The sequence below is a fragment of the Gallinula chloropus genome (genome assembly GCF_964237585.1).
Source record: "Gallinula chloropus genome assembly, chromosome: 14".
Lineage (NCBI taxonomy): Eukaryota > Metazoa > Chordata > Aves > Gruiformes > Rallidae > Gallinula > Gallinula chloropus.
In genome coordinates this window covers 15027419-15161174 of record NC_140099.1, presented here as the reverse complement: position 1 = coordinate 15161174, position 133756 = coordinate 15027419, and the positions used below count along the sequence as shown (strand labels likewise).

The 133756-nt window shown below is 40.5% G+C and overlaps 2 protein-coding genes across 2 annotated transcripts; one reads left to right on the top strand and one right to left on the bottom strand.

Moving 5' to 3' along the window:
- Positions 1–4367: 4367 nt before the first annotated feature.
- SPATA7 (spermatogenesis associated 7) lies at positions 4368–43821 on the bottom strand (the record flags this gene model as incomplete). The annotated part of the gene is made up of 13 exons (XM_084270728.1): positions 4368–4977; positions 5279–5336; positions 6225–6302; positions 7670–7738; positions 8649–8719; positions 10150–10200; positions 10328–10394; positions 11253–11725; positions 18562–18695; positions 29238–29285; positions 30792–30884; positions 31524–31604; positions 43782–43821. The coding sequence occupies 13 exons, from the start codon at positions 43819–43821 to the stop codon at positions 4486–4488; spliced, it is 1755 nt and encodes a 584-aa protein (XP_084126854.1). The 3' UTR covers positions 4368–4485.
- A 19564-nt stretch (positions 43822–63385) lies between these two features.
- KCNK10 (potassium two pore domain channel subfamily K member 10) lies at positions 63386–127285 on the top strand (the record flags this gene model as incomplete). The annotated part of the gene is made up of 7 exons (XM_084270418.1): positions 63386–63437; positions 88829–89157; positions 97497–97614; positions 100745–100905; positions 121243–121429; positions 124562–124704; positions 126662–127285. The coding sequence occupies 7 exons, from the start codon at positions 63386–63388 to the stop codon at positions 127283–127285; spliced, it is 1614 nt and encodes a 537-aa protein (XP_084126544.1).
- Positions 127286–133756: the final 6471 nt, after the last annotated feature.

The following is a 133756-nucleotide window of genomic DNA, read 5'->3' as shown; positions in this document are numbered from 1 at the left end:
TTTGAAAGACCTATGTTTAAGCTGACCCCCTGTGTAAAGCTTAAGGAGGGGGGAGAGGACCCATCATGCAAGCTTCTTTCTGGGGAAAGGGAAACTGAGGTGAGAGCTCAAGGAGCTCTTCTATCTTGCTCTAACAATCCACTTTTTTATCTGAGACGATTGTGCCCAGCATTTGGGAAGCCTCATAGCCACCTCCCAAACCCATGCTATCAGTATCATCTCTGGTCTTGCTTGTGTCAAGCGTTGGGAAAAAGCAGGGTGCCAAATGCCTCTGCCCTGAATTCCTAGTTGGAGAGGCTACACCTCTGAGGTCCTGCAAGGAATTTTCAGGCTGTCAGGAGAGCTGATGGTCTTTGACATGTTGCTTCTCTTATTTGGCATGTGAACACACTTATGAGTGAGAGAAACAGCAGGGAAGAGCTGGGGTCACCCCATGGTCCTGTTACTCCTCTTGTGGAATTGGGCTCTGGCTGCTGCGAGGTGTAAGGCATGCTGCAGCCCTCGCGCAGATACTGTAAGGGGAGTCCTAGGGGCTTGCTGAATTCTTGAGATAACTGCAGAGAGCTCTGTACCTCGTGCTACAGATCACACTGCTTGTCCCCCATGAATATGGGACAGCATAGCTCTGTGGGCTGCCAGGCTGAGGCTGTGTTCGAGTTTCTCTCTCTCTCTCAAGTTTCATATGCCTCCCTACTCCATATATGTAGCCTTTACTTGCCCTTCTCAAGGTCTAATTTCATTCCCCTGATGTGGTAGGGCAGGAAGGATTTCAGGGGAGACTGTGTGTGCCAAAGCCTGTGATCAACAGGAGCAGCGAGGGCACAGCAGCAGCCTGAGCATGTGGCCAGTGGGGATGGATATTTGGCAGCTCTGGCATTCCCCCAGCTCAAAACATGCTGCTGAGTGGAGAACCCACACCTCTTGCAGGCCACTCACATGGTTTCAAAAGATGAAGGTAGGTGCAACTGTTGTGTGTTGTCACCCAGGTGTCAGGCACACCTCCCATCCTTCCCTGTCTGCTGTAGCTTACTGGGTGAGCTGCAGGATCGGGCCTTTTGGGAGGCCTGACTAGAGAGCCCTGCTGCTCTGGCAGCTTTCTGCAGAGAACAGGAAGTCCTGTGCACAGCAGACACAGCATTCTTAACTCTGGTTCCCTTCACTTAACTATAGTTGTTGCTACTTGTGGACTGCCTCACATCCTGGAGCCCTAGGTCTTCCTTAAGGTGGTTGAGATGCAGATGGGCTATGGGTGCTCTATGGCTCAACTGATAATGCCATGCCAGTGGTAACTGCTGATTCTTCTTTCCCTCCCCAGTGACGCTCTATCCCTGTGACCTGCTCAGCTTCTGCTGGCCCACGACCTGCTACAGGCTTTGAAACTGGATGCCTTGACTGGTTGTGACCCATGCTGGTGCCATGGCAGGTGCAGATCAATTTACCACTCCCCAGTTTGTGTATCACTTGCTTTGCCACTTGGCACAGAAACTGGAGATGGTTGTTTCTGAATGAAGCAGGTCTCACCATGGATAGAGGAAACAGGAAGATCGGACTCTTTGTGAGTTTGGTGGTTTTGGAGAGCGAGAAATTGTTTGTGTTAAAGCTGCTGGAGCTGTTCTGTTCTTTGCAGTTCGTGTTCATACCAGTTGCTGGCTCCTCCTTCCCTGGGAAGCGCCAGGGAGAAAGGCTTGGTGGCTCTGGAGGCATCAGGCAGCTGCAGTGCCCTGCACTTGCTTATCAGCCTGTGCTCCTGCCTCAGGTGCCTAAAAACTGGAGCAGGATGCTGGAGTTTCCTGTGCACTTCTCTGAAGTAGGCCCCGAGTTACCAGTTTGTTTTCACCTGTCATGAATTGTTAGGTCTCACACACACGTGCTGTGCTACACAGGTGGAAAAACTGAGGGAGCTCAAAAATATATTTGAAGACCAACGTTAAGGAGCAGCATCTCAATTTTTCCTCTGCAGCAGTTTCTCTCTGGTCACAGGCCTCACTGTTTTAAAAAGATGGAACAAGTAACACTTTCCCTTTCCCCTTTCCTTTCTCCCTGCACTCCCTTAAACACACACTTCCTGTTGCCATTCCTCCTTCCCCCCAGCTGTGTCCCTGTAACTCTGCCTCTCACTGGTGCTCAGGCACAGGGGAAAGCAGCGCTGAAGGGTTACTGGGAGGCTGTGTTTGTTAGCAGCTGTGCTGTCCCTGCCATGCTGCAGGCTGCGCTCAGCACTACAAACGGATCTCCCAGGCCTAGGTTCTGTTCATGCTGATGCTCCAGTTCCCTTGTTCAGACTCCTTGCACAGAGCATCGCTGAGAAACAAGTAACCCTTTTCCCCCCTGCTGTCCAGTGGAGCCATTTGAACCTGAATTATGAACCATCAGTTGAGCTGCGTCCTTCTACAACTACTGGGCTCCATCAGCAGAGGGGTGGCAGATTAGACGTTAAGGGGAGGTTTTTTACAGAGAGAGTGGTGAGGGGCTGGAACAGGCTGTTCAGAGAGGGGGTGGATGCCTCGTCCCTGGAGGTGTTCAAGGCCAGGTTGGATGGGGCCCTGGGCAGCCTTGTGTAGATCCAGGCCTGGAGGTTGGTGTCCCTGCCTGTGGCAGGGGGTTGGAGCTCTGTGATCCTTGGGGTCCCTTCCAACCCAGACCATTCTATGATTCTATGATACTGCTGTGTAGCTATAAGTGATGTAAACCCATCAGAGAAACAGGACCCCGGAGTCCTGCCAGGCCTGAATGAAGACCTTTCATGACATTAATCTTTGCTTCAAATGTTGCTTTGTAAATAAACAGAACCTTACCTGTGAAACCAGGAGCAGTGGTGACAAAACCGTAGGCTTTACATCTAAGAGACCAGTTTGTTACAGATCTAAGTACCAACAGTGGGCTTTTGTCCATTTGATGTAAATGTTGATGGTACTGATGTTATGTGACTTTATTTACTCTTAAGTTCCATCTACCCAGAAAAAATGTCACTGATGTTCAGACAGCTCAGCAGGAAATGTGGTCAGGGAACTGTTTTTGTTATTTTTGTGTTACTCATACTACAGAAAATGAGTTGTTATTTGTACCTCTCTGTGAGATGATGTCATGACCACTTTCAGTGCTGTGGCCTTTAGGTGGGTATTTTTAATTTGCAGCATTGAAACATGAAATTCTTATTAATCTTTAACCAGGCTCATGTTAACCACAAGCCAAAGTTTGCAGAGTGTTGTTTTTTTTTTTTAATGACACATAAGTTATACAGTAGTGACAGGCAGGGAAATCCCCTAAATTCCTTTATTGACCAAGACCAGAGAACTTCAAATAGAGGGCCCTGAGAGTGAGTGAAGGCTGAGGAGCAAAGAGGCTTTATACCTGGAAAGGTCTAACCATGCCCTTTAGGTTTCTAACCAGTCTCCCTCTGTGTTTAAATTGTGCATAGAAGAGAAACAGCAGTTCCCCAGGTGGATCCTGCCCTTCGGCTGCGTGGAGTAAGGAAGAGCCAGGGAGTTTTCCAGGGACAGGAGCAGGGCTTTGACCACTTGTGATGGAGGACCAGCCATCCCTGCTCTGCACTGCATCAGCCCTGTGGGCAGGTGTCTGTTCAGCAAGACAAGCTCTGATGGAGGGATGTGAAGCCCTCACATTGTCTTCCCTGCTCTTGGTGAGCCGGAGCACTCCAGCTGCAGGCCAGAGTTACAAGCCAGGCAGCCCAGTGTGGCAGGTGAAAGGCTGGTGCCCATCTGCACCGCTGCACGGACGTGGCTAAAATAAATCCATGTCTGCTGCCACTGTCAACAAGTGTAATTTAGTGTTGTGGCCCAGGCAGCCAGGGCAGCACCTTCTGCTTTTTTGGGAATTAAGTTCTGCACTGCAACCCTGACAGCTGGGCCAGGCAGGTTGCTTTATTTGACTGGGTTGCTTTAGAGGGTTCTTTGAGAGTGTTTCACAGTTACTGTAAAACAAACAAACAAAAATAAGCTGATAACAAGAACTTTGTGCCTCAGTGGGATTTAACATCCAACAATGCCCTCTCCCAGGACAGACAGGAGTTCCATCTCTGCTCTGCAGGTATGCAGTATACCATGTTTCCACTTGGGTAAACTGAATTCTTGCAGACAACAGAATCCTGGATCTTTACAATAGGACTATAACTGCACTAGCAATAAATTTATTTATTATAAATAAAACCAAAAAGATATCTCATAGCTTACTATTACAGCTTTCAAAAAATATACATCTAATTTTAATATTCTGAAAAGTTAGTTTTGAGTTATACAATTATAGAAAAATATAACTTTTTATAACTGACACTTTACCCTTTACAGTCTACATTAATACAGATTAGTTAATGTCCAATTAACAATATCCTGATGGAGAAATTTTAGCAGTATTTAAACAGAAAGAAATGGAAAACAAGTCAAATAAATAGTTTACTACCATTTAAGAAATGGCAGTTCTCCACAGAACTAGTTCCATCTCTCCTCAACAGCTAAGTTTTGGTTAATATTACGAGTAGTCCTGTGAAATCTGAAGGGCTTCTGCAAAGCTTTCCTCAAGATCATCAAGGTCCTTGTTGGCTTCCAAATCCCTGTCACAAGTAACCGAGTTTAAAGTTGCCTCACGTGAGGGTGAAGTGTCTGGGTCTTCTTCAGCTTTCACACAAGAGTTAGACTCTGTCCTAACTTCCATCATTTCAGTGACACCATCTGAAAAGTCATCCTTGCTCTCTGTCTCCTTTGAACTTTCCCTGAGTATTGGGGATTCACACTTGTTCGGTTCCGTTACTGACAAGTCTGTGGTCCCAAAGAATTCTTCACTGTCGGGCGCTTCTCTTTGCCTCTGACCTTTACTAATAATCTCGGGCTCTTCCACTGTATCCAACTCTTGCAGACTCAGCAAGTCGAAGGCTTCCCTGCCTGCATGGATCAGTTCTGAGCTGCTGGCCAGGCTGCAGCCGAGCTCTGACTTCAGCACATCCAAAACGCGGCGCATTTTGCTCTGAGGGGTGAAGGAAAGAAGGGGTGACTCTTCTCCAGCCCCATGGTGCCTGTCTACCCAGAACTCAGGGCTTAGTTCTGGCACAGGGAAAGGCAGACTGCTTGTGGTCAGGTGACTGAATTATACAGCAAGTGTCACACAACTGAGGTGACCACTGTCCCTTTTTTGTGACTCTGGATCTACTGCAATCCACGAGTCTGCAAATCTCATTTGGGGGGAGGGGGGGCTTCCCCACTGAGCATTCTGGTGCCATCCCAAAGCCATATGCAGAGAGGGTGAATGTTACAGGGGCAGCACTCACCTCATCCAGCCGGTTCTTATTTTCCTGTACATGCCACTCAAACAGTTGCTCCAGGACTCTGCAAATGAAAAATGAAAAAACTCCATAGGAAGAAAAACAACTTTTAAACACACATATGTAAATTTGTGACCTTAGTTTTTTTGTTTTCATTTCTTAGCTGGAAAGGACCACTGAGGTTGTTTCAATAACACTCTGCAGTGAGCACGGGCTCTGCAGGCAGACCTGGCTTTGGGCAGCAGATGGTAACCATGGGGTGAGTTGTAGCACAATTCCAGGCACTCTGCAATGGGAGAAATCAACAGTCTAGTGATGTTTTTACTGGCCTGCCAAACAAGCCAGAATCTCTTCAATGGCTGATATACACACTTGTAAATAAAGGGAAGGAATAAACTCCAGCTTCAGTCCTGAGAGTTCTTAAGTAGCTTAAGTAGGATGAAAAAAAAAATTTCAGCACAAAAGAAGTGTTACTTAATAAGTATTGAAAAAATATGATTTGGCAACCTGAGAACCCTTATCTGAAACAGCATGTAATCCTACACAACCCACGCTGAACACTGAATTCATACTGGAACAGGAACAAGAACAGAAGGAAGATGGAGGATGTGCTGTGTGGAAGATTAATAACTTGATTTATTTAGCAAAACTGATGTTGCAAAGTGAAGTGGTTTCTTCTTGGCATTACTCCACCTAGGGTTCCAGGTCAGCTTCTAACAGAGGTTTTACCTCATGGGACATCGCAGCAGATTGAAGTAGGTGACCCAGATGTCTTTCCTAGTTCCTTTTTCTTACATAAAGCAAAAATGGAAACAAAGCAAAAGCAAGGGGTTATGGTGTATCTATGTGTTCTTAAAAGCACAGAAGTGATTACTAAACACTACTTCCCTTTCTTACAGAGTTCAGGTGTTCCTCACAAGGCATTACACATTTGCAAACAGCCATAACCTACCTGTCAGAAAACAGCCCAAGGCTAAGAATTTCATTTGTCACATCTTCAATGAAAGCTAAATATAAAAGCTCCTCTTCTCTGTAGAAAGAATAGAAAACCCAAAGTTAAATGTTTTAAAATAGAGATAACTGTTTCACAATGCACTATCCAAGTCCAATCACCTTCAGGGAAATGCCATTAAGACTGTATGGCTCTTGGCACCAGCTGCTGGGTTTTTTTTAAAAAAAATTGATTCTAACAGGACAAACTAAGCCTTTCATTCAATTGAAGAGTAATAACCCCCCTGTGTAAAATCTTAGATAGTTAGAAGGGTCACTATGGTGCTCTGTGTTTATGCTCACTTTCTGGGATATAAATTACCACGGATTTCCTCCTGAGTGAGGAGAACAGCAAATCTGGGAAGCTCTCAGAACCTGCTTGGCACTCAAGAAGAAAGGGGCACTAACTCAGAAGCAAGTGTAAAATTGCAGTTTGATGCTCTGAGTAAAGGCTTCCACAGGGGCTTCCAAGCAATGTAGCAGCTGAAACTCAATAGTCCTCCGTGGAAGCTCAGAAAAAGAAGTGCTCATTTGACAGCCTCCATTCCTTTCAAACAACATCTCTTTGACATACAAAATCCTTGTTAGTGTGAGATGTGGCTTTCACCTCTTTGATCAAATTCTCGCTATTGTAATACCCCTTCAAGTCGTGTTCAAGCCAATTGCTCTAATTGGGTGATTCTCCAAAAGTTTGGAGTTCTGTTTGGAAATTAACAAGATAAAAAACCCCCAAAAGAAAATACTCCAGTGCTATTTCTCTTTTATCGATCCTTCTAAATATCCCAAAGTATCCAATCTTCCAAATCAGTCTTAGTAAATAGAGACAAAAAAACCAACCAACCAAACAAACAAAAAAGAGATAGATTTTGCAGGACTTTAAGTAAAATTTGTCATCCAGCCTGAATGAATAATGTCATTTTGGTTCCCTCTGTTGTCAAGAAAGGTATCTATAGCTGTTCTTTGATACCCAAATCACATCCTTAAATTTAGGCAAGAACACGCCTGTCCTAAACCTCAAAGAATGAAACAACTTTCCCAAGGACCCAATAAAGCATCTCTTCTAATTGTCATCAGATTTCAGAGCAGACATGTGGCAAGAATGCCCTTCAACTTGCTCTTTTACTTTGCCAACATTTGCTTCAGAGATTACAGATCAAAAAAGAACTGGAGATGTTTAAAGAATAGCTACTGGACAAGAAGAGAAGTCTATCTTTCTTCCAGTCATAACAAAGATTATTAATTTTTAGACTCACCTTGAAATTTTTCAGTGTTTTATAACAATTCATAGTCAATTCTAGTGTAAATTATGGACAACAGTTTAAGTCTTCATTTACAGTTTCAAGTTTTGTGGAAGAGTTTCCCAGTTTCTGTTGCAAACTGGCAGAACAAGGGTCTAAGCATACTCACTCAGCCTCAATTGTCCTCCTTGCTGCAGACTGCTGAGAATACAACTGCTGAGAATACAACGATGTCTCTCTAATCAGAGGGTAAGAAAGAGAACAACATTCTAAAAAGCCTTTACGCTACTTTGCATCTCACTTGCTTCTGGCACCAAGCTGTGTCATTATCCTGCTTCCTCTTGGGAAAAAACCCACCCCCAAATGCTGCTCCAGCAACAAAATCTACATCCCACTGCTGTCACTGAAGCCTGAAAGGCTGTGGTTGGAGAGTACTCAAACCCCTCACTAGATGCAGTGCTCTCATACCTTAGAACACTTCAGTGTTACTTCAGATGCTACTCAGACCTCTGTTAACCATAGAAGTGCTTTTTTTTTACTCAGAGTACAATTTTCTTCCCCAGGTACAAATGCCTTTGTATGAAAGGCCAGTGAGCAGTTCAGTGAGTCAGGCACGATACACAGATCAGCAATGAGGGAAATCAGCCAGGAGCCCTGGGGTTCGGCCTGATTTCCACCACTGTTCTTGTTTCATAGACAATATTCTGTATCTCAGAGTTACATTTTCAGGAAGAGGTGAGAGAAATGCCTCTGGTCTGCAATTCTCACAGGTCATAGATTCAAAAGGCTGGATGTCTGGAGACCCTTTTTCCTGATGGGAAATACCAACTGGAACACCAATTTAGTGGCAGTACAGTTAGTACCAGCAGTTGTATTAACGTGTCATCACTGTCACTCCTGACAAAAATTACTCAGGTATTTCAGAGATCTCTTTCTTAATTGGCTTCCCAATTGAACTTTCTCATGAGAAAATCATGAATTCTGAAGTTGGGAAGGGCCACTGATGTAAAAAAACCCAGCCAAACAGAAGTCCTGTGAGAAGAGACTTATAAAAAGAATTGGTAGAGAAGGTTTATGGCTTAAGAAGCAGCTGTACAGAAAGCAAGAAGGAATGCTTCAAGTATTCCTTCTTGCTGTAAATCAGGCACCTTGGGAAGGAGTATGGAAAAGCAGCCATTTCTCTCTCAGGTTCATCCACAGGGTATGTTCTATCTTCAGCCTACAACACAGAAATAAAATCTTTATTATCTGTGCAAATACACAGCAAGTTGTACTGTTACCATGAACCCAATAACTGCCTGTGATTAACCAGCCCTGTAAATAGTACGTCTTTTTTAGGAAACTTTGCATAAGCTGAGACATAGAGCAGCAAAGGGTCATCAACTCTGACATCCAAAATTTTAGTCAGGGGCAACAGGAGATGTGGAACATTCCTCCTCTGACAAGTATGTCAAAGATGAATTCTCTAAAAGCCAGAGGGGCTCAAAAGTCAGCAAAAGGAGTAAAATTTGGTATACAAACCCAGGAACCAGCACTCACAACCACACCTCTTGAGCTGCCTGCACAAAACTGATGGAAAGTGAATTTGCTGACTGCCTGCATTTTGAACACCTGTACTCTGGAAGTGCCACTGCAAAGCTGCACCACTTGTCACTTCCACAGCAGCCCAAAAGCCAGATATGCCAGTTCTCAGATGAAATCAGAAGTTCTTCATGGAATTGAAGTGAAACATTCTCAGAACATTTTCTTAATGAGGGCAGCTACACATCAATTCTGAGTCTCTCTCCTATTTTCAGTGAAGTTACAAATACATACTCTCGGTCACCCCTAGACTCCAATGAATAAAACATAATTATTTGCCTTATCAAACCTCAGACATGAAAAGTCTGACCCTGCAGCCTTTATTTAGGAAGAAAGTCCAAAGTTATTCAAGTCTTATCTTACGTTTCATAGGTCTGTTTGTCTGTATAGTGTCTACAAGATAAAGCACAAAGTAAAAACCTAACTTCTAATCAAACTCTTCTATGCAAATATTTGTACAAATTAAGACAACATAACTTCAGACTTGAATTCTTAGGAAGTATTTCAGGTTTTCTGCCTGCTTTCCTCTGCCTCCCAAAGATGTTGATATTCCATTTCATTTTTAAAGGTAATAACCCTAAACTACCACACACTAAGGCAATTTCTGAAAGACCAAATGACCAAATAAATAAGTTAAATTGTCCCAAACACTTAGGAATTCAAATCAAAATGATAGATGCAAATATTTCTGTGAGAACAAAAAAATAAATACTAGCAGCTGGTAGAATTTTCAGTGGTGGGATTTTTCATTAAAGCATCCCTGACACGTTCAGCAGGACAGAAAGCAAATGGTATCATGAAAAATTTCACCACCTTCTGGTTTGGGTGCTTTCTCAGAGGAAGGGACTCCTTGGTTCCAATTCTTCTGTTGAGGGCTTTCTGGGATATGCCATCCAATGTAAAAATTAAGGAAAAAAACTAATTCCTTGAAGAAAAGGTACCTTCTGCTGCTGAAAAATAAGGTACAGAAGACCCATGTCCTTAGGAGATATGACAGTGCACTTGTACAGACTAATTCTGTAATATCCAAAGATCTCTCTTCACATGCCCCAGTATTTTTCTTCTTAGTGTTTCCACTCGTCCTTCAGAAACTCTCTCTCCTCTACAGAACTCGTTCATCTCATGACAATAAAGAAAATAAAACTTCAATCAGTTCTATACTGCTGTGGCAGAGATGAAGAATACATTCCAAAATAATGGTGAAGGGTGTGGTAAGAGTACCCATATGACTGATAGATGTATTTACCTTCAATGTAATCTGCTGCTGCTCAGTCATAACTCTCCTCTTAGATGCTTTCTCTGCAGATGGAAAGCTACAAAATTGAAAGCTGGATTAGATTCACAAGGAGGCTTCTTTCAAAACACACAGGATGAGAACACCAGTACCTCTGTGGAAATGTCCTGCCAATCTGGATAAGTCCAAGTACTAAAATGTCTTGGAGACTTTAGACGATTTCTGCCAGACTTCTGATCACATAAGAAAACTAAGGTACAGTTCATTTTGAAGGATGGCAACAGCCATACATAGGTGATCCAAATCCATTCTTTGGATGCATATTTACTGCTAAATTATGCAAAATAATTGTTCAGAATTGAGAATATAGATGATCCTACACATTAAAATGCATCAGGAAAATATATGACCCACAGTCAGAAAGTCAATAGTTACAATAGCCGAAGCTGTCATCATGCCAGTCATGAAATTCCTACTGTGTTCAAGGATAAAACCAAGGAGGAAGACAGGGAGGCACTGAGGATTCAGAAGCAAAGGATTTATCTTTATGAGTTAGTATCAGTAAAACCAAAACTAAATCAAACCTGTTTCATTTGTTAAGTAGGATCTCAGAGAGAGAGGGAACGACTATCCCCAGCCCAGGTGAGATCCCAGAGTTTGGATTTAGGGCCAAATTTGTATTGTATCCATCTATTCAGATTTGTATCCAATCTGAATAGATGAAATCAGTTGCTGCATAGAGAAGACAATAAAATATGCCAGGGAAGGAAGGAAAATCACATCCTGTTCTATGCTACAGCATATCTAGAATAAATTCAGGATAATTATTCTGGTTTTATACAAATGTAAATGAGAGGAAAAAAAGGTTGCTTTTATGAAGATACTGTTACAGTAACATCTAAATTCCAGTTTCAAAATAAGGTTTTCATCTCCATACCTTCTCACATCAGTCTGCACTTGAGCTTCCACATATTGCTTGCGGTGATTTTTCCTTTTTCTTTGAGCAGGAGTGTAATACCTGTACTCTGACAGGAAAGATTTGGCATCTGATATTAAGGTGCGTGGAGTAAAAGGCTTGTGGCTATCAGTGAAGAATTTGGAGTGCCTGTCTAGAAGATCCTCACTGCAGGCTTTGGAGCTGTGACCTCGGCACCGCTGGGAATGACTAATGCTCACAGAACTATCAGTAGAGCAACTGCTTGAAAGCCCAGAGCGTTTTCTTCGTGTGCTTGGTGTACTTGAGTTTGATTTAGATGCCTTTGACGTATTGTGATGTTTTTTTCTGGCATATTTTACTGGAGTGGAGCAAGCCAAGCCATGCTCAATGTAAGGAGACAGCGCTTGTGACAGGTACTGTGCCTGCTGACCACAGGGGAAGAGACAGTCTTTGTCCTCTGCTTCCAAGAAACTCTAGGAAAAAATAAACTAAGATGTGATTGCTTTGCAAGTTACCAGTCTGCTCGAGTTTGGTGCTCCCAGCTATTGGTGACACCAACTTGGAGGTATTTCCTATGTAACAAGCTTTCTATTTTTGTAAAATCACAGTGGCTGCAGAGCAGCCCCTGTGCCAGCAGACTTTAAACCTAGGACTCAGAAGTAAGAAAGTGCTAAGAAAGTAAATGGTTTGCTTCAGTAGAAAAACATTGCTCCTTTGGTACAGAACACTGATGACTACATCAAACCAAGAGTTTTAGCCAGTTTAGTCCAAAAGCTCAATATGTTTTTAAAAGTCAAGAAATCATTGCATTGAGGCAAATTATTTTATCTGGGTGTGCTCTGTTCATACCACCCAGGCAAGATAAGGTAGATGTTATCCATAATTGTCCTCCTGACTAATTCATAGAATGTGTTTCCTTCAAGTGTGGGGTTGAAGCTAATAGGATTTGGAGAGAGAGGCAACAGCATATGTTCTGTAAGGGACACCACCCACTGATTCAACTTAGGCCAACATGGAGAATACTGCAGTGTGGATTGAGACAGAACAGGAAAACTACAACTGTTTACTCTGCATGTGATCTTTTTCTTTCTATAGGGAGGACATGCACAACTGTGGTACAAACACAGGGTTTTACCTTGTATAATGGCATCCAGCTCCACGAGACATGTCCTGCTTGCCATGATAATACAATCATGATGTCTTCCAGCAGACAGTCAAGTTTCTACCCTGCTCTCCTTTCTCAACCCAGCAGGTACATAGGCTTTACATAGAAACTTTCCCTCCAACATTGCAGAAAGCCAACAGTGCCAGTAGTTAGCTTACTATCTTTAAACAGGACAGGAAACAACGTGCTGAGTTTAGCAACAGATATACTCCATTTCAGGTGGTGGAAGAGAAATGGTATTACTGCTCCTGCTTCAACACATTAGAGCTTAAAAATGTACTGCAGTTCTCAGAAGCAAATTCATATTCAGTGTTAGTTTAGAAGGATGCAGTTAAAAGGCTGTTAGGCAATGAACCTATAGAGACAAATCAGTAGTATGTGGTGGTATGGCTAAGGTAAATGCAGGCAGTGTGTGGTCTGGACTAAAATTATAGTCAGCTAACTTACTCCTCACCAAAAGAAGCACAATACAAGTCTATTTTATTTGCAAGTTGAAGTCCAGGTGTCAACTTTAGCTTGTAAGAACACTGAATTGCGGTTTTCAGCAACCATCCATTTTGTACACAACCTGGCCAAGCAAATCCCATGGATGTGGAGGAACCTTACAGCAAAAGCTCACTGATGCATCTCTTCTTTTCATCTTTCAGATCTGTACGGTTACTTTTAAGTCTTGAGCAAGTTAAAAACTTAGTGAAGTCAAGCAATGCAACAAATACTATGAGTATTTAGTAAGTAGGAAACCAAGTACACCAGAGACCAGTGACAACTGTGACCGTAAATCTGCCCTACCAAACGTGATGGTGGATTTTCCAACACATTCAATTTTAGAAGGACTGCATCTTAACAGAGAATTTATTTATGACACACAACCCTAACTGCCAGTTGAGAAGATGCACAGACTGACCCAGTAGCCTATCCTGGCCCTATAATTAATCCATATGAAAATTATAAAAAACATACACAGCTATTCTATTCTATTCTATTCTATTCTATTCTATTCTATTCTATTCTATTCTATTCTATTCTATTCTATTCTATTCTATTCTATTCTATTCTATTCTATTCTATTCTATTCTATTCTATTCTATTCTATTCTATCCTATCCTATCCTATCCTATCCTATCCTATCCTACCCTACCCTATCTTTCAAATCCCATAAAAAGATGTTCTTAAACAATATGATTGTTACTGTATAAAGGCTGCTCCTGTTACTGCTTTGGATCTACACTGTTCATTTTGGAACCCCCTAATCTTTTAAATAAAACCTCAAGATGTACATTTAGTGGCAGGGAGCAAACGCTAGATACAGGAATACTAAAAATGCAGATGGTTTGCCATCAAAATCAGCTCACAGATGACACAGCTGTCATACTACATATTTCCTTCACATCAATTCCACATAACAATTTTCTCCCACAGCAGTAAGCCCTGTCTATGCTATTCCAGTACCCCAAAATGTCTATACTTGGTGATGTCTACTGCAAAGAGGTATTATATTTTTAGTTAGCTGAGCCCAAATAAGCCCTTCTTGATGGTGTCTCATGTGAGGTGACTTTATTTTACTACTACAGCATAATTAAATGCTGAACTGATAACATGCAGTAACAATGCCACACAAATGCCTGTGTTAGCAAGCAGTATAATAAGGCTTACCAGTGTAATTGTTTGCATATAAAGTACTTGCAGTGGTAGCTCAGTGCTATAGAAAACAGATAAGACTGGAAAGTTTCAGAATCCACCCATATAGATGTTTTGAAAAGCTAATTCCATACCCTTCAGTAAGTAGCATAAACAGCTTAATTTTTCTTGTATACTTTTTACTCTCAGTGATTAAAACAGTTAATGTAGCTGCAATGTAAATGAAACTGCAGAAGGGTTTGAGAACACATGATGACTGGTGCCCTGCAATACACACAATAATACTACTAAAAAAATGTAAGTGATATTGTCCAGTTACCTTACAGAAGCCACATGTCCTATTCCTTGGAATCAGTTGAACTGATCCAATACCAAGACAAAAGTACAGGGTAAACACAGCAGTATCCAAAATTGAAGCATTCCTTATTTATGAGGAAACTTAGGGCAGTTCTTTTTTTCTCATCTTCAAATGTATCATAAGTACCAACTGTAATTTGTTTTGAAAGATACAGATATACTCAACCACACACTTCAGCGACAATAACCCCTCTTGAAAAGCTTTCATAAATTATGTACTTATGCTTCAGTTTGGTTAGTTAAAAAATTGGGGTAACTGGAGTATTACTTGCAACAAGCCCCTATAGAGGGACTCTTGGGAAGAGAAAGTTCAGTAAAAACAGATCAAAGCATACCACTGTCATCTGATGAGCAAGAGAAGTAACACAGAGAAAGAATCCAGACTTCTAAGTTACTTTTACTTTCTAAATAAAGTTCAATCTCTCAGTTCAAAAGCCACTGATATATCAGTTGTCTTAGGGAAAAAACCAAACCAAAAACCAAACAAAACCCTGTCATGTCTTCCCCCTCCTTCCCCTGAAAAAAGCCACCTTTGAAAATAAAGCTTTCTAAATCTATTTTCACATGCAAGGTCCATAGGCACTTCTCACTGGGGTCACTGAAGTTACACCAAGATGTATTTGATTCTTGAAATTAACTTGTTCTTTTATGAAAAGGACTTCCAATAGAATAGTTCATCTACCATCATAAAATGAGATCACAGAGCCACATTTATGAACTCTACTGTCAAGACAGAGAAGCTGCAATGTTGTAATAAATGAGCTTTTGATTCTTTTAACTCGAGACAGCTCCATTTAAAAGCCACTCTAATATTGCTCTAAGTGGGCTGAGCACCTGCTCTCCACTGCCTGAACAGAGCAAAGGTCTCCTGTAGCAAGCGACAAGCTGCCTCATAACCTCCTTGTATGCCATCTGTTTCTTTCATTACACACACTGAGAATTAGTTAGGAATTGAGAGAGGCAAGAGAGAAAACTCACACAAATGTGGGAATAAATAAGACCTGTATGAATACAATCAGTTTGCATACTGGCATCAATAGTAACCATTATTCTCACTCAAAGCTATGTTCCTGCTACATCCTTTCCTTCTGTGTGTGTGGTACTTCGTTGTGTAATGTGGTAACATTCCATCAAGTACTGTGATGTTATTAATAAGGGGTAGTACTGAATGAGCATATGAAACTGTATTAATTCAAACAACCAACATGAGAGGTGATTGTCACTATGAAGCCCGAATCAGCACTCCTGATGAAAACATCTTTCTTTGATGCTCACAAGGTGGTTCTGCTTCCAGTCACTCACATCTCTCATTCTGACAGAGCTAATTCAAGTACAATGCATCTTCAGACTGTTAATATCATAACAGTATAATAAATCTGTAAATACAAATCATCTGAGTAGGCAATTCACATACTGATGCACGTGTGCTGCATTCAAGATTAACAGGAGAGATTAGAAACAGTTAATGGAATTTCTTAATCTGTATTTCACATGCACAAGCAGATGGTAATAACTGTCGTTCTTAAGAAATCAACAAAGTCTCAAAAAACAGGTTGAAAGGAATCTGGAAATGTCAATGCAATGAATGGCAGCCACACTTCAAATGGTTAAACGCCTTCCTCCAACTGACTTCACATGGATTAATTTCTTCTAAAATTCGTTAGGAGCCAGAAATGCCTATTAATAGGATTAGCTCAACATGGGATATGAAATACCAAGTCTTGTTCAAATCAGAGATTTTACTCATGGCCAGCTCAATTCAGGGTTTTTTTTTTTCTTCAGAGCTAAGTCACATTGAGCTTCGTGCAGTTTAACCCCCTGAATCACTCAAGTGAACGTTTAAAAACCCAAATCAGCTTGGTACAGAAAAGTAAAAATTATACATCTATGGATTTCACTAGGAGATAGCTTTCCAACCCTGGCAGCATTTGGACAGACCACATAGTATTAGCATTCTATATATAGATGTCATGGTATCTTCCATATGTGAAGACAAACAGTCTTTTCTACTCTGCAAAATCATAAAGTAATTTATCGAAGGATGAGTATATCCAAGTAATCTGCTGACAGATAAATGAGAATTCTTTTTCCTGCATTCCTCCTGTAACATTGCAAGATGCATATTAAGCACCAGACCACATTCTACTCTTGCCATTACCTCCTTGGGAACCTGGAGTATTTCCAGGGTTGACTGCTTCAGTTTGTGCTGAATCTCATCCCAACTCAAGAATATCCTAATTCGGCAAAACCATTTTTGGAGCAGTTCCACAAATAGAGGACATGTAACCAGCTTCTTCCTAATGGCAACAGTGACTGCAATAATGTAATTACTGCATGGCAGAACTCTTCTCTGTTATCATATACTTTAACAGGTGTCCTTAGAATTTGTTTTCCAACTGTCACCTTTCGATATATCCCAATGGCCAGGGAAATACAATTAGAATGGCTAACTCTTCCTCACAACGCATTAGAAGACACCTAATCACTGAGGCAGAAGAACAGAAGAATCCTCCCTTGGCATATAAACAAGCATTGGAAATCAAGGCATATTTTGGCAAGTGATGTAAAGTTTAAATAAGGCTTCATTTTTAGCATAAAATATGGCAGCCCAACTACTTCCACTGCCTACCCTTCTACTAGAAGGCTCACTTACAGATTTTTGCTTCCTACTGACTCACTGGTGCAGTAAACATATTTTGAAATGATCAGTGATTGGGGCTAGCAGAGTGTCAAAAAGTATTATAGTGAAGTAAAAAAAACAACCCAGCAAACAAACAACCAAAAAAGCCACCAAAACAACCTAGAGGCAAATAGAGTACTATAGCCAAACTTTACTTTTAACGGATGGTTAACCATTCATTTGGCAGGTCTTCCTAAAATCCAGTTTTCAGTGGATAACTTGAAATTCAGACTTAGACAGTTTGTTGATTTACGCCCTGAGGCTGGTGAAGAGAAGGAAAACTGCAGTTTCTGCCTCCATGATGAAGACTACACTTTTAGGACAAATGGTGGTGGGAAGGCACTCGTGAGTAATTAGAAGAACTGGGACAGATACTATTTTAGAAAGACCTTATTTTGCAAAAGATTAAAAGAAAGGAAAAAAGTGAGTCAGACATAATGACCACAAGCACATCCTTTCATTTTAAAACTGAGAATTTATGCAGTAATTAGAGATAGATTTTAAGCACATTTTATTTGGTCTTGCAAGGAAATAATTTAAGGAACTTCTCTCTCCTGTCCTCAGTTTGCAGGAAAAGACATGGAAGGACGAAAATGGTATTAATAAAAAATAAAATGTGGATTTTAAATATTACATTTCCTCCCTTTTCTTATGCATGCCTCCTGCACTTTCATCCACAGCTAAGAGCCATTTACTGAATTACAAAGCATTATTTCTCTGCACTGCAGTAAGGTCACACTCAGTACTGCCTGTCACACGGCAAAGTAATGGTGAGTCTTCTGTACTACTTGGAAATGATCTCCAGCTCTACAGATATTTAAACAACATAGGAAGCATTTGCTATTAAAATGAACAGAGTTAAAAAATCACTCTGTTCTAAGTTGCAGTCTTTGCAGTGATGTAAAAGGAAGCGTAATTTATTAGACTACTTATTTATTATTTGGAAACAGAAACAACACATCTGGATGAAATGTCATCCAAAATAAATGAGCCTGTGTATATAGACAGAAAAGTACTCAAGTACTATTCTCACTTTCAGTGACTGCAATTTGAGCATGTAATGTACTGCTAGATATGAAATATATTTCCTAATTAGGTCTTCCACGATACAGAAAATAAAAAGGTTCTCGATTCTTCTGCAATGAAGGGTAGTAGTAACTAGAGTTCTGCCTCAGGAAATGGTAGAAAGCTCTGGCATGACAGAGAGGGCACTGGAATTTCAGCTGAGATGAAAGCGGGTAACTAGAGCTTGGATTAACCCCAAGCACTCTTTTCAAGATACCTGCCATCTTTGTCGAAAGGCAGAGACATGCATTTGGTGTTGGGCACGTGCCAGAAGACCCCTGTCTATTTTCTGCTGCTTGAAATATGCCAGTCCTCCCTCTAGAGCTGCTGCACAGCACTGATCAGCTGTTATTCTGGGAGGCAAGTAGACCACGACATCTACTAAACAAAATTAAAATATCTACCTTTCCAGAAGAGGATGGCAGCAGCCTTCCACTCTCCCGTGAGCTGGATCGGAAGGCAGTTTTACCGACACTCATTTCCTCTTCACACCTGGCTATCTTCTTTTTCAGTCTCTCTCTTCTCCGCTGGTCAGCAACTTAGAAAAGAGACAAAGTTTGTCAGATCCAAACTGAAATCTTTTTGGGTTTTTTCCTAAGTGATTCAATATTGTCACAAGGGTTACCAATTGTTCAGCAACATCAGACAGCGATTATGAAAAATTACCTCTGTTCTTCAAAGAAAATATTAGAATATGCTGGTAGCTGAAGCTGAACCTTAGCTGTAACTCAGCTTCCATGAAATATTCTCATCTCTCACAAGTAGTGCAACACTACACAGGAATTCCAAGATCTGTATTGCTAAAAGAATACTCTGATGAAAGACTCACAAGTTTGCTGTCAAGACTTTTATGGATGGAACTCCTTTGACTGCACTCCCCATCCAGTATTTCAGCAAAACCCAACATGCTTACTGTCAGTGAGTCTGACATGTAAAAAAATCCATGCTTAAACTATGGAAAAACAGAGTCATCTTCAAAGTACAGCAATCCATGGCAAAACAGCATTTTCCTGCCAAGAACATAAACGGTGAAGGCAAACACTGTGAAAGGAATACTGCTGCAACAAGAGCAAGAAATATTATCAGTCTACACTGGTCTGGAGTCCAAGATCTTGTTCATGGTGTCCCTTTAGAACAAAAGATGAGTGAAGTATCTCTGCTCTCAGATAAAGAGCCTAAAAGATGGTTACATTTTCAGTGGTTGAGTTTGCTATCAGTCACCTACATCTGCTATTTTGCCTAATACAGCTCAGAGTTTTTGTATATGGTGAGCACCCAGGTGCGACAGATGGTCACAACGTTGAAATATCCATATGAGGCTGATGAAAAACATTAATAACTTAATTTCCAAATGGGAATGAAGAGGATTCATATAAAAGCAAGCATGCTTTTTAGGTCTGTATATACAATGAAGCCTGTTTAATTCCTGACTACTTCTCTCATTCACTTAACACAGATGTATGAATGGTTTGTTTGCTGAAGACACACAGACAGAAAGGCCTTTGAAGGTTTCTCCTTGGGTTTCACAATGTATTTATATTGTACTCTGGTAGACCACCATCTTCACACACATTGCTATATTTAATTCATGGAAATGAAAATACCTTCATGAATTGGTGTGGTACACTCTTCTGGACTGCTGAGAACTACTGCAATCTGAGGACATTTAATCAAACTTTAAAACACACTCATCTATGTACATTAACATTGGCGACATGTTAATCTCTAGGAATTATTAAGTATGTGCATTCATTTTACTGAACACTTTAGTCCCCTTTTAAACTCGGAATTCTTCCTTCAGATGCTCTAATTCCCCAGAGGAATCCCTCTTTCTCTCAGTTCTTACAATTGATACATAAAATACAAAAGTCATTTCTTTTACGGTTACTGATTTATTCATCATATTCCATTAAGGTACTTAACAATATGAAGCTGGTTTTATTACTGGAAAGACATTAGCTGAAGTTAAAGTACACTGAATTCTACAACTCTGAATCAAAAATATGCCTTATAACAGAAGGAAAATATACTGTTCCATTAATTAATTAAAACTCAGTATTTTTCTTCCCACACTAAATTATCATTATGTGGCAATTCTAAATTACTATTATTTCTAATTGTGTTTGCATAAAAGTTACAGATGAGCACTCAAAAATTAACTACAGGTCAGAAGTTTTATGTGTTTGAGGCAATTACACTGGGACAACAGAGTGTGTGTGTCTGTGTGCACACACCGCTGGAAGCTGTAAAATCTCAAGTCTTGCCTATTGCTCAGGTAAAATCATGATGGCTGAAGTGAGTGTTGAAGAAATGTCTAAGGAAACAATAAATGAATGAGAGCTCTACAATGCAAAAATGCTCATCATGCAGAAGTACAAGTATCTCAGTTTGTGAGTGCGAGTAGATGCCCGAAACAGAGATTTCCTTACATTCAAATGCTTGGGTGGAAAGTGGGTTTGTCCAAGACAAGACAAGCTTAACCACTTTACTACATGTTCTTCCTGGATATGATGGCTTAACAGGAGTTTCTGGGCAAAGCACAAAGCAATGAATTACTGAAAAACTGAGTTCTTATTCTGCTCTGTGCCTGATGGACAGACTCTGCCTTTACTACTGGCATTCAAAGCTGTAAAAGCCAACCACTACAAACCTCCTCCAGGACTGTGTGCTGAGACTCTTCTCAGCCAGAGCACAGCTTGTGCCCATGTGTAAAGAAAGGATGAACAGTAAGTATGCCAGCTAAGGCTATCTTTGGATGTCAGAATGACCCATTGGGACTACTGTCAGCTGCATGGGAAACGTACAGTCTTTGCCTCACACCCGTCATATAGTGAGCTTAGCTCAGCTAATCCATTAAGTGTGTTCCAAAAGCTATAAAGTCACTCAGGCTACTGAGAGACAGAGCAGACATATGCAAAACAGAGCAGCAGAAAATCCCAGCAGTTGCTAAATTAGGGAACTTCTTGATCGGCTGTTAAAACTGGGAACTGTGAAACCAGCAAAGCAAGAGACAAATAAATTATTCTTGAAAAGACAGTGTAAACAGATAGCTGGATGTAAGTTAGGATAGCCCTGAGGCAGTCAGCCAGTAACATAGACAAGGGTACCAGTACAGAGACAAAAACCTGCATGCTGCCTGCCTCCCCCTACTGCACATGTCCTTTCCTCAAGCAGGGACTGGAGAATCCAGTCCTTCCCCTTTGACTTCAGTCAGACAGAAAACGGCAACACACAAATGGCCTGAACCTCTGAGGCACTAATTACACTATTACAACTGATGGGATCTGCCACACATTAACCACTTGTCCTGCAGCTGTGAATATATTAAATGCAGAAAGGATGACACTAGCAGTCAAGAAGAACCATCCAGTTTTAAAAGGGAGATTTATCTGTAAATTGGCAAGGATGCTTACTGCTGAAGATATCTTCTGCTTCAAATCAACCACAAATACAGCTTCTTTGATTTTCAATGAAGTTAATAAATTTAAATTTGACAACAGTGCCCTTGGCATACTGCCACAGACTACTGGGAAGTAAACATCAGCTGCGTTTGCTCACAGATACTTAATTTCACTGCAAGTAGCTTTTACTGTACATTGGCTCCAGAAACATAGCACATTCCTAGAGTTGAATATAGGAAAAGTATCTTGCAAGAAAACCACTGGGTTGTTTTTACCATCTCTTTAAAAAGAGAAAACTAAATCTTTTCGAATAAAAAATAGTGTCTATGGATCCAAATAACATGAGTCCCTTTTAAAGCCTTAATAGAGACTTACAGATTATCATATCTCATTAACTGCTGTACTCAAAACCACCACAAAGATTTATAGTAAAGAGAAAACATATTAGGCTATAAACAAACTAGTGATTTTTATATGTCAGATAAATACAGAGCCTGTGAAAGTATATTCCACAACTTGTTGCACTCACCCCATGAATCTGTTCTCTTAATTCTGTTGTCAGTGAGAGGAAGCACAAGAAAGACCATAAATCTTAGTGAACTGTAGTGTGCTCCATAAAGAGCTATCTATAAAATGCTGGTCAGTGTGTCACAGAAGGAATGGTTTTGCCTAGACAAACACCTTTTTTAGAAGTTCACACACTTTGAAGCCAAGATCACACCGTCCCATTTCCTTGTTAGAATACTCCCTCTATAGGCTTGATAAGCCAGGCTGCAGCAGAGTTTCTAGACACACACTTACACTTATAAAACAAATGCCCTAGGTCTGGAAGAAACAAAACAATCATGCATACCAAACTCCTAAGCAGCTTGAAAGCTCTGAGCTTATAAGGACAGCACGATTTGGAATGCCAGTGGCTGTCCTTTGCTCTGAATTTCCAATCTCTAAATTTATCGTATGTCACAGCCCAGCACAATTGGCAGTTAACCTTCAAGTTACTTAAATGTTGATGTAAATAATCCATGGCAGGCAATGAAACATTGAGTTAGATGTAAACTGAGATCAGCTTGCAGAACAATGGATCTCAAAAGAATTGTCCAACACTGAGTGTTTCTCCACCAGCTATCTTTGCAGTAACACACGTCCAGTTACTACTTCTCTTATGAATTCTCTTCTAGAAACACTGCAAACATCAACCTGATTTCTGCTGAGCTTGAAGTTCCTGCAGTGACCACAATTAAAGTTTCAGTATGGTGATACTGCTTCTGCAAGCAAGCTCTTCCTTCTGTGAGCGTTCTTACTGTCTGCTTCCTATTTCTACCCAAATTCCCGACCCACCGCGATGGGAGCGCCCGGGGTGCGATCTCACCAAAGGCACACTGAGTTTTGCCATTGGGGATGAAGTTTGGGTTTCTTGTAGTCTCAATCTAAATTCCTTAATGTGGAAATTTTAATTTTCATAACTGAGAGACGATTCTGCACCCATCAGCAGTGGCACTGTTTCATCAAATCAGGGAAGAATCAGCATACAAGCAGTGACAAAGGACTCACGGGCTCGATGCTACAGCCTTGCTTGTATAAAATAGAAAGTAATGTTTGCATCAGCGTACACACTTCAGAAATGTGATACTGCCTGGCAGAGCTACTAATAGCAAAATTGGGCCATTGCTAAAGCTTGGAAATAAAGCCTAACAGCAAGACATGAACCTTTCAGAGGAATTTCAGAGAGGCTAGAAGCACAGGATTATCCCAAATCCATCCACCCCGATCCTCATATGCGGTCCTCACCCAACAGACATCTCATCCACACCTCTGTCAGCCCTGTGAAGAATCCAGCAGCCTCTGCACAGTCTACTGCATGGAAATTGTGAAATGCTGCACCAATGCTGAAGAAAACGTCTGAGTCTGCTCAGGTAAACTTCCAGTTGTGTGTGCTAGAGAGGTTCACCTGCCTCCTAGGTCAGCTTGGACAGTGGATTTTGGTAGCACTGGGGCAGCCCCCAAGGGCAGTTCAGACATATTGTACTGGATTGCTGGGACCAAGTGGGAAGCACAGTTTTACTCCTGTTCTCTGGTATGCTACAGCTGCTTTGTGCTCCTCAGCGACTGTGGAAAATCATATAAAAACCACCAGCCCCCCAGGGGACAGATGGTAAAGGTAGGTAAATTCAATTAAAAATCAGAGGCACATTTTCAGTCATAATGATCATTAACTACTGACACAACGACAAAAGGAAATGATGTTTTCTCTATTTCTTGACCTTTACAGATTAAGACTGCAGGCCATTCTTGTTTATGTCCTTTATTTATCACATTCAGTATGGTTGTTGAGTTCAATATTAGCAAAACTGGATTAAATTTTTGGTCTGCTTAAGTTGTGATGTCAGACTAGATGATCTTTTTTTACAGCTAGAAACTGTGAAAAATGTTTTTTTCATCTACCGAATCCATCCCTAAAATCAATTCCCTCTCATAATAGAAAGAAAGAAAAGCTTTCTGGAGAAGAAACTTTATAATAACTAACTTCTGCAAAAAGAAAGTAGAATTACTGCAGCTAAAAGTACAGGTTCATAAAGACTTTTTAGACACTGGGGTTTTCTTCTCTCTGAAAACTCAGACAGGATGAATGCACTACAACAGTTTCCAAAGATACATCTGAACTCTGAAAACTTACATGTTAGAATTAGCTGAGTGTTTGAATTTAAAGAATTTACATCAGTCGCTTATAACTTTTATTTTCAGAGATGCATGTATAAGGAAGTCTCAACAGAAAAGTAAAGACTCGGAGAGATTTTGTGAAAGTTTCCTATGAAACAGTAGCAGCAACATACTTAAGTCAGCTTTTCATAGATCTCTGTTTTCACAGCATAAAGGGTAGGCAGATATAATGTGAAATATGTGATCACATGAAAAATTACAATTTAAATACAGAATTATAAATTTATTTATTGATATTTCTACTTGAACCTACCCCCAAAAAAGTAGAAAAACAGCGTTACCAGTCTGCATTGTCTCTCCCCATCTCTCAACCCACCCACCCCCAAGTATTCAAGTTCCATGAGGCTGAAATAGATTTCTGGTGAGTAACTTCTTAGATTTTTTTTCCCTTCTTCCCCTCCTTCTCGGTATCAGAGACCTGTGTTCCCAAGCCTGCTAATCACTGGGGTCAGGCTGTACCAACAATATGCCCTGTGGAAAAACCTCTAAACATACAGGTTGAAAAGTCAGTACTGTTAGAAACCATGTGTAGCAGCAGCTGTCTTACTTGGCACAGCTTTTGTCAAGTTTTCTGGCACAAATTCCACAACCACAGGCTTGTAATGGCCACTGGTATCAATCAACATGCTTGGACTAATTCTGAACATAGAAGTTTCACGTTTCAAGAAGCTTCACATTTTAACAACTATTTTAAGTCAATAAAGCTGATCTAATACACAAGAACATGCTCCCTGCTCACCCAGTGGCATGGCAGCTTGCCTACTTTGCTGCCAGCTAAGATACCAGGAAAAGAACAGTGGAAACTAAATCCACTTTGAGGACAGAACACATTCAGTTGGCCAGGGAGAATGCCAACTACTGTATCATGTTTAATTCTTAAACACTAATGACTGATTCATGGCAACAACCCCAAAGGGAAATACTCACCTGCTATTTTAGCAGTGCATGAAGTGCATTTTCAGGGGATGTTTTTTAACTCTGTCTGCAAGAATTCTGTTTTGTAACTCTATGCTATTAATAAATCTTAGCATTTCAACCTGAAGATTCACTCCCCTTCCCAAAACTCTTTTGAACTAGAGGGCAAATGGAAACCGTATTTGGGATGCAAAAGACAAGGAATACAAAAAGAAAAAAGTAATAACAGACTTCAGTTGAGGCAATGACAGGCATGGAACTGCTGGAAGAAAACAGTTCTAACCCTCTCAACTATAGAGATACCCCCAAATACCTACAGGTATTCAGTTATACTGACATTGCAACTGTGCCTGGGTAGATTTTGTGTCCCCTCTCCAGCAAAAAAAAAGAAATTGAAAATACTCTAAAGATCCTTACACCTTACTTTCTCCCTCAGTAGACTTTCAATACTCTCATTGCCAGAGCTACTGGCTGTCACCTCCACATAAAGTGTTTCATAAAACAGAGGAAGAAAAACACTAGAAATAATACCTGGTTTATTTGTAATTATTATTACAAATATCTGAGCTTAACTCCTGAGCACATAACACTTCGTTGTGCTATTATTACAGTAGAGAAATCTCTCATTTTTGATGAACAATGCATAGAACAGTAGAAAAACACCCCAACCACTCTAATTTTAGGTAGGAAATAATTGGAAATTATTTTCTATTTCATTCTAAACATCTAGAGGTTATATGAATAGTGCAATGCTAGACTAGGGATGCCTGAGGATTCTTAACCTTAAATACCTTGAAGGCAATGAGATCAGTTATCAAGAATTTAAAAGTAGATGTGCCCTATGGAACTATCCCATTGCTAACTCTGCATAACTTTCAGCCTGTGAGGCAGCGTTTCTTACCTATTTATAAAGTTATCAGAATCAGATGACAAAGCATATGAAGAAAGCAGGTCAGAAAAAATATCAGTTACATGCATAAATTGAGTATCTGGCACAAATGCATACAGGAAAATCCTGGACCTACTACAGTTGAGACATTTTTGCTGTTGACCATTATGGAATGACAAATCCAACCATGGCATCAAAACCCCTTATACTCCACCATCCCAAATCTGCCTTTTAAAACTGGAATTACCAAGATGAATGCTTGCAGGCAAATTTAGTTCTAACCCTGACAGTGTTTTAATTGTACATCTAGAAATAAAATAAAACCCTTTAGCTACACAGATATTGTGACACTGGAATAGATTACTCAGGTGGCAGAATCTCCATCCCTAGAGGTTTCCAGGAATGGGCTGACTGATCTAGTGTTGGCAAAAGTCCTAATTTGAGCAGAAAGTTCAAGGAGGAGTAAATGACCTCCAAAGGTCCCTTACAACCAACATTTCTGTGATTCTGTGAAAGCTGGTATGTGACAGAGGTTGATCTTCTGAAGCATTAGGAGAAACGACATGCAGAGACTGAGCATGTCAGGGAAATCACTAGACAGGAAACCTATGAACTTGTGTCCCTCTTCTCTATCTGGTAGAAAGACCCTCTTCTGAAATGGTAAAGAGAACCAGCAACCAAGCCATGTAACTTTTAGCCTTGTGACTGGGGCTAGTGCTGAACTCCAGTGAAATCAGATGATGAGACATTCATCCTGCTCTTGTGTCAAAAAAACCTTGAATCTCCTAATCAACAAAAAGAATTGTTTATAGCATTTTATGCAGACAATTTAAGATGTGAATGTAATTTGGAACATTTTTTTGGCATTGAAAATTAAAAACACTGTGTCAAGGAATATTCTAGCAAAAAGATAACCTTGCTTTATTACTTTGCTTTCTATCTTTCAGTCAACACTCATTTTTATTAGAGAACATGAAAAGCACCCCACAAAATAAAACCTGAAAACTGGGAGAGAGACATAATACTGTCTTGAGAAACCACTTCCAGGGAAAAAAAAGAAACCCATAAGATTATTTATTGCTTTATAAAACAGATTTTTAAAAATGGCAAATTCATTGTCACTTCTTAATTGCACAATTCGTCTCAGTGCAGAACATCAAGCGACTGAACTGTAATTTAGAACTTAGTTAAACCTAAGGCTAAAAACTCTAACCATGCTGGATATTCAGCTCTGGGAGACAGAGAAGTCAGTCCCACATTTCTTCCAACTGAACCCTGTGCTACTGACCAGGACACCAATCTGTGTACTGTGATGCTCCACTTCCATTTATGGGCTACCTCTATTTTGGGAATATTATAAATTTCAACTAAGAAACAATTAGCACCCCTAAGTTTTAGGTTAGAATACTGGTAGGTAATTTGAGGAAATTTTTTTACAGTCAGAGGTTTTATTTTTCTTTCCCTAGCTTTTTCTTCCTCTGTGAATAGGAAACATGGACTAGGGCTGTGCTGGTTGTACACATGTTCTAGGAAGATAAAACACAGCAGCAGCAGCTTTTTCCAGGCCAGTTTGAAAATAGGTGAAAGAGTAATTTAGTGAGGATTTAGTGTACCAATTTTATCCAACAGAGGGTAAAAACAAAAGCAGCAACAAAGGTGAAATGTTTCCGTTACACCCTGTATAGGAGATTAATGTTCTGTCTGTGGCCAGGACAGAGTTACATAGCCAGGCCAGGGTCTGAGTAAGATGAACCGAAAGAGAAACATATTGCACAAACCCTTGCTATCTGAAATGGAAATTTCCTCACTAGAGAGCACACCTGCTAGTGTCATCACACCTGCCAGTGTCATCACAATTATCTGGTAAGGTTAAGGCACAGGCACTGTCTCCCAAAATGAACTCCTTCTGATGTGAAACACACAGATTATCAGCTCAGAAGCATTTTATCTGTAAAGACAGCAGACTTGAAAATAAATGGGCATTTGTTGGTACTGAGAAAACCAGACCTGAAAATGCATGTAAGAGTAACTGTTAATTAAGGAACCTAAGAAAGATTCTAGCAGGTGCAGAAGGAAAAATTACATGAGAGTTTTATTACATAAACATGTAGGTCTAAATTTCCTCTTTACACCAACCCTGTTATTTTCATGCTTGTTTCAAAGCACACCTTGGCAGAGATGGAGCATGAGAAGGAAATCTTATTTTCAGATCGCTCTGCAGAACAGGTGATCTGAAATTCCCATTGAAATCTGCAGACTCTAGACATCCCTGCAATACTGTTGCTACTTGTCCTGCACCTTTTCAAAGCAGAAGACAAGCCCACACAGAGCATCTTTGATCCTGAAGCAGCTTGTTGTTTAATGCAGTCTCAACCCATTATGCAGAAGTACTGAAAAAAATTCCAGTGCAAGTGAGTCCTGCAAAAAGGATGACTGATTTCCTGCATCAGCTCGTTGTTCTGATCATTTTACACTCTGGTTTGACTGGATTTGAGACTAACCACAAAGTATCCTGTCCTCAGATTTGCCTTTCCATCATAGAAGAATACAACTACTGAGGTACTGGAAAAAACCTAAGTAACTAAACACTGGAAAAAAATTCATTATTTGAAAGTATTGCTCTTCACCTAACACTGTGAAGTAAGGCTGCAGCACTAATGTATCTAAGCAATGTTAAGAAATGAGACAACTCCTAGAAAAAGCAACTGCAGTTTAATCCAGGCTGTGGGGCTTTGTGCTTGTAACTGGTTCTGTTTTCTGCAAAATTGAACAAGTCTCAGTCCTGATCCCCGGATACTCTAGACCTTGCACTAGGAAAGTCTCTTAAAAGTTCAAGCTCACAAGAAAGGAGAGAGAAAATGCTGAAGTTCTCCTCAGGTGTTCCATTAACTGAGTAGATGAGAAGAATCCTGAGCAAAATTAATTGTGACCCTAAGCACAGCTAATCACTAACAGACTAGGTCCCTCGTGATAGCTTTACATACACTGCAGATTCTTACAAACCGCTGCAGCCGTACACAGAAAGCTGAAGAAACAAGCAGATACATGAATGCTTTATTAAAGGTTATGTTCCAATGTTACTCTTCTATTCCTCTGGCTCTTTTGCTAAGTTAGTTTAGAGAAACTTCTGCTGAATTAATATATCACAAATACTTACGTTTGATGCTGGTCAAACTACTCTTGGGCACCGAACAGTCTACAGCTGCTGAAAATAAGAAAAAAAAAAAGTGATCTAATATTTACTTAGTATTTGTGGTGGCTAGAAAAAAGTAGCAATAAACCAACACAGAACAGAGACTAACTTAATTAGAACACAGCAATTTTTCTCTATTTTCAACTAGTTCCTGTGTATTTAAAGTATTAGACATATAAATACAGTCAGAGAATTTTATAGGTAACAATGTTAAAGTAAAAATTTGAAGGAAGAACCGTGATTTAAATTGAGATTCCCTACAAAAGTTTTCTATACACTTTGTGCTGATGGCATTTAAATGTACACCTGAGGATACTGAGTATGTTACGTGGGACAGGGGTGACAGTGTATTTGTGAGCACGGACGCTGGCAGATTTCAAGTATTTTTATTGTCGACATTAAGAAAAGAAGGGATGATGAAGAGAATCACCAGAACAACCTCCAAAACCCTGGTTTTGAAAACACCTGGAAAAAAGCATACAATATTTTGGGAGGCATTCAAAAATGTTTCTCTTGTAACTCGTATGCTTTAAACTTTTATACATTTAAAAATACTCAGGACATCCTGCCAAGCCCTAGCATTAATATCTCTAGGACTGAGATTCCCAAGACAAGCTTATGCCATGAAGAATGAAAACAGACTGTGAATTGTAAACAGCGTTAACAACTATCTACAGACTGTCCTTAGGTCTGTGCATGGTAACAACTTTGTAAACACAGTACTTCATACTCCTTATATGACCTTAAAAAAAATAACTGGCTACAATACAGTTTATTTTTAATCACGGAATTGCCAACGGGGTATTGTCAGTTCATAGTAGAATAAACACACGTTTCTAAATCTGAAAAGAATTTTAAGCAGGATCTCATCATAATTAAGAAACATAGAAACATGTAAAAGTTTAATGGGGTTTTGATTTTCATATTTCAAAAAACTTGACTTTTGATAAATATAAGTACTTTCTAACATTAAAATATATGCCCCCAAAAAATCTTATACATGGTTAGTGCTCAATAATACAAATTAGTAAGACAATTTTCTCATTTGCAAATACACAAAATTTTCAAAGTCCTTAGTGCCATTGATAAAACTATCAACAAAAGATAATGAATGTTTTAAAACAACAAGAAAAAAAAGACAAGTCAGTGGTCTGAGTTTAACTGAAAATGTTTGTATTCATTCCTAAAATAAAGTCTGGATTCTATTGTGACTATCTCCACTATTTCCAGTTCAGCAACTTATTTCATAATTCATTATTTCATCAAAAGCAGAATGAAGAGAATACAGCACAAAGTACCCTAAAATGAGTGTCTTTGATAGCACTTTAAGAAAATGTTTGCATACACAACTTCTCATTCCAGTAATAAGTATTATTAAGTAGCAGTCAAACCTCCTTGCTGACATCAGTCTGAGTATGAAATAGGAAGAAAACTCATACAATCCAATTTATTCACTCTAACCTCTTCTATGAGCTAAATCTGGAGATAGAAAGTTCATTCCTACATATACATATTTACCTTTGGCTGAAAGGACTTTGTTATAGTGAACCACCATGTGATCTCTGATCAGGTACTGGCTAGTTAGACTTTGGGAGGAGTCAATGCAGAAAGCTGTAAGATTAAAATATAATCAAACATTACAAAGGCAGGCAGACACAGAAATACTAACATTTTAAACTGTTATTAACTGCAATTCAAAGTCACAAACGTTAAATTACTGTTTGCTTAACTTCTTTGCTACTATCAAATGGAATCATCCTGTCCTCTCTGTTGTTTTTACCCCACTGAGCCATCAACTCAGAAGTGTGACTACAAAAACATCAACATGGAGGTTTCCCATTACTCTATTCTGTGTTCTTTGGAAAAAAGTGTCTGAGCTGCCAGTATGGCACAGAAACATATACTAGCTACTAGAAACATACACTAGTAAACTACTTGTGACTGTAAAGGATTATGTTTAACCACAAGGGTTCCTTCAAGCAGCAACTGTATCTCTGTTTCAGCTAATAAAGATGTGACATCTCTGTACATTTGGGTATCTTGCTAACCTTTTTTAGCTTGCAGTACAGTCAAGGCAAAACTCCTCAAAACTATTTTCAATAATGCATTCTAAATGTAAGTACAATTAAACTTCACCTCCTGAGCTCAATCCAAAGGCTTTAATTCTAAATATGATTTAATAATAAAAATCAATAAATTCACATGAAAAGGAATTGTACCAACCCTCAGATAAAAGCATGTGTTACTCACCATTGCTCTTAGTACTCAAGTGCCCTTTAAATGGACTTGCTGGACCACATCTAGGAATGCCAACAGCTGGGTATTCACTCACTTTAATAAAATGTCAAATGAAACAAATGTTAGAAACAAGAAAATGTGTATTTTGACAGACAAGATAAAACAGAGGATCTTTCCCCAGATAACTTGCAAATGACTGCAGAGGATTTTTTTCATAGATGAATAAAACTATTTTTAAATGCTGCACCATTACTGACGTGCAACAGTGCCATTAAGTAACTTAATCCAAACACCAAGACGTGATGGTAGAGCTTTTACTGGCTCATGGAGTTAACTGCAGAAGAAACCATTAGATCACTTCAGTCTGAACTTTACATTGCTCATTAAACCACACAGAGATATGACCAGAGTTTTCTATCTATGATAATCTCCCATTTCTTTAAAGATGTATCGATCAAATTTTATCATTGCATCAAATGACTAACATGACTCTACACAGACAATGACCGTGGGCAGTATTATACTAGAACGCGAGTTTAACAGATGGAAGGAATTATGCTTGTGTGAAAATCATCCTACCAATGAGAACAAATTACTTCAAAAATCTATTGGTAATGTAACAGGGATTTGATTTGCCATTCAATCTTCCATCAGTTCAATAGATGGGGAACTCTGTAGACAAGTGTAGATGCTGATAAAATATTACGTGACCAGTTGTTCCAGAAAATGAAGGAATGGGAATTAAAAGCTTTACATCTCCTCCTTGAAAATAAATACTGTACTGTCAGACTCAAAACTACTGTCTGTTACACAGCCTATGATGTAAAAATCTGCACCTGAATTAAGAATTTTGAAAGCAAATTTTACCAGGAGTTATCCTATTAATACAAATATTAGTGTATACAAAGCATTCCTTTAAGGTTTCCAAGGCCCAGTTTAAAAGGTAAAACAAAACAAACAAGATTAATGGAGTAAATATATCATTCTTACTTAACATCAATTATAAAACTGTGCAGACAATTTCTCCAAATTTATTATTACTATCAAGGTCCATATGGTCTTCCCATTCCCATCCTACTTCTCATCTGTCAGTTGAAAAGTCTGCAATTGCCACGTAAGCGTTTCCTAGCAATTGAAGGCACTACAGTGCTGGGGCAGTAACTACTGCTCTACACTTTTAGAGACCACCCCTAGCTTGCTACCCTTCATCAGATGAAGCACCATGCTGGACCTACCCAAGATAAGTGAGAATCTTTTCTCTGTGGCCTTCAGCAGGGTTGACAAAGGCAGACATAACTACAAGTTGACTTTGGGGGTGGTTTGTGTGTACAAGAAGCCATGTGCTAAAAGCCCCTTAATTCCACCTCTCATGGCTTCTTACCTCCTGCATGCCCAGCACCTGGCTGTCCAGTTTTGAGTGTTGGGATTTTTTTTTCCTATTTCCCAGTGTTATATAAAGCCTGTTACAATACTATTGCAATTACGTATATAACTACCACATTCTTTAGCTCTACAAGTGCAACAGCATGTTGCTCAAGATGGTTAACATGGTGTCTGACTACTAATTAGTAAAGATTCCAGCAAAACAAATTGTTCCTTTAATAATGTTATATTTTCCCCAAAGCCCCTATAAAAATCCTTTCCAAATTTTAAGTGACTAGGGTTAGTTTGGGAAGCAACAAAACACGCCCTGAGAAACTAAAATAAAAATTAGCAAACATGGAAATTTGCAGAGTACTTTCTTGGGACATTGTTGTGAAATTACACAAAATCTGGATCAATAAATTCAATCCACAGTCTTATGAAGCCCAACAAATATCAAGGCAATTTTGAAGGAGTATGAGGGCCTCACACTTCAGGACAGACTTTATACAGTATGGGCCCCTCTGCTAGGGGCAGTGTCTGCAATAATAGTGCTCCCACTGCCTTTCATGAAGTCGACAGACCAGCAGTAGGAAAAAGAAAAAAAGAAAAAGTTACTGCAGATTTTTTTCAGCTCTGTCCTGCAATTATTGTATCTTTGTGCTCCTTTCTTAAAAGTCAAAGGACAACATTCCTGCTCATCTGGACCAATTTCAAATGGCTCATTTAAATACCCCTCATGGTACAATCCTTCTTAATCTCTATTTTTGGTTTAAAAATAGATTTAAAAACCATTAAAATTTAAAAAAACCAGCAAGAATTTATTGGATTTAGCATGACTGTCTCCAGAACGTTTGCAGACCTTTCTCAATAATGGCCTTATTTAGTCTACAAGGTTTAAGTATCATATTTCTCACATTTGAGTAGTATTCAGTGTCTAGCTGGATACCCACTCTGAAACTCATGACTTCCTGTCATGTTTAAAGAATACTAGTCTTTGTAAGGACTTGAATGCTAGGTTATAATACTTCCATAGATACAAATTTGTGCTAAGGATAAAAAACCCTCCAATGTATACACCAGAAACCTGTATTATAGCGACAGCTCAGAATCACAAGGGTTTAATTCACAATGGCTCAAACTAATCTAAATATCCCAGTATTTTCTGTACTTCAGAGCTAAGGTGTAATTCCAGGAGACATATATTCTTAGATAAATGCTTGCAGGGCCACCTCTAACTCATTTTTACAGGATAAAATCACAGAGAGGTAAGCATGGGCATCTCAAAGATGCAGAGATGTAACTACACCGGATCCTCTTCAGGTAAACTGAATGCCTTTGCCCTGAGTTAAAGATGATCAGGACTGACTTGAGCAGGCAACGTGTCTGTTCAGCACTCCCGGTAAACCAGACGATTCTGAAGCGTTCACTTCCTTTGCATCGCCAGCAGATGGCCCACGGATAAACTCTATCGAAAAAACTGATGCCTACCTACCGTTTTTGTCCTTTACAACTAAGTTATATCAGGCTGGGCAGGGGCGCGGGGAGAGAGGGTTGGGGGGAGCTCACCCCCGTCTATCTAGCGTCATTATGTCACAGGCAAGAAAAACTCTCAGAAAGGTTAAAGTATTTCAGTCTCCTCTATTCAATCCATGCAAAAAACCCCTGATCTGTGTAAGTCCTGAAGACCTTGGAAACACACCACCATTTTTCAAGCAGTCACAACCTCTGAGCAGGTCCTCAGGGCCCCTGCGCTAACTCTCAGTTCCCCCTCCATGCTGTAACTTCTGTGCCACTGAGGTAGGCCTTCAAGGCCTGGTTCAACCAGATGCATTTGCAACCCAACTCCTGCTAATTCCCAGTAACACCACTGCTCAGTCCTTTCACAGCTATCTCTGAACCCTCTTAGGAAATAGCTACGACATTACAGCATTGAACCATTTTCTGAGAAGTAGAGGCCTTTGGAGGAAAGTATTTCTGACTGCTCAGATTTTAGGGTACCCTTGAAATGTCAGGATTGCAGCCCCACTAGCACCTGGACCTCCTGAAAGCTTTTATGCCATTAACAAACGACATTTTCTTACTGTTTAAAATATTTCCTTACTGGGCAAAAGTTCATGCTGAACCCTGTATTTTTCTTAATATTGATTTGGATTCTGGTGGCTCTATCCTGGCAAACTGTAAATTTTACTATAGCTTCAATTAAAGAGCAGTCTTTAACTTAAAAATATTTCTATAAACAGCAGAACTTGTTATGATGGTGGCTTCCTACAATCCTCCTGTGATATCCCACAGTGCTTGCTCCTACGGTCTCCAACTCTAATGCCAAATAATGTGATTGAGGTATTTTTTTGTAACCCGTTCATCAATGAGGGCATTTGAGGCACAGTCTCTCTCCGAGCCACCTGTTCTCCCAAATCATTTAGAAAATTCATCACAGAAAAAGACTCAAAGATACTAATTTGGCTGAAATAATGCTTTACTGTGGCAAGAAGAAGAGGCAAAGAACAACAAGCAAACCTTTGTTTTCTTAGGATCTCAGGCTACTTCATGTAGACTTTCCATCATAATTCCTATACTAATTTAACTTATACTACCCTCCTTGTATCTTCAGTTTTAATTGTAAATATTTGGAGCTATAAAACATTTAAGATGTATGTTGCCAGTACCTGAGGAGAAACTGGAGGATTTGCTATGTGTAGAATATCTGATGGATTTTACTGTTTGTACAAAACAATTGAAGGGAGATACAAAGCATTAACATTCAAATGTTTCAGAAGTGTATTTTCAGGTTGTCTACAGCTTTGAACAGTTAGTTATTTGTTTAGATTCAATCTGCATTTACAAAGTTATGTGCACAACAGCAGAATCTAAACTGAAGGCCTAGATATGTGGAGAGAATTTTAAAGGACATGGGATTTTCAAAAAAATTGCATATTAACCAAATATAAACCTGACAAAATGACAGAACTACAAAGCACAGTAATTAGAGCACCTGGATAGCTATGGGAGTGATGGAAGCTGTAGTGGTTTAGGACTGAGAGAATTATTTCAACTACTTTCCCTCTTTTTTTTTTTTTCCCAAAAACCCATGCATGCAAATGAGAATTTTTTCAGTGAATTTTTTTCTACTAATTTTGATGGTTCTCCAATGATAAATTACTTGGGAGTAAGATTACTTGTCTGAACTGGTGTTAGCAGAATTGATCCCAATACTTCCAGTATTTAGCAGCTTTTGCGGTGATGAATTTTCCTGACTAATAAGAAGAAATAGAAAGTCTGCATTTAATACAAACTTCCAGTCACAAACTGAAGGTTTGATGTAAATAGATTTCCAGAACTGGACTTGAAATTCATTAAGATCATTTCATATAGTTTATGAAATTATTTTCTGAGATTGAAACCTCAGAAACTAAGACGTGTAACGGACTCCGATCTTTGACATACTATACATATAGCTATATGATATAAACATACATTTCCTCATAGCTGTAAGTGAACTGTCCAAACTGAATGTAAAATCAGGATTCTCATGCTGTGTATTCTCATAAAGTACAGAGAGCGTAAAAATTAAGTATTTCTTAAAATTAATTTAATCTTTTAGTTCCTAGTTAATGTTTATACTTGCTTGTCATAAGCCTTCCCTGTAAGTGTGTGATACTACACAACAACGAAGAGAAAAGCTTTTAAAAAACCTTTCTCTGTAATTTTTTCCAGCTGGTATCTAAGGTTAAGTAATAATTATATTATTCAAAAGATATTTTAAAGATATTTTGGTTATATTATCTTTTAATTTAAAATGCATTCTATCTTTATTTCTAATTTTACAGCCTAAAAATGATGGAAATTGGTGGTTTCTATTTGTTACTTTGTTTTCTAGTTGTTAGTGGATATGTAGAATTTATGGAAATTATATTTCTACAATGCTATTTCAGATTCAGAACATGAATATGTACTGGAAAGAATTACAATGTTCTCATAAGGATTTTAAACACAAGCATTAGACTTGTTATTTTTACAACAAACCTGCACTTCAGACATTGAAAAAAAAATCAAACAAAAAACCCATTCAAGTTGCCCTTACCCACCAAGATTTGTTATTTAAAAGTTAATACATACAACAATAGAAATGATAGGCACAATCTTAGATACAGGCATCTAAATCCAGCACTACATGCCACAAAACTTCCACATGTGTAGAGAAGTATGAACCCTGTATTTTCCTAAGAGCAGTTCCCAGACCTTAGCTTGGGTTCAAACAATCCTCAGCCCCCAGCAGATGAAGATCTCAGGTCTCCCCAGGTATCCCAGAGGAATGTGCTCATCACTCCGCTGAGATGCCAACCCTTTTGTGCACTGGCTTTCCGGTGGCTCTAGAAGCCACACAGTGGCTACCTCTCAGCTGGAAATGTAGGAAGCACCTGACTGTGATGGACTAGAACTGCTCTCCTTGAGGCTGATAAGGGCACTCAACCCAAGCTGACAAATGCTTTGCAATGCACTCATTTAGAAAGCTTTGGTGCTGTTATCTCTTCCACTGCCAGTTCTTTCTCTTCCCTAAGCTCTCAATGCTCTAAAACCAAAACCAGTGAGACACCTTTGTCTAAATGTTCAGGCAACTCCATGCTGAAGGGGGCTTGTGCTGTGAATTTAATGGAAGTCAAGGATGCTCTATCACTACCACCCTTGTTCTACTTACTAGTGTAGTGAATTTTTCAGGGGGTTTCCTACTATCATTTCATTCCACCTCTGCACACAATAACAGTACACTACAGCACCAATGCTGTACGAATGCTGAGGAGGGAACAGAAGCAGTATAAATAATGCCTGTGAAATCCTAAAGGATTTAGGACAGAAACTTTGAATTATCTAACCTAACATTTCTGAAAAGTTCATACTGAAAGGAATGAAATTAGGAATGGAATGAAACTAGGAATGGAATAGAAAGTTCTTCCCTTTTTGGTACTACAAGATTTTTTAAATCAAAGTATCAATTAACTCTTTATGCTACAGAAATGTTTGTGCATATGAATACAATACAGAAACATACAGAGCAAACACTGCAATCTCAGAGTAAATGAAGAGATGGGCCTAGTTACAAAAACTCACACAGGATCCAAACTTATTTAAAAAAGTGATTACTATTCTTTTATATTTGCATGGTGATACATTTTATTCAAAATAATAAGAGGCTCTATTAGTTATACTATTAATAAGGCTTGCTTTCCTACTGATGTGACTTGCATCTTCCTACCATACTTCCTCAACTCCTTTAAATTTGCTGCCATTTCCTTACTGCAGTCCTCCCCCCTCACTCTAACATCCCCTATTTGCTCAGTGGTGGCTGATGAGGTGCAATAGGTGTTATAGTTGGCCATCTAGTTTACTCTTCTCTGTTTGCTTCTCCTTGGATGACTAGTTGCTCATCCTCTAGTTGCCTATGTGGGAATGGCCAAAAACCAGAATGACTTTCACTAAAACAGAATGTTAATTGGCTGGGCTTTCTCCTACCCAGGCACTGACATTTGTACCACTAAAACTCCTACTTCTGACTCACAGCTGGGTGAAGTCAGCTAACAGATGCAGAACTGGAAAGAGGAGTAGCTGGCAGAGGGCCGTGAACCACCCACAGGCTACCTTTATAGACAACAGGCCATAACATGGCAAGTCTCCACTGCTTTTCTGCAGCATCTGTGCAATCACAAAAGAATTTCAACTATGACCTTAGAGACTTAGCTGGTTACTGAATGCACTGCTGGTGTTCCATTCTTATTTGGAAGTTACAGGGGAGCAAAACCAAGCACTTCATAATTACACCTGCATTTTTTTTCCTCTTGACACAAGCAGAACAGAAGTTCCCCAGACCCACTTCTGCTTTCAGTGCTAACAAAACTCCCATGAATTCTGAGAGTTCAAAGACTTGGATGTCAAACTGGCTTTAACAAAATCACATTTAAGATTTATTAAGAAATGGAAAAATCCACCAGAGGACTAAATATAGTTGTTATTTTCTGAAGCAAAACTTTATGAATAAAACTCCAAGAAGCCACAATATCCCTACTTTCAAGTAAAGTCCTAAATGTTCTATTTGAATTTTGCATGGGATCATTCATGCCAGAGGCAAAATATGATGAAAATGATGCAATGTATCACTCCCTGACATAGGCACCATACATAATCTCCTAAGCCATTATTAGCTGGGCACTATTTATACACCCACAATACTGGATTACACACAAGATCTTCTTTGCACCTACTCCTGATGCCCAAGAGTTATGTCTCTCAGTCCTTTACAACGAATAATCTCATAGTATTCTGCGTAAAAGTAAATTATTCTTCAACCAAAACTGTATTAGTTTAAAAATTCAAAAAAAATCTTTTGATAAATTTAAGAATTCTAATGAAGTAGGTGTATGCAGTAGTCTTAAAATATGCTGAGGGATATCTGATGAAGTAATTACTGAAAAATGTTTGTTATAATTTTCCTAGCTACTGGCTTTGCATGACCAGGAAGGAAAGTTTTCAATGCAGGTTACTGCTCTATTCATACTCCAAAAGCAGAAACAAACAGCTCTTACCTGTCAGCAGCACGTTTGGTGATACAAGTTGCAGGCAGAGGCAAATGAACTTAAGTCAGTCCTGTACAGAGTTAGCAGTGGTACCCATGGTTTCTGATCTTCTGGAAGGGTATGTGAGGGATGTTGTTCCAGAAGTGTCCATATACTACTTCTAAGTGATACGTTGTGGTGCTTTGACCCTGGCTGGAGGTGAGATGCCCATCAAAGCCTCTCTATCACTCCCCTTTCAGTTGGACAAGGCTGTCTTTCAGCAGGACATTCACCCCCTTTCCTTTGAATAGATTTAAATAGAACACGATTTTAAAACTCACCTACACTGGGTGGGAATGAAAGCAGCAGGAATATGACAGTCACATTTGCAAGAATAGATGGTCATCTGTCCCTACCCTGACAGAGACTTAGAGAACTGTCACCTTCTGCCTAGTTGTGGTAGTTTGACCCTGGCTGGAGACCAGACACCAACCAAAATTGCATGATCACTCCCCCTTTCAGCTCAACAGGGGAGAAAAATATAAATTGAGAGGTTTAGGATTCAAGGTAAGGACAGGGAGAGATCATTTCGCAATTAGTGTCACAGACGAAGCAGACTCAGCACAGAATAAAGGCAAGAAAGCTATCTAATTTATTACACTACAACTACACACCCAGTGACACCAGAGTCGGATAATGAGAAGTACAACCAGATCTTAAAACACCTCCCCCCATCCTTCTCTGCTTAGCAGACTTCACTTCATTCATTATTTTGGTCAGTTCCTCATGAGTTGTCTTCCTTCTTAGCCAGGGAGAGGCATTCCTCATACTCTTCCCCTGCTCCAGCGTGGGGCCTCTCCACGGGCTGCAGGTGGGCTCTCGGCCTTTTCCATGGGCTTGGGAGGACACCCACTACTACCTTGGGCTTCTCCAGGGGCTGCAGAGGCATCTTTCTCACTGGCACCTGGGGCGCCTCATCCCACCCTCCTCTCACCTTGGTGTCTGCACAGTTTCTTACACCTTGTCACTCCCTTCTCTGGTGCCAAAAAGCAGCTGTCGAACTGACCAACAGATAACATGTGTAAATGCGCAGACATACTGTATGTAGATTCTTCTCTACCTATCGAAAACAATCTCCTTTGTTAGCATAGTCTGTACCCAAAACGAAGCCCCCCCACGGTGACTAACTTCCACCCATTAGCAAACATTGACAGCGCCTCACCCAGAAAGCCTTGATCCACTATGCTTCAGAGACAAGTTACAGGGCGCAATTTTGAACAAAATAGCTAGTAGGGTTAATGATGTGAGTCCTGTTCACTTCAGCAGATACTTCACTTGAAGCAAGAAACCTTCAATGAAACAGTATGAAATCGGGCACTTCAGGCCTGTTACAAATTTCACCTATGTGCTGAATGGAGGCGGGATTAGTCACATCAAGTGACAATAACTCATTCAATAGACTATTTGACTAATGGTCAAATTAAGCACAGATTGAACTGATTTGCTGAGCCAAGGTTTTAATTTGCTAAAAAGTTAAGGATGGTGATTAACATTTCCGAATTGCGGTTTAAATGCACTTCATTTCAAACAGAACTTCTAACACCCTTCCTTCCTTCATGAGACAAGTAGGTTCCTTCTTAACTTCCCTGCGGGTTAAAGGCAACTTCAGCTTCTGAAAAGCTGAATTGGTACCAAACTAATGCTGGAGTTTGTCCAAGTGGCACCAGGAGGAATAAATACAGAGAAAAAAGTTCACAAATCATAGATGTGCATAGACCCCTCCAGCTCCAGTTAGTAGTGCAAGGATTTCCTGCAATGCAGGAAAAATCTAAATAGGATGGTGTTCTCTGTAAATATGCAAAGCATTTTAATCTTATTTTAGAATCTTTGAAGCCTGTGCAAACTGTCTAAACCAACCAGCAGCCTTCATGCAGCAATGATGATGACTTTGCATCGTTGTGATGTAATAATAACACAAATACATGTCATTGATCAACAATAAGCACATGATTTCAGTGCTGTTCAGGTATGTGCCAATCACCGCCAATGGGAATTAAGCAGTCCGATGGATTTAAAGTCTGGATTTAAACAACAAAGCTGGTTTAGAATTATGGTATTCACATTATTTGAGGTCATACTATAGACCTCAAATAATAATATGTATGACCTCAAATAATAATAATATAGGTCATACTATAGACCTCAAATAATAATAGTTGGTGTATTAGCCAACTCCTTAAATTACTACAGTAAATAACTTGGAGACTTATACATGGAAGTAGGCAAAAAACATTAAGAATTAATTCTTAAATATTTTTGATGAAAAAAAAATCTCAGCCTTATTTGAAAAGACCTATATGCAAGTCCTATTTAGTCATACATATACACACACACAGATCACATGTTTCTTTTCATGCAGTATTCTCGGTAGACAAAACAGAAACCCTGATATAAAACAAGTATAAAATTTTGATTCTTTCTTTACAATGAGGAGGCCAGTCTTGTCTAAGGCCTTGTTCTCTTCTAACAAAAAACTTCCTATGGAGTACACCAGGACATGAAATAAGGTATCCCACCTCTTCTGTGTAAATCTGCTGGATAAACAGTGTGTGGGTGCAACTGTGTTTTATAAAGAAACAACAAATAAGATGCATTCTGCCTCCTTCTTAAACTGCCTGCAGGCAATCCAATATCTGTTCTCCCAAGTTTGCTCAGACACACGTTCCTAGGTTAGCTCACTGTAAGGAATTAGTATATCTGCCTGTGTTAGTCCCTGTTGTCTATAAGGATTCTTCCTGTGTATGCGTCTGTGAAAACTAGACTTCAGGATTTCCATTCACATATTACTGACAGTATGATAACCTCCTATGCAGGCAAGCAGTAGCCTCCAATATAAAGAGATACACATTCACTCTTTCCTACTTTTGAACTATTTTTGTTTAAAATAGCAGTCATTCATGCAATGCTTGCTTGCAACCTAAATGAAATTCAGATCTTCCATCCCATTTATCCTCTTTTATGGTCAACAATCAGCATGCTTTCTGACTGCCTACAAAAATATTTTAAGAGTAAAAATAAGAATAGTCAGAAAAAAGAAAAAAATTAATAAAATTGCCTTCACACTGCAGGAGAGCATAAAAATTGGATGCACAAGACAGCAGTTTTTGCTTTGAATTTCATATCCCCACATAGTGTTAGATTTTATCTTCAAACTCTGCTTTGATATCAGACATCATCTGGAGTGACATCCATTGCTATTGCCAGAGACTGGAACTGACACTGAGACGTTACATGAAAGCGTAACGCTGTCTCAGAGGATATGACCTTATGAAGTTACGTATGATTCTGACATTACAATGCAGCACTAATTCCTACCATTGGTTTATACTATGCACAGCATCCCGTTCAGACTTTAAAATATTTTAAATATTTTCCAAGAGCCAGAGTTGGCTTGAGCGAAGGTTTCTGCAAGTTTAAGCCTGTTCTTGTCATGAATGACAAATGTCCCTAAAATTATTCATAGAAACAGAGCACAAGAACAGCCCTTGGCTGGTTAAATCAGGGTAAGGAGTCACTTTATTAAAGTTTCAAAGCTTTTCAGTCTTATTTTTCAACAGTGCTTGCACTAATATCCCACCAAACCAGGCACCAAGTAAGCGATGTTCTACACAGGGGATAAAATCCGCTATAGTCTACGAATATCAGCTATGGAGGGGGGAAAAAAAAATTGACTCTGAATGGTACAGAAACACAGGACTCGAAAACGAAGCGGCTGACAGCCGGCAACCTGCAGCGTTCACCTGAGCAGCACCGAACGCCGCTGAAATACATACGCACCCTTGCGATGGAGGCTGTAAAGCAGACGATTAAGGAGGATTATAGCCTTTCAGGGGGTTTATGCGTAACCTTTCACATCCCCAGCTCTCAAGCTTGGCTTGCCCCCGGTTTATTTTCACCGTGCCCCACAGCGCGGCCCCGAGCCCTGCTCCCCACGCGTGACCAACAGGGTGGCACGGCCACGGGCAGCTGAGCGCGGGAGGCGCAAGCCCCGAGCCCCCCCGAGCTCCAAGCGCCAGGCAGCCCCGGGGCAAGCTCGGCGCACAGCTCCACACCCGGCCCTGGCAGAGCAGCGCTGACATGCCCGCCATCACGCACCGGCGGCGAAAGGGGAGGCGCCAACCGCCCCCAGCCCCTGGCGGGAGACGGGGAGAAGCGCTGCGCCCCGCACCCTGCTCCCGGCGGGGACGGGAGGAGCTGGGAGGCAGCGCACCCCGCCGGAAGGCAGGCAGGCAGCCAGCCACCGCCCCACCGCCCCCCGCGCCCCCGATCGACCGCAGAGCCGCTACCGAGCCCCTCGCACCTTGGCTCCGCCTGACACCGTTCTCCATCCTCAGCCCCATGCTCCCCACCGGGCCTCGGGGGGCGGCGCAGACCGGCGCTCAGCTAGGCGGCAGCTCGTCTCCTGCTGCGGGCGGGCGGGCAGGCGGGGCGTGGCGCTAGGCCTGGCCCGCCGCGGCCTGCCTCGGTCGCCTCTGGCGTTGCAATGGCTACGGGAGCACGGCGCCGGGCGGGGAGGGCCTGCGCCCCATTGCCCGGCCTCCGGGCCTCGCCGTGGGGTGCCCGTTCCCGCATGCCCAGTACCGCGCTGGCGGGCCGGAGGAAGCGCGGGGCGCTACTCGGCCCCAAGGTGTCTCCTCAAACCGTGCTTTGCAGCCGAGTCAAACTCCCAACCCATCAGTGACAGGTGCTCAGATTTTTTAAGTCTTTTCCTTGTAGCTTGACAGAAAGTTGAAGAATAATGGATGCCAGGGAGTGAGTTACAGCGAACTGCTCATCTTTCAGAGGAGCGAATAAGTCCGGAGCCTGAAGCATTCCCAGTGCATTGCACTGAAGAAACCCATTCTCAGTGTCTTTCAGAATAAACAGCACCTTAGAAATGAACAGCAGAAGTAAACTTATGAAAAGCAGCGTTTGGTCCCATCACTGATGGGTGTGTTCATGCTGATGTACTGGATTTTGACTTACATGAAGAAGCGATAGGCTTGTATTTCTGTCAGGCAGGTTGCTGTTTCCTTCAATGTGAAATTCCCAAAGATTTTTGCAAGAAAACCCTTTGTGTGGACATTTTATGCGAAACTATTTCTCACTGATCATCCAGGGTAATGCAGTCACCTCCACAGCCAGACCCCCTCAAAAAAGGCTGCATGATACACCCTTTCAACACCTAGAAATTATTTTTAATTGTAGGCTAAATAGAGATTTTTTTACCTTACATGCTGTGAAAAATAGTTTGAATGTAGTTCAAAATCATAGCAAAGTCAAGGGGATGGTACTAAAAATCACTTTTTCCTTATTTCTGCTTCCTTCAAAGCTCCCAGTAAGTCACACAAATATTCATGCAGGATAAAACCTGTAGTTTACCTGCCCTAGTACTTTGTGTAAACTCTACCAAATATTTCATAAAACTTTTTTCTGTAGTCAGCTGAAATGTCTTGCTAACCCCTAGTTGTTGGCAGTCAACCTGTGACTTCCCTTATAATTTTAGATATTTCCATTAGCTATATGAAGTACTCTTTGAATATGGCCTTAGTTCTTGTGCTTCAAGCTGTTGCACACATTTTGGCAATCTAATACTGTTTCCTGTAAAATTATCCATAAATGTAGTTGGTGTTAAATTTGTCTGGGAGAGGTCAGGAAAGGGAACATATGCCTTAGAAACCCATCAGTCTTCAGTCTTGTCTTTCTGACTATTCCCATGACATTTCAATTACTGTCAACTGTTGATGCCACAAATTACTTTTTTGTCAAAACAAAGTAATTTGGTAGCATTTTGTCATTTTCTCTTATGTCTCATGGATGTGAGGGCAATGTCCTGGAGAGTATCTGCTCTCACTCTTCCATGCACAATCTGCAAATCCAGAAAGCCCCAAATCCAACAGGTAGGTGGTTTTTTCCCTTTTTCTCCAAAGCAGATCTTTTGATTGTGTGTGAAATTAGAGGTTTGGGGGAAAGGGTTTCAGGATATTAGTTACCATCATTCTTGTGTTTCAGGGTCTCTGTTTTAGACTTTGATATAATCCAAATAGTTAAATCTGTAGATTTTAGCTGTAGAGGTAATCTTAAAGAGCTTCCATTCGAGATACGTGAAGATACTAGAGAGACTGTAAGTGCATGAGAATCACTCCTCTACATGGCATCCTACCCATTAGCTGTAATATTCTACTGGCTGTAGAGATCACGCTACAGAAAACAGTTCTGTTGTCTTTTTTTTGTTTTTAATGAACTGCATACAGTAATATTTCTGTACATTTAATTTTTTTTTTCATTATCTAAATTTCGAATTTCCCTGAATTCTCAGCGTGAGGTTCCCAACATGCAGCAAGTAGGCTGTTCTGTCTGACCCAAATGATGGATTTCTCATAGTCTCCTCCCTATTGTTCCTATACTTCCTTGAGATCATGTAGATAATTAGAACACCCAAATGTAAGTGAGCATTTTTAGAAACATATCACAACTATTCCCCTGGTTTCTAGGCAACGCTGAGGAAATGTAGCCGTTTCCTATCCTTCCCTCTCAATCAACAGCCACAGTATCCTAGAGTTGTTGTGGCTCTGAAATTTTTGACCTCCAATGGCAACATATATCAAAGTTTTATGTATTTCTAATTGATCTGACTTATGTTCCTTTGGCCTTTGGTTCCCTTTGGTCTGTGAAAAAAATATTTTAAATATAATTAAAAAGTAACCCAGATGTATAGCCATGTGCCAACTCATTAGGTCCACTAACATGTACTAAATAAAAATAAGCCTTAACAGAAATTGAATCAATCCTGGACTTTGATCCATCCAAACAAGTACAGAAATAAATAACACAGATCGCTGCAGAGAGCCTACCCTTGTCAAAGAAGCAATAACAGGACAAAACCTGTAAGATTCAACCTTTCCCAACGAAAAAAAGTGGAAACATGGCATTGGGGGTTGTTGGCTATCTTTTTCACCAGAGCATTTTCCCCTTTTCCTTTGAATACATAACAGTAGAACATGGTTTTAAAACACACCTACACTGGGTGGGAATGAAAGCAGCAGGAATATGAGAGTCACATTTGCAAGTGTAGATGGGCATCTGTCCCTACCCTGACACAGACTCACTGAACTGGCACCTTCTTTTCTAATACCTCTGCCTGATCTGTCATCCAATGTAGACACCTAACTGCTGTGAAAATGTACAGCATTTTTAAGACCAGTGTAGGGTTATTTTTGTGGAAGAAGCAAAGTCTTAAGAGAAATGTATTTCAAAAAAAGGAAATACCCCATAGGATGCCCACCTACTTTTGCATGCTTAGCCCAGAGGTAGGCTGAGTTTCTTTGGAAAAACCTGCATGTCTGGCAGGACCTAAACAGTTATGTGCTTAGTTGGGACAGAGATCTGTTCATAATGTCAGAACTCTGCCTTTGTGGGATTTGCCTTTCTTGAAAAGTTCATGTGTGGTTTTAGAGAGCCTTTGTTTATTGCAAGACATTGATTTTGTTTCATGGTTGCTTTTCCTTATGGCTGTCTCCCAAAGTAAGCCTACATACACAAGCAGAAAGCATCCCAACAAATAGATCTGCACACCATATTCACAGAATATTCTAGAAAATCTCGAAATCCATCACACTGTGTACTGTATGATGAAATAAATCTGGGTTTACTTGAGTTTTAATTTGACATCAGTGTCCTTTCTCAGTGCAGCTTTGTCACCTGCTGGCAGCTCCGGGTTTCAGCTTTCCAAGCTTCTTTGCTGCTGCTTGCAGCAGTCTGCCACTGACTTGCAGCAGTTCCCAGCTGGTGCATTCAGACCGTTACCCTTGCAATCCGTTCCTCTACCACTATCTGGAAAGAAAAACGTTTCCCTGAAATATCAGAGGAGGCAATGCTTTCTACATTCCTTTAAACAGATTGTCTGAGCAGGGGTTTTTTGCTACCTACTTAGGATATTCTTGTGTTGAACAACTGGAGCATTTCTCACATAACTAGTGTGAGGACTTAACTCCTGGAATAGCTCTTTTTTTTTAGGAGGAATTACAGGTTTTTTCCTGTCTCGTGTTTACTGCATGTTCTTTGGTCACATGGTTCTTCAAGTTAGGTAAAATGATGTACATCCTTGAAATATCATTGCAACTTTTTAGAGGATAGAAAGTTATGTCTTCTGGCAGGGCTTGAGACTCTTTCTTTGTGGCAACACATTTAGTTGTTTTGTTACGGATTGTGTGGCAGCAGTAGTCAGAGATTTTTGTAAAGCTAGGGCTCCAGTGGGAAAGGTGATGCAGAAACAATCCAAATTAGATGGTCCATGCCTTAAAACCTACAGTTTTTAATACCCTGTAATTTAGAGTGCAGTAAGGGAGTTAACTTAAAGTAAGAGGGAATATAATAAGGAGGATGAGTGGAACTGTAAGAATATATAATGACATAAGGTTTCTATGGACACAGTGTTAAACCACCATACTATTTATTAGCTTAGAAAGAAAAGTCTCCCCTGCAGTATGAATAACCACTACCAAAACCCCTTCAGGCAGCTGCTGTGCAGACATACTCTGTACAACTATTCTTTCTCTTCAGATATATATACATAGTATAATAATGCACTTATTCCCATGATACAAGAATATTTATAAATGGCAAGGAGGAAACTTCTATAAATTGTGTAAGATGTTATTCTTGGAGGTAACATAAAGCCTAGTAGCTGGGATGACTCAAGATCTGCATATATTTATTATTACACCGTTTCATTTTCTGTTTATCTACTGTTCCCAGGAAAGTTTTCAGATGGGAGGTTTGTATGTGAAAAACTGCCCTTTATTAGGGCTGACTGCTGAGAGCTGTACTTTTCTCATTACTGTATTTGAACTATTAGGTATTAAAGAATGCAGACTGCAGTAACTAATGGAATAATTGGATTTTTAAAGGGGAAACAACTATGTAAATGTCATAACTCATTGTCTAGACCATAAGAAATGCTTTATTAACAAAGCTGGTGAAACAGAGGCTGAGAGGAGACCTCTACTGAGAAAGAGCCTGAGACTAGACTCTCTACAACTACCTGAAAGCTGGTTGTAGCCAGCTGGGTGTTGGTCTCTCCTCCTAAGTAACAAGCAATAGGACAAGAGGAGAGGGCCTCAGGTTGCATCAGGGGAGGTTTAGACTTCAGGTTAAGAACAGTTTCTTCACTAAAAGAGTTGTCAGGCATTGGAACAGGCTTCCCAGGCAAGCCATTTAGGCACCACCCCTGGAAGAGGTGTAGGTGTGGTGCTGAGGGACATGGGTTAGTGGTGGACTCAGCAGTGCTAGGTTAAAGGTTGGACTCAATGATCTTCAAGGTCTTTTCCAAACAAAAGGATTCTGTGGTTCTGTTGTGCCATATGAAAATACTTATACATATTTTTAATATTTCTGCCAATATCAGAAAATTAGGACTTAGATTAGACATACATACATGATACAACTCCATTAAATCCCATGAAGTTATTCCTGCTTAGGCTGTGATGGATCATCTGTGTCTGGCAGGCAGACAGAAGAATGTCAGTGTGGCACTTTGTGTGGCCCATTCACCTTCTACACAGTTATTGCATCATGCTCATGCTTGCCTAGCACATGGTGAAACAAATGGGATCTCATGTGCTGAAGAGAGTTCCTTCAGATTTGCCAAGGTCAAGAGGTGGAATTCTTGAAAGCAGCTTTAGAATTGCCTACAAAAGACGATACAGATGTATTCTGATTTTCCCCTGTGATACATTTCCTGTATCTACATGAATTTGAAATATAGTTTTACTACAAATTGACTGAAATTCCCAATTGGAAGAATTTGAGAGTTCTATTTGACTTTTAAAAGGTACTGTAATGATGCTGCCTCTGTATTTATGTATAGTGGAAGATGAAGAAAACAGGCTGAAAAAAATCTCTGCCATGTTTCACAAGTTATAGTAATTTTTGTTATGTTAACCACTCATAACTATGTGTGAAAGAAAGCAATGGGCAAGAAAATGACAGGGATCAAAATGGAGGGTGTGAAATTTGGCTGATACAGTGAAATCCTCTGAGACGAATTTTTCCGTGTACTTTCTGTTTACATGGTCTAGAACTTGCCTTCAGGTAAAGCGTATAGTCCAAGGGAAACATCTGCTACTTAATAAATCTATATGTTGATACTGACATCATAAGACTTCAGGAATACCTGTGCTCAGATTTCCACAGAACCTGAATTTTATTGCTTTCAGATCTGGTATAAAACATTTCCCCCCCCCCTTGCCATAGATGTGTTACATGCATCAGAAAAAAAAGGGACTTCAGTTTGATGGATGTTTCGTGGGCCCAAGAGTCAGAGTGCTCAGGGTGTTTATAGCTTTGTCAGTGACTTGTGTGACCTGGCATACACCGATTCCTGAGTAGCTGCAGTCTAAATCACCTTAATGTGATTCGTTGCTGGTAGTAAAAATGGAGACACTTAAAGTTAGTGCACTTGTCTGAATTTTTGGGCTAAGTCATTTGGCATTGTGCTTATCATCAACAGAAACAGAAATGACATCTATCCATGGAATATTGAATATCAAACCTGCTGATTACATGATACAGATAAGACATAAACATAAAACGATATTTATCCCTAATCTAATGTCATAGAAGCCAATAGGATCCGTGATTTTTAATATTAAACATGAATATCTGTGGTTGCTAAGATGGTAATGTAATGGAGTGTAGCAATTCCACACAAGACTAAAACGGGCTGAATTTACTCTGAATAAGCAAATCAGTTATATAGTGCAGAAATAAAGGAAAATAGGAAAAATTACAAATTTTTTTCCATAAGCTGTTCTATCTCTGTCTTAAAAGTTGTGTGCTTTTATTCTTGCAGCCCTCTTTAAAAGTTTGCTTAAAAATTAAATTTGTTAGGTGGCTAGAAACACTTGAATTCATGGTCAGTGTGTACATTCCTATTCCCCTAATTTTCTTCATCTGCTCTAGTAAGAGCTGTGCTAGACACATTTACCTGATTGATAAGACTTTTATTTTCCAAGACTTCCCATATTCCGTTAATATTCCCATGTATCTTTTCTTCTGTATCATTTACTGTTCATAATAAAGTTTCTTCTTTGTCCTCCAATGTATGTCTTTGAACTTGGTGCTGCAGCTTGACTAGTTGTATTCTAATCTGCACCACACAAATTTGCAATTTAATAGCTACTTTACAAATTATAATCTGTTCCTTCTCAGTATTGGCTGTGTCTTCCAATTTCTGTCATTCCCACATTCCATCCATTATAAATATGGATAATTAGATACATTACAAAATGTACTCTGAAAATATCAGGAGTCTTCCCAGATTGGTCTTCCAGGATCATCACCTGTAACCTCTCTCCAATAATAGCCTTGATTAACCTATCAAGAAAACCTGATTCGTTTCCCTTTTAGCTAAATACCTTTCAAGAACCCCTCTGCATTTTAGTTAATAAAACCTACTGGGTTTTACTGCATTTACTGATTACTTCTACATGCCATTGGGTTCTGCTTTATTTAAAATATATCCTTGAAGAGTGTTGAGGTCAGCCTAGCAGTTCTGTCACTACCTGGGCTGTTTTTCTCCTTTTGAGATTACAGTTCACAATTTTCTGGTTATTTGGTATCTCCTTGATCTTGGTACCTTGATTATGGCTAGTCATGTCCCTGTGCCCCATACAATTCTCTTTTCCTTTTTTCAGTTTTCTCAGAACTATGGAAGGATTTTTTGGAGAAATTTCATTGTGTTGTGAAACAGAGGAGCTCACACTGTCTGAGAGATAAGCATCAGTGTCCTCGCCTGCACTGAGACACTTGACAACCATAAGGCAACGTGCTCCTCAGTAAGTAAGTGATAAACTATACATTAATGCCAATGGTTCTTTCTACCTCAGCAGAAGTCATGGGGAAGGAATTTCTATTCACTTTACTCAAGATGCAGTAATTTGAGTCTGAATGGTTTTTGTTAATAGTATCTCTAAGTGTGGGGATTGAGGAGATGAAATTTAAGTCACAAACTACTTGATTTGTTAAAGATTAATATGAGTTTTAAAGAGCCTCAGTTGTTCTTGGCCTTAACAGCATTTTTAGGTGGAATAAAGTATCTGAGAAGGAAGATGATACATATAAAACAAAGCAGTCATGAACAAAACAAAATGGAGATGAATGCAAGGTTCCCTGTAAGACCACAGTCTTTAGATTTGCAGATACAGAGAGAGATTTTCTTTGGTGCTTTGGAAATGACTGAAGAATAATTGGTTCTCTTAATAGAAATTGAGACAGTGGCAAAAATCTCTGATTTACAAAGTACAAATGGGGATGGGGGAAGTTTAGTTATGTCAATCCTGCTGCTTTTTTCTTTGTGTGTAAGAAAAGATGATTGCAATTTCATTTGCTGAAAAGAGAGCTAGACTCTGGTTTTTGGCTACCGATAACTTGCCTTTGAAGATGTCAGTGCCATTTCTTTTGGGTGTCAGTAGGTTCTGAGGATTGCATTATCGGTAACAAGCTCATGTCTGTCTGTGTTGTGGCTGCTGCAGAGTTACTGATCTGAAAACTTGATTCTCTGAAATAATGAAATGCATAGCTATATTGGTTTACTTCTTTTAGTTCCCATGGCAGCCTCTCCAGCTCTAAAGATGCTATGGGCTGTCAGACTGTTGTGTATCCAATGTTTGCAACAGCTGTATTTCCTCCTACCACTATGTGTGAATCAGAAACAACCACAAACAAAAGAAAGTTGACTGCCTTTTGTTACTAACCCTCGATTAATGAATAATGAATGTCACAGTGGAGGATAAAGTAGGCCAAAAATAGATGCTTGCTTTAATGACATCATTCCTAAAGCCAACACTGAAATATTCATTTGGGAAAATTTAATGACAAACAGTCACAGTCTTAGAGAATTTTCATGTACACAGCACCTATTCACTGTATCTCAAAACTTGGTATTTGCTGCATAGACAAAGAAAAAAATCCACTTACTTAAATATCCATCCCAAATCAGAGTGAAGCAGAACCAAAACAAGTTCTGTCTGCCATGAAGATGCAACACCTCTGAAGCCGAAAAAACATGGTGAAAAGTCAAATATCAGCTACCACTTCATTTGTTTTAAAGGTTGTCACAGCTTAAGCAAGTATTGATTTCAGTGCTTCAGTAAATTTCTTACATGAAACGAGGAAACAACAGGATCTCAGCATTTCTGTAGTTTGCCTTGAGTAAATGTCTTTACCTAGTTAAGAGAGAAACAATGCTTTACAATATTGAGAGATGGAAAATAACAGCAAAAAACCCCACTTTTCTTTGTAATTAAATAGAGTTGCAATAGATCTTTATATGAACAGATCTGTGTTTCATACAGTTTTGGTAACTGCTTTTCAAGACAGCAGAATAAACATTGAAAAGACAAATAGAATTATGGGAGTGAGAAGAAGGAAGTTGATGGGGAAGGATAAATTGGCAGGTGATTCCACAAAATGAAAAATGATTTCTGTGATTCCATAAAATGAAAAATTAAAAGCCTTTATTATTTGTTCTTTTCTGGACTGTTACAATATCAAGAGGGAGGTATTTATTAATTAAAAGATGCTATATTGCCAGAAAGTAATATGAAATGCTGATCTATAATCCAAATAGCCAGCATGTATAATTTATAGATTTTTGTGGTTATTGAGAAGGGTGGGTTTATGCAAAGATTTTGTGTGAAACAGACTGCTTGATTAAGACATATTTTTACCAAGCAAAATCATCTTAACTGATATTCATATGTGTCAATTCTTATTTATTTAACAAAAATAGTTATCAGTATACTGGTCTGGATTCTTTTATCACAAAATTACCTTTTTTTCTGATGAAGTGGTTAGACTTTGGAAAAAATCTCATTTTCTTTTTCAATGTATTCAGGATTCTCATGAAATTAGATGAGATGCTAGACCATTCTATACACCAATTACCTCATCTGTAAATGGCCATAATAATATTTATTCTAAAAGGTTTCCGTGATTCGCTTTTGCTAGTAGAGTGTTTTCAGATACTCATCTGGAAGATGCTAAAGAAAATAGAATTAGCTTTGTTATATTTCTCCTTGAAATACCAAGTACAGGCTTTGGCAAAGGCAAGTTATTGATTTATCTAGCAAGGGCCTGTAATAGCAAACTTCCACAACTGTTTATATTTAGTGCATGCAATATTAGTAGAGTCAAATTTCTGTCAATATTTTTATAACTATAGCTGCTCTGAGTTCCAACCTGGCATTCAGAAAACTTGCACCATACATGTACACTTTTGCACTACTACAGTAGAGTCCATTTGTATTGCTCTCTGTGCAGATAACTAATGATGATGGTGACAGCCTTCCTTCATCTCATCTACCTCCTTTGCCCAAAATGTTTGGCCACGTAGTTCTGTGCTAAATTCTTTCCTTTAATTCCATTAGCATGGTACAGTACTGATGGATTGGGTGGTGTGTGCTTAAAATGAGAACCACAAGATATTTAGGTGCCTAACTGCCATTAACTCAGAGTTGCTTGCCTAAATACAGTTGGGAACCTGTGCTATAATAATTGATAACTATGGATCAGGACTAATTGTTTTGGATCCCATAGTTCTCGAATGGTCAACTAGAGATTATTTAAAAGGGCATCTTTTTCCTAGGATGAATACTCAGCACTGTCTGAAAACTGTTGTTATTTTTCCAAGGTGTCTTCAGCTGAGGATGGAAAATCACTTGTCATTTTTGAAAGCTTTTGACAGCTGCTGTAATAAAACAGTCACCAATCCCCAATAGTCTTTAGTATTTCAAAGAAGTGTTCTAAATGAGGGGGAGGTATTTCCCTTAATAGATGGCCTTGTGGAGCCATTTCTTTGTGACAGTAAAAAAAATAAATAATAACAAAAAGAAAGAAGTAAAAAACCCTCAAACTGCTGCTGCACTGTTTGTGCATGTTTTTAGTATAAGTAATTCTGCTCTAATCGTTCAACAACCATGTAAGTTGCTGGGAACAAGAGATTACCTGCATCCCATTATTTTATATAGCAAGGAAGCAGATTAGAACTACTAAATGGGATCTTTATAGGCAAATACAATGTAAAGATGTAAAAATACATAGTGGTTTATATTGTTCCTTTTAAACAGAAGATGCCAGGAACTTTCTATGTATTGCCTACAAAACTAAGTGTGGCTGTTTTAGTGTAAGGATGCATTCATGAACTACTCCATAAAAAGCTTAAAGAATGTGTACATTTAAAGTCTAAATGGATAAAGAAGGCTGCTTGTAGACAGCCTGCAACCATTAGGTTAGGAAGTTTATGCACATTAAATTATTCCATTCTTCAGCATAAATACATGTTATTTCAGTACAGTTCCCAACTCATATAACCTTTCCATTGCCTTTATATTCCCAGACTGTATATAGTCCAGAAGCTTACTATAATTTTATATATATATATATATGGTAACATGTTCCTTTTCTTGGGTAGCAGAATGAAATGCATGTCACCTGTTGGTCTGTAGGCTGTAGTGAATCTGCTCACTGTGAGAAGCCACTGCCTATGGGTTGATTCACAGTGATCTTCTCACTTTGCTGAGACTATGCCATGTGTGAATAACACTGCAGTCTCTTGCCATGTTGCACCTAAACTGTTGTAATTCCACTATATCTTCTCCCACAAAATACTATGAACAGTTAATGAAATGGAGAATGGTAGTTGTTGTAGAAGGTGATATTATATACTAGCATGAAATTTTTTTTGAGCCAAATCCATTAGATTCCACTCACAGGTTTGTATTTTTATTTCTTACTCATGACTATATGTGTGTGCATGTACAATTTGTGTAGAAACTGAAATTGGGATGCACCTACTGTTAGGGTACACATCTTGAGGAATGCAGGAATAGCTTTTTCCTCTCCTAGTATATTAAGACATTTAGTCATGAGGTGTTTTTCTGATTGCTATTATAGTGTCTGGCACACTGTTCTTATAATTAATAATTTCTAATTTACACACAGAACATAGTCCCCATTCTTCCTGCAACAGAATAATAATGTATTGATTCAATTTTACTTCAAAGTCATTTTCACTTGAGAGATCCAGCACAGAAGGTGCCAGCAGTACGCAGATACAGAGACCCAGGCAATTCAGAGGGTTCAACTACTGGTTGCAAAAGTTCTACATCTGTGTGGCCAAAAAGATACATGTCCTGGGCTACAAAGTTGAGGGACGGTGCAGGAGGGTGCTGGGAGTGAAACTGGGTAGAAACCCTTATCTCATTCCTTATCACAGCTCCACATAAATGGCATTGCTTTCATATTTTGGGAACAACTTCTTACTACGTGAGCCACGTGAGACACGTTACCTAATTTAGAAAGTAGTAAAGCTCTTCTATGCACTGTAAAAGTGATGATGATTAATGCAAAAGTTGTAGTCAGCCCTTTAAATGCTTGGTATTTTCTTCCTTCCCCTGCTGTTCAGAGCAGAAAAGAATAGGCACAACTGAAAGCTATAGGAGGACTGGTCACAGTGAATGGTGTCTGTACAGACTGTTCCTCTTACTTTAACTATTCTATAGCTGCATCGATCCCCACGTTTAATAGTCTGCTGAGATGAATACTGTGTAGGAAAAACGCTGAAAGGAACACCTGCAGTTAGCAGCATAGTTGATTCTGAGAAATGATGAAAGTTTGCAGTAAAATGGGTGGTAAGACAATGCTTCTGAAGCCAGCATTAACATCTTTGGTGTGTCTGGCCCCTGACCCTGCCCTACTAGCTGATAAGGCGGCTGTCATGTCTGCTGAAAGTCAGGTCAGAGTACAGGATAACCATTCTTCCTGTAGCTGAATGAGTTCTACTAGTCCTGCAGATTAAGAAGGGAATGGTCAAGCTATGCAGCAATATAGAAAATAAGAAGCCTTGCCCAAGATCCCTGAGTGCTCTAAATGCAAAGATTCCTAAGTGTATTCCTTATACCTGGAGGCATTAAACAAAAAAAAAAAAAAAGCATTAGAGCAACAAGCAGGTACATAAACCCATGTTATTTGGCTCTCTTTTCCTTGATCTACTCAAGTAGTGCAATTTTATACTACTCCTTGGATAACTCCTCTTTGTGCAGGTGTGGTTTGGTGTGTTTGTGTAGTACATTAAACACTAATGCTCAGTTATCCCCCGTTCTGCCTTCAGGCTAGAGACTGCATCCCACCCATTTATCTTTACCCTTTTCACCTCAAGGCCACCTATTCTCCAACCCTTCATTCATATCACAGGCTTTGGGGTTTTCCTGCTCCCTTGGCGCTAGCACAGGTACCCATATTTCTGCTAGTATGTGCCTGATACTGACTGCCCTTTATCGGCTGCCCCTTCTTTTTCCCCTCCGGGTATTTTGTATGTGCTGCTCTTCCCCCTGCGCCTGCTGCTACCGTTTACAAAGCCTGCATTGTCACTGCATTGCCTTGGCAGGCCAAACTCTCACATGGGGCCAGGAAACTCACGCACCAGGGAGGCTCACAGCCACGTTTCCTTGCATCGCGTGTTTCTCCCGTGCAATGAGCCCCGCGGTCCGCCCGGCCCCCGGTGCCCGTGAGCAGGCGGCTGTCCAGGGTCCTGAAAGCCGTCAGGAGGCTGAGCTCACTCCTGCGTGTGCCTTTCCCTTCGTTACCAGCGTGCCTGTCAAAGAAACACAGGTATCTCCGAAAGCTAACCCCCAAATTTCCTGTTTAATATAGAGGAAGGTTATCAGCCTGCTAAGATAAAGCATCATGTGTCTATCTGGTAGGTAATCTCAAAAAATGGCACGAGGGAAGAGAATAGTACTGCTATAAAATGAGCTTGGTGACTTGTTTTTATTAATCAGGTTTGCTATTTTTGTCAGATAGCAGCCTTTGATCTTATGAGGATTCTTCAGGGACATCATGGAAAAACTAAGAGCCAGATTTTAATTCTCCCGTGACTATGATTCAAGAGTAATTGTACTGAAGTCAGATAAAACTAATGTGAAACAGATGTAAGTAGGTTCAGACAGAAAGTCAGTACTATGCAGCTTGAGTTAGTACTTTTGTACATGACAGATCTTTTACTGAGAAAAAAATCTACATTATACTATTATATTAATAATGTGCATGTACTGTTTTTTTTCAGATAGAATAAAAATGTGAAGTAACTACTCAACTGTAGTCATGGCTGGCCATGCAAAGGCTTTGATATAACCAGTGACTGAAAGCTGGAGCCTGTCTAATGAGAAACAGCTACCAGAAAAGAAATGAAGATGAAGAAAGTTATTGCAAACTGTGAACCAGGTACTCCCTCTCCTGTTCTGCCAGTTAGAGGGTGGATGCTTAAAGTGAATGTGAGGATATGAATGATTAGTTAGGATATGGGAGGCAGGATTCATAGTGTATTCTGTTTAGTGTCTCTGGCCAAAGGAACCTGCAGACAGGCTGTGACAACTCAAACAGGTCAGAAGAAGACACTATCCTGGCAAAGGTTATTACTGAGTTGTAGTTGCCTCAGTTAGACTCTCTGATTGCAGTGACACCATTTCTGCCAGTAAGTAAATTTTCTATTCTGTGGATTCACTCCTGAATGAAGACACAACACTACATGCTACAACTTAAAAAACGCTAAGAAACTGCATGCAGTAGAAGACAATAAAAATAGTAAGTTGCTTTTCCTTGCACAGTACATAGCAGTCCTCACTTAATCAGCTTCTTGGTTCCTAACTACACTAAAGCTTCTGAAAATGACCTGAGGAAAAGATCTTCTGGTTGTTCTAGAGAGAAGACTTTAAATGTCCTCCTTGACAGAAAGCTTCCTAGAGAACAAAGAAGTTTTCCCCTTCTGCTCTGCCCTGATGAGGCCACATCTGAAGTTTTGTATCCTCCGGCTGGGATCCCCAGTTCAAGAAAGACAGGGAAATACTGGAGAGAGTCCAGGGTAGGGCAACAAAGATACCAGGGCACTGGAGCATCTCTCATATGAAGAAAGGCTGAGAGAACTGGGTCTATTTAGTCTTAATATACTTCTAGTGAACTAAAAAATAGCTGAATTGATGTGCTCCTGACAAGATTTCTGACCACTGCCACATGGTTAAAGATCCACTTTTATTGCTATTTCCTAGAAAAATTGAGAAGTTATCAATTGAAGTGGTGGGTCATTAATGAGATTATCTTGAATTCAAAGTATTTTTCTATAGATGCCAGTCTTTAGCCAGATTGGGGAAGACACCTCTAGACTGATGCAGAAAATCTTGTTTTTACAGAGGAGTATTAGTATAAACTCTTAATTATGGTCAGCAATGTGCAGGTGGGTCTATTTAGTCTTGAGAGAAGAAGACTGAAACAGGATCTGAGTAATACTTATAGATATCTAAAGGGTGAATGTCTAGAGGAAGGGGCCAGACTCATCTTAGTGGTGCCCAGTGACAGGACAAGGGGCAGTGGGCACAAACTGGACTGTAGAAATTCCATTTGAACATGAGAAAAAACTTCTCTGAGGGTAACAGAGCACTGGGACATGCTGCCCAGAGAGGTTGTAGAGTTTCCTTCTCTGGAGATATTAAAGATCTGCCTGGATGCAATCCTGTGCAACATGCTCTAGGTTGTCTTGTTTTAGAAGGGAAGTTGGAGTAGAAGACCTTCCATCCCCCACCATTCTGTGATTCAGTGAATCTGTGAATAAAAGGATTCTGCACTGGATCCTGTCCAAATTCATACTACTGAAGGATGGGTCAGTAGTATATAAAGAACAGTGTACACTTCACTTGGGTTATTCTCTGGCTCTCTTGGTATAAGTGTAAATAATTGCAGTCATGTGGCAATGAATTGAATGGAGAATGATCTTCACAATCAGAAGTACCACATTTCAAACAACCACATAGTTAACAATAAAGTGAATATGCACTCAAGTGAGCGTGTTGCAATGTGATGACACAAGGACTGTCTAGACTTCTGTCTAACCACATCTCATCTCTTCAGTGCATCAAGAAATGAAACATACAGGTAACAGATTATTTCCATTTCCTTTTGTTGCTTTTACCTGTTCCTGCTCACTGCATTTAAATAGTTATAAGAACTATTTATTCATCCATTCTGCTATGGCTTTCTTTGAGTTACATCAGAACAGCTTCACTCATGGAATATTACTAGTGAAAAGCACTTTATTCTTCTTTCAAATGAGATTGCTTGTAGTAGAAAGCCTGTTCTGTTGTGACTGTCACAGGCTCAGTCCTGTAAGGCACTGATTCCAAACTAACACCAACACTGAGGACATTGTCTGAGCAATGAGCTCCAAATGAAAAGGGCAAAGCAGCTTGATAAACTGCTGATATAAAGTTGAGTCCAGACAATTCTTATGCAGGTACTAAAGTAGATTGATCATGCTATATTTATTTTTTTGTCTTGGTGGTCTTTCATTTAAATATTAAACATTACTGAATCTACTTAGCTTATAAAAGTTGACAGAGTAACAGCTTGAAACACTATAGCTTCAAGGCACCAGTTCTCCCTATCGTGAGAATTCGACATCACTGAGGGGTGAAAGGCCTTTTATTTGCATAAGATAATAGTTACGTTTCTATGCAACAGCTGTGCTGTCAGTGAAAGATGCGCTCATTGTGCCAAATCCATCTCTGGAGTAACCCCATTGATTTTAAATGAGTTACTTTGAGAATATATTGGCCCACTAGATAAAACTGCAGGTCTGAGACAGTGAAATAATGGAGCGAGATTTCCATGATCATAACATGGCAAAAAAATTGCAAACCAGTTACATGATGTAATGCATTTATGGACCTGACAGGTCACAACTGATTTGCAACAACGATTTTTAAGCCATATAGGCAGAGTGAATGTTTTGTAGAGCTTATAGACACTTTTTGGTAATATGGAAACATTAAGAGGATACAAGAAACAGGAATATGGTGCTATGTCATTATTATCTACTCAGTGTTAGTGTAAGGCAAACAAATATGGAAAGTGTCTCTAAGGTCAGTTTAATATCTGCAGATTTGTATGACCACGTGAAAATTCCTCTTCTACAGACAGTAACATTCAGGATCTGTTTCTGGTAATGAACTACCAGAAGATTTTACCTCTAGACTATAGAATTCCTGCATGTGTTAGGAATTTGATGCTGCTGGCCTTTCAGTAACCTGTTTGAGTTTGATGAAGATGTCTGTGGCAGAACACCAACCTCATCAGTTAATTTCTGATAGCTATGGCACAAAGACAATGTAGTGCTTGAGTTAGGGTGACTGAGCTCCAAATGTCAACTGAATAATATATGTTTATATGTTGTTTTTCCCCAGGAATGTACAAGGAAGATGTCAGTAAACTGGAAGCTGTTTAGAACACCAAGGAAAAATTATATACATGCACATATAGAGAATATATTTGTGGGTATAATTATAGACGTAGTTCTTTATTGATACGTATTTGATACTGATCTTTTGTGGGGTTCAGAAATCTTCTTTGAAATATTTTTCATTATTTGACTAATGAAAAAACGATTTCCAATCATGATTCAAATGATCACACAGCAGAATTAGCAAAGCCTGCCCTCACTTTTGTTTCCATTCAGTTTTCAGAAGAAACGTCAACAGGAATTCCAAAGCCTGTTCAGAATGCATCGTGGTTTGCTTGCAAAGGAAATACCTTGCACTCCTGATGTCATCATTGCAATCATCTCAAATTCAAGTCTGACTGAGCAGGCTCATTATCATTCTCACCATGTCCTCCCTTAGAGCAGCCTCTCCCGCCTCCTCCTGTACAGCACAAAACAAGAGCCACGGGGGTGCTTGGATTAGGGAAAGGAGAGACATTCAGCACCTCCCCCCAAGAAAACTTGCTGCACTACTTCCATGTAGTTCTTTCAGATTACAGATTGCTTTACTGGATCTTGCACACCACCACCAAATGAAGGTGTGGATTCACAAATATTGATTTCCTGTTCCTGTTTAGGGTTGAACAAAGACTGGGGATAAGCTATTTATTGAGCTTCTGAATGCAGATATGAAAGGAGTGTGCCAGCCTCCACAGTGAGAGTTTCCTGCAGACCCCACACATCTCAGACTGCTGCTTTTTTTTTTTCCCCAGCAGGGCAACTTTCTCCCTTTGGCCTGACAAGGGTAACTAACAGCTGAGCAACAGATACAAGGCAGGCCAGAGAGGCCAGTTGAGCACAAACGGGCAGACAAATTGTCTCAGGCACCAAGTTTACACCACAGTCATGTTTCTTGAAAATTCAGAAGGTCCTGGCTATAGACCTCAGGACTGATCTCGTCTCTTCCCCATAGCCCATGTATAATGGCTCTCCCCTAAACCATCCCCAGCAAACGATCCCCTTCACACCAGGAATTACTTCTGCTGTGGAAGAGAGGAGGCAGGACAGGGTTAACCTCACACAGTGTTCCTTCAGGCCCCCAGAGAGGCTGGGGTTTTGTTTTCCTGGCTAAGGGAGGGGATCTGGGGCACATATTGTAACTGGAACTGTAGACCTTTCTGGTGTTACCAGCCTGTTTTGGGTTTGAGGGAAAGCCTGGAGCAGGAGGGAGAATGCAGACTTGGAAAGCAGCGAGTGGCTGATAAGTGCACAAGGTAAAGCCAAATGTCCTCCATTTTCCCGAAGCCCCCTGAGAGCTTAGGGGTCTCCGAGGCGTCCATCCTCCCTCCCAGCCCTCCTGCCCCCTCCCCGCAGCCTGGCCACATCTTTCAGTTCTGCCGTGTCAGCCTTTCCCTTGACGCCAGGTGTCTGTGCCTGTCCGCAGCGCGGAGAGGAGCGGGAACAGAAAAAGGAGCAGGAGTCCCCTGGCTTTCGAGGTGCCCGGTCCTGATTCCCCAAAGCCTGGGGGGGCTCGGACGATCCCCTGCCCTTCCCCTCCCCCTGCGCTGCAGAGGATGATGCCGTACTCCTGCCATGTGCTGCCGCCGCCGCTACTGCTGCTCGTAGCTTAGTGGAGCGTGTCTCCGGCTGCAAACTCCGCCAAACAAGACTGCATCTTCCTCCAGGGAAGGATACCCAGTAAGTACCAGCCGGAGCCTGCCCCCTCCCTAGGGCACCCCGCCGCCACCGCCTCTTACAAAGGGACTCGCAGCCTCTTCCCCTCGCTTCCTCTCCCCACCCCCTTTTTAAACCAGTGCAGAGGGGCTCCGTGAATTCCCTCCAAAGCTATAGGGTGGCTCCCTCCTCCTCCTCCTCCTCCTCCGTCTCCTCTTCCTGCTCCGGCTCTCCCCGGCGAGCCAGGCTGCTGCTGCATTCAGCCGGGGTGGTCCCCAGCCTCGCCCCCGCTATGCCGCTGCGGCTCGCCCCCCATGGCTGACTTTTGTTACCCCTCTAGTGCCCGGGGCTGAACTGAGGTGGGCTCATTTTTGGGGGTGGCTGAGGCTAGAGAGTGTGCGCGCGTGTGGGAGGTGTCCCTGGAGGTGTGGGGGTGCTGGCCGACTCCCCGATCCTTGCAAGCCCTGGGGCTCGCCAGCGCGGGTGCCCCTCAGGTGGGCGCAGCAGAGGGGCCGGGCTGCAGCGGGGACCCCGCCACCCTGACATCTGCAGGTGGACTGTGCGAGCCAGCTGAGGGAGCCTCCCCGGGAGCCAGCAGCACCCCGGACCCGCTGCCCATCTCAGCCTGCTACGTTACCGCCCTCCCCATCCACCCCTACCCACCCCGACCCTCTCCAGTCCTTACTCCATCCGTTCTCCCCCCCTTCTCTGCTGGGGTGCCCGCACCCCTCCTCACCTCTCCGTACAAACCCATCCACTCCACTCCCCGCCCCTCCCCACCTTCTTTGATTTATTTGTGTATTTCTTTCCTTGGCAACCACCAGTTCCCCTCAGTCAAACAGCGCAGGCTCCCTATAATTTGAAATTAATTTGTTTGACTGCAGCATTGAGACAGGAAGGTTGGGAATTTATTTAATTCTTTTTCCTCCCTGTGCAAAAAGGAAGCGATGAAATTTCCAATCGAGACTCCAAGAAAACAGGTGAACTGGGATCCTCAAGGTTGGTGATTCTCTATTACTATCATTACTATAATAATAACATTATTATTCCTTGTGTCTAGTGACTCGTAGGAGACTATTTGACTTCAAATGGGCGGAGACGTTGGATGCTTGTCTGCTTCCCATGTGCACAGCTCAGTCTTTCTTGCTCAATCCTAGCAGTGTATTAGAAAATGCGCTTCAGATGTGGGGTTGGGTGGGTGCGTGGGTAAAACCTCTTCTAGGTGTAAGTTTTATAGTTCTGTATTTGGTATCTCTCTTTCTCCCTTCCCCTCCCTTTTTCTTGAGTATTTCCATGGAAAACTTGCCTGGGATGGCAGTGATCCTTGGCTCACAGCATTGCTTGTTTTATCTGTAGCTCCTTTGTTGTTTCTAGTGATCATTGTCTCTGCTAAATGGGTGGTACAGGAGTGGACACAGATGTGACTGCTTGCTCAGGGCTCCTGGATGGCAAATGTTTGTTGGCAAGCAACTGGAGCAAAATGCTGCTGCAGTATAACTCATAGCGTGGACGGTATAAAAGGCACATTAAATAATGGAGCCCAAAGGGACTCTTTATTCTGTCCTGTTGCCAATTGATCAGCCCAGGTGGATAGTTTGACTGTAGTTAGATTTGGAGTCGTGTCTTGGGGAGTGTGTGTGATGGTGGAAGATTTACGCCAGTGCAGTGGTTTTCACTAAAACGATCCAAGTGGTGTTTTAAAATAAGCCATAATGAAATGTTCTCCTTTGCTGGCATGGGGAGGAGGTTTATATGCAACCTACAGAAGTGACTGAAAAAAACCCTACTGGTAATGTGTATACTGGTGTGTCATATTTCTGTGCATCGGTACAAGAGCAGAGCAACTTGAAGCCATATGCTCAGGTTTGCAGCAGAACTGCTGGCAGCCAGTCACTGTACAGTAGTGCTTGCAGGAAGTATGAAGTGATAGCAGGGGCTTTGATTATTCATCTTTATTCTGCAGGTTTGGTTTTAGTGGTTAATTTGTCTGTCGTCCTCTGTGCCCTCATGTCTACAAAATGAAATGTTAGAAACAGCTTCTCCTGGTGTAGAAGGAATACAGCAGAACAGACATCTTTCTGCTGAGCAGATCTGATGTGGTGTTTGAATTGTATACACAATTAAGCTTTACTTTAAGCTTTACTACATCTTTAATTATGTGAAGGCTGAAATGGACACATCATCGTTCTCCTCCCCAAGCTTCACAGCGAACACATGGATAGTAGTGCTAACAGAGATTTGGTTGTTTTAATAACAGTATATTCCTCATCCTAGGGTCACAATTCTGTGTAGTGAAAACTTGCTCTTCCCTGGTACCTTTCTGAATGTGCGTTTGCTGTTGCTTCATTTTAAATCATTTTGTGATACATAAAAAGTGCTTTTAATGCAAAAAGCCCTTTCCTCCCTTCCCCTAACAAGGCATGCAGGAGGCTGTACTGATTGCTTGGCAATCAGCTTTAAAGCAAATGGATCCAACAGGTGGTTGGTCTCAATTTACACATGTATCCAAAACCATAGAGTACCATAACAGGTAAAAGACCTCAAATCCAGCAGGTTTCCTCTGTGCCAAGCTGAATTCCTGCTAAGGACTGCAGAATCCTGCCTGTTATTTCTCCTCAGTGTATTGACTTCATTAGCCAGACAGCAAGGATGCTAATGTATCACAAGGGAGGAAGCAAAAAAAGTTAATTTCTATTTCTCAAAGGGACTTAGGAAATAGATAAAATTTGGTGGAGTGGAAAACGGTAAATTGGTAAGGAAAAGTTTTCTAAGGCCCAGTCTTTTAACCAACAGAGGAACAATGCACTGATGTTGTAGTCACATAGTCCCACTGAAGAATTAGCCATGTGGGTAAAAGGCAAGATAGGTCAGAGTTCCATTCTTTTTGAGATGAAAAAATATTTATCTAGATACAAATGTTAGCACGGATCTTCACAAAATCACTTAGAGCCCCCAAATTAATTTGATTTGCAGTGACATATGTAGTCTGTTTTCTGCATGTACGCGTGAAGAACGGTGTGTTTTGCATTCTATGTGATATCTTTGAAGTTAAGAACTGAAGCTGCTTTTCTCAGATATAAAGATCAACATGTAGGAAGCTGGTGGAACAAGGATACGAAGAGTCCTGAGTATTCAAAGCAGAGCTCAGGTCCAGTGAAGGTTCACGCACAAATACCAAGCTCATTGCAGTGCATGTTGTGTGATCGTGCCCTGTTCTGGTTGTCAGCTACAGAATGTGTGGTTTCCATAGTTTTGTCTAGTAGGAATTGTGCTAACTTGTGCTGACAGTACTTGAAATGTATCAATTATGTTTCTGGCAAGCAAGCTAGCAGTCCAATGATGTGAGAGCTGTGGTATCTCAAAGACTGTTTAGGTCTGATTATTCCAGGCAATATTTTCTAGAAACTATGCACATTTGTCAAGGCCAGGGATCTTGTGGGGATGTGGCTGCTTGGGACTGATGATGTTACTGGTTTGAACCCGGGTCAGAAAGTCATTGAAATGAATTAATGCTCAAACTACGTAAAGCTGAATGAACTATAAATATTTACATAGATAAACAAATTAGAGTCTGCTGGTAGCATTCATCTGGCATAAAACTGGTATTCTCCATTCACATCAGTAAAGATGTGACATACTGTAGAAAGACTGTGGAGAGAATATGTTTAAAAGAATAGAAATGAGATGAGGGATGGTGCGTGACGGACAGCTAACAGGAAGTTGAACTGGACAGTCCTTAAACTGGAACGAACAGGGCATGGAGACTGAACTGTACTTTTGTCTTGTTGAGTAGTATCTTCATTTGTCTTAGCTGTAGGTTGTATCTGTGTGTTCTCTGTAAAAGCTGAATGTGTTTTCAAGATCAAACAAATATTTCATAAACCTGGAAGTATAGGGTCCACATTCCTCCAGTGAAGTCGCCTATTATCCCAGGCAACCAAATTATATAATCCCATTAACAAACAGATCAAACACACCCCAGAAGTTACTGGGACTTGTCTCTAATAATCAAATGCGAAGAATGTCCTAGCATCTCATATATATATATATATATTAAAAAATATACTATTAAGATAGAGTGAGTGAATGTGGTAAGAAGTGAGTAAAAGACCCAAGCAGGCACCTCAAGAATGCTTTAGAGAGGGTTGGACGCATTGAGTAGGAGCACAGGGTTTCACACTACCTGGCCTTACATTTTAATAAGCAAGCCTGCCATTTGTTACTGGTGCAGTCAGCATGGATAGACATAATCATAAAACATCTGATCTGCCTATTGCTGATTTTTGGTTCTCTGATGTGGTACAATCCAGGTAAAGCAAAACCAACTGAAATTAGTGAAAATTAGTCTTTTAGTTTCGTACCTCATACAACTTCCCATGTATATTTTCAGAATATACAATTAGGTTTAGAGCACCAAACAAAGACATTAATTCTTATAACTGCTGTTCTAATCTCTCCTCTTTCCTGCACTCCTCCTGCTGCTTGTTACTCCCACCTGTTGTCTGTGCTTAAATTGGCTTGTAATATCTTTGTACGTTTATTTTTATACAGTACCATAGCGGGTCCCTCATCCTGACTGAGACATGTGGATGTTACAGCAATACCATTTTTCCTGTACAAATTATCTACTCTAAATTTTTGCTTCTTTGTAGGAAAGTATAGATGTGAATGTTTCCAGTATGCTCAGAAATTATCCCCAAGCGTGACTGTATTGCAAGGTGATGGTGAGATGCCCTTTTTAACAATCTGAGAACGCTGATCTTGATGATGCTCTTAGTAGGCAGAAAATGGAGTTCCACCTTGTTCCACCCTTCGTGCCTGCACTGTCAAAGGACTTTGAATTTTCAGGTAGATGTTTATCTCTACACTGACCCTTTAGAACTCCGAAGTTTTGCTACAAGTTCCCGCATCTTTGCAAAGTCATTGTTTGTGAAGGATGGCTTTCTGCAGTTTGGAACCCTAAAATCACAGATTTATTATACTTACATTTATTGTGGGAGTTAGTGATCTGTAGGGAATTCAAGCTGAGGTTTAGAGTTTGGAGTTCCTCTCCAGATTTTGCCACCAACTTACTGTTTAACCATCAGTAAGCCACTTATCCTTTCTTTTCCTCCCTTTTTCCTTGACTGCAAAACAGCAATATTAATGCTCCCCTAATGCACAAGGGTGTTGTGAAATATAATTAACTTGTTTAGAGCAATCTAAGATCTGCTATTGAAAGAAGAGCATATGTATTGCAATCAAATGCTACAACAATTAGGAGGAAGGAAAACAGCCTGTCATCATACACAGATCACATCAATTAAGAAATAAGGTTATCTCTGCACTTTACAACTAGAGGAAACTAGTATTACTTGCACTTCTTTACAGACAGTGAAAGCTCAATTGAGTTTCCTATTAGAAGTACCTAGAGACCTTTGATATTCCCTAGATGCTGCACCAGAGGGATTTGTTTTCCTTAGGTCCTCTGTCACCTCCTATAGGACTTCTCACTTCACCTGAGACACCTCAAGTAGCACTGGACACCAATATGTGGGACAACTGGGCTGAATCTTAAATGCCTTCATGCAGGTATCATGTTTGGATCATTTCTTGTTGGTAAAATCTTCAGCTTCAGCTACCTGGTCTGCATTAACCCGATGCTGCCTGCAGAATGTAGGAAACTGCTGCTGTTCCTGCTTTTTCTGTCCTTTCATTCAAAGACGTCAATGCAGAAGGCTAACTTGATTATAAAGGCATAGATGGGTAGAATGAGGGGGTTCATTTCTGTCCTCTGTTTCAAGAAGATGTATGGAAAGGAGTGGAGTGTAACTGTTAAGCTAGACAATATATTTCTCCAGTAGTAAATTAGTTGTTGGTAGCTCAGTGTAAGGTGACTGCTTTGGAAAGCTGTAATGTCTAAAAAAGTAGGTCTTAGCCCGGCAAATGTCCCGTGGTCAGCAGGGTACTAACCATGTGCTAACTGTGTCACAAAACTGTATTGGCTTCTGACCTGTCTGATAGACCAGGACTCTGTGATATCTACTAGGCATGGGTTGCAGAAGAACCATAGGAGTTTTATTTTAAAGAGAGATTTGAAAGGGAACAGACGTTGGATAACAAGATGACACTCCTGGCAGTGCATAGTGTAGGTGCAATAGTGCCAAATACAGTCAGGTGGAAAATTTGAAGGGTTTGGAAAACAAATAAAAGAGAATGAAGAAATCAGAACTTTGCTAAAGGCTGTATGGAGCCTGCAGGAGAGGCAGCTCAATACTGTGCATCCTAATGTGTTAAGAGATGGGAAGATGTGACAGCATTAGCAGGAGATGAAGAAAGACAGCAGAGAGCTATTAGTTTCATCATTGTTGTCTTTGGGATGCCCTGGAAATGGAAAAACTAAGGATGCAGAAATGTAAAATTAGTAATTAAGAAGTGGCAGAGTGAAAGACCAGCAGCTTCCTTAGTAATAGTGAGGAAAGATGGAACTCCAGACAAGGTAAGAAGGATGAAGGTTAAGGGTATCATTAAGATGTCATCTGTACTGTGAGGAAAAAAAAGGAATGGAAAGAATCAAAGGCAATATGAAGCTGTAAGTCAAAGACAGTAGAGCAGTAGAATTGTCAGCAGCGGGAGAGGTTAAGACAGAATTATTATTTCAGTGAAGAATACTAATGCTATTTTTTGCCACATATGTACAAGAGTAATCCATTAATAGGCTTTTGGACTGAAAAGTCCCTTGGGCAACTCTTGAAAGCTGATGCTACCTGGAGTGATGGGGTTTGCTTTTCGGAGAAAGGTATGTGATATAAGTTGTAATTGAGTAGGCTTTAGTTCAGCTTTTGGTGTTTATGTGGATTTATACAGCTAGTGTGTGGACTATATCAGCTTCAGACAGAAGAGTGCATATATATATATATATATATATATATATGGTGATACAGTCTAATTCTTACTCTCTTATTTAATCCAGAGCTAGGAATTTTACTGCTCACTTCAGTGCAGACAACATGAGATTCTTAATTTTAGTAGTATTGGAATTCTGTTGAGGGAACAATGAAGAGGTCAAGATAACAAGGGGTAACAAACACACTAGTATTCAACAGGTAGAGTATTACAGAATTCAGTGTGATAGGAATTCCATAACCTTTATTTTGTCATAATCTCAGTGTAACAGCAAAAGCCAAAGCAGGGAATAGAAATGCTGAACAGTTATTTGTTTTATAGCATATTTATGTAAAATAAATGACCTTCAGCAAAAGGCTAAATACCACCTGTGTTAATACCTTCTTTATAGTGATGCCTCTGCCTTTTGCTTTCTGTAACGAATTAAAAACATCCTGGGACCTGGCCTTTGTCAGACAGAAGCTGCTCATATTCTAGCTCCTAAGACACTGGTTATACTTCTATTCTTTGTCTGTAAAGCATGTATATGAAAAACATTTTAACTGTAATGAAAAATGTGCCTCAAGATTCACTGGTTACCCCAAAAAGATATAACAAGTGAGAACCGCACATATCATGTACCTTTGTACTTCAGGGTGGTAGTACCAATCCTCTTTGGTCCATGGACCATTGTTGTTCTCCCAACATACTTTCTGGGATGCTTTTCACTGTTGCAATCAAACATTAACTCAGATTATTTAAACAAAACAATATTCCAAAATCTCTTACTGTGTTAATGAACCAGAGAATTTAGGGGATGGTCGGGGAATGCTGAGATAAGAATTCAGGTTTCATCTTTATCTTTAACTGCTAATACAATTCTTATGCTATTACTAATTTTATTATTGCAAAGTGTCTCAAATGCATGTATAATGATGCATTGTTCAGATTTCCCAAAATACAAACATAAGAGATCACTGGTGAGATTTTTAGGTTAGAGTAGAAATTTCAGTGTGGGTATATCTTAGTGTTGGAAGTGGAAATGAGAGTCAGTAAGGTTATAGAATCTGTTACCAAAACCTGTATAGAGAGGAAACAGAATACACAAGTCTGGTTTAATTTTTTTTTTTTTAATGAAAAGGGAACATCCTGCTGAAAGCTAGGATTGTGACAAGGGGTATGACATAGGAAATATATGAAAGGGATAGAAGCTTGTTGCACTTAGGATCTGGAGTCCTGAACAGGGGCCGGGATCAGCTGCAAAGTCTGGGTGCTTTCAACTTTTTGTTCAAAGTCCAAACATAGTTAGGTCTAGCATTTTGTTTGCATTTACTATTTGAAATTTTAGAGGGCATTTGAAAAGAAATAAAGACCTAACAAGGAGAGACAAAGGAAAGCTATAGGTAATATGAATTACAAAAGAGTGGACCCAAAGTGTCACAGGGCCAGATCTGCTGCCAGAGGTGCAGAAAATGCAGAATTAAAAGTGTCAGGCTTAAAATGCTCTGGAAAACAAAAAGCGTGGATATAAAGACAAGTTTGTCTGTCTCCAACTAGAATCCACTGTTTTCAAGCATGTGATCTTTTTTCTACCTTTTAGAAGTAAGCACATAACCTAGGGCATATTTAAAAACACAAAAAACCCTGTTTCTTTATGTTCTCCATTGGTTCCTCGGGCGTGTGTCAGGGTCGTCCTTTCTGAGCAAAACTAAAGGACAGTATAAATGATCATATGGACGTAGTCCCAAATATCTTAATCTTATTAATTGAGTATCTTTAATAGATGATCTGTTTATTTGGCTGGTCCTCGTTGGAGAAATGTGCTTATGTTTCTTCTGTTCCTTAATTCTGCCCCTAAAGTGATGGGTTCCATAGATCTTGAAACGGCTTCAGTTCTCTGTCTTTCTGATAACCCGTAGGTTATGCATGACTGTTGTTTGCTGGAGACAATAGACTTCTTAGCTAGCAGAGGATAAGAAAAGTTAGTACCCTAAAAAAATCTTCTTACAGAGCAATGCAAGTTATTTTGGTATCACTATCCTACAGAATCATCGCAGTGCTTAAAGCGTCAGGCTTTGAGTATCTAGATTTGTTAGAGCCATATGTTGATCTCAGCAGGACTGACTCATCTTTTCTTCCCTGGGAAGAAAAAACAACATGTTGCTGACTTTACTGGATGAGGATTTTGGATTTTGGCACTTAAAACTTGTGCCACAGAGATTCTTAAGATTCAGTGATATGCTGTTAAAGAGTGCTCGGATTATTTCTCTCTTACTTGGTACTGTAATATAGTACCATACTGATTTGAAAACAGCAAATACATACTGACAGCTTGTCCAGGGCATTTATCCTCTCAAATTTCAGCTTTTCATTTTAAAGAAACAAGAGGCAGTCACTAGCTACTATGTGTGAAAAGCCTCAGTGATGAAAGATATGGCATTGCAGGAACTCCCAGCTGAAATGAAGCAAGCAGCTCATACATCTCAAAAAGACATTCCTGTAAGTTAGCTCAGATACATCACTGATTACTTAAATGTTAAGACAGCTAGGTAGTTTGGATTGCAGGAGAAATGGTTATGCAGAGAGGCTTTGGGTAGCAGCGATCTGTTTGCTGCGGAAACAACACCAGGGCCACCTCTTCATGATGCTACGACCACCATACAGATTTGCCTTCATGAGAGACAGAGTTCATTACTGGGTTACAATGATACAGTCACACGTAAACTTGCGACCTGATTTTCTCATTGCTACAGACATAATTTTTTATTCTGTTTTCTAAAACCAGGCTCCTGCTGCCCTTCAAGGGACTGAAAGGGATCTGAGACATTTGCATAGGCCTGGTGTGTATGATAGTGGACTTAAGAAAAATCTCTGCCCTTCTGGAACAGCAGTTTAATGCCATTAGGAGATCCTAGAACCTCTCCCTTGATACTATGTAATGTGGCTGGGCAACTGAATTACCCTATTTGAGTGTGACTTATTTGGATAATAAAACACTTAAATACAGGCAGTTGTCTGAAATGCAGAAGTATTCTAAGGACCTGCTATGGTTAGGGGAGATATAGTCAAATATGGTTTGTGGAGCCTGGAGAATTCAGTGGGTGTCTGGTTTATGGCCAGCGGAATCACTTTCCAGGCTGCACTGACCAATTTGACCACATCTGTATTTACTCTAATGGGTTCTATTCCAAATTACAGCAAAGGAACTAAATGAAAAAGGGTTGTTTCTGCTCATAGGTTGAACTTCAGCTCAAATGGCTTTGGGTAGCATCTCACTAGGAGGATTTACAGCAGGTATACACCACTTTGTCCTGATGGGTTCAGTCTCAATTTGTGCATGCTCTGGAGTTACAAGAAGTTACACTGTCAACACAGAATCACAGAATCGTAGGGACTGGAAGGGACCTCAAGAGATCATAGGGTCCAACCCCCCTGCCAAACCAGGTTCCCCCCTGCCTGCAGGTTCATGGTTAGTGCAGCTCTGCTAAAAGTTCTAAAAAACCCACTTTAAGCTTGGCATTCTTAGCACTGATTTCATTTGTTTTCACCAGCTCTGAGTGCAGGGGAATGAGTTCATATCCACCTGCTATGCACTGTGCAGGCATACTTTTGCTTAATTGTGGGCAAAACTGATTAGAGGGCCGCACCTTTCTCTTTCTTAAGTCTGATCTGTGAATGCATGTAGTGACATGTCAGTGATGCAGTACGGCAGCACTGTGAAGTACTGCAAGATGTTAGAAGCTGTACCATATCAGCAGATGTCATCCTTGTGTAGCTATGAAGTTTTATCATAGTTCAAATTACAACTGTAGTTCCACAATACTATCTGAATGGAAGCTGAGCATTAGGTAAGTAAAGTCTTGTGTAATTCAGTTGTTGTTCCACATGTCTAAGGTATCCAAAATTATATACCATAGAGCAAACTCCAAGCCAGCTTTGTGCAGCCAGAATCAACCTGGCATTGACCTGGGGCTCTGTGTGCCTGGCCAGCCTCCCGTTCACCTGTTCTGTTTCTTATATTATGCTGCTGTGAGCAGCATAATGGGTCTGAAGTCTCTTTAACCTACTTCCTTTTGCTTACCTGAGCTCTCTGACTCACAGTCACTTTCTAATTGTTTTACGTGGAGACTGGACAGGTAAATAATTTGGACTCTGACAGCTTTACTAGTGCAGCTTACAGACCAAAAGGTGTAAAAGAAAAATGTGCATGTTATAAAGAATTTAGAGTACATAAAAATGGCACTGCTGAACAAGTGCATTTCAAACAGCAACTTTCTCTTCCCTGTTAAAGATCTTTTCTGCACAGAGTAATCTTGTAATAGGTATCTTATATGTATATTTTTCCTGTTTCAGAATAGGTTTTCAAACCTTTGAAAAGACTTCATTCACTTTAACTAAGACTGTGACTGTGTACAGGAGCTTAAGACTGCTAAATAGACTGGACCCCTAGGAACTTAATATAGTTCTAGTGAACTAAAAAATAGCTGAATCGATGTGCTCCTGACAAGATTTCTGGCCACTGCCACATGGTTAAAGATCCACTTTTATTGCTAGTTCCTAGAAAAATTGAGAAGTTATCAACTCAAGTGGTGGGTCATTAATGAGATTTGCTTGAATTCAAAGTATTTTTCTATAGATTCCAATCTTTAGCCAGATTGGGGAAGACACCTCTAGACTGATGCAGAAAATCTTGTTTATACAGAGGAGTATTAGTATTAACTCTTAATTATGGTCAGCAATGTGCAGATATATCCATAAGGACATCCCAAGGAATCTTTGAAAGGGAACGATGAGTGCTGACACTATTCTTATTCTGGGGTTAGGGTTAGGTTATATTGCATGTGTTTTTCTGGCCTTATGCCTGTGTGACAGATCTGTTCCTTGGCTGTTTACCTAGGAGAGTCCTGCAGGAGACATTGTACTGCCCCAGCTGAGTGATGTATCTGTGTCTCACAGCTCCAGTCGGTGGTGCTGCTGAAGTCCTCTTCTGTGACTGAAGTGATCAAGAGATTCCTTCGTCCTTCACTCCACTGTTAGGCTTTACCCCTGGCAGACAGCCAACATCAATCACATTTCAAATGTAGATTAAATAGCTTCCTGCCAGGAAGGGCAGCGTGAATCTTTGCTTTGTTGTTTGTCTGCTCCACTTGCTTGTCTTACCACTAGATTTCTGTCAATAAGAATGTTCTTCCCTTTGTACACAGCCTAAGTTTGAAGACTTAAGTTTCCTCCACTGGTCAGTCTGACCACGAGACCATTGGCTGAATTTCTTTTGTGAATCCTTCAGATAGAATATTCAGAAGATTGCAGTCCAGCTGCTTTAGCAGAAGGACACCAGGTTAAACTCTGACCCTACATCATCCTGTGAGTGCCTTGAAGCAGAATGCCTTGAACTCCTGTGCTGGGAGATTCAGAGTCTGAATGTTAGTGGAATCTTGGGAAACTTCCTGGTCAGGAAAAAATCAACGTGTTTCATCCAATGGCATGCCATGGTGCAATGGATTTTTTATTAGTTTTTAAAAAGATTAAGGATAAGCAGCAGCATCACTGTCATTTATTGAAGGGTGAAGTCTGCAGAGAACCAGAGAGCAGCTATTTATTCCTTGGTAATTGTACTCGAGGCTTGTGAGATACTAACAAGAAAGCAGTTTTTCTATTAGCTAGTAAATAAAACCAATGGTATGTTCATCTCTTCTGACAGGAACTCTTTTTCACAAAGTTGTCTCTGTACTTTAAGATCTTGAACTAAAAGCACTTGCTTCCTGTTTGGCTCTTGACAGAGCAGAAACCTGCATGAACTAGAACTCCTAATTTTAGCAAGAGCAAGAAATGCTGATTTAATGCTGGGGAACCAAGTTTTAGCAGTGATCTATTGGTTTTAGTCTTATTTCAGAAGGGGAAAGGTGAGAATTTTTCTTGGGTTTCCCTGTATTCAGTTTCTCTATAAATAGCTTCATAAACCTGATGATAGCACTGCTGCCAGTGAATGTGTTGGAACAAACAGAGCCACCAATCTTGAAGCAGGAGGGCTCTTTATTTGGGACTTGGCCCTGTCAATCACTTCTCATCTCCACGTAACTCTTCCTGCACCTCACTGCAATGATCCTCTACTCTATTTTCCACTTTCTGATACCTGAAGTTCATTGATGAGTCCCATCACATGGGAACGTGTGCTTGGCTCCCAGCTCTGGGCTCAAGTGTCAGAGGCAACAGGGAGGGTAGCGGAGTGTGGAGTGCCGAGAAGAGGAACTGAGCAGGGAGTTAGTTACGAGTGTGCTGCCTCCCACGCTGCCAGCATGGTTGGAGAGAAGTGAGGGACAAGAGCAGATGGATGGATTTGGAGGAGGGCAGGGTGGAAGAGAGGTCAGGAGAGAGAGAAAGCAAAGCAAGGGAAGCAAAATTTGAACTGCCCTCCAGCAGTGTACAATCTCACTCCAGCACAAGACAAATTTGCCTCAAGTATTCGTCTGGACTTGGCAGCTCTGTAAGTAGTGCTACAAATGGTGTCAGTAGCAGTGCATCTTCATGTTAATGCCAGTAAGTGTTAGCTAGGAACGCCCCTAGGACTGCTGTCCTGAAGCCAAACCAGAAAGAAAAAAGGAAGATGCTTTCAGCTGTTCCTGGAGTTCACTCCCTGCCTTAGCACATCCATTCTTTTGACCAGTGAGCTGTCACGTATGCCTTAGCACAGTGCAGTGTCTGGGAGAGGGAGGAGGGAGGGGAAAGTATCCCAGCATCCCACGACCGTGACTTTTGCAGAGATTTTTTTTAATGCCAGTGGGTAGGTTCTGGCTGATACCTGAGCAAGCCAGCCTTGGGCTTCACGTTGTTTCCCTGCCATTTGAATAGCCTCGGCAGGCAGGAGCTCTGAGGCTGCGTTTGTGAGAGAGTAACTCCTGGGCAGTCCATTTTAGGCTTGTGGGCAGGCTCTGCCTGCGGTTCTGACAGCAGAGAGGCTGGGTCAGAATCTGGAAGTTCTTGTAAATAATCAGCAAGAGCAACTTACACAGGGGGATTGTATTTTGCTTTTATAACCAACAAAAGAAATGAGTCTGAGTTATGGCTGTCTATTAATCTTGTAGCAGACAGACCAGCATTTTGTCATGTATAGCAGAAAAGAGCACATCCCCTAGAAGAACTGCTTGGTGCATGTATGACAGAGACCTTGTTTTAATCAAGTTTTGAAATTATTCTTGAATTTAATTAATTTTCTAACATCTCTGTGGCAGTGTTTACATGAGACAAACTGTGAACTCATACAGTATTGTTTTTCCTCAGTGTCACAGGAGTTTATCTATTATTTATAAAACACTTTGAGATATTTAGATAATCATGAAAGATTACTACAGACTTGGCACAAATGATACAAAGAGGAATGTTGAGATGTGTTTGACTACCTTACGCGGAAGGGGAAGGAAAGGATTTCAAGAGCATTTTCCTGCTGTGGGTCAGCACTAGAATGTCAAGATGAATGATCTAGAATTTTTTTTTTTAATACCCTTAACATTTCACCAGTTTGTTTACAGATCCTGGATGATGAATACAAGCCTATGACATCAGGCTGTTTTTCTTTGTTACCCTTCACTGATAGCTTTTCTTCTTGGGTCCATAGGGGTATGCAGGCGCGGATCGAAAACACTGACCTAAATGATTTCTGGCAGATGATTTTATGCCCTGTTCTTAGATACTTCCAATGAAGGCGATTTCAATATCTCAGTGACTGTTCCCATGCTTAGCTATCCTTGTAGCTAGACTTTGTCCTAATATATAATCCCCTACTTCCTTGGTACAGATTAATCAGTTATTTCTTGCCCTATTCTTAAGGGACCTAGGGAAGAATTCATCTCTGTCAGTCTCTTACTTTAATTTGTGAGACTACAGTTTACATTTTTACACATAGTTCAAACAGCATTTTAATTTATATTAAGATAACACTTTGGAAAGTATGAAAATTGAAGTGGGATGTTGAAAAGATGATGGCGTTGATAGCCATTTTGCATTGTGGACAAATGAATGACATTTGAATATGTGGTGGAGTTTGATTTACTGCAGCTGAAGCCAAGATAAGAAATCAGCCAAAACTGTTTGAAGGAAGACTGGGATTTCCGATATTTTTAAAATACAGATTCAGTGTTTGTCTTCTCTAGTTTGCTAACTTACTGTCTCCTTCTATGCTCCTATCCTCGTAGCACTCAGTGACAGTGAAGCCTGTCAGTATTTAGTCACCATTCGTTATTTTGGTGATAAGTGAAGCAGAGTAAGATGTTGAATAGATCAGCCTTTTCTGTGCCATTTAGAATTTGCTTCTCTTTCCTATTAGCCTGAAGAAAGAAAAACATATCTTTATCTGCAGTGGTTGCTAACTGTATACAGTAATATGAAAGGTGGCACAGGAGCCAAAAATGGGCATAAAGTTAAAGAAATAAAGTGCAAATGTCCAAAATAGGAGTGGCTCATTTTGGAGAGATCTTAAAACATACAATCTGGGACTTCTACTCCAGCCTTATTGTTTATTGTGTGATCTTGTTTTTTGTCTGGGTTATACCTGTGCAGTTGTATTCAGTGAGAGCTGAACGCTACTGAGCTAGGCCAGCCTAAGGAAACTGTGAACTTGAACCTATCATCTGGTATATCACTGTTTTGAACCAGATATGTCCTGCTAAGTGGCTAGGCCTATAAACTGAATCTCAACACTGTGCTAAGAAAGCTACCCAGCTTTCCTTGGCCTGAACCTGATTTCTGTAAAAATCTTAATGATAAGTTTGATCAGTCTGCAAGAAGAAGCCTAGAAATATTTTTGAACTCCTCATATAAAAGATTCAGGAAAATTATTGTTGCCCAGAATCAGATTTTTCCAGAATGATTTGAAAGCAATTATATATGGTAATTATTACTATTTGTAATATATTCAAGGCAGTGACACTCCTGTTCTAAACACCACTGATGTTCGGGAACCTGTTCTGAAGAGTTTGTTCTCCATGTAACAAGTAGTTATAATATTTAACTATCAAAAACTGATGTAGGATTGGATTTGTTGCCATAGTGAGATTTTCTGGTTTGTTTTTTTTTTTTTTTCCTGTTAAGGGCACTGACATTTTGATCCTGCAGACTTTATTTTCTTAAGCAGCCATTGTAAGGTTTGCCTTTTCCTGCTTTGAAAGCTCCTTGTGAGATGGATGCTTGAACTACCATTCTTCTGTGCTTTAAAGAATTTGCAATTAGAAATGCCAGCACCTTTCAGAAATACATGAAATAGAAAAATGATATTCAGTCCATTCCCTCTTTCCCATTTACTTGCTTGACTAAAATTCATTAAATTCTACTCTGCTCTGGTGACACCCTGCCTGGAGTACTGCATCCAGCTCTGGGCTCCCCAAGTACAGCAAAGACATGGATCTCTTGGTGTGAGTCCAGAGAAAGGCCGCAAGAATGATCAGAGGACAGGAGCTCCTCTCCTATGAAGGCAGGCTGAGAGATTTGGGCTTGTTCAGCCTAGGGAAGAGAAGGTTCTGGGGAGACATAACTGCAGCCTACAAAAAATCTGAAGCAGGACTGTTTAGAGAGGCAGTGAGGCACTGGAAAAGGTCACCCAGAGAAGCTGTGGCTGCCCCCTCCTTGGCAGAGTTCAAGGCCAGGTTGGATGAGGCCTGGTCTAGTGGAGGGTGTCCCCATGGCAGAGGGTTGGAACTGGATGATCTTTGAGGTCCTTTCCAATCCAGGCCATTCTTAATTCTATGAAAATTCAATTCCCTTATACATACTTCTTTTCTATCTCTTTATGGGGGGTCTAGGTTCAGAATTGTTGTAGTGGAATGACAGGATACCAAAGAGTCTTTCAATAGCCTCACAAAATCCATTGAAAACAAAGAAAAGGGACATGGCATAGCTCCAGGGAATGGTAATTGCATAGACTTTTAAGTCTTTTACACACTTGCTAAACTAATCAAAGTGGATTAATAAGTAACCCAACCAGCACCCAATTTCTAGCCATTTACAATCTGCAAGCAGATTGTGTTTTTCTTATATTTTTAAAAAATTGTCAGTCAGAGCTATCACATTGTGTTGCTACTTTTCCTGTATTGGTTAAGAGTGCATGCACTTCCTGCCAGCATGAAATATTTAATGAATTTGACATTATGTGAAAATGTATGCTCTTAACATCTATTTTCTTAAGCATATATAGAAAATTAGTAAAGTGCTTATATGTGAGAAGGAAAGATAAGAATGACAGATGATAAAAAGGGAAAAAATTCAAATCTACTCAACAGGAAAAATGAAAGGTTTTGTTCCATATTGACCCAACTCCAGTAGAGAGTGACAAAAAGGCATTGTTATTGGAAGACTGCTGGATCTCTGTAGTGACTTGTGTTCATCACTGTAGTTTATGCCCTGATCTATACATTGATATTCTTGGGGCATGATTATAATGGATTGATGACTTTTTTTTTTTTCCAAAATCCATATGAACTCTGTGACTGGGGAGACTGAAAGGAAAAACAGTGCTGAGCAACACAGTCTGAGTTGTATCCTCATCTCTATCCTCTGTGTGCAATCTGCTGTTGGTGGGTTGACCTTGGCTGGCTGCCAGATTTGCACCCAGCCGCTCTCATTCCTCCTCCTCAACAAGAGAGGGGTAGAAAATGAAATCATAAGCTTATGGATCAAGGTAAAGACAAGGAGATCATTTAATTACCATCATGGGCAAAACAGACCTGACTTGGGGAAAATTAACTTAATTTAATGTCAAATAAAATATATTTGGATGGTAAGAAAAGAAGACAAAGATTAAAATACCTCTCCCTCTTTTATTTTTTCCTAAGCCCAACTCTTCACTCCTTTGTTCCTGACTCATCTTCCTCCTTCCCCATGGGGAAGTTGTGGTGAGTTCAAAACAGTTCCTCTAAGCTGCACCTTCCTCCAACACTTTTCTCTTGCTCCAGCATGGGTCCTTCCTGTGGGCTGCAGTCCTTTACGATAAACCTGCTACAGCATGGTCTCTCCATGAGCAGCAGTGCTTCCAGAAATATCAACCTACTTGGGGGTCTTCCACATGCTCTAGTGTGGATATTTGGTCTGGTGTGGTCCTCTCCATGGTCTGTAGGAAAATACATACTTCACGGTTGTCTCTTCCAAAACTTGCACTGGCTACAGAAGAGTATCTCCCACAAGTCCTGAAGTACCTGTTTCTCCTTCAGTGACCTTGGTGTCTTCAGGATTGTTTTGCATACTTTTTTCCCCTCGTTCCTTGCTGCTTGCACAACAACTTTCCTAATTATGCTTTCACAGAGGTGTTGCCAGCTTCATTGATGGGTTCAGCAGTGTCTGTTGGAGTCAGCAGGAACTGGCTGTATCCCAGCATGGGGCAGGCCCTCACCTTCTCCCACTGTAGACCACCACCATAGCCACCCTGCTTTCAACACCTTGCCACCTAAACAATTGTCGCTGGAGACCAGTTATCTGGGTACTTGGTTTCAGTCAGCTACTTGCTACAGAACTGAAAGTAAGCAGCAATACTCTGGTAGTGTGGACAGCAGAAATTGGAGAAGATTCCCACAATGTTTGTCCTTGGGAAAAAAAATGCTATCAGATAGGAGTGAGAGTGTCCTTCAGTAGAAGGCAGGATTCACTCTGACGACTTACTGCATAACTAAATTTCTTGTCTGCCACTAATGAAGCTCCCAGGAACAGAAAAGAGGTTGACATTCCACTTAGTTCTTCTGATCTCCAGTGCACCATCATCACCGCTGTGTGAAGGCACTCATAGTTGGGAAGCTCTGTCTACAGAAGAAGAGACCTTACCTCAGACCACGCTGATTTCTTAATTTCTACCATGTTCCAGTTTAGGCTGTTTAAGATTCTTTATTTTTGCCTAAAATGTAGCTTTCTAATGAAGAAGGAAAGCCAGATTGTAAAACAGGGGTGGTGTTTTTTTGTTTTCTTGTAACAACTGCATTCCAAATCAATTAAGCAGTTGGAGTATTCCAAGAGCTATTAATTAGTATATATTCAACTATAACTGATGAAGCAGAATAATGTAGATTTTTTTTTTAAGCTGAGAATCGTAATTTCAAAACCTAGCTGGGAATATAGGAGAAATGATACAAAACTTGCAGAATCCTTTTTATGTGACGTTTTCCCAAAGCTGCTGCCAGGGATGGCAAAGCAAGGGGTAGATGTAATTCCCTCTGGTACACATTACTGACATTCTCTCACCGACAGAGAGAAATCCACATACGAACTTTTATTCTGTTTCACTAGCATTATCCCGTAGCAGGCAGCAAGCAGTGACTTTGTTCTTCACACAGTTTTGTAACCTTACATACTCCCCCCTTTTCCCCACCCCACTTTGGGAGAGGAGCAATTGGAAGCAGTCAGTGCTACGTTCTTCCTGACAGCACACTCCATCTTTTGGGTTTAACGCATGGTGCCCTTTCTGCCTTTACCTGTCTCTTGCCATACTTCGGCGAGTGCCTTGCCGCTGCTGACAGCATTTGCAGCAGGCTGCTGAGATGTTGCTGAAGTCAGCAGCGCTAATACTGCATTAGAGAATCCACTTCAGGGAAAACAACGTTAGATTTAACCAGTGGGGTCCCGCTGCAGTGAAAAGCTGTGTGCTCGAAGGCACTCGGCGCATTTTCCAAACGAACGATATGTCAAGCTTGGCTTTCATGAGCAATAAATGTAATAGTAATGCCTCCCACTCCAATGGCAGCTCGCAGCAAAACGCTGTGCAAACAGTAGGGTGAAATTCCACTTGTGTGGCCGGCTCACACTGAGTTTCACTGCCCGAGTCGTGTGGTTGAACACCTTGGGGATATGCAGAGGGACCAAGGCCGAACTGGTGTAAAAGACGTCAGTGCTGAGAGCAGTCTCCTTGATCCATGGCTGTATGGATCCCATGGTCCCCAGACAGCAGTGCTTATTATTATGCCTCAGCCCAGAACAACAGCCACAGGGATACTAGTGTTCTGCCCCATGTGTAATCGTAGCCTGCAGGCAGGATTTTGTCTCCCATTTCTTGATCACAGCTGAAATGTCACCTGTTAATTAGCCCACATCATGCAAAGATGCTGCACAAACACAAAGGCAGACACAATCATTGTCTACTGGGATTTTTGCTCTAAAAGCCAGACTTTCTAAACCAGCGTCAGTTTTTTGAGTGCCCAGTGTGTAAAAATCCAACAGTCATTGTGTTGGGTGAATGGATGCTCTCTCCTTTACAAAACCTGTAAAAAACCACAACAGACAGAGATGAAGAATGGGGGTGGGGAGGGCAGTGGAATAGCAAGCAAAGCAGGTGGTGGAAATGATTAGCCGTGCCCTCATAATGCAGAATTTTAATGGCTTAATGATTTTTTGGTTACACATGGACAGAAACTTCCATGTTTAATTACCTCTGTCATGCATATACCAATCACCCGCTTCCTGTTGAACATACAAATTTCCTTCATCCACAAACCTGTAAGCTCTTTCTGTTTTTGACAGATTCATGAGAAGCTCATATAGGTGCTAGCTTAAAGCACTGATTGTCTCAGCTCTTCTTCCAACATGCACCTAATACTTGCTCTGACTTCCAGGCACAGACCTTAACCGAAGCATCCAGTAGCTGAAATCACTTTGGGGAGTCTGTGGGAAGGGTGTGTGATGGAAGCAAATGCTAGGTACTTGTATTCCCCAGGAACTTCTGTTTGGAGATGAGCCAGAGCTTTGGAGTGCAAGATCATATGTTATCCACTGGTGGGCTGCTCGTTTTCCTGCCATCCATGCTGTTCAATAGGAAGCTGTTTGATGTTAACTTCAGTGCGTGGCCATTTTAGAGGAAGGGTGGAGGAATTCAAACAACTAGAATACTCTGTCCAGAAAATGAAATAAATGAGGTGCCTGCCAGGACACTAAGCCAGTTGTGGCTAGTGGAGTCTTTTCATCCCCTGGTCCTTTACAATCCGTTTTAGACAAGGTCAATCCAGCTACTTTAGTGACCGGTTCAGCGAAGCTGTAGTTGACTTGGCTAGCACGTCACAGACATTTCCAAGCTGTGGTACTCCAGGTCCCTGCTCTGTAACTTCATACACTTGACAAAATATCATATTTCTAAATTACTTCAGGAGGTAATGCTGGCCTATTAAGCAGCACTGCAGGAAGGATGTACAAGTGATGATAACCCAGTGTAGGATCTTATGAAAGCTGTAGGGAGGATGATTTGCTCATGAATTTTCCCAGTGAAACAGGACTGCATGATCAGATTGCATTATAATTCAGACTAAACTTCTAGTTTTAAGTCAAAGGTAGGAAATTTTGAGTGCTTGACTATGTAAAAGTTTGAAGAGAGTGTAATTTCATTTCTTTCAAAATACCCCCCATCATGGTATGTAGATTTTAGGGAAGCATGCCAGTACTTACTTTCAGAGGCACGTAAAAAAACCTTTTTACTTGATCGGAATGTACTTTGTTGTCTTCCTTGGATTAACCCACTAAAATGGGATTTTTTTGATCAATTCATGTTAAACTTAAAGCCAACACTGGCTTTATGGATGCATAAGTGTATATGACCTCAATCTAATTGTGTGCTGAATCCTGTGAAAGCCACACTTGCATCAGATGTGTCAGGAAAACTCTATTGTTGTCTTACTAAAATGTACATGAGCCAGCAGTGGCTCTTGCAGCTCAGAAGGCCAATGGTATACTGGGCTCCATCAGAAGAGGGGTGGCAGCAGGGACAGGGAGGGGATTGTCCCTCTCTACTCTGCCCTCGTGAGGCCCCATCTGGAGTCCTGCGTCCACAGCTGGGGCCCCAGTACAAGAAAGATGTGGAATGTTGGAGAGGGTTCAGAGGAGCCACAAAGATGATCAGAGGGCTGGAGCAGCTCCCCTATGAAGAGAGGCTGAGGGAGCTGGGCTTGTTCAGCCTGGAGAAGAGAAGGCTGCAGGGGGACCTCATTGCAGCCTTCCAGTCCCTGAAGGGAGCAGAGAAACAGGACGGGAATCAACTTTTAAAAGGGTAGACAATAGCAAGATAAGGAGGAATGGATTGAAGCTAAAGGAAGGAAGGTTTAGATTAGATATTAGGGGGAAGTTTTTTACAGAGAGAGTGGTGAGGGGCTGGAACAGGCTGCCCAGAGAGGGGTTGGATGCCCCGTCCCTGAAGGTGTTCAAGGCCAGGTAGGCTTGGGCCCTGGGCAACCTTGCGTAGATCCAGGCCTGGAGGTTGGTGGCCCTGCCTGTGGCAGGCGGGTTGGAGCTCTGTGATCCTTGGGGTCCCTTCCAACCCAGACCAGTCTATGATTCTACGATACATGTATTCCTGTGTGCTCATGTAACACGGGAACATGGAAGAAAATAAAATACTAAATAAGACACTCCATTAAACACGACTTACATTTTTTTCACAGGTAAAAATTGTGACAGCAATATCACAGAGGAGGGAGTGTTAATTTAAAAAAAAAAAAAAGTATTTGGTTTAAACCAGCTGAGAAACTCTCCTCTAAACCCAGGTTTCTTCAGTAACTCCTGTGCTCTTGGCATATTGGGTAAGATAGCTGCCAGGATATAGGTCAGTGTGGCAAAGCCATGCTTAACGTTTTCATAGTTAAAAGGCAGTTCAACATCCGCTCAGCGTTCTGCCTCTAATTTGAAGCTGTCCTTCTGAGGCGGCTGTACTTTGAACCTCTGGAGATTTTCAGTTTAAATTAGGACTGTTTTCACAGATCATAACAGGTTATCTAGTTCACCCTGCTAAAGCAGGGCCTACCATGCCTAAATATTTCTGGCAAAAATGACTCTAACATGTTCTTAGAAATATCAATCCCCTAAAGCAGCACATACCTGCAGCAATAAAGGACAATTTTTAACCTGAAGCAGTGTCTTGTGGCGCGTTGTTTCAGTAGCTTCAGTGTTTTATATTGCAGTGCGTTGCTTTAGGAAAGAATGTTTCAGTTGGAAGGAAGCTGTAACGGTCATCTAGTCCAACTGCCAACTGCTCCAGAACGTTAAGCTTTGCCCTACTCTTCCTGATGGCTGGTGAGTGAGAGTGTTAGTTTTCATAAATATTGCAGAAATCTCGTGCTGAAGCTCCTCACATATCAGTGGGAGGGCTGGCTGTACTGTTTGTCAGTACATCGAGTGCAGGTAGTGCACTACTCTTGGAGGTGAACAACTGGACAGATCCTGTTCAGTTGCTTTATTTTGAATCTTATACAAACAAACAGGAGCTCACCTTTGTTCTCCCACTGTCATCCTCTTACTGGGGTAAGGGCTGTGTCAAAATACTGGTGTGTGCATTTAAGGTTACCCGTTCCTTTGAGGTTACTTGTCTACTAATGTAGTGCATGCATGTGGATGGAGATTCATAATTTTTTTCAGTGAGGCAGATTAAGTCTTTGAATGATTTAACAAACATACGTGTATGAGACTCTGTTCCGGGAAAAGCCTGTTCTGACAGCAGCTTGTTTTGAAAAAACATGGATAAATAAAGCAGAGTTTGTTCTGCATTTATTGTAAACATAGCCTCTTCTTTTTTGCTTTACATTTGTCCTAAACTGTAGTCTGAACTATCTCTACAAATCCCAAGAATTTAGTTACTCCTTCATTTTCTTAAACTCTTTGTATACCGCTGCACATAGTCCACCTTTTCATTTTAGTAAAAATACTTGTTAAACTTCTGGAAGTTTATATAGCTTTTATTTTCATATGTTAGTTCACAAATTGTGCAGACATGGATTCTCATGGGACACATGTTAGAAAAGCAAGCACTGTTTCATCTTTTTTCTAGTTGGTGAAAGTGTGGTTTAAAGGTGATGGTAACACTTTTCTGAGAGCACAGGGTTACGGAGAGAGGGTTCCGGTTAGAAATTGGGACTCCTGACTTCTCACATGCTCAAGACACTAACCCCAATCTATTGTCTTAAAATGTGAGATAGCTGCTAGACAGAGTATGTAAACTTTGTTTTTTTTTAAATATGTAACTGCTGCTCAAAATCCACCCTGAAATGTCTCCAGAGTATTATGTGCAATTGTTCTTCTGCATTAGCTCTGTAAGAAGACTATCTGTTATGCATCAGTTGCTCAACTAGCTACTTTAGTAGAGTCTTCCCATGTATTAATTTATATGATGTAAAATACTTAAGGATCAACATTCATTCCTACATATGCTTAGGGTAGGTATTATTAATGGCAGAAATTGAAAGACTTTAACACAGTTGTTCTTAGGAAGAGTTTTCTCTTTTCTTTTAGAGCAAAGCAAGCTGAGTAGAGTAATCTATTGAGCTGTTAAAATGACATAATATTTATAAGAACATTTTAGATTCTCTACCCTGAACTTCCCATCTTGTACAACACATTTTCCTTTGAAGACAGAATCAAACAGGCCATGATTTTACTGTAAAGCTGTTATTAACACGTTGCCAGAAATATGATTTTAATAAGAAACAACATTTATACTAGCAGTGAGGAAAAGAAAACTCACAAAGCCTCTTTTAACTTTACCCCTTCTTGACATCCTTCCTCCTGACATAACTTGTGGGATATAAAAGTCAGACATGTCTCCACTGAAAGGGTCATCCAGCCTACCCTGCACTATGCCAGTCATGGTAAAGAGCATAGTAATTCAAAAAGATCAGAGCGTCCTGTTTCTGTCTTATGAATTTTGCTCTCTTTGTACCACCTGAACCTTGGATTTTTGCTGAGTAATCTCAAGTGTGGAAAACCAGCCCTAAGGGTTGCAGATTTTGTGTTGATTCACAATATACACAGTAGTTATCGGCTTTAACTAATACAAATTGATTGAATTCCATGGAATCCATGGAAGTTACGTTACACTGATTTACATCAGCTGAGCCACTTCTGGGAATACTCAGATTTATTTAGTTCAGTAAGGAGATGTGACTCAGATGTCAGATATTTGCCTACAGAGGAAAGGAGGTTGTAACTACTTCACACAAGTTTTCTGATATTTCATGCTGAAACTCACTGTATTTATTACAATAATCCTTTCAGAAGATTTAGAGAATGAAATAATTGGTCTCTTTTACAAAAATCTTGAGTTCTTCCTAATACTGCCACTCTTCTCTCTATTATCACTTCAAGTTCTTAGAACTTAGGTATAATGTGTAGATGTAAGAGGATGTCACTCTATCCTGGCTGATAAGTGTTGGGAACCGTAATGACCTTTTGATAGTCAAACTGAGCAGCTGTGCCACAGGGTGTTGCAAAACTGAGATACACACAAGGAGAATGGACCACAGAGGCTCTACCTCTGATCCTGGGTCCTTTCTAATCTATTTAGTATCTAGAGCCCCCAAGACACAGATGAAAATAAATACTAAGTGTAACGTAACCATAGATTTCTGTAGTTTATTGGTTAGCAAGTAAGCTGGTGGCAGTGCTTCAGAGATGTAGCTCTGGGAGAACATGACTGTAGTAAACAGCTGAGTTCTTAAATTACTCGGTATCATAAAATGGTTTCTGTTGGGAAAGAGTTGTATCAAACTCAAGGTGTAATCACATTGTATGTTCAAATTGTATAGAATAATTTTATGGTGCCACACTGATGGGATGTTACAAATCCTTCAGCTTTAATTTCTGAGCAAAACAGCAAAGACACCTTGGGAATAAGTTTAAATAACACAGCTAAAAGTGACTGTATTTTAAGTGTAATTTGGTTTAGGTCTGATATGAAATAAATCTTATTGCAAAGAAATTAAAGGCCAGTGACAGCTGCACCATGGTAAGATTACAGCAGGGATTTGGTTTTAAATGAACCTAGTATCTTTAAACCCTGCATGTGGTGCCAGTATACTGGTGGAAGCTGAGGAATTGAACCTCATCCCTCCATTGCTAACACTAGCAGCAGTGAGTGGAGAAGTGTGATGCTGAGACACCTGAATGATCTGGAGGTGAGCCAGCTTTGATTCAGATGCCATGGCAGCTTGACACAGTGGCCAGGCTCATAAATCTGGCTGGAAGTCTGGGCTTAATAGCTTTCATGTATTGTGTAAGTCACGTGAGCTATAGTGTCTCAGTCCCAAGATGGGAGGTACGTCACTGTGCTTGGCATGTGAATGGCTTTGAGATTAGATACCTAGTATTCTTTGTCTGAAGAACAGTTAATGCTAAAATCTGTAAATCTCCCAGGCTTTAAGAACATTCTCAGAAGTGATGGTTTTGTGAATCCTTGTAAATAATATGGGTCTGTTTATGTTGGCAGGAGCATTTTATATTTCTGTCAATACCAGGCAGGCCAGGTAGTGATCATTGATCATTAACAGTTCAGTTTCCTAGCACTATTAATACTCTTAGTATTATGGTTTAAGGACATAAATCACTGCCAAGGTCCCTCACCAAACACCACCTTGTAGAATTTATATCTTATCTAGTCAATATTTTCATGTTATTATTGGATAAATAGGTTTCTGCATCCTTCTGAAATTTTTGTGGTTTAAATGAGAGTCTTGCAACCTGTATTTAGGAAAGTCAAGGTCATACCCTTAGGGACTTGATTTTGAATAAGACTTTTTTACTTTGTGTTTCAGTGGCTGTTCCCTCACCAGTGCCAGCTTGTGAACCTGAGCCCAAACCTAACGGGCATTTTCCAGCTCCAAGACTCCCTGGTTCCTCCCGAGCCACTGTTGTTGCTACCATGGAAGCCCCTTCTCAAGGTCTGCACACAGTCATGAAGTGGAAAACAGTGGTGGCCATTTTTGTCGTTGTGGTAGTTTACCTGGTGACGGGAGGACTCGTCTTCCGTGCCCTGGAGCAGCCCTTCGAAAGCAGGCAGAAGAACACGATCGCGCTCGAGAAGGCTGACTTCCTTCGGGAGCATGTTTGTGTAACCCAGCTAGAGCTGGAGACGCTGATCCAGGTAGGCCACGTGAAGGAGACAGTACTTCTTGGAAGTTCTGATAAACAGCTTGGTGGTTTGTTCATCAGCTGAGTTGGTGAGGAGTAAAATTGTTCAGAGCCCTCGCAATGGGCAGTGTGAAGAGCAGCCTCTTTTCCGGTTATTTTAAAGTCCAGGAAACAGAATCTGTGCCTCCAAGACATTTTAAATACAAGAAAAATACAGAAAAATGAAAATGTTTGCAAAGAAAATAAGAACTTAATATCCGGAAGGAATTTTTGTGAGAGATGGCAGGTGCACAAGACATTTGCCCATTATATTTGTAAATGTTTGAATGATACTGAGTTCTTAATTCTTCCTCCAAAATTAAACACAGCAACAAGGAGAGCAAACAAAATGATAAGTACAAATTTTGTAATAAATATTCAGCCAGGAATTCTGAACTTACAGGTTCTGTTATTTACAGGTTGATTATTGATATGAATGGAATGATGTTGAAGTATACAATTAAGACCAGAAAACCGATTGGCATTTAAGAAGTACAGAATTTCTGTCACGGTCTAGTATGTACATCTTTCAAATCAGTTTTGAAGGAAGTAGATAAGAAGTATATAGGGAGAAGTTGAAAATGGAGTACCATGCAAGAATGGTCTAACATGGATAAAGTTATCTTTCATATATTAGAACTCTAGGCAAGGGAAATTTTACAGATCTTACAAGATTTCAGTAGATTATCTTCTAGGATCTCATGTAGAAACCTATCAGCCTGAAAATAGAGATCAGCCAAGAAATGTGAGATACCTAAGAAATTTATTCCAACGTTAAACTCCAGCTTTATATTTCAGACCTGAATTTGTGTCTGAGCCTTCCAAGAACACCATGTGTTTCCCTCTGTGGTGTCAACACGAGAGCTCTGTTGCGATTTCAGGCTGTTTGAAAGAACACAGAACTATTCTCTGGATTCTTGAGTCCATTCACCCAAATGTGTTATAAAACTTTTTCTACAGATGAATCAAATGTATAAGCTTACTATTTCTTTAAGAAACTCTTCCACCTTTTCTCAATGCAATGATGGAAAAAACATTCCCCTATGTTTCAGCCTACATTTGTTCAGTTTCCTTGTAGATGGTCCTCTACAGACATCGTCCCATCACTTAACTGACTCCTCTTCCTTGCCTACATCTGCAGACAGCAATATTCTTCTGCCTCTCCAAAGCAAAACAAGTTCTTTCTCTTTCTTTGCAGTTAGATTTGAGCTCTCCCTGTTTGTTCACAGAAGCCAGGCCAGTTCTGGGTCAGAAGCTTTGTACCTTTGGGTAGCCTGGTACTGTAGCTAAGAAGCCAAACCTGCTTCAGCAGGAAGTGGTATTGTGCTGATGTGACTATACAGCTTTTGGATCAGAGCTGGCTTGGATCACATCCTACATGTCTCTGCAGAAGACAGGTGAACATGTTTGGTTGGCAGGGTGAATTCTGTTCAGGGATACTGGTTTAGGCGCGTTTCTCATGGCAGTGTTGCAGAGATCCATATTATTTCCCTCAACTCCTTAGGTATAATGTGTGCTGGCTGAGTAGAAGTTTTTTAAAAAATACTAAAAGCAAGAAGCTTGTATTCCCACGGTGGGAATGTCACAATTAAAAGATATGCAAAATACTTTTTTTTCTAGCAGAAAGCAGAGCACATAGTAAGTGCAACAAACAAAGCACCTGAACAGGTTGGTGGACTCCTACATACTACCTGCAGTACAGATTTCTAAGTAGCCCCTATTCTCTAGCCTAAGCTGTGTGCCAGTTTTAATTCTTGATTTTGCACAGTAGTTTTCCTTCTTTCTCCTCCAAAGTGATGACACTAACATTTAAAAAAGCAGGCATACTGTGTCATTAGAAGGGAGATATTCTGAACAAATCTTACCATCTCCTGAGATTTTAGTATGTCCTCAGGCATTACATGGGGTAATTGGAAATCATTTTTCAAAGGTAAATTAAATGTGTTTAGCAGCTTTGCATGTGAATGTCTTAAGGCCAAGTGATGTGAAATATTGAAACTGATTTGTCAATAAAGAACAAGTTCCTTTGGATTCTTCTGTATGTTTGGGGGTGAAACTAGCTCCAGGAATGTAGTTGGGTATGCTGATACAGAAAACTGCTTGAAGACAGTGTCAGGGGGTTAACTTTGCTCTTTCATGCCTTCATGTTGATGATCTCAAAAGTGACATCTCCCTGGCTGGCACATTGCATTTCTGCATTGCACCAAATGCTGCATCTGCCTTTACAGCTGTGATTTCAGACTGATGTGGCAGCATCCATAGGTCCTGGCTGCTGTGCTCTGTACAGTCAGCACCTGGCTACTGCTAAGGGAGCCATTTATAACTAGTTATTTGACTACCTGATAGCTCTAGGTGAACACAGATTATACTCTCCAGAGTGGCTATGTTGATCCCTCTGTGTGCTTTGGAGAATATGGAATATGGAGAATATTGTATCTGTGATGGTGGCTCTGGAACAATATTTTAAGGAGCAGAGGAAAGGAGTGTCATGGTCTTTACAACAGAGAAGTGTGGTGGAAAAAATTACCCCTCTGCCTAAATTTCAATCTTTCAAAAGATCCTTCTCTGGGAAAAACAATGAAGAAGCAGCACTATATGAGGAAGGTGTTAAAATTTAGTGTGGATAAGACATCCTTTCCAGCTTGAACTCCAATAAACCATTGCAAATATTAGCACTGGTAGCACAAATGTGAATTGCTGACTCCAGGCTGTGAAGTTCATACGTAGACTTCAAAAGTAATATAGTGATGAAAGCAATGCAAATCATTGGGAATATTCAAAGCATTTAAAATTTATATTTATCTCTTGTGGTTTGGTTCAGGTCTGTCTAATACTAACATAATGACAAACATATTTTTTTCTTGAAAATAGCAGGCATTTCACTATTTTCATTTAGTCATCTGAAAGTTCTGAACTGTACATTTTTAAAGCCCACTTCTGCTTCTGAAGACATTTGGTGCAGTGAAGCAAGTTCATTATTTAATGCCTTATGTGGTCTACAGTGTGGCACAAGGGTGGATACCAGAATAAGAAAATGATAAAATTGTGTGCTCTATATTGACACTTTTGAGTTTTCAAATTTAGAGAGAAATGGAATCTAGAATATGCTAAATGACAACAAGACTACAGGTGCTTCAAGTACATTTAGCAGTATTGTACCTATTTGAAGAAATAGCAGAAAGCAGCAGGACTCAAGTGACTGGACATACTGTTGAAAACAAAAATAACACTGGTAGTTAAACCTGCTAATGTATTACAAACCTTTTTTTTGTTGTTCTTATATGTTGTAGCATAATCTTATTAGTAGCTGGAGTCAAAAAGAAGTCATGTCTTTATAACACACATGGAGTCTATTAATGGGTAGTGTATGCCTCTCAGAAAGATCAGACATTATCTATTATCAGGAGAGGCAGGCAGGAAGACTATCAAAAGTAATTCCTATCACCTTGATAAGAGGATTAATCTTCTATGTCACCTGTGCACTGTATATGAGTAAAAACTTTTGTAATGAGCCCTGCTTCCATAATGAGCACTGTGTGATGATGTAAGATAGAGTGGCTTTCTACTGTAAGAAGTTACTTAGGTTATTGGCGGGCTGCTTTCCTCTTAGTTTTCCTTTAGGGTTTAATTTAGGAGTGCAAGAGATTGTAGTTTGGAAAAAAAAACCCTACCCACCTGGGAACAAAGTCATATTATTAATGGCCATTAATTACTACAGCTACTCATTAGAGTTAGACTGTAAGCTGAAAAGGAAGCAGAGCTGGAAATAAGCTAGTCAGGATTTACTGACTAATTATCTTAGTAAAAGTTCATATTTTGTGTAGGCACTTTTATTAGTGTTCTGAACTACTTTTGCCCTGAAGAAAGGGAACATCCTGTAAAGATGCTCTAGTTTTCAGTTGCTTGACAAGTTCAGTAGTCATAAGTCAGCTTGTCTTTTCAGGATGTTTCCTTGCAAAATGAAGAGAACCTGGATGGTTTTCATGTGCTAGAAGAAAGCTCTAGATGGAGGAGAAAAAAAAGTTTTGAGTTAACTATGGGGAAGACATTCTTGCTGCTGAAAACAGGAAAAGACTATATGAACTGTAAAGAAAAGAAATGATAAACATATAATTATTGAACCTGCTGCCTGTTCCTCTGAAGGTTGTCTTCTATATGTCCCAACTTCCCTTCTGCCCCTGATTTCTCCTCCCCCCACCCACCCCTCCACCCCCGCCAAAGGATATGGAAAAGGAATTCTGATCTCTTTGGTCCTGTCTAAGTTTGTTGCATGCAGCCTAGTTCGTAACTTCAATCCAGAGATACTCCAGGTGTGTGGGAGACTGAGCCTAGGATGCCTCAGAAGTCTCTGGCTGTCCTGTGGCTATGTTGCTTCCAGAACTTAGCTAAGAAGTTTGCAGGGAGCTAAGCTCTTCGGACGTAGATCTCTGGGCAAGTCCCGTGTTGAATGCTGTAGGTCTGCCCTCAGACACATTGCATGACAATCAAATCACTGGAAGTGTACCTAGGCCACTGTCTGGCTGATGTCACGTCAAGATCTTTATGGGATAGACAGAAATATTTGAGGGTTGGTCTTTCAAAACTTATGTGAATAAATGGGAATATATATAAAAGAGGATCCCTTAGTCACTGTGTAAGGGGAATAAGTATAGAGATAGATGGTATAGAGAAAAGTTATCAAGGAATTAGTCCTTAAAAGCTGCTTGCTAATGAGAAGTATCCTAGTAACGGTACTAGAGAAACATCAGAGCATGAAAGGCAACTGAAACAACTTTTTGTATGCTTGATAGGAATCTGCTTGGAAAAGAATTGTGAGGGAGATAATCATTATTGGATTAGCATGATCTGTGGAGAGGAATTAATGGAACTGGAAAAAAGATGATAAGGATGCGCTTTTTATATCAAATTCCTATCCTTGGTTACACATAGGGTACAGCCTGTGAGTAGCTCAGCACTCAAGAAGTGTATTATGCTTGTCCTTGGAAAATACTTGTCTTCATGTTTGGAATCTTACTGGAGTTATTAAAGAAACATGAACAAGTGAACCAGATAAAAGCCTTTTTTCCCAGAGAAACCAGAAATGGCCTGTTTGGTTCCTATCTCCTCATCAGCTGCACTAGCTCCCAGCTATCTCGTTGCCTCTAGAATTTTCTTAATAGAATTGTCTTAATTAGTGTTAAAATTGCCTAATACATTAATGAAGGCTGGCATCTCCATGCACTGAGGAGGATCAGGCATGTGTTAGTGTTCACTATACATTTCTTTGGACTTTTGAGTCCTGTATGTTACCTCAACCCAGGGTGGGCCCGTGCCACATAGCCTTCAAATATTGCTGCCCTAATATCAGCAGGTGGAATTGGTAAGGCCTATTCCAGATTGAGATGGAGCGCTGTTTTTGGAGTCAGGATTCAGTCATCCCAGTATCACCACATGTGCAGGGCTTCTGCTGTGGGGTTTTCCTTCAGTCCCATGCAGATTCATCAGACTATATCATTTTGGTCACTGAGGGACTCTTTGGTTACAAAGGGGCTGAGAATAAAATACACATCTATACAATAACAGGGGACCGAACCGAAAAAAGTGATTGGAAAGATGTGTTTAAAAAAATAGCAATATTGGGTATTTGGATTTGCCTTGGCAGTGAACTGAGACAGTGATACTGCCCTTGTTTGAATTTTGTGTCAGTCTTCATCTAGCAGGATACTTTTGTGTAAGTGTACTTGTGATGGCTAGTACGGTATCCTTTACTCATTGCACAATCTTAAATTGCTACTTAAATGCTGCTGACTGCAGGGCTGCTCTCTCCTTACTGCTCCCTTTCTATCCTCCAATGTTGTATGCAAAATAATATGTATTAACAGACAGCATTGGGATAGTTGTGTATTTTAAGTGAATGATGTCAGTCAGGCTTTAAAGAAAAAGATGTATTTGTTCTGGATGAGAAGGGAGCCTGAGAAGCTCAAAGCTACCTGAGGCCACGGGATGCTCCTTCACTTCAGGGGTTAGTGCTTAGCCCTAATAGACTTGCTAAACTGTGTAAACTCAAATGTGATTAAAGTGCTGTAATTAGCTTGCTGACAGTCACACACTCAAGGGGAAGGCAAGCAGCATTCCTTGGCAGAAGCAACATGCCAGGGTAGCTGACAGTGTGTCATGGCCTATTTAAACAGGCAACCTGTCTGTTACGCTGATTTATGCTCTTCTGGGTAAACAAACAAATGATCTGTGCTTTCACACCACCTGCAATATGCCAGCAGCTGGAACAGAAGCCCTTTCAAAGGGTTTGGTCCTAAACACTTCCTTTCTCTATATCCCTGTTTCTTGATATATGGACAGGTGCTGAGGAACCCTGGATTTCTACCCACATGAAATACAACCAGACCGATCTGGAGCTTGCTCATGCTGTAACTTCACAATCGGCTTAGCCTGGTGTGTAGCAGCTCTACTGTTAAAAAGGCTGTCCCATACTGATGTCTTTAGATATCTATTTTTTCCCCATTCACCTCTTGTCCCACTCCTTTCCCTTTCTGTGGGGCAATGTATTGAATAATTAAAAACTGGAGAGCAGGTTAGCTGAAACTAGCCCAAGGAAAAACTGTGGTAGAGGAACTTTTGCGATGATGAAGTGAGTTTGAAATACAGGCAAAAAATGTGTGAGGAAAAGTGCAAAATGGAAGGAGAAGAAAAGAAAAAATGTGATATGGGAGCCATCAGAAAGAGGTGCATGGGGAGAAAAGTGTATCATGAAATCTAGGGATAGAACAGGTGTTAAATGGGTGTATTTAAAAGTCAGTGCTAAAAGCACAAGAGAATATGGCATTGTAGAGAAGATCAGGAGAGAAATCAGACATGAACATCTGAGAAGCGAGGCAGTGGTAAACTAGAATGGTTAACCTTGCTTTGCACATGGACCATACAGAAAAAGGTGAAATAAAAAAAATCACAGTGACATTTCATAGTCAGGTGGGAATTCTGTGTTGAACCAAGTCAGAGAGGATGTAAGAGGCAGCACTTTACCTGTCTGGTTGAGCCTGGCAGTAAGTTCACTGAAATAACTGAGGCTAAAGGAGTATTATTTAGGAGGAGGAGCAAATACCAGAGGAGGGGAAGATCTGGCAGCAGTGAGAGTAGCACGACAACAACAGCATGAAGTGAGGTTGGAACAGAATGGGAGAAAGGCAAAGAGCTGGAAATGGTAAGAGGTGGAAAGAGAGAAACTTGGTTCCTTTGCATTGCTTTTATGGAAGTTAATCTCAGTTGGGCACATTTCTGAAGGAGAGGTTTTCTTTGAAAGGCAGTCATTTTATCTGCTGTTCCAGAGTGAGGTCTGAATTTCCCTGTGATGGGCAATAGTTTTCATGAGATCTACAGGCAACTAGAGAAAATGCACAAAAGGGCATCTCAAAAGTGAACTTAGAGCAATTCAGCTGAATATGCCAGGTGCTGATGAGAGACTTATTTCTATGCTTTGCAAGCTGATGTATTTAGCTGTTGTCTTCCTTTGGACTGTGAACTAGCAATGGAAGGTAAATGTGTATGTCCCCATGACATAGGGTGCATTTTTAGAAATTCCCAAGCAAACATTCAGCAGGCTGATATGTCTGCCTTGTTTGATCCAGTGCTGTGTGAGACATAGGACAGTGACCTGGAAACGCTATAGCTACCTCAGCTTCTGTCCTGGATTTAGTTCGTTTAAGCACTAACTGGAAGTCTCTATACCATGCTATATTTATGGACAACTGGGAAGTCCTAGCTGATCACAAAGTTATTTCATGATGTCTCCATAGTTATCCTATTTGTTAATTTTAAATGGTGTGTGTATATACATATATATATATCCTTTTTTTTTTCTTTAGTTAGCATAAAATATCAATAACTTAATTATTAATTGTCTGGGAATTAAAATCCTTGGCTGACTATTTTCAGTTGACTTCATGACTATTATTTGTATTTACCATCCTTCTTGCTGGTTCCAACATCAGCTGTTCCCACTGGGGAATTTTTCCTTTGGCAGTTATTGCTACAAGAACAATACTTACGGATCCCTTCGTGGTGTTGATCCTCTACTTCTCAATTGCTTTGTATTTTTGGTCATTTCTCTGTGTATTGTGCCTTTCTTCCACCTTAATAGCTATTTAGTTCGGTCATATATATTCAGATCTTGCATACAGAGCTATACTATATTTTGAGCAGGTATCAGAAAGTTTAAGGTGTTCCCATGATCCTAGAAATTTCCCTTTTGGAGCCTATACCAGCTTGCATAGGATATGGTAAGGCATGCATAAGGCTGATTTGTTGTCTCTCTCTTTGCAGCATGCTATTGATGCTGATAATGCAGGAGTCAGTCCCATAGGAAATTCCTCTAACAACAGCAGTCATTGGGACCTTGGAAGTGCCTTTTTCTTTGCTGGAACTGTCATCACAACAATAGGTATGTTTAATGGTTTTCTTTTAAAATACATAGTCACACTGAGAGCTGGATAATGAACTAAATTTGAGGAAGGTAGATCACCAAAAAATAACGTGGCTGAACTGTATTTCTCTCAGTTCTCAGAAGGCGTGCCTCCAGTATGTGTCAAGGGCATCGAGCCTCTGGGTAATTATCAGAAGCTGTTGACACAATTAGGGTAGAATAGCAATGCTGAACAGAAAATAAGTAGCACTGATTTAGCTAATGCTTTATAACCCTGTTCCTGATGTAACTGGAAGTGGTCTTAATTTTCACTAAAAAGATCAAGAACCAGTCCCCAAAGAAATTACTATTCTATGGTTGTTGGGAATTTGGTTTTAATATTATGGATTAATTTGCCCATAAAGATAACTCCCTAAGTACATCAATTAATTTTGGCTTATGCTCTGAAGTTTGATATAAGTAATTCTTATTCCTTGTGACTGGAAATGCATTCACGGAAGTTGCCACATCCTTTTAAAAACCCTTACTTGCTTTCTTATTAATATTTGGAAGGTATTTCACAAATTGTACATTGTGTAAAAAGACCCAGCATGGGTTTTTTTCCATTCTAGAATTCGTGGCCTTGAAATATTGCCACATTTCTCTGTGTTAGGTGGAGGGCATACTGAACTGCTCCATATACTTCTCTTAAATCGCTAATTTTAGTAAGTTCATTATTCAGGCCCTTATCATCTGTTCCCCCTATACATTGTGTCCAATGTATTTAGTCTCTCGATGAATCTCTCTTAGATATGCTGAGGGTTTTATCCTCTCCTCTTCACACCAGTTCCTCTCATGAAGGTTGTTAAAGCAGCTGGAATTTCAGAAGATAGTCTGAAGGAAAAAAAATGATAAACTGATGACATTTATGATAAAGTTAATCTTTTGATAATTATACAAGGGTTTTATAATTTTAAGCTGATTTCAGTGCTGTCATGGTTAGAGGTCAAGAGATTTGATAATTTGGAAATCACTGGCAAATTGGTTGTTTTTATTTCCATTGCCTTGGAGTATTCTTCTGATTTAAATATTGGATAAAGTGCTTCTCTGTATTACAACTATGATGGAGCCACTGGTGATTGTATAGACAAATAATCTGACAATCATGTAGCCCTTCATTAAAGTGTGAGAATCTGACCGGATTCTGCAAGCTCCTTATTCAGGTAACACAACAGCAAAGACATAATTCCTGTGGCAGTTACAAGACTTGCTGTGGTGATCCTCTCAGTCAGTGGAGTGTGTGCCTTTGGCTCTGCCTTTTCTTTGTTGTCAGAGTGAGGCTAAAAGAGTGATTGTGTGGAGCATACTCTTCCCTGTGTTCCTATATATACTAAGGTACATTACTGTGTATTTTTGACGGTAGCATAAAACCAGTGGGTGTTGAGAAAAAAAACATTTCTGAATCAAATGTAAGAAAACCCTCCCTTAATATTTGTTTACTCAGTAGACCCAAGCGACAAGCTTTTACATTACTCATTAAAATAAATGCCACTATGTAGGCATAGTTTATGTAGGCATATACATTGACATCTGCTATTTAAATAAGTTATTGAAAAGAGGTTGGATTTTTGCCCATATTTGCTTTAAGTTCTTCATGAATGAGATTTTTATAGGCTGCATGAAGTCTGTGTATTGTGTCTGGGCATGAAAAGGATTTTATTTTATCCACCAGAGCCATGTAAGGGCTCCTTTTAGACAGACACCCATCACACTGCCTGCTCAACCCCAATCCACTGGCCTGTGGAGCCTAAATTTTCTTGGACTTTCAGAAGAAACCTGTGATCATGGATGCAGCTCTGAAAAGGACGTTGGGTTGCAGGGAAGGCAGTGTTGTGTATTAGCATACTCCTTTTACCCTCCCATGACAGAGATATATCCAGTGCTAGTGTCACAAACCTAACGGGATTAGGAACTGGGAGCCCAGCATTGACTCCCAAGGACCGTGAGGAATTGCTGCAGATGAAGCAGACACTCTCTTAGATCTCCATCTCTCTGGGTGTTCTTTGTTTCCACTTTTATTTCATCAGTGACTTGTGGCTCTGTGATTGTTTTTAATATTCAAATAATTATGTCTAATCAGAAAACAAATCTCTCTAACATCTCAATAAAGATACCTGATCTTAAATAAAAAGGTGCAAATATTACTGCCACAATTCTTGTTTTTTCTCTTTAACATAAACATTTTAACAGGTATACTATGGCTACTGGTGTCACAAGACTCTGCATAGATTCCTAAGGTTAAGTTCACATGAGTGATGCAGGGCAGGGAAGAAACTGTGGGGTCTACACGTAATTTACTGCATAGGACAGGTGGAGAGCTGCCTTTCTGCCAGTATGTTCCCAACATTTTATGTGGTGTTACAAGGCTGGAATCAAAACCAAACAGGCCCAGACATGCTTGGGCCAAAATGAGTTTTCAGTCAGGATATGCAGCTGGGTAATTAAGTCTTGGTCAGAATCTCTTTTTCAACAGCTCCGAGTTGCCACAACAGGAGGTGGAAGGGAGGTATGTATGCACCTTTATTACAGCATCAATAATGATTGTTAAATATAGGATCTTCAGAGGGAAGACTTAAAAACATCCTTGATAAAAGCTTTTAAAACAATTTTGAAATACAAATGTTAAGGTCTTTATTGTCAAATTGAAAGGGGAACTGTAGAAGGAGATCAAGGACAGATTCATGTAGTGTGGGTGCAGTTTGGAGGCTGCAGTGTAACTAGTCAGCATGATGATGGGCTGAGGAAATGATGAGCTAACCACTGCAAATGAGTCTTGTCACACTCCTGTCATGAAGTCATTGGCACGGCCAAGAAGAGCAGCAGCATGCAGGCACCAGGCCAGCGTGGAGGGATTTTTGTACCATGATATGTCAGGCTAGATTAATTACTCAAACAACAACTTTAGATAGGACACGAATCTATAGAAAATATAGTCAAATGAGGCTACAGGAAGAGTTAAATCACAGGGCACAACTCATCTAGTTATCATACCATGGAAAACCTGTAAAGAGGAATTACATGTGGAGTAAAGGTATGCTTGCAGAAATAGCAGTTTTTCTGAAGAGCCATGTATAAGTTCTGAGAGTCTGACAATCGTTTTTCTCCTCAGGGTATGGGAACATTGCCCCAAGCACCGTTGGAGGCAAGGTTTTCTGCATCTTGTATGCCATCTTTGGGATTCCACTGTTTGGCTTCTTGCTGGCCGGGATTGGAGACCAACTTGGAACCATCTTTGGGAAGGGTATTGCAAGGGTGGAAAAAGTTTTCAGAGTAAGTTTGCTGTCATTTTTGCTTATGTTGTGTAACATTCTTTTAATTGTATTGTTATTACCTGCAGTCCTTTGTACATGTTGGGTACCATGAAATATTAACAGATTTGAGATGATGCTTAATGTCTTTAGGGGCAGCTGTAGCTGTGCTTGGGATTTCCCTGACAAATGTGCAGGACCTTATGCTTGGCCTTGTTGAACTTCATGAGATTCACACAGTCCCAGTTGTCAGGTCTGTCAAGGTCTCTCTGGATGACATTCTTTCCCTCCAGTGTGTTAACTGCACCACACAGCGTGGTGTCATCAGTAAACTTGCTGAGTGTGCACTAAATCCCCAATCCATGTTGCCATTAAAGATTTTAAATGGAATTGGTCCCAGTACTGATCCCTGAGGAACACCACTTCTCACTAGTCTCACTAGCTTGATGTGGATATCAAGCTGTTCACTCTTTGAGTGGACACTACAACTCTTTGAATGTGACCATTCAGGCAATTCCTTATCCACTGAGTAGTCCATCCATCCAATCTGTGTTTCTCAATTTAGGCACAAAGATGTCATGCAGAACAGTGTCAAGTGCTTTGCACAAGTCCAGGTAGACTACATCAGTTGGTCTTCCCTTATCCACCAATCTTGCAACCCCATCATAGAAGGCCACCAAATATATCAGGCGTGATTTGCCCTTAGTGAAGTCATGCTAGCTGTCACCCATCACCTGCATGTGCCTTAGTAAAGTTTCCAGGAGAATTTGCTCCATGATCTTGCCAGGCACAGGGGTGAGACTGAGTGGTCTGTAGTTCCCTGGATCTTCCTTTCTCTTCTTTTTAAAAGTGGGGTTTCTATTTCCACTTTTCCAGTCAGTGGGATCTTCTCTGGGCTGCCAAGACTTCTCGGACATGATGGATAGCAGCTTAGCAGCTTCATCCACCAGTTAGTTCCCTCAGAACCTGCAAGTGCATTTCATCAAGTTCCACAGACTTGTGCATCTCCAGGTTCCTTAGATGGTCTCAAGCCTGATCTTCTCCTACAGTATATTGTTCTTTATTCTCCCAGTCCCTGTCTTTGCCTTCTGTGACTTGGTTGGTGAGGCTAGAGCACTTGCTGGTGAAGACTGATGCAAAAAAAACAGGCTCTGAATTTCTTCTTGATGCTGTCTTTGGGGAATATATCTCCTAAACTAGGTGCCTTACAAGGACTGGTTGTAAAACAGCCTTCAAAACACGACAGATTGTTTTGGGCATGTACCTCCGTTCACTGAAAACAGAGGGAAGATATTACAACTTCTGGAGGATGCAGAGTAGGACCTAACTGTATTACTAATAAAACCTAAAAGATCTAGAAAGCAGTGTTGACCTTGGGAAGAGAAATTGTTTGGTGATTTGCTTTCACTGCAATAATGCCATTGACTGGAATTCTCTTCATGCCCTGCCTATGATACATCCTACACTAGATTTCTGTATAGGCTTTCTCATGTATCACTGTAAGAAACTCTTTTGCAAGCAGTCCTGCAGACTTGGCAAGTGCTGTTTTGCTAATTTGCCAATGGTTCACTTCATGGATTCTCTCTTTGGAGAAGAATGCTTCTCTTGGAGGAGTCACCATGTGATGCTTCTCTTGGAGGCAGCGCTAGTATAGTTAAGTCTTTCCAGGGATGGTGTGGATGAGAAGCTGTCCAAACTGGTTAATTTAACAGGCATCTATTTCTAAAACATTCCCACAGATGAGAGCAAATTACTTGTAACTGTTTTTGAAAGGAAGTAATTGAGTATTAGACTGAGGTATGAGCAATTTCCATTTTGATTAAATTACTGTGAAGTGTCCCAGACCAGCCATAAGGAGTATATCTCAGGCTAAATGTGGAAAAAGGTATCTAGCAATTACAGATAAGTGAGCATGTACATGCCTGACTGGAGAGCACTTAAAAATGGTCTACATTTCCATGAAATGAAAATAAGGTTATTGAAAGATCTCTCAGGTTGGACCTGCAAAAACAGAAGCAGCGAAGATCTCTAGTTTCTTTTTTACCTAGCTTCTTATTATTCCTGCTTGCCTTCAAAGAAAGCTCTGAACATTCTAGCCTGCTGCTTCCCAAGAAAAACTGCAATCTCAAAGTCATGGTAAGAATGGAGAGTCAGAAAATCTTTGATTAATCGTCAGCTGTAGTATTGGCTTTCGGGGTGACATGGACAAGCCCATTAAAGTGTCAGCATGATAGCACATGAATAAAATAACACATGCTCTACTTGAAATATTTTAAGATTCACAGATAAATGCTGATGGTAATGTTTCATACAGAATGTAGCCCTTTGACACATAATGGGAATTCTTTTGGTATTCAGAGTACTCCTTTGTCCTGAGTTAATGCAGTTGCTTGTTGTTCATAACCATTTAAACTATTTCTTTTCCTCCTTAGTATTTTTTCAGCTTCCACAGCAATTTAGACATCTGTGGTCCTCTTATTTAGCCAAGATGTATATTTATTCCTTTTATTTTGATTCTCATAAATCCATTATATCTGTTCTCTTTTGATCTGGTGGGTGGGGTTATACATAATCCTATTAATGGGGTTCAGCTATTTGAAATATTCCTGATAAAATTTACAGTTGGCATTCATCTTAGCAACTAGTCTTGGTATCATTGGTTTCACTCTATTGGATTATTGCCTAACATTTGACATATTATATATGATCATTGAAATAGTATACATGATATATCATGATATATATTCTACATGTTAGGTAATGCAGAGAATAATATTAATTTTATTATGTAATCTACCATCACATTGTGTTTACACTGTTAGGTTTCATAAATGGTTGGACATCATCAGATGAATCCATAAGTGGAGATAACAGTTCTTCATTTGATCCTGAGTAGTGAACAAAATTTAGTTCATTGTGTAACTTATGATTCCTACACTGTAAATAACTCCATAATGACCTCAAAGCAACCTGCTACAACCTATAAAAAGAGGACATAAAAATTAGGAGAGAGGAACAAACATAAGATGAAAAGACACTGAAAAGTGTAATAGGATGTTGGGTGGTGTGCCTCAAATCATTTGGAACTAGCTGAGGCAACACTGTGTATCAATGAACTAATGAACTAGCAAATTGAATTTCCAGAGAGCTTTTGATAAGTTTTCTCATCAAAGGCTATAAGGAAGTGAAGCTGTGGTGAGGTAAGAGAGAAGATCTCACATGTCAATACATGTTTTAAGGGTAAAATGGAGATTAGGAATGGATGGTAGCATTATTGGTGTGATACTTCTGGAGTCCTTATATTTTAACAGAGATAACTTGGAATGGTTCACTCAAGAGGATGAACATGAAGTTGACAGTGTCTGCAAATTATGTCTCTAGATGTTTCAGGGTAGTTAAAATGTAAGTTGCAAAATGATAAGTGGAATCCAGTGTTGGTGATACAAAATCATGTGCGTTTCTTAAATTTGAGGATAGAAATCCTGAAAGAGTCAGACAAGAATAGCATCGAATTTAACTAGTCCAAAATATTTTTGGGTATTTTGTCTAGTTCTGGGCTCCCCAGTTCAAGAAGGACAAGGAACCACAGGAGAGACCCCAGTGGAGGGCTTTGAAGATGATCAAGGTGATGCCTCAAAGGGACTAGAGCATCTTTCATATAAGTAAAGGCTGAGAGAACTGGGGCTGTTTAGCCTGGAGAAGAGAAAACAAAGAAGGGATCTGATCAATGCTTATAAATGTCTTAAGGGTGGATGTCTAGAGGATGGGGCCAGACTCATCTTAGTGGTGCTCAGTGACAGAACAAGGGGCAACAGGCACAAACTGGAACAAAGGAGGTTCTGTCTGAATGTTAAGAAAAACCTCTATACTCTGGGGGTGGCAGAGCACTGGGACAGGCTGCCCAGAGAGGTTGTGGAGTCTCCTTCTCTGGAGATATTTGACACCCCCCGTCCATCACCCCCTGACACAATCCTGTGCAATGTACTCTAGGCCATCTTGCTTTTGCAGTGGGGTTGGACTCGATCTTCTGAGGTCCCTTCAAAGGCCTACTGTTCTGTGAATCTGATTCTGTGAGAGGGAACCTGGGATTAGTATGGATGTTTGTCTGAAAATAGGACTGTGAAACTTAGCAGCAGCTAAAACAAGGAAAAAGGGTATCAGCAAAGGAGGTGGAAACCAAAAGACTGTTTTACCACTGGAAAGATCCATGATGCATCTGCACCATGAATATCACATGCAGTTCTAATCATCACAATTAACAGAAATGAAAATCAGTGCCAGGTCTGCCCCCTCAGGCCTTGTACCTGAGTCTCTTAAGGCAGCATTCACTACCTGTATTATTTGTGCTACCTGTATTATTTGTCTTCTAGTGGGTCCTGAAGGGCAAGCTTCAGACACAGTCCAGCTGTGTCTTGGACATTATAATATATCAAATTTCCGTGTGCATATGCCTCAGCACTCTGATCCTGTCTGCCTCCAGTTGCCTCTGTCTATCTGGATCCCCCCTGGGGATGTTACACAGCTGGTGTCAGGGCAGCTGAAAGCCTTGCAACTTTGTCATCATCTGTACAGGTGGGATTTGAAGGCAATTTGATCTTGCATTGTGCTTAGGATCATTGCTGAAGCTAGGTAAGAGACAGTATTCATACACTGGCAGGTAGGAAGGAAAGGAAGGTTTCTCCTTCAGCACAGCAGTCTTTGCAGCCAACCATTTCCTTAACAGGTCTCTTGCTCCATCCAACAGTGTAACTGTGAACACGGTGCCCATGTCACACAAAGGACAACTTGCCCCTGGCATCCCCCAGCGTAGCTGGAAAGATGAAAGGAGGATTCCTCCCAGAGGACTTGTGCTCATGCACTTCTGCTGGCTCTGACATGACCTGTGTGGAGCCCCACCAAACTTACATTAATTAGCAACAAAAATTAGAGCCTGAGTGCCGCATTTAGCTATTGCAGTGATCAGCCAACGCACTCTGTGGGAATTCTAAGAACAATTTGAACTCTATAAAGGGGGACAGAGATCTGCACTCATCAAATACACATTACTCTTGACAGTATTGATAGAGCATTTCAGCAGAGGAGCTGGACACATGCCACTGCTCATCTTGTAATCCAAAATGTTGCCACTATTTCAGTGTTTAGATAACCAGGAAAACAACTATTCATTTGTGACTAGGTAGGGCTGGAAGTATTTAATTGCAAAATAATGCTTTGTAAAACCAGGAGCTTTTCATGTACCATTTTAGGGCAGGATGGCACTGGCAGAGTGATGCTGTCTGGGATACAAGGAGGTGTCCTGAACACCATGCATTGACTAACCTATGCCATTGTCCTACTGGAGTAATCATATTTGGTAGAAGTGAAAAAACATCAAAAAGTCAGCGATGTAAAACAAGGTGTCCCACACACAAGTCCTACCTACTGAGCTACTCCTGTATGTCCTGTCTTCAATAGCCTGGGGTAGAACCTGGCTACTAGTCTGTTCACATATGCATACAAGTGTGCTTCCCCAAAAAATGGATATGTGAAGAGTCACCAGATTAACTGTGTGTACTGGTCACAAGCATTCAATGTGTGTTCAGCGATGAATCAGTTCTCCCTGCACAACTGAGAAAACCATGCACACACTCAAAATCTAGTTAAAAAGTGGATATCTCTTATAAATCATTTTCACAAGGCAAAGCTTTCCAGACACTACAGAGATGAATTATGCATCCCAAGGTGACATAAAACCCTAGAAGTATTATTGTTCTCTTATGTCTTTGAGGGATCTTATGAACAACCTGAGACTGTTTCTGTAATAAACAGCAGGACAAACCCTATTCTTTTGGCTTGCTCTGTACACTCAGAGGCTGCAAACATCTAAAGATAGAAAGAAAAGCACTCCATAGGCAGAGTGCACAGTTACTGAACGCAGCAGCTGTCATTATCATGAGTTAAATATAGGCTAAATTCAGATAGTCTTTATTCAAACCTTGTAACGAGTGTTTAGATTCTCACTGGAAATAGATGGGATGAGCATAACCTGACAGAACTGCCTTCATCATGCAGTTCAGTATGGATGCAGCATCTCCCCTATGAAGAAAGGCTGAGTGACCTGGGACTGTTCAGCCTGGAGAAGACTAAGGGGGGACCTTATTAATGTTGATAAATACCTTAAGTATGGGATGCAGGGGGGACTGGCCAGCCCCTTTTCAGTGTCTGTGGGGACCGGACAAGGGGCAGTGGCTGCAAGTTGGAGCACAGGAAGTTCTGCACCAACATGGGGAAGAACTTTTACCCAGTGAGGGTGAGGGAGCCCTGGGACAGGCTGCCCAGTGGGGTGTGGAGTCTCCTTCTCTGGAGAGATTCCAGACCCGTCTGGATGCCTCCTTGTGCAATATGAGCTGGGGAGCTGCTTTGGCAGCGGGGTTGGACCCGATGATCTCTGGAGGTCCCTTCCAACCCCTATGATTCTGTGATTCTATGATTCAGCCTGGGCACAACATGCTTCTGAGAGCACTCTGGGATTTTCTGGCTTCTAAGATGAAACCACTGTGAGCAGCTCCTGGCCTTAGTTACTGCTTTCACTCCTCTAGCTTACAGCATGACACTGAAGACAGGTCTGGCAACACGACTGGTAGGGTGTGAATTGCAATACAGGGATGTGAGCGAGCAGCTGGAGATGTGGATAGTGGCAGGGCTGCACCCTGAAGCTCACATCTCAAGAACATACACTGCTTTGTGCAGAAACGCAGTGCCTCAGACACTTCTGAACCAGGGGCTTGTCAGAACAGGCACATCTGCTACCTGCCTTTCAGATTTTCAGCTTAGTAGAACCTCTTTGCCCATAGATCTCTTGAGAAATGGCTAGATTTAAGAGGCATGTAAAATGTTGTGAAAATGATGTACACCTTTTTTAAATTGTTCTGAAAGACAGCAGCAGGCATTACTTTAACCTTGAAACAGGCCTGGGAAAAGTAGCTCTTAGTTGGAAGATAGGGTTGAGGCTGGGGCAGGAGTTAGAGAAGTCCTACTGAGTTGGTGGAAAGCTTTATTTTAACAATTGCCAAGCCTTTACCTTTCCTAAACTTTGTTGTTTGCCTTTCTGAATACATCAGATCTTTCCTAGCTACTCTTTCTCTTGGAGATTCGACTTCTTTTTAGAGATTTTTGGCTTCTCTAATCTCTTTTATTACTGTAGAAGTCACAGGAATGGTCTTTACAAATTCCTTATCTGAAAATGAATGGAAAACATCCTACAAAGAAACTTTGTACAAGAGACTTACTGTGCAGGCAGAGGAGGAACACTTAAAAATACAGGGTTTTTTCTTTGTCTTCCCTTGTTCATCCATTAGCTGTTATTTCTCCCCTTGCTTCCTCTACTCTTCTTCTTTCCCTTACATCAAACCTGTAGCATTACACCTCACACCACTGTGGGACTGATGAGCGAGTTCTCAGCAAACCTGGCAGTTCAAAGATGTGTTTTGAACTTTCCTTGATATACCTCCTTTACCTTTTCTTCCCTATGGGAATGCCATAGCCCAGGGACCCTGTCTGCCTTCTGCCAGGCAGCCCTCCTCTTGCACTTTCTCTGCCAGCCATATCAGCATTGATTCTTGTAATTTTTGGCAGCTGAATCCAACTTTCAGATGAAATCACTCCTAAAGGTAGAAATTCAAATCCAGATCACTGCTTAGGCAAAACAGTGAAATAATTTTGGATTTGCAGTCTTGTTACTGAATTGAAAATGTTGGTTATGAATTTATTGTAACCTAAGTGACACATTAGCCAGTAGGATCCTATTTGTAGTTCTGCATATAGGGCCTGACACCTGCATTTCTGGGCAGATTAAGTTAATGGAAGACTGATAGAAAAGTCTGCTCTCCACTTCTTGACTGCTAATCAAAATGCACCAAAAATCCACACAATCTCTTTTATTTGGTTTTATTGCATTTCATTACTAGCCAGCATCAATGTGTTACTACATCAGCTGCTAAAAAACCCACTGAGGATATTAACACCCCATCTTTTATTTTTTTAATGTGGTGTTACTCATTGCAACTTTCTGCAGGAAAAATAAAAAGCTCCTTTAAAAAAAAAAACACATAAAAAAAAATCACCCAAGAACTTCCACAGGGGAATGGTCCAGCACAATGGTCCATCTGCCATCTGCTGGTATCCTGTCACTGGACAGAGCTGTCAGGATGGGGTGTAAAACTCCACCTACTGGTGCACGTACACAGGATATTAAAACACTTCCCCCATCCCTCCCGTCTTCCCACACTTTACTCCCGATTTTTCTACCTACTCTTCTCCAGCAGCACAGGGGGACAGGGAATGGGGACAGTTGTCAGTTCATCATGTGTTGTTTTAGCTGCTCCTTCCTCCTCAGAGGGAGGACTCCTCACACTCTTCCCCTACTCCAGCATGTCTCCCATTAGACAGTCCTCCATGAAGTTCTCCAACGTGCTTCTCACAGGCTGCAGTTCTTCACTAACTGCTCCAGCATGGCATCCATGGGGTGCAGACCTTCAGGAACAGACTGCTCCAGCATGGGTCCCTCATGGGGTCAAGAAGTCCTGCCAGCACACCTGCTCCAGTGTGGGTCCCTCTCTCCACAGGTTCTGACAGAAGCTCCAGCACAGGCTTCCCACAAGGTAACAGCCTCCTTCAGGTATCTCCTCCTGCCTCACCATGGTCTTCACCATGGGCTGCAGGGGAAGCTCTGCTCTAGCATCTGGAGTACCTTGTCCCCCTCCTTTTCACTGACCTTGGTGTCTGCAAAGTTTTTTCTCACATCCCCCTCCTCTCTCTAGCTGCAAAAGCCTGCTGCTCTTTTCTTCTTTCTTTTTTTTCCTTCCTCCTTAACTGTGTTACCACAGAGGTGTGACCACAGTCACTGACTGGCCTGGACTTCACCATCAGCAGGTCCTTCCTGGAGCTGGTTGGCATCATTGGCTTTATTGGATGTAAGGGAATCTTCTAGCAGCTTCTTGCAGAAGCCACTCCTGTACCCCCACCACCACCACTGCCAAAACCTGGCCACGCAAACCCAATACACCTTCATAATCTTCATAAAGCACATCTGGCTAAATATGAACTCTAGTGCTTGCCAGCAACACATCCATAGTGCCTTTTGAGTTCCTCTGCTTTAAATGTGAAGACATGGCTTTTTGTAAATTAGCTGATGATAAAATGGAATTAAGAAATGCATGTACACTAAGAGTCCAGAACCTGAAGCTGCAGCGTAGGCTGTATACAAAGGCTGTGGAAGAATGAGCAACTTGGAAGAGCAATACACAGCAGCTAGCATACTGAGCATGGATGCACCAGAGTCATCAAATCTCTGCTTCTGTTTATTTCAGTTTTTCTTCCTCATCAAACTTTATTTAGACCAAAAGTAAGTCTTTAAAAACACAGTCAGTGCTGAGATATTAGACTCTTCAGTATCATTTGTCTCTGATAATTTAAAGCTGATGTGATGTCCTCAGGAAAATCAGACTTCAGCAGAATGGCTTTTTGAGCATTTTAAAATTCAAACAGTGTATTTTCCACCACAGAATCACAAGGCTGGAAAAGACCTTTGAAGATCATCAGGTCCAACCATTCCCATCCTAAGCTAAACCATACCCTTAAGTACCTCATCTACCCTTTTTCTGAACACATCCAGGGAAGGTGACTCAACCACATCCCTGGGCAACCACACTGGAGTAGGTTGAGAAACACTTCTGATGGGTGCACTCCTTCCATCTTCTTATAAAGGACTTCCACTTTGCAGAAAACAATAGGGCATGGTGAGGAAGCATATTCAATGCTTCCAAAAAATATTCTGACAACTGTTAAGTCAAAATGCACAAGCACTCCTGAGATCCAGGACTTCAAGATGTGTGCTCCTGAATGGAGGAATACACTGGGTGTATTCTCCTCTAGTTCAGCAGTAACATGTCTGTTACAAAGAGGACTGTTAGTGTCACTGTACTCTACAAATGTATTCCTCTCTCTGCTCCCCCCTGGTCTCCTTCAATGCTCTTCTTAACAAGAGTTGTTCTATTTTCTTTTACTGGATGTAAAGCAGTACAGACCTAGGGCCATCTGGACACGTCACTGTGGTATGTCTAGCAATGGCAGAAGTGTGACTGTGTATTCTTACAGAGTTGAACTGGAGAATGAAAGGCAGGCAGGAGTGTCTCTGAAATAGTTTCCTCTTTGAGATACTGCAGGCCATGTCTTTTAATGTTTCTAATCCAGGCTTTAATTATGGTGACAGAAAGATAGCAGGAAGTTTTATTTTGCTTTTTATCATCACCAGCTTTAGTAGTCCTTATGCTCCAGTGCCAATAGAAGATCCAGGCAAACAATAATCCTGTGAGTCAACTGAATAGATAATGGTGCAGGCTGTGACTTTATTATGTGCAATGGCATCCATCAGAGCTAAATTTGTCTCCAAATTCTATTTTAGGTTCAACCACTGACTTATGGCATGGTCTTGTATATATGGGTTTTACTTTTTGGATCACTTTACTATATTTGAGCTGCAGGACAGCATGTTTTTCTACACAGAGCTGAGACAGTATGCTAATACTCAAAAACATGACAAAATCTATGGATCCCAACTTTTGGCATTTTATTTCCCCTAACTGGGTATTTAATTCAGAGAAGTGATGCTTACAGCTAATCTTCAGAGAAAGTAACTTAAATGCAGCAAACCTTTTACTGATTTGCTCTTATTCACTGGTGTTTGTTGCCGAGTGTAAGTTTAGAGTCTAAAGCTTATGTGGGCTGGTTGTGGAGCACATCTTCCTTTAATCGTGCAAGTCAATAACCTCTTGCAAATTGGCCTATAAATTAAGGGTTAATATTAACCTAAACACTTAAATTCAGATCTTGATATCTTGGTACATTCTTTAGATGTTTTTGCTTTCTCAACAATGTCTAACAGACATCGTGAGGACTTGTAAGAAGTATAGCATCAGCCTGAGGTAACTTCATAGAGAGGATCATGAAGGTCTTGAAGCGAGTCTACCTCAAAAGAGAGTCCCAGGAGGGTTGAGCCTGGTGGTAGTTGAAAGGGTGTCAGGGTTCTGGCAAGGCCAGAGTTAACTCCCCCAGGCAGCCAGCACAGTTGAACTGAGTTATCCAGGGCTGTTTCCTCACCACCTGACATCACTCCCCATAAAAGGGGCTGGTCAGGGAAGGGTCCTCCTGGGTGGGGCATTGTGCTGGTCTTCAAGTTGTACAGAACTCTGTGTTATTGTTGGGTCGGTAAGTACTCTGTTATCATTGGGTGTGAGTGTTATTTATCTGTTTCTCCTCCAGGAGTGAGCAAGAGGTGTGTATTTGCCCAATAGCTGCTTGGGGCTGAACCACCACAAAGAGCATTCCTGGGGTTGTTAGGAAGAGAAGCCAGCAGCTCTAAGAAAGAAGTCAACATCAGAAAAAGATACTAATTGGTCCAATTGTAGAATCAAGTCAGTCTTGCTAAAAAGAAGACAATATAAACAGAGGAGGAAAGGCTATTCTGAAACCAGGTTTAAAACTAGTTTAAATCCAGAGTATAGTGTTATCTAGAAATCTCAGCTCTAGTGCACCAAAACTGAAACCCAGTATGCATTGAAGTCCATCCCCCAAAGTAGTTGCCACTTATTGTGAGTGTTAGCAAAGCTTAGGTGTTCACTACAGTGCACTTCAGAGGTAATCTTGTATTTTTTTGCTTACTTATATGAGGTCTTTTAATATATTTTCTTTTTTTCTTCATTATTTAAAATTCTTAGAGTTTAAACCCTTCAGTAATTCTTAGTGAAGTCATATTCTTGTCACTGGACTGCAATGCTCATAATTTTTTACAGCTCTTAAAACCAGAATATTGTACAAGAGCTAGTCAGGAACCTAGGCTTAATACAAAGGCTTTATTTATCAGTGTTCAGGCATCTATCTATATTACAGTAAACTGTAACAGTTCATTTTTCATTTCCAATGCGATTTTCATTACATTGCTTTCTGATTATGGGTAGACTGCTGCTATTGTAGTAGTAAGAACTCAAGATCTGGTATTTTTCATCTACTGTAGCTGCTTTTTTGTGGGGTATCTAATATTTTAGTACCTGTTTGAATGTTTACACGTTTAATAAACTAAAGAAAGGTCTAAATAGATAATTAGTGGCTAAAAACTGATTTAAGTTTCAGCTAAGAGTATTTTGCAATTGGATCTTGAATGGCAATAAATTAAAATTACTTCATGAGGGTACCTGTACACAGTACCTCAACCCTGGCATGAGGACTGTGCTGCTGTTTCTCTGAAGTGATACTGCTGCAAGGATATGAACAGGCTGGATGGACATGGGGAATTTAGTGTTATGTTGCTTTATGTATTCAACCTTCCCCTTTCAGGACTCTCAAGCTGTAGTATTAACCACTCGAACGTAATTTACAAGTGCAGCTTTTCCCTTGGCATGTGCACATGTCACTGTGGCAATAAGAACCATTTTGAGCTGTGGTAAAAAGCATTTGATAGACCCTTCACCCTATGTCAGACCTTTCCTTCAGAAGATGCTCCCTACCCTCCTTTTTACCTTTATGAGTAAGCAGTGGCAGCTCCTGCAGAATGTGGGAGAAGGCTGGGAGGAGCTGTGGGGCAGAGTTGTGGCATGGAGGGCCACTTCTAGGGTGTGAGACATTTTCCACTTTCCACATTTTTACCTGGGGAAGCAGATCTGTCCTCATCGTTACTTTCTTTCCACTCTTTTGGGATCTGTATCCCACCTATAGTAAAATTCACTCCCTGTGGGTTAGTTACCTGAAAGAATGCTCTTTGGTTTCTTGGCTAGTCACAAATAGGGTTTTTTCTCTAGAAAGACTGCAATATTGCAGTTTTTATAGTGTTAATATCTATAAGAAATCTTGTGGCAAATACAAAATATGCTTTGGAGACTTCTGCAAGTATTTCTTGCCAAGAATGATGTATGCTATTGTACCTGAGAAGCAGAAAGGGAAAGCTGCTTAGCCAGCTATTCCAAACTAAGCAGAAATAAAATACTGCAGGCTAGAAACAGATAAAAGAAGACCAACCTAAAGATCTACTCCCTGTTCCAAAAGGTCACTGTTTAACCTTTCAATATTTAGTCCAACAAAGGATCAACTCTAGCCTGATGAATGCTGATGTTGTTGCCACCTTAATTACTAGGTAAATGTTCTGAAAACTCAACATTAAGGAGGAATCTGGATGATTTATTCCACTATAGAGGAAGAAAACAAAAAAGTAACAGGAAAAAAAAAGGAAAACCCAAGCAGAGAGCTAAAAAAAAAAAAGTAATATTGAATTTCTCCACCCTGCTAAGAGGAGATATTTTTAACATGAAGTTCAGTTTTCTTTTTCTTGCTAAGTGTTTGAAAGTGGCCATGTCATGTAATAGATACCTAGTTATCTCATTGATCTAGCTACACTAATTGTCTTTCTCTGTCTCAGTGCATTTCTTAATTAGATGCTGAGCATATAGCCATAAATCTAGACTTGCTTCTATGTGGCACTTTTCTTTGCGCCATCATAAATGCATTTTATTTTTTCCCTCTGAATTGCTGGGATGAACTAGCTGAGAACATTGACTCAACACTGATCAAAATCAGGGTTACCAGGAATAGCAAGGTAAAATCCATTCGGGTACAGGGAAGTCATGTGGAACAACCATTATTAACCCAGTTTTGCACTCCCTGGAAAAAGGGAATATAGCTGTAACCCCCAAGGGAGGTGAAGGAAGGACCAATATGTTCTAAATGTAAGCATCCTTTAAAAATGCTTAAAACTGTACCATGAACCTCTGTCATCCTTTGCTCCAATGTCTGAGAAAAGCACACACACACACATACATATATACACACAGACATATATATCTCAGCCAGAACAGAGGTTTGGGCCCATTATTATTTCTGTTACTTCAGTAGAATAACCAGCAATGTGGAGAAATTAGTTGGTGCATATCACAAAAACATCACAGAAATTAGTTGGAGCATATCTGTAGATATGAAGGCTGAAAAAAGGGTGTAGCAAGCCTAGAAAATTCACAAACCAGTGTTTCTGTGTTTTCATAACAGAGTATCAGTACTCACATTGTGACTGCAGCAAGATCCACGCTTAAAATAACATTAGAGAAAGCTGCTGCTCTGTGAGAATCTCGCTGCATATTCCATCTGGGTCTAGACAAACACCCCCCAGAAGTGTGGCTTTATGGGGAAAACCAGCAATGTGAAAAACTCCTCCTTTGCTCTGTCCCATGCTTTGCCTGTATGCAGGACTGCCTCTCCCAAGCTTGGCAACGAAAATGAGTGCTTACAGCTTTTTATATCTGTCTCCTCTGTGTTACTTACTACAGTTTAGAAATGGGGGATGGGTTTCGCAGCTCCTTGTGCAGCAGAAGCAGTGCTCTTTATAAAACATGAGAATTAAAATAGCTCTGAGGCACCAAAAGAGCTGGTTAGACAGAGTGGGGGAAGCCTGTCTCTAGCAGAATGGTTCAAACCACTGTTCTTACCCCATGGAGGTTTCTGAGGCGTGGTACATACCTAAAAATACATTATTTAGGATTCTGCTGCTATACTTTCAAGAGACGCTGCTGCCCTGGGTGGCAGGGAGCACCCACACACACACCACTTGCTCAGTCCCCTCCCCACAGCAGGACAGGGAGAAAATAGGAAAAAAAGAGTGAGAAAACTTGGGTCAAAATAGACAGAGAAATCAGTCACCAAATACTGTCACGGGCAAAATGGACTTGACTTGGGGAATTTAATTCATTGCAAATTAGTATAAATTTTTAATTACTGAGTTGGGTATTTGAGAATAATATTTAAAAAAAAACAACAAACCACAAATATACAAATTGCCTTTTGTCCCCCTTTCCCAGGCTCAGCTTCACTGGCAGGCTCCCTTCACTGCAGACACCCCTCTTCCACCCATGTTATTGCTGCAGGTCACACTCGGTCCCTCCAGTGTGGCAGCAGACAGCACAGGTTGGGGTCAGGACACGGTGGTTTCTCCCTGCCAATCCTTCCTTCTCAGCTTTTGTCCTCTGCTCCAGCACTGGTCTGGGTCCCAGTCCCTCCAGGAAAGTACCTACTCTGCCATTGAGCACCTGCCACTCGCCTTGCTATTCCCTCATTCCCTCCTCTATTCCCTCCAGCATTTCTTTCCTTTCTTAAATGCACTCTCCCACAGGTGTCACCATCTTGGCTGAATGACTCGGTGGTGTGGTGTGCAGTGGGTCTGATGGAGCTGGTTGATACCAACTCTGAACAGAGAACACAGAAGAAGAAAAGAATTGTGTCTTTTTCTTAAATGCTATCTCAAAGCCAGTGATGTTTAAAATACATTCCAGTTTTTTGAATGTGAAGTAGCTGGAACAGTGACAGGTATAGGCAGCAGTGAGGTAGATGAAACCATAATGCTGATCACTGAGGAGCTCTGTCAGCCCCTCAGTGTGCCAGTCTTTCTGTACAGCCCGTTGAGATGGGCAACACTTTACTGAGGTATGTGCCAGGCTCTGGGCTAAGGCTGGCTTGGATTTGACTAGTATGAAAGGCAAACAGTGTGATCCTATGTCTGCTCTTTCTACTCTAGCCTAGCAGAAGAGGTTTGACTAAGTATGTACCTAATGTTTGTGGCAGAGAACAACATAGAAGCAATATATCTCATATTCTGTGTTATGCTTTGAGTACAAAGATTGGTTTTCAACTTGTTAAAATATTTTGATCTGGAGAAAGATCTTCTAAATCAGAAGACAAGCTGTTTAATTAGTGCATGAGCCGAGACAATCTGTTCCAAGAATACTTGGCAGTATGAGAGAGGGCATGCAGTCAAGAGTAGGTGAAGGGGACAAAAGATACGTTAAAGACATGTGTTTTCTTTGAAGGAATGCTCCAAAACGTAGAGCCGTGTGGAGAGATTAGGACAGCATGTTCCATGAAGGCACAGCACACTAGCACTAAAAATATGCCAGTGGTCATTTAGCCAAAAAGGTAAACTACTTGCTTGAAGTCTTGAGGTTATTTGTCAGGAATGCAGAAAAGAAAATGTTTGGAAGACAGAGGAACCATCTGAGCTCACTGTGAAGCAGAAAATGTTCCAGTGCTATTTTTGGTTGAGTAGTACTGTATAGTTGGGGGAGTTTCTGTGAAATGGGAGGTGACACTACAAAATCTTGGAATATGCATATTTGAAATATGTTCATGGAAATAATGTGTTTCATATATTTAGCATTTATTCTAGTCTGAAGAGTGGCTGTAGCATCTTTTTATCCAATGCTTGATGTCTTCTACTTGGAAAAAAGCTACATTCCATTTTGGAAGGAATATGTATCATCCCTGTGGCCTCAGCTTGTTTGGTCCTTGTGTTGTCAACAGTTATGTCAGAAAAATTGTGCCTGAGTTAATGACCAGAGAGAGAGGAGACAAAAAATATGAAGAAAGTAAAAGGGATTTTTTCTAACTCCTAAATTATTGGGTAAGACCTAAACTGGTAAGACCCCTGAGTATGTAACAGAAAACAAGGAAACAGCAAGGTCATGCTCATTGATAGGAAGGATGCGTAACAACTACATTCCAGTGATGTCTCCGTGAGAACCTCTGTCCTTACCCCTCTTTGTACTGGAGCAGATTGACATTAGGCTGTTTGATTTAATATGCAGTGATGCTGCCTGTTTAGCAGTTTACTACCTTAATAGTAAAATCATCATCTTCATTAGTAAATGTAAATGATATCTCATAGACTGTTACATGATTGAAACCTCTCTATTCTTAGATTCCTCCTTTAATCTTTTCCAGATTATCTCTAGGTGGATTTAAATTGATGCCTCTGTCATTAGAAGGCACTTATTTATTTATATTTGATGAATGTCTCACAAATTATCTACTTCATCGATTTGGAGAGAACTTGTTGATAAAACAAAACTTAAAAATGTAGAAAACATCTCTTTCAGAAGTGTTTTCATTTTAAACCACTACGAGTTGAACTACTATTCCTGAAGAAAGCCTAAGAGAGGCTGTTTAATTTCAATACTCATGGAAAATTCTGTATTTATGCCACAGAATGGGCTTAGAGGGTGTGTTAGCCCTGGATGGAGTTGCTCAGCTATTTCCCAGTGTTTGGCTTCACACTGCCAATACTACTTAACACAAAGTTCCTTCAATGTTGGAGTCTTCAATTCAATTCTTGTTTGTTAGTGTGTGCAGCTGGAGAGCATGTTCCACAAGGCTGTTAGAAGTTCATATACAGTGGGAACCTTCAGTATACCAAAGTTTCTTTGACAGGCAGATCTATTACATTGCAATTTGCTGCAGAACTTCATGAGTTTATCTGGAGTCTTATTACGGAGTCCTGGGTGGTAAGACAAGGCCAGGTAGGAAGAGGGAGAAGCAGCAAGAAGAGCAAGCAAGTGGGAAACCGATTCTATACCATGGTAACCAGGGCATTGGGCTGGAAAAATGGAGCAAACATATCAAAAGGGAATAACATGGCTGTTCCTGGGAAAAGCGTTGTCATGAGGAAAAAACCTTCTTTTGGAGAATTTAAGGGATTTGCAGAACTTTTTTCTCTTCCTGTGGAAATGCCAGCCTAATTTTTCAGAGGCTGATAGTCAAAGGCATGAGGCATGAACCTTTTCAAATTTCTCAGTCATTAGTATGTTATATATATATATTTCTTTCAATAATGACTTGGTCAATGTAATACTGCAGTGGCTTAGGTAAATCTAGTCTCATCCTAATATAACTGTGACAAAACTGGAATATAAAGACTGTGTTTCCTTATTCCTGAGAACCTGGCTAGCACAGAATTATATTCTTTGTAGGAAAATAGAACCACCAACTCTGTCCACAAGGAAGATATACAAGCCAACCTTTTTGTAATGTGTGATTACTGCAATGCACACCTTCCATGAACAATGACATTTATATCTTAGTGTTTTTTTTGAACTATAGCAGTTATACACTGCAGTGAATGTCCCCAGAATGCATATCCAACTGTAAAAACACACCCTTTTCTCCTGTAACCTGCATTTTGTGTGTCATTGTCCATAAAGGAATTCTACTTCTGAGTATTCCTTTTGTGCTCTTTTCAGCAGCCCTAAACAAACTGTGCCTGATTCATGATTGCTTTCTGACTTCATTTGTGCCTGTGGAAGACTAAGGGAAAAAAACAGACCCTCCAGCTGCTCTGCTTTTGTGGGAAGGAGTGAGGTGCACAACAACCATGAGTCAGGCCTTGTTGTGGAGCCTCTCATTTACATCATTACCATTTTTACTTAAAAAACCCAACAACCTTCAGCTGAATTTATCACTCATGAACAAGTAGATGTCCTGAACACTTGGTACAGATTTGTAGGGTATTCTTTCCACTCCCATTTCTACCATGAGGCAAGACAATCCTGGCACATACTGAAATGCATTTTAATGTTGCTATATGGGGACTGGAGGAAGGTTTAATATGCATAACTTTGCTTTACTTAGTAGTGCTTGGCAGCTCCAAAGTACTTTTTGTCCAAGGATTCCTGGTACTATAAAGCACTGCATGTGCCTCGTAACTGCAGTGAGGTGTCTGTCATTTCATTTTACATACCAGGAATCCAAAGCACTTAGAAGTGAGCAAGTCACCTTGGCCAAGCCAGTAAATAAAGAAGAACTTGGTTAAATCCTGTCCTGCATGACAAAAAGCAAGTGTGCCAATCTAAGATGCTATGTAATATCCATGTTATCAGTTGCTTTCCCTTTACTACACATAAGTAGGTCTGAAATCCTGCCATCGTGAATATGTGTCTGTAACTCTCAAAGGAACTAGGTAATCCTTTAATATTTTAGCAAACGGCTCTTTTCCTGCCTAGGAAAAGAGGAGGTAAGAAGTCAAGTCAGGTTTTCTAGTCTGAAGTTGTTTTTCTCCTTGGTACTTCAGCAGCAGTTTTTTCCATGTCTCATATCTGATTAATCTTACTTATGGCATTATATTACTAATCCTATTTAACAATTTTTGTTCAGCCAGACACAGAAAACAATGCACACACAAAAAGATCAAAACAAATTAAGCATAGGGATCATCTTAAACATTTTCAGGACTAAAGCTATTTTTGAATTATGGTATATTTATTCTGCTACCTGCGCTCTAAATGCAGAGCAGCCCAGGACAGATGAGTGTCTAATGAGGACATGACATTGCACCTCTAAAATAAACGTTCATGCTTTAGTGGAAGCAGTAGTACTAATCAGAGGCCAGTCAGATATTAACCAGTTCAGGCAATATCCCTTTTGTATATTAGAAAGATTTTGTATATTAGAAAGATAATTTCTGAGACCTTATTCCTGTCTCTAATCTGAAAGGAGATCTCATTCCTGAGTTAAGGGAGATGCTTGATTTGGAAAACTAGCTTGGAAATACACAACTCGGTGACCTCCATATTCCTTTTCCAGGGTAAATACAGAATTCACACTGCCACTGTAATTAATCTATAGTAAAATTTCTAGTAATTTCAGGTTTCTTGGGAAACTATTGAGTTTTGCATTCTGTAGCACAGAACATCTGAAATTAATCCAGGCTTGCATAAATATTACTGGAAACAAAAATCTAAGTTTATATTAAAGTGAGAGTTTATATGATCTAGGAGTGTAAAATGTTGCAATTATAATGCTCATATTTGTATTTGGTTTATAGCAGCCAGTAACACACATACTCTTTGTTCAAGAGCTTTCTAGTGTGAATTTGCTTAGTTAATTCTATCTCAGGTTGTTCGGTATTTGACATCAATGCTTTATTTCTGGAATGAACTGATAACATAGCTATCTCTTTTTGAAAAGGAGATTTAACCTTCATATTTGTGAATGAAAGCTGGAAAACCTAGGCCAAGGAAAGTCTAGAACACCTGAAGCTTTAATTGTGTGTACATAAAAACTCAGGGTTTCAGAAGAAAAAAAATTGGTTTATTTTCATTTTAGTCTTGGTCTCACTTGTTGAATGCTGGGGCTGGTGAGGAAATGTGGGTGTACATATGTATGTAAGGAGGTGTGAATGTGCACTTTTTCTTACACACAGAACCCAGACTGCAAAGTACTGAAGCCTTTCCAAAGCTCAGGACTGTTTTTGCAGGCTGTGTTTCTGGTAGGTTAGTAACTGCCTGGTGCACAGAAAATGGAAATCACCATTTTTCTGGAGCCACACACCAATGTTCACTGTTACTCAGGAAGGGCTCTCTAACAGGAAGGAAGGATTGGTTTCTACCTAATAAGTTCACAAAAGGGAGAAAGAGAACCACAAGGTGACCCGTCACAATCAGTCTGCCCTTCACAAGGTATACAATCCAATAAATCCACTCAGAACCATTTTTTTTCTTTTGTTTTTTCCTTTTTCTAGAAAAAGCAAGTGAGTCAAACAAAGATCCGGGTGATCTCTACTATCGTCTTCATCCTGGCAGGCTGCATTGTCTTTGTGACCATTCCTGCAGTTATCTTCAAACACATTGAGGGGTGGACAGCCTTGGAGTCCATCTACTTTGTGGTTGTCACTCTGACTACCATTGGCTTCGGTGACTTTGTAGCAGGTGAGCTGCTTTGAGCCTAAGTGCTGTGCACGAGCACCTTGGCTCTTAGAATTTGTTTTCTGCTGTAGAGAGAAACCTTTTCACCATGTATTATGTTCCACCATGTGTTTCCACTGGGCTTACTGTGCAAAAGGACACTGGGTTGATTTAAGATCCAGGTGCCTTGCCATGTGCAGATTGCAAGCCTTCAGCAGTGTAGATAACATGAGCCTGGGAAGTCCTGATTATCCTTTATTGTGCAATGAATTATGCACAAGTCAAATGACTTCCCAATGAATTCCAGATTTGTATTAGTCCATTATGTCTCAGTCTAAGGTGGATTGCTGAAACAAGTAACCAAAATGATGAATGGGTAAAGCTTTTACAAAGTATTGCTTAGCCATGGGGTTGGAGAAATTGCTGGTTGGATGCAGTAGTGGCCTGCTACTACAGAAGCTGCAGCATTTCAGAAGCTGCATTTATTCTCTAAACTCAGCAGAAATGTTGATGCTTCAGTTGCCTCATTAAGGAAAACTGATGTAGGAAGAGAAGTACTAATGGGATATGCATCTCAGTGCTAGGAGGATAGTCTCCCAGATTAATACATCACCAGCAGGTACTATAAATATCCATCCTTATCAATTTCCAAAAAGGGAGTCAAGGCTGTTGGCTAGAGAAACAAGATTTTTTTCTTCTCATTTTGCTGGTTTGCTAACAAAAAGGTGGTTAAAATAAGTGGATTTTTAGTTCCCTTTAGTCCATGACCCCTACACCTCATTCTTGTTAGTGGTCCTAATTAAAGGCATTAAGATGCTTGTGTTACAAACAGCCAGATCATTCTACTGTGTTGTTACTTTCTATAAATCAGTGAAATGTGAATGACTTAAAAACATCAAATGAACTACAGATATGTATAATTTTTTCTTTGTTGAAGAGCTGTAGACAAGTCTTTTTGTAGACAAGATTGTGATCTTCCTTTTTAATAACATAATGGTACAGAGACATGAATTATTGAGGAAAAAAGGCACTGAACAAAGAGTGTCCCAGATATGAAAAAGAGCTTCATGAGCATTCAGAAACAGAAAGTGATTGAGTGAGCTTGGTCCATTTTAACCACTTAAATGTGAAGAGAAGCTTACTGATGCTCTGTCTTTGTGGTATCACAGTGTGAAGTAAAAATACTTCACAATAATTTTCCTAAGCATATCACACTTAAGTATTGGGTTTTTTTGATAATAGAATAGTAAAAAAGCCCTGAATATTAAATTAAATTATTGTTTATTCAACATGATCAATAGGAGAAAATAATCTACAGCTGGGTGACTATTAACAACTAGGATTTTTCAAAAGTCAAATGGAAGACCCTGTATGAGAACTTCAGAGGTGATCTCATGATAAGACTTTAAGGCAGGTGATCACCAGGAGATGTGGGTTTCATTCCTGGTTTTGGGACAGATTTTCTGTCACTTTTATTATCTGTCACTTTTAAACACCTTCTCTGTCCCTTTGACATCAAAGGGAAAACATGACATTGGGAAAACAGAATCAGAGGACCTGTGCTGATTTATTCCATCTAGAACATGTCCCAGGTCTTGCCAAGCTGGGAAAGTTTTTGTACTACTGTTGGAAATACAATTGTGGATGGAGCCTGAAAGGGTGTCTGATAGGCTAAAAAAAGTGGTCTCATACTTTCTCAGTCACCTGATTACTCCAGAAGACAGACCTAAACAGTCTGCTTCACAGCAAGCTTCCTCAGGGACACGAATGATCGGAAGAGCCTCATTGTACCATGGCAACAGCAGCCCCCACCTCCCAGTGTTTCACACTCCTAAAGACTGGGGAAAAAAAAAAGAGAGTGATTAATGCAGTGTATGGGGAGAGATTAATATCAAAATTCATATTTGGCTCCTTGCCAATTTTCAAATGTCTGAGCTTCCACAGGGGCGTTCAATCACTGTACATACACTCATCCTGAGTCTGGATGAAATTAAAGAGTAATAGGGAATGCCTCAGACTTCAAAAAGCTCAGGGGAAAATGCTGAACTGTGTTGTCCAGTGAATTTATTGGGGAAAAATCCTAAAAGCTCTCTGTAATCATTCAGAAATACAGATTGGTGGCTAGATCTTGTCTAGCCAAGAGCAAAGTCCAGGAAGTAGGCAATCCTCTGCCTGAGCCTGCTGGTAGGCTTGCTCTTCAGGCAGAGATTTATAAAGGTACCACCAAGGGCAGCGTTTCTTCACCTGCATGGAGGGATGTGGCTGTGCAGCCTCTTTGCCACTCTCTCTTCAGCCTGTCTCTCATTATTGCAGTGCACATAGCACTGTGGTAGGACTGTGAATCTCAAAGGTGAGATTGTGATTGCTTTTTTGGGGTGAGAGAGTTCTGTGGTAGGTAGCAGACTGGCCGCTACTCCATTTATTTTAGGCTCTTGATAGTCCATTAGAGTTGCCAAATGTCTCACACACTTGTTTTACCAGCTCATCCTAAAACTTGCATGAAAACAATATAGGATATTTGTAGCTTTATTTGATCCATATCTCCACTCAAGTCACTGGCCAGAGAATGCATCCCTATAACTGATACCCAAACAGACATTTTATCCTTATTATCAGGGCTGATGCGGGGTTGGCTTCCTGTCAGATATCCTAATTTAGAGGGGAAGAAGACAAAGGTACTTTTCTTTCTCCTTCACATAGGTCTCTATATCTTGTAGTTAAAACCAAAAAAATCTGGAAACTCTGTAGCCCAGCGGGGTTGAACTGTAAAGTTCCTCACCTACCAGGCTGCAGGCAGTTCAGAATAAGGAAGACTACCCATATTAAACTTTGTTCTTGGAAATGTGTTCATGCTGTTGCAAGTACTGTCAAAGCAGGAATTTCAGACTCGCTTCAGAATATGAGCAATATAAAGTAAAGCATTTACTAGGTGCTCTGGCAGTTCACATAGCAGCAGAACAATAGGCAGTTTTCAAGAGTCTTAAATTAAGAACAGACTGTGTTCCTCCCACCTGACAGGCCTCTTGTCTATTATTAGAACTACAGTGGTGTTGGCGAGCGTCAAGAAATAATTTCAGAGATTTATCAGAATTGCAGTTATTTTGTCATAGTTTTGGCATCTCATAATTCCTAAGCATAAGTATGTGCTTATTTCAGGAGGAAATGCTGACATCCATTACCGGGAGTGGTATAAACCCTTAGTATGGTTCTGGATCCTTGTTGGCCTTGCCTATTTTGCTGCTGTTCTGAGTATGATTGGAGACTGGTTAAGAGTGCTGTCCAAGAAGACAAAAGAAGAGGTATGACTAGTAATTTCTCAGTGGTTTGTCATTTTTTGAGAGAGCTTTAATTGCCTGATGCCTGCTTGTCTAAAGAAGGATGACTGTCTGCATGACCAGTGCTCAGTGTTCCTTATGGTTTACTCCACTGCCTGCCTTTGGTATCCTGTTAGGTCTGATCTTTAACTCCTTGACAAACTGAGGAAAAAGAAGCAACTGAAGCAACTTAGGTTGTTCTACCTCTGTGAGTACTACCAAACAATGCAGAACACATTAATAGGATTGCAGTTATGGAATAAGAGATACCACCCTTCACTTTGACACTAGCTACAATATTGTGATAAAAGTTTTCAGTGTTTTCTCTTTAAAAATTGTAGTTGCATTTGAAGACATTAGCTGGCTCTCTTCATTATGAAACAAGAATCTTCCTTTACTAGGGTTTTATATTGAGCTTCCCCACCTTTACCTATGTCAGGGAATATGGTTCTGTTTAACAGTTTACATTCAGGCCCCCTTACTGAGTACTATATTATTAAAAATTTGAAGAAACTGTTGTTACCATCGTGGAGAACATGAATAAGTTCGCTCAGAACACACCCTCTGTGATTCAAAGCCAGTACTGCTAATGCTTCACTCTTGAGTGGAAAAGGCAATTGCCATGACTCTAAAGCTGCAGCCTCTTGTGGAGGACATTAATAATGTAATTTTGGTTTTTAAGGTAATCTCTTTCTGCAATACTAGCAAAGCTAAACTGGCAGGGTTAGCCAAAGAGCAGGCATAGACAAAGTTCAGCAAGGGGTACTGCTGTTTATTTATCATGTATGAAGGCACCTGTGCTACCAGAGGCCCAGTGTATCCCCTGTGCATCTCTATGTATAAAAGGAGCTTCACAGAGAGTTTGGCTGTCAGTGTGATCATCAGTGGGCACCTGTAGGTGGGAATCTGATCTCTCATGGTGAATGTAAGATGTCTGCTGCCACAAGTGATATAGTTCTAAATGGACATCTGCTCATCTGGTCTGAGGAGTGAAAGATGACTTCCTTATGGATCACTGAAGGCAGAAACTGAGTTCTGGCTACAGCAGCCGAAGTAAACCATTGACCTTGGTGGACTCCTGCAGGCATTGTGTTCCCAAATCTGTTCTTTAGCTGAACTTTGGAAAAGCTTCTGTTGACTGAGATACTGCTTAGTCATTTATCATCTTTTTGTTTTGGAAGAAATATTTATTTAATACAGCAGCCATGTAGGTGGTTTATTCTTAGCCATTATTCTGCTCTTAGGTGCAAAGGAGTAAAACAGAGCAAAGCGGTGAGACATTTAAGGACATGCTTATGGTGCCTACACAGAATATGTGTTGACAGCTCCTCCAGCTGGCTTGAGAGGGTGTATTTGGATAGCTATCCTATGGAAACTTCAATTAAAGACAGCTATGTTTGTCCCTGACAATGAACCCTCAACTGGATCAGTCAGGTCCATTTGAAATTATATAATAGGTATTTCCAACATTCATTTCTCTGTGGCACTGAATGGAACATTCAGTGGAACCAAACAGCTGAGCAGTACATTCTTGTATTGCTAGATGTGTTGTTGTGCTGTTCTGGGGCACATTAGTGTAACTGTATGTGATTAGTTTTGCTCACTCGTGACCATCTACTGCTGGCATTGCAGTGAACTTTGTTATTAACCAGAGAGGGATTAGTATGAACACTTCCCATTGTATAATACAGCTACAAATTAGCAAAATGTGGAACAGGCAGAGAAGTTATACACCACACAAGCTTGTCACCAGTTGGTGTGTTTAGAGCTGACCCAGCATGCTGCTGAAACCTGGATCCAGGTGACTACACTGGGGCTGGGACCAGTCTCTGATTCTACATCAGACAAGAAAGCACTTGTGTTGCTCTTCTATAGGAAAGGCTGTTGCTTCATTTGTCTTTTTCTGTTTTCAAATCGGTGTCTCTTTCTTCCTGTTGTAAAGGTTGGAGAAATCAAAGCCCACGCAGCCGAGTGGAAAGCGAACGTGACGGCTGAGTTTAGAGAGACAAGGAGGCGGCTCAGCGTGGAGATCCACGACAAGCTTCAGCGGGCAGCGACCATCCGGAGCATGGAGCGCCGGCGCCTGGGCCTGGACCAGCGAGCCCACTCCTTAGACATGCTGTCTCCAGAGAAGCGCTCTGTCTTTACTGCCTTGGAAACAGGGCGCTTCAAGGCCTCATCTCAGGAAAGCATCAACAACAGGCCTAACAACCTGCGCCTTAAAGGGTCAGATCAGCTCAACAAGCATGGGCAGGGGGCTTCTGAGGACAACATTATTAACAAGTTTGGATCGTCTGCTAAGATGACCAAAAGGAAAAACAAAGACCTCAAAAAGACCATCCCTGAGGATGTGCGTAAAATTTATGAGACCTTCAGAAACTACTCTCTGGATGAAGAGAAAAAGGAAGAGGAGACGGAGAAGGTGTGTAATTCTGAGAACTCTTCTAGCACCGCAGTCCTGACCAACTGCATCCAGCAGCACTCAGACCTGGAGAATGGAGTGATCCCCAATGAAACCAAAGAAAGGGAACATGAAAACAAAGCGTTACTTGAAGACAGAAATTAAATGTACAAGATGCTTGACTTGATGTTAGTGTTTTTATATACATATATCTATTGAGACACGTGCCTTATACAGACTCCTTATTCAGTCTGAATTATATAGCATTGAAGAATATTTCACTGTGCCATAAAGACTCAAGCTTGCTCTGCCAAAACAAATCAGGAACACAGCACTGCAGAATGGCAACAGAAAGCTACGCACATGGAAATTTCAGCCTGTATAAGATTACCAGGGCAAGACAAAAGGAAGAGATGGAAACATGGCAATATCACCAGAGTGCTCCTACCATGGCATAATATTAGACAAAGGGCAGCTATGTAAGAAGAGCCTTTGAAAGGGATGAAGAAGAGTGTATCTTTGCAATGAAATATGCATCCATAAAGCCTTCCCCTGGTGATAAAAATAGGAGAAACGATTGGAGTGAACTAGAAACTTTCAGTAAGGCTTCGTTTACGTTTTGGCACGTGATCCAAGCTAGATTTTTTTTTTTTTCATTTTTGAACCAGATGCATTATCTTTCTAAACTCCAAAAGAATGTCCATGGACATGGACACCAGCTGAGTGCTGGTTTGAAAAAACAACACAGACATATTTAAGGGTCAGATTGCTCTTTTCATTAAAAGAAAAAAAAAAAAAGAATAAAACTCTGTGGGTATTTATCTTAACCGTGACAAAAAAAGAAAGATTTTTTTTCTCATATAGCAAATATTCAATGTAAAGTCATAGCAAGAAAGTGCATATGAAGAAAATGCAACATCTTGTGCTATGCTGTTTAAAAGAGAAACATTAATTTAATGATACGTGGCTGGGTGTATGAAACAGTGAGCCAACTGTTTTTTTTAAAAGAATTTCTCATTCACACTTTCTACCACTGAAAAAACCCTTCAATTTTAATGCTGTATGACTCTGAAGACAGAAGGAAAGCTATAGCTTTTGCATGTCAGCAAACTGCTGTTCTCTGTAGCTGAATATGAATTTTTAAAAATAGACATAAAAGCATATATGCTATTCAAATGAGGGCCAGGGCAACCACAGAATCTCAGGTCTCTCTGTCCCTTTTGCTGGGTTTCAGTTTAGATATAAGCTGCAGGCATAATCTTAGGGAAAAAAAAAGGAAAAAGAAATTTAGGAAAAGAAGTTGAGAAAAATATGGTGGTAATTTTTTAAGTGCTTATAGCTTTAAGTGCCATTAATGCTGTCATATTTTGTAACTTTTTAAACAAGTATTCTGAATTATTTGTTTTATTTCCTTCCAGGTACTATCTTTGTTTGACATTTGCTATCTCTTTTCTTGATAAAATCTAAACACAAGCTTTCTGCATTTCTAGATTTAAGTGAAATGTAACCAAACTGTGGCCATTTCTTAAATATCTTTTGTGGCGTCCTGACATACAGATAAAGTCCCTAGACTTCACAGCAAACGTTCAAAGAAAAGGCTGCAAAATACTTTATGGGAGTTGCAAAACCACTAAATTTTTGTAGCCTCAGCCTGTGGGCTACTGTGTTTGCCACTGCAGATAGAAGATTTTGCATGCTGGAAAATCATTGCACCAGCAGTGCTTTCCCTGCACCTTCTCAAAATCCTAAATATTCCTGCAATTCAAACAGGAGGCTTGTGGGTAAAGTAAGCATGGATGCAGATGGCAGAGACGTATCAAGTCTTAAAAGCTAGTCAAATATAAAGACACTTATAGGTCATACAGACACAGACTTTTGGAACTGCATGCCTGTGTCAAAAATCTAACTGGTCACCAGAATGTGTAATTGCCATGGCTATGAATGGATAAAGCATGGTGATGCAAATGCAAAATTTGAGTGTGCATATTTGCATATCTAATTGACTCTGCACGATTAGTAGGAGTAAGCTGAATTCCACTGGTGCAGAGGAGTAAAGAAGTTCTTAGTACGTTCTGTCTGCTGGTTCTCTTCACTTGAAATACCACACCATCTTTCTAATCTCGTTATCTGTCTGAAAATTAAGGATGAAAAAACAATGTTTGAAAAATTTCAGTCATTTGGGATTGCTTTAACTCAATAAGATCCAACAGTAATCCAATTCTGCTTAGTTCACCAATGAATCTCTCAAGGTGCAGGGCTGTGCTCTGGCTTTAGCTTACTGGAGGCAGGGCAGTAAGCCCAGTCCCTAGGGAAGGTTTCATCTGACTCAGGAGCTGCTGTGGCTCCTTGGGGCTTTTGTACCACACAGCCCTGTGCTCTGCTCAGTGATGCAGATGGCAGCCTGTGGCTGTCCTCAGATCTTATCCTCTCCAAGCCGTGGGCAGATGCCAGCAGGTCTGGTCAAGCACAGGAGACCTTTAGCCCTCCTGTTGCCCCTGGTTTTGGGCAGGCCTGGGGTGAAGTCCAGCCTCTCATGCCACATGTGAGCAAATTTTCTGAAGTCTCACTCAGAAATACAGTGAATCATGCATTAATTCTGTAGTGCCAGGATAGATGGAGCATACGTGGGTATACTAAGGTTTTATGTTGTTCAGATCTGGGGTTTTACTATGGCTTGGTGGGAAGTGAAAGCTACAATTTAGATTTGCTTTTGAATTCCAAACAAGGTTGAGATGAGCTCAGACATACTATTTGGATCCTGGGAATGAAAGTGGTGCCTGGTTACACTGACCTGTGCTTTGCTTGTATTGAAGAGTCGAGCATGTGTAGGCATCTCATCTGACTCTGGAAGCACGCAGTACATATGGAGTGTGCTAGCAGTTGCATTGGTTACCAAATGCTGAGACCAACATCATGCATGCACTGCTCTTTGCTCCTCAACTGAGTTGTTCTTGCAAGAAATGCTTGTCTGTAGTGGAAAGGTCCTGCACACAGGCAGCTGCCACAGTAGGAGAGATACACTTCCTGTATGTGAAAATAAGGCTTAGTCACAGCCAGAGAGCATTTCTGCTGATTAGTGTCAGGCAAAGCAAAGGTCTGTCTCATAGGTCTGACCTGTGTCCGCAAGCAGTTGGACAGCGGGCTAGTCATGGAAAACAAAACATGGACAAAATGGCTGAAGAGGCAAAGTTTGGCAGCCAAATTCAGAACCAGTTGCTCTGATGGGATAGAAGCACAATGCAATCTTGGCATATTCTTCACCTGTGAATTTTCTGAGTTCACAGTCTATCCCCTGTCCAGTTTCTAGCTGATGGAGTGAGTGTGTCTGTCGTTTCTGCCTGGCCATGCCATGGATGACATTTTATCAGCTGTGCCTTCAGCTGTTGGTTTGAGATATGATAGCTTCAGGCACAAAGGTGATGCTGGATAAACCCCCAGTGAGATACGGAACAGATGACCTTTACACAAAAGAAAATGCTCTTTCATTCCCACCCATTTCTGTGTTAGTGAAACTTGCTGAGGAAGCTGCCAGTCTGCTGCTGGAGTAAATATTTTCTTCTTTGTGGTATTCTAGTAAATACCTCAATATACATCATTTTTATTATAGTATGAAAAGTGCAAACGGTGTATTTGCACAGGGGGGCAGACAACAATGTCTGACAACTGAAATGACATGTTAGTGTCCTAAATTGCTCCCCCCCCCTTGTAAAGGCTGTCCCTTGGTTTTAGTTACATGCAGCAGCTTGGGGGAGAATCTCAGTTCAAACATCAGATGGTTTGGGGCTAAAATTCTCAGCCTTTGACATTTTATAATACTTATTAAATACCTGTGATGTTATTTCTAGTGAGGCTGTTCCACCAGCTGTTTTAGCAAAAGGTAGTCTGAACTATATCCAAAACTCCTTGCTCTAAATTACACACTTTCACAGCAGCATGAAAATAAGAAGCAAAAGGATCACTTACTGATTTTAATTCTCTTACCCTAAATACAATGTGACTTGACATGGGAACTGGGTCCTGAAAGAACAAAGGAAACATGGGTTTTCTGCAGCCACAGCCCTTACGCATAGAGGACAACTCAGCTTCTGTTTTCCTACAGCCTTCAGGTCTGCAGTCCCACTTTCTACTGTTGTTTGCAGGAGAATTCTGGCATGCTCCTTCAGGGATCCTCCTGAACCATTAACCATCACTGAACTTGTGCAGATTTTGCATGAGTGATTTTGAAAAGGTTTGTAACTTCATCCATGTGGCAGTCTGTGAGTTTCATTATTCTTTAAGAGGGAACATTATTTCTAATAAATGTTATTAGAAATAATAGTAAATAAATCCCTACAGTGATTTATGTTAATGAAATCTGATTTTGGTTGTTGCTGTGAAATGACAAATCATCAGAGCTTCAGATACTTGGCTTTATGATGTCTCCAGTAAGAGTCTGCTTCTTCCAAAGCCATTGACAAGCTATGCCAGAGACTTTCAGTAAAACTCTCTAACCCAAAATAAATGTAAGTATGTCTGCAAGTTCAGGGTGTTGAAAACCCTGTCCTCAAAAAACCTGCATTTTCCTGAAGAATTTGTGTTCATGCTGTACATAATTTTTTTGCCAGAATTGGTTTTCTCGGGGCCTTAGTTGTGTTGTCAGGTTGCACGATGTCTGCTAGTCCTTTTCCCATCATCCACTAAAAATAAATAACAGGCAAAGATCAAGCCTTATGTTGTGTACTAACCTAGAATGAGAAGTCTGCTAGATGGATATGAATTTAAAAGGTGACTGGGAACTGCCTCAATCCTTCCTGCATATCTTTGTTCAGAACTATGTTTTGTCTAAGGCCAAAATTTGCCCCTATCAAGTTAGTGTGGTAAAGTGGAGCTACCTTGTTATCTTTAACAAGCTGTTAAACTTGTTAAACAGCAAGACCTGCTGTTTTAACTCATCTCTGCAGTGCTATTTACACTTGCTGGAGTGGCATTATATCAATACTAAATACAAATAAGCCCAGCTTCAGAAACAGTTCCCCAGGCAATTAAATGCCAATGAAAAAACAAATGCAAATCAACACAAATCTATGAAACTCAAAGGTTTCTAGATTAATGTGTGAAACTTGTTGCCTGAAATACATAATTTAAAAAAAAAAAAAAGTGGATCAGAAAATCCCTTTAGGTTGCACTAATTCTTACCAAGGTCCCCATCTCCTTTACTACCAGCAGCAGTTAATACTACTGCTGATCTGGACCATATTTATTTCCTCCCACTAGTGCAGCTGAAGTACATAATGATGTTAGACTGTTGACTCATGCTGTTGAAATCAAACATTGAGGAAGCTGTTGTGAAAGCTAATTTGGGGGTGTATTTATGCAGCCAGCACAGGCACAGTGAGCTAGATCATGCTGGGTTGAGCAAGCCACTGCAAAGGCAGGCCTCATCCACGCCCCTGATGGAACCTCAGGCACAGGTTGGACAAAGGCCCTGTGGAAACACATGCACCTGCCTGCCCTTCACACAGCACGTGCAGTCGGTTCTCACACACAGATTTAGTGGTGATGCACTTCCCCTGCTCCATTCAGATAGCTGTGAGCTTCCATGCTCCCTCATCTTTGGTTGTAGGTCATGTCTGAGATTGGTCTGGTCACCAGGACATACCAGTGCTTCTGCTCTTGAGGGAAAGCAGGCATTCCTCTAGCAGGTGGCCCTCAGGCAAATAGGATTAATTTTCCGTGGCTGAACTCCTTGTGAGCAAATCACAGGCAGGTGATATTTGGCAAGTGAGAGAGAATAATTTTGTCTCCCAAATATATTCCACCCACACACCTTTTCCTTGTCAGAGCTGGGTGCTTAAAGGGGAAAGCTTGCAGTGCCGAATGTGAGACGTAAGCCAAGTATAGCAGCTTTCGGCCTCCCATTTAGCGGTTCCTCAGATCCTGGAGTCATGTAGTAGCTATAATTAGATAAAGGCAGGATTTGTATATGGAATGGAGCTTCCCAAAGGTTTGAATTTATTCAGGCCAGTGTTACAATGTAGTTTTAGACTGAATTTTTCAGGTTCTAATAGAATTTCAGTTGCACTTTGTAGACAGGACTGAGAATTACGGTTGTTTTCAGCCTTGCATTTGGAAAAAAACACACACCCCCAACTCTCTCATCCCCCACCCCCCCTTAAAATTTGTAGGAAACATTCAGTAGGATGCTGATCTACTATTTTTCCTGATTAACTTCAGATTATAATGTAAGTAAACAGTAAATACACTTGCAAGGATGTTCTACCTACTGTCTTGTCTCTGTCCCTCTTTCTTTCTCTCTCTAAGATTTTATGGTGCTTCAGAAAGGCATTTTCAGAAAAGGGACAATTTCATGGATGTCATTACCAGGGAACAGAGCAGAATGTGCTTGTAGCATCTTGATAAGTTTTGCTGCTATTGTCTTTATTTTATGATTAAATGTTTTACAAAGATTAAAAAAAAAAACCTGACCAAAACAATTGCAACAAAGACCTTCTGGATGATGAAAACGCTTTTCCTGGTGTTCTATTTCTCTCTCTGTTGTTCTATCATCCAAGCAAGGGTAGAGGAGCTGTAATTAATCTTCCCTTATGTGTATCCCTGTGGAAAACTGAGCATTGCTGGTAATCTCACAGTTGCCAG